Source organism: Geotrypetes seraphini, chromosome 5 (assembly GCF_902459505.1).
Source record: "Geotrypetes seraphini chromosome 5, aGeoSer1.1, whole genome shotgun sequence".
NCBI lineage: Eukaryota > Metazoa > Chordata > Amphibia > Gymnophiona > Dermophiidae > Geotrypetes > Geotrypetes seraphini.
Window position 1 is genome coordinate 180,476,362 of NC_047088.1, and position 144,179 is coordinate 180,620,540.

Below are 144,179 nucleotides of genomic sequence, written 5' to 3' on the forward strand. Positions count from 1 at the left end.
CCCTGTCCTCTCTCTTTTATGGTCTAGGAACAATATGACCCCTCTCCCCTCTGCTAATAGTCTAGCAATTATGTCCTCTCGCCGTTCCTGTTATGATGCAGCAGCTTTATGCTCCTTATCTCCCCCCTACCCCTATAGTCCAGTAACTCCCTGTCCCCTCTCTCTTTTCCTTATGAGTCAACAACTCTGCTGCTTTTTAACATTTTTATCAATGCTAGAGATGGTAATAACTAGTGAGATAATTTAATTTGCTGATGACATAATATTTAAAGTTGTTAAATCGGAAAAGGATTGTGAAAAATTGCAAGAGGACCTTGTGAGACTAGAAGGCTGGACGTCAAAAGGGCAGATGTTGTTTAAAGTGATGCATGTAGGAAAGAGGATCCCAAACTATAGCTATGTGATGCTGGATTCTGTGTTAGGAGTCACTGCCTAGGAAAAGGATCTAGCTGTCATTGTTGAGGATATGTTGAAACCCTCAGCTCAATGTACAGCGGTGGCTAAGAAAGCAAATAGAATGTTAGGAATTATCAGGAAAGGAATGGAAAACAAATATAAATATGTTATAATTTCCTTGTGTTGATCTATAGTAAAGTCGCACCTTGAATACTGTGTGCAGTTCTGGTCACCGTATCAAAAAAAAAAAAAGATATAGTGGCATTAGATAAGGTACAGAGAAGGGTGACAAAAATGATAAAAGGTTTGGAATGACTTCCCTATGAGGAAAGGCTGAAGTGGCTAGGGATCTTCAGCTTGGAGAAGAGACGGCTTAGAGGTGGTATGATAGAGATCTATAAAATAATGAGTGGAGTAGAAAGGGTAGATGTGAATCACTTGTTCACTCATTCCAAAAATACTAAGACTAGGGGACATGCGATGAAGCTATTAAATAGTAGATTTAAAACAAACCAGAGAAAATATTTCTTCACACAATGTGTAATTAAACTCTGGAATTTATTGCCAGAAAATGTGGCGAAATCAGTTAGCTTAGCAGGATTTTAAAAACATTTGGATAATTTCCTAAAAGAGAAGTCCATAGGCCATTATTGAGATGGCTTGGGGAAATCCATTGCATATTCCTAGGATAAGCATCATAGAATCTGTTTTGCTACTTGGGATCTACCTAGGTACTTGGGACCTGGGTTGGCCACTGTTGAAACAGGATACTGGGCTCCACCCCTTTAGTCCATCATCTCATGGTCTGCTCTCCCCCTCCACTTATGGTCCAGCAACCCCTATAGTGCTACAGAAATGACAAGTAGCAGCAGTAGTAGTAGTTTTGACAGGAACAACTTCAACCCACTGGGAATATGAGTAAATAAGCACTAACATATACCGATATCCATGATGTGTGGCTTGCATATCTGTAAAATCTATATGTCATACTTGGAATAGACCAGTAGGCAATAAGCATTTGCCCCTTATATGTCTGCTTCCTGCTGGATTATTTAATAAAACACACATGACACTGACAAACCTTCTGAATAATTAATTGCTCTATTCCTGATGCCCAGCATAAAGGTGTGATTCAACTAATAAGAACAGCAGCAAATGCTGAGGGTAATGCAATGTGTGACATAATGATTTTAAAGCATGCTTACGGCCTCTTTTACAAAGCCGCGCTAGCGGCTGCCGTGTGGCAACAGCCCCGAAGTCCTTTAAATCTCTGTGGGCTTCGGGGCCATTAGCACAGCGCAGCCGCTAGCGCGGCTTTGTAAAAGAGGCCGCAAGTAATACATAAGATACAATTTAACTCAATAATATCCAAAATATTTCCCACTATTTTCAAAATCTCTTGCTGTTTACTGTTCCACAATCATGATTAAAATAAATTCATCCTTAATAACATTGAAAGATATTGCTTATAAACTGAAATTTGATGTAAATGCCATAAGCAAGTAAAAAAAAAATAGACTTCTACTTAGTATCCTGTTTATACAAGTATGAAATAAATTCAAAACTATAAATCATAATGTAAAATTCCCTTATTCATAAAACTTTAGGATTTAACCCAGGTTAGCATAAAACCTACACTAAATTTAACTTCTCAATGTATCACCAGAAATGATAACACATATATTCAGTTTGAAAGCTTGCCAACAAAAATACTTTTTAAAAAAATGAGCATTCTTATGAAAGACAATAAAGGCCATTTTCAATAGGATGTTTAAGTCAGAATTTAGATATTTCCAATGAGACATTCAAATTTGGAAGTTGAGGAATGCCCAAATAATTTTTTTTTCCTGAAAATTGCCTACTTGGACTTCTTGGCCGCCAAAATATTTAGATTACTAGGATGTCTAACTTTATTCACCATTTTCAAACCACAAAAACATCCAAGTTAAAAATGGACACCATATAGACATGGGAGGGGCCAGCTTTGTAATGGAGTGGCTACACAGACATGCCAACAGATCAGTGGGGCACCTTAGAGGACACTGCTGTGAACATCACATAAAGGGTGCCAGATGTACATCTCACCATATACTCCTTATACTTTTTAATGAGCCCTCCAAAATCTCTCCCAAAAACCACCATACCCACCTGTCTACCATCCTACTAGCCCTTATGGCTGCAGGTGGCACCTATATGGCAGTATAGTAGAATTTTTGTGGGTTTTTATGCATATTTGCTCCATAAATGTAGTGGTTAGAATAGCTTATGGGCCTTGCTCCTCCTCTATGGTAACCCACCAACTGGGATACTTAAGACACCTTTGTGATGCTCTACTAAGCTTTCCCATACCAGATACTGCTGTTCTACAGACATATATGTACTGTTTTATTTTGGGGGTGGAAGGGGTTCAATGACCACTGGGGAAGGAAGGCAGGGGGTCATTACCAGTGGTCATCTGGTCAGTTTGGGTACCTTTTTGGCACTTAGATGCTTCTAAAAGAGGTCTAGACAAAAGCATCCAAGTTCTGTCAAGGACATCTTGCAAAAGGTTTGATTATTGCTGCAAGACGTCCAAGTGTAACCCGCCCCAAAGCCTACTCAAATCCCACTTAGAACACATGTCTTACATGCCCTTTTTCAATTTAGACATTCTGGAGGGCAAACAATCGGCAAGACGTCCAAATTTTTAGTTCATAATTTATTTTCTTCACTTCTTTCAGGTGAGGCACATTTCTTTCCTTTTTCCTAAAAAAACATAAATAAATTGAATTACACTTAAATGTCTTCATATCTACAAAGAAAGAACTCTGCCGAGCTGTTTGCTTTGCTGGCAGAAAAAGTAAGCCTATCATTGTTTGTTGATAACAGCTCTACTAAAACAGTTAATTTTGTCCTTTTTTAAGTTACTAGCTTGTGCATATCTAGCTGCATCTTTGGTCAGATTATCTGCCACTTGATTCCCCTGCCTAATAAATATCAGACCCTCCTGTATGTGCTTTGATCTTAACAATAGCTGTTAGTATCTGACCCTGATGTTGGGCTTTCAGAATCCTATAATGTGCTGCAAAATAATCAGATGCTGTAGGGGTCGGAATCAATAAACAGTGTCCCAATTGTAGGTGGCAGTAAGTGTACTATAGCTGTCTAACCAGTCAATCGGGATGCATGTTTTCTAAACAAAAAAAAAACCCCCCAAGGCAGGCCACCTACAATGTAGGTGTTTTTTTGCAGTTGAGGGAGATGCGTCAGGACACTTAAGCTTGCCCAAGGCAGGGTGTGGGTGTGGTTCCACCCGGAAATGGCCTTGGGCGAGCTTAAGCAGACCAAGGCATCTCCCTATGGCCATGAAAGATGCCTGAAATGTAGGCCAGCAAAATGCTGGCCTACATTTCAAATAGACATAGCTGCTGAGCTGATTGCGGCAAGGGAATCCCCCTGCCACAATGAGCTGAGTGGCTGTGGCAGGGAACCCCCCCCCTGTGAATTTCCCCAGCAGGAGGTATGACCACTCTCTCCCATCAAAATCTCTGAACACTTCCACAAATTCACCTAGCAGGAGTTATGCCTACACCCTCCCGCTGGAGTCTACGCCCCCCCCCCCCCCACACACAAATTCAGCTGGCAGGAGGGATTCCCACTCCCTCCTGCTAGAACTCCCCAACTAGAAACACCTCCCCTCCAGACCCCCCAACTGGTGACATACCCTCTCCAGACCCCCCAAACACTCCCCCAAGTTTCTAGACCCCCCACCCCACATCCCAAAGCCCCCATCCCAACTCCCACCCCATACCTCTTTGTAGAAAGTCCAGCAGGAGGGATGCTTGCACCCTCCAGCCAGCAGGCCTGCTACACGAAAATGGAGGACCGTCCCCTTCCCGGTGCATTCTGTGATGCACCGGGTAGGGTTCTAAGACTCCAACTGTGCCATTTATAGAATCTGGGTCTATGGGAGTTAGGAACCCTGCCTTAAAGAACAGCGTATAGCCAGATTTGCTCAAAAATTCTAATGGCTGCCAATTAACCTCAAAAAGTGGTTGCTAGCAACCAGTGGTTCAGAGCTTGCTATTCCATTACTTTGTACTCACATCTCAGAGCATGCACAAAGCTGGGTGCACAAATCTGGGGTATATGTGCTTGTGTATGCATATTCACCCAAGTAATTGTATAATCAACATTATCTGCATGTAAAAGACATTTTTCATACAGAAAATTCTTTATAAATTACCCCCAGAGCGCACTGTTTAATTTACTTCAGAGTATGGTGCAGTGGTTCAGAATATGGTGTATGGGTCCAAGACCTACACTCTTCCTTGTGACCCTGAGCAAGTCACTTAATCCTCCACTGCCCCAGGTACATTAGATAGATTATGAGCCCACAGGGATAAATAGGAAAAAATGCTTGAAGTATGTAAACTGCTTTGAATATGGTTGTTATATAACTACATAAAGGTGGTATACAAGTCCCTATCACTTATCCCTTACTTTATACATTGCAGGTAAACAGAGGGAATATCCTATGGTAAAACATTACAATTTGACAGTAAGGTTAAACTACACATTTTTGTTTGCTTTATAGCTTGAGATTGATAACATTTAAAAATATTGAAATCATAGCAGATATAAAACATCTAGAAATTATCTTCCAGATGCAAGATCCCAAAGCAACTGGGAAACTGATAGCAATAATGTTCCCTTTCTGAAAGAAAAAAAAAAAAAACAACAGCTGTAATTACAACATATAATTATCAGAACTCCACTAATGCTTCCTGTCTTGGTTACAATGAGAACAGAAACACAGCTGGCAGACAATGAGAAATGTAACACACAGCCAAGCTATCAGAAACTGAGATCATCTCTCATGTACTCCGGCATAGGGGGTGAAGTTCATTCTTGTCATGGTATGCACAACAGTAACTCATGTGCAGACATTACCCTAAAATATAGCACAAAAGTAGAACAACAATTATGGCTAGACTATCTCAAAGTATGATAACAGGAAAGAAATCCCTACCATATAACACAGCGGTCTCAAACATGCGGCCTGCGGGCCGCATGTGGCTCTCCAGGTTTTATTTGTGGCCCGCGGACTGGAGGCGATCATTCTCTTCCTTTTGGAGCAGCAGCCGGCTCGTTCGTTCAAAGCCGCGGGTTGGCGGCTCCTTGCGCTATCCACTCCTGCATCGGAGTCACAACATCAGAGAGGCTTCAGACGCAGACACAAATCTCGCAAGGAGCCGCCACCCGCGACTTTGAACGAACGAACCAGCCAGACACGCTGCTGCTCCAGTGGCGTACCAAGGGGGGGGGGGGCGGTCCATTGTTCTCCCTAGATTGCGGCTCGCGGCTCGTCTAGAGCAGTGGTGCCCAACCTGCTTCCCTTCCCTCTGCTGTCATCGGGGATCAGGCCGGCACCGTGTTCTTTGATCTCCCTGCTTCTCTTCTCTGCGGGGCCAACCAACTCTTGTGGCCCGACGTCAATTCTGACGTCGAGAGGACGTTCTGGCTAGCCAATCGCTGCCTGGCTGCCCGGAACATCCTTTCCGACGTTAGAATTGACGTCGGGCGGCAAGAGTTGGTCGACCCCGTGCAGAAGAGAAGCAGGGAGATTTCGGCCCGTTCTTGATAGCGGCAGCGGCAGCAGCCTATTCCGCGGTGGCAGTGGCATGGGGGAGGGCAGGAAGGAAGGAAGGAAGAAAGAAAGAAAGAAAGAAGGAAGATGGGGTGGGGACAGGCAGCCAGAAAAAAAAGCAAAAAATGGGGCACGGAGGAAGGAAGGAAGAAAGAAAGAAAGAAAGAAGGAGGGGGGACAGGGAACCAGAAACAAAGCAAAAAATGGGGCACAGAATCAGAGAAAGACAGACATAGAGAAAGAAAGAAAAAGTTGGGGGAGAGAATGAGGTCTGGAGGAGAGGAAGCATACAGGAGGCTGAAAGAAGGGAAGAAGTATTGAATGCACAGTCAGAAGAATAAAGTGCAACCGGAGACTGATGAAATTACCAAACAAAGGTAGGAAAATGATTTTATTTTCAATTTAGTGATTGAAATGTGCCAGTTTTGAGAAAGAAAAGATATTGAACTTTAAATGTGGGTGCTGCAGAAAAAAATAGAGTACTTGGAGGGCCGCAGAAAAAATAAATAATGTCTTATTAAAGAAATGACAATTTTGTATGAGGTAAAACTCTTTATAGTTTATATATCTTTCCTTTTAACTGTTAAAGGAAAATTTTATAAACTATAAAGAGTTTTACCTCATGCAAAATTGTCATTTCTTTAATAAGACATTAACTATTTTTTCTGCGGCCCTCCAAGTACCTACAAATCCAAAATGTGGCCCCGCAAAGGGTTTGAGTTTGAGACCACTGATATAACACATATGGTTTGGTTTACTTATTTATATCCCGCCCTTACCCAGGGCAGGTTACAAACTAAAATACATACCAGATTGACAATAAATACATCTACAAACAGAACAAAAATACAAACAATAAAATATATATGGCATTTGCATAAAGGGATTTAGAGCAAATAGTACAGCTATCCCTAAGATATAATGCACACATAATTCTATAAAGGAGGGCTTATTTTGAGCCTATTCTAAAAAGAAAAGTAGGTATCTACTTTCCTTTATAATACTAGCATTATGGGTAATACCTGGTGTAGTCATTCACCTCTGTCCTCCATCACCATTAATTGGACAACCTACTCCACACCTCTGGTTACTAATGATTCTATGGACATTCCAGACTTTATTTCATATGCTGTGCATCCACTACTTCTTGGTATGGGGAACGAGACATCACTTTTGAAAATGGACACATTGTATAAACTGTAGAAAATTTGCTATGAGACACTCATGTCTCAGTTTGGGAACTTTTCTTTGGGTATTCGCCCACTGCAAACCACATATTTAAAGTTTTAATTCACCCTATCATTATCTTAATTATTATACAAATTTTGCTATGTATTATTATGATTTTCCTTTGCTGTAAAGTGAAACACATGTACACTTTTTTACAACGCATATCATACAAAGTTCCTTCTAGCTTTTAAGGCAGTTATACATGTACCTTCTCTGACACTTGCTAATTTGGCTAATTTAGTTCTAATTTGGTTTTAATTTGGCATGGCCTATTGCATTACCAGGGTCAGACATAATATTATCCCATACTTGCATACTCTCTCATGACATCTTGGTACCTTTATACCTGAACCTCCTGAAAAAGCTTCCTGCTTCCCTTATGCACCGTTCATTCGCTCAACGACTGGTAAGATATAAGCATACTGGGATCCCCGCCCAGGTGACGGACTATACAACCTAAGACAGAGGTTTGAATGGGAACTGTTTATCTTCATAGCTTGGAGATTCTGCAGGACAGGGGACGTGCTGTTGGAGGTAAGCGAGGCATCTGCGAAATGCAGACTGGCTGTTTATAGAAGGGTACCACAAGCTTGCCTTCATTTCAAAGAATAAAAAAAAGTATGGGAGATGTCAGCATAGCTATTGCTAGCATTCAGCATTTTCAGTTGGCATAACTAATGTCAGAGAAGGCCTATGGGAAATTATATCAATCTGACTCTGGCATGTGAATGCAGATAGACCCCTGAGGGCAGGGAGACTGTTTTAAGTAGCCCTGATTAAATCATGATTAGCTAAAAGGTGTTAATGTGTTAATGTCTGATTAAGAGGGTGCTTAGGACAATGGGTCCAGGTGCACAGATAACTAAAGTTAATCAGAAACTATTGTCAGAGACATACTGGAAATACATATATGACTACAGCCTATTTTTCTCCTGTCTACGAAGGAGGGGGGAGATTTAACTTCTATTAAAGTTCAATAGATTCTGGTTTTAGAATAAGTTTCCAAACTATAAAAGCCCCCTCGCAGCATCACCCCCCTCTCTTGGCTCTTGGCACTCTGGTCTTCTCTTGTTTCTCTTGGGCTATCTCTTTCTCTGTATATCTCTCTGTCTATCCTCTTTATCTATGGAGCCCGAAACTTAGACCATCACCCCATCCCCCTTTCTCTCTCTCTCTCTCTCTCTCTCTGGCTCTCCTTAGAACTTCAGACTCTCTGTCTCTTTGCCTCTGAACTCTGTAAGGCAGGGAAACTGCTTTGTTCTCTACTTAATTGTAATGCTTATAAATATTGCTTTTCTGTAAGCCTATTTCTATAATATATTCTTTATGCAATCACCTCTGGCTGTGTTTCTTATTGGATTCTACTCCTGGTGAATCTTCTATGAGGGAACTGAACCTGGGACCTGGCATTTGTAAGGGCGCCTCTCAAGTGACCCCACCAACCATATATTGTTGGAGCCACTAACAAACCTTACACCTATATTTTAAGCGCAATCACTTGCAAAAGCCATAGAGCTGGTGTAAACGCTTGCACCTTGAAGGTTAAGGAACACATGCTGAGCCTGATATCCAAAATTATTTAAACAGCCAAGAGAAGATCCTGGCCATTTAAATTGCATATTCAAGGCTAACTGGGTATTTTCAGTGGCACTTAATCCTATTAATGACCATATGTTGATTTTCCCATTAGAGCTCCCAACCTGCTTATGTCAGACTTTCTCCTATCTTCAATTTAGGAAGGTGTTAAAAGTGAATCTGTTTTCATTATAGTCTTGCTATGATTCATAATGTCTATGTTGCTAACCTTATTAATCTTATGTAAGCTGGAATGATTCCCAGTTGACATTTGTGTAGTATAAGAAACAATATTTGTGTAGTATAAGAAACAATATTTAATTCTTTTTTGTCTAACCGTTCTTCCTTCATTAGATTCAACAATAGTATTTCCAAAAGCTACTCATTAGAATATGGTATTCCACAAGGTTCAAAACTATCTCCTCTTCTATTTAATATATTCCTCGCACCTCTTCTAAACATAACACAATCTCTAGGTTTCACAGCTTTTGTCTATGCAGATGATATTCAGCTCATTCATCCTTTGGATCCAGAAAGCACCGATGATATTGTAGCAATTAACAATAAACTGGCAACAATAAAAAATTGGTTAACTATAAATAAATTATCTTTAAACATTAACAAAACAAAAACGATGCTTTTTCCTTGGAAAAAAGATTTAACCTTGAGTTCTCCAATTTCGATCAACAACACCAATTTAGAACAGGTCACTTCTTTAAAAATTTTGGGAGTTACTATCGACGATAAGTTCTCTTATCATGAGCATATAAACAATATAGTTAGATCTTGTTTCTATAAACTTCGCTTGATTCGATCACTAACTAAATTCTTAGAACCAGAAGCAATCAACATTCTCATTCATTCCCTCGTTATGACTAAACTAGACTATTGCAATTCTCTCCTCTTTAATACAACTTTAAAAGAAAAAAGAAGGCTGCAGCTCATACAAAACACAGCCGTGAAACTAATTCACAAAAAAAAATACGATCACGTTACTCCGCTGTTGGTTAAATCTCATTGGCTTCCTATAAGCCATAGATTCACTTTTAAATTGTTGCTTTTAGTGTTCAAAGCCTTAAATTACAACGAACCCCAATTCATTAACAGATGGCTTATTCCTTATAGTACGACACGCTTACTTCGTTCTTCTTCAACTAATCTTCTTACAGTTCCTTCTATTAAAATGATAGGAACCAGAAGACAGGATATGTTCTCAGTTAATGCCCCTCAATCATGGAATCTTCTACCCCAACACATCAGAGAACTAAAAGACCTAACTCAATTTAAAAAAATGCTAAAAACTTTTCTTTTCAAAGATGCGTATGGTTATTATGAGCAGTAAAAATTTGACATTCTTATTTACATTTTCGGTTTTTCTCTTTTTTAAAAAAAACAAAAAAAAAAAAACAAAAAAAAAAAAAAAAATAACAGCCATCTTTTACCCACCTTTTGTTTTTTCCTTTTATGTTTATTCCTCTCCTCTATCAAAATTGTAACTATTTCCCTATTTATCCTCACATGTCTTGTATGTTTTACCCTCACATTATTGTGAATATAGGTTCTTTGAGTAGTTTGCAAAGTATGTTTCTTGTCTACACAACAAATTTGTTTTTTATGTCATTTTTAATATTGTACTTGTTTCATTTATTAATACATGTTATTTTTATTGTACATCGCCTAGCAAATTTATAGGCGATTCATCAAGACTTAATAAACTTGAAACTTGAAACTTGAATATGGTATGGTATGGTATGTTATGGTATTATACTTACCGACACTTATTTTCTAGATGGTAAGGACTCACGTGCTAACCACACATTAATCAGTTATAGCTGCACTAGTTGATTAGCACAGTACATGCCAACTCTTCACCCACAGACATGCCCCCAGTGCTAAAAATAAATATATTTTTTAGTATGCAGGAAGCGTGCACTGATCCCAAAACTACAGCAAGGCACCTGAGCATGCCCTAAGGTAGTGGGTTTTAACCTGTGGTAAACTCATGTTAGTGCTTATCGCAGCTTAGTAAAAAGGCATCTTAGATTATAAGCCATCCAGGGACAAGAAAATGCCTGAAAGTAACTATCTTGGAGCTATTATTCAAAAAAGGTGCAAGCTAAATCTAAATAAATAGTAAGTTAAAGAAATAAACATCAATTCTCTGTACTGTATAGAATTAGGGGGTAACAAAAGTAATTTTTTGATAGGGTGCCTATAATTCCCTGAAGCATGCTTATTTAACCAGTGCAACATAGGCTTTATGTACAAGAATTGAATGGAAAGTAATACCTCCACCTCCATAATTCATCAACAGATGGCAGCACTGATGTACTACACTTGTTCTTTGAAATCCCTTCCTTTACCTCAGCTGGCAAGAGGTGTCTGTATGAAGAAGCTATTTTGCTATTGCTTGTGAAATGGAAGCTTGCAGCGAGCACTTGGTGCAATTTAAGCAACACGCTATGATAGAAATTCTGATTGTTGAAGGAGTCTTCCCTACTGAAATTCATCACTATGTGCAGGATTTTTATTTTTTCGGTGATGACAGTGCGGGTGTGAGTACCGTTTATCACTGGGACATAATTATGAAGATTGTGAACTGGGAAGGGCTGATTTGTGTGATCAAAAATGAAGTGGGCTACCCATGAGAGCACCAGACAAGTCTAACACAAGAAAGGTTTAAGAACTCGTAAAAGACAATCAGAGGATCACTCAAAAGGGAAATTGCTAGCACATGGCATTTCAAAGGAACATGTGGGTTGCATTATTGATATTTTTGGATATTGAAAGGTTTGTGCACGATGGGTTCTTCACATGCTGACTGCAGTAATGAACGCTTTGAGACTTGAAATCTGTCAGCAATTATTCACCCAATATGAGAATGACAGCTGATTAAATATGGGTTTGTCATTATGAGCCAGAAACAAAGCTCCAATCCATAGAGTGTTGTCACAAAGGTTCACCTACAAAGGAAGAATTCAAAACACAGTCTTCTACAAGAAAAAAAACCCAACAACCTGCCTACTCTCTTTTAGGACATGGATGTCATTGTTCACATGGAATTCCTTGAACCTGGTACAGAGCATTGCATTGTAACCTTGAAACTTTGAAAGAATACGTAAGCACAAGAAAGACATTTTGCTGTAACATGACAATGCTAGACCTCACACAACATAAAACACCACAAAAGCCAATTGTGAAGATGTCTTACCCTAACTGCCACACAGCCCAGACTTACCGCTATGCAATTTCCATCTTTTTCCAAAATTGAAGGCATCTGTTCGACTCAAATGAAGAGGTGGAACAGATTGTAAGCAACTGGTTGAAGCGACAAAATGTATACTTCTTTGCAATGGGTTTCAAAAACTTGGCCATTGTTGGTAATATGTGGGGGATGGCGGTGTCTATGCTGAAAAGAAAATTCATGCAATTACAGAGCACGTTTTAAGCATTATTTTCATTTTTTAAATCAATTACAATATTTTCATTTTAAAAAGTTAGGGAGGGGGAGGCAATACTTTTCATTCAACTCTTATACCTTAAAAAAAACTAGACTCCCAAGATTCTCTCTAATAGCGCACAGCTTCATTTTCCTTGGGTCCCTCATTGATCACAGTGACGGTTCGACAGCAGAGATCAAGCATCGATTAGCTCTGGGGCGTGCAGCCATGGTGAGCTGGGACCAAATATGAAAGTGCATGGATGTCTCAGTCACCATCAAACAAAAACTGATCACTGCCATTGTGTTCCCAATCATGACATATGGCTGTGAGACATGGACACTCACAACAGCAGATAGAAGAAAAAAATTGACACCTTCAAGCTGTGGTGCTGGAGAAGACTTCTAAGAATCCCATGGACAGCTAGGATTACATTACATTGGTGTCTTCTATTCCACCAATATCTTTCAGTTCTAGGCAGTTTACAAAGGAATTGGCCTGGGCATTCCCAGAGAGATTATAAGGTTAATAGTTAGAAAATGTATTTGGTCGTTTACAAAAGAACTGGCCTGGGCATTCTCAGAGAGATTACAAGGTTGATAGTTAGAAAAAGCATTAGGATCAGGGGAGTCGAGAAGGTTTAGTTAGATCAATTGACAAATTTCTTGAATAGCATGGTTTTCAATTCTTTCCTGATGGTTTTGTAGTTGGGCGTTGTGGTCATCAGATTGGAGAGGTGGTGGTCTAGTCTTGCTGCTTGGGTTGCTAATAGTTGTCCCTGGAAGGCAAGATTACCAAACAGAAACTGACCTATTTTGGACATCACTCATATAAAGAGGGCGAATTCACTAGAAAAGGAAGTGCTACTCGGAATGGTCAGTGGTAAAAGGAAGCAGGGGAGACCAAAGGCTCATTGGCTGGATACCATCAAGAATGACAAGGGAATGTACATCAAGCAGTTGAAGGAAGTCATGGAAAGCACACGGTCTGGCCTCACGCGAGGCAAGACAAGTGGCATGCGCACCCTTCCCTGCTATCCACCTGCGGAGCGGCGGCTGCCGGCCACTAGCACCCCCTGCCCTCTCCGTCACCTCCCGGCTCCAGCGGCATAGGTAGCACTTTAAACACACTGCTTCGCGCCCTTCTCTGCCGATTTCTTCTGCCACATCTCTGATGACATCATCGGAGACAGACGCGGCAGAGGAAATCGCCAGTAGAAGGTCGCGAAGCAGCGTGTTTAAAGTGCTGCCTACGCGGCTGGAGTCCCGAGGTTTGTCGGCGGTGGGAGGGTCAGGAGCAGGCCGCATCGGCAACGGCAGTAAAAGAAGGGGGAGGGGCCGAACGGAGCAGGAAAGAGAAGGGAAAGGGGGAGTGCTCTTGCCAGGTTGTGCTAACCATTAGACTGAGTATTCATTAACAGAAAAATGTACTTTATATCTTTAGTCTTTAGTGGATTCTTCATTAAGTATTTTACTTTTTAAACCTGCATGGGAAGTTATAGTCAGCCCAGACCCAAGACAGAGGAGACACTGGAACACCAACAATACAACAGGTACTCTAATGATGCTGGATGGGGTGGAAAAGGGAAAATGGGAATATTGGTAGGTAAAAAGAAGGGAGAAGGGCTACTGATGGACAGGGGGAGCAGGGAAGGGGTATTGCTGGACAGGGGGAGGTAAACGGAAGAGAAAACGGCTACTGCTGGACAGGGGGAGCAGGAAAGGGGTGCTGCTGGACAGAGGTGAGGTAAAAGAAAGGGAGAAGGGCTACTGCTGGACAGGGGGGAGAGACAGAAAGAAAGGGGGGCAGGGAGAAAGAAAGAAAGACACATACAGAAAGAGAGAAAGAAATGCCTAAGTCTACACATCTATTCTAGCACCCGTTAATGTAACGGGCTAAAAAACTAGTAAATAAATAAATGTCCACGGGATATATCAATCAAAACATGGGGAGATTTAAAAATCTCAGGAAATTGATTTTTCCAGTGCTCTATCTTTGTAGACTCCGTATCTCTTATAAATGCCAGTTCCAAGCTCTTAATTTATCTTAGTTGCTGCTGAAGAGTCCACAACCTGTTATCCTGCTGGACTAATTTCTTCCCATGCAAGTCTATCTTGTTCACCACTTAATCAAACTTCATGTTTAAACCACCAAAAACCATACTGAGAGACATATCAAAAGTTTTGATATCATCCCACAAGGAGTCCATACTTATTACAGGGAATTTCTTCATCTCATCAAAGACAGATTTTACCTTAGAACAGGAATCCTTCAACTCCACTATACCCTGGAGAAGATGATCTTCCTACTGCAAATTCATGAAACCAAAGTTTGTTGAGACTCCAGTGGTCCTTCTCAGTCTCCATTGCTACTAATGTGGACACTGGTCTCAGTAGGTGCCAGTCTTAGTTTGGGATTCACAGAACCAGAATGCACTGAGGTCTTCAGCTTCTTCCGCCAACCCCACCGAAACAGTAACAGCACCTCCAAGAGTAAGAGCCTCCTTCTTCCATCACTGTAAGAACCAGATGAGGCATAAAACCCTCACTCAAAGGGCAAAAGTTGATCTTGCTTTTTTGCTTCCCCATTGGGCTGAACCTCCAGTCAGAATAATAGCACAATGATCATGTGTTCATTTTTGACACCGTCTTGGCTCCCCTCCCCCACCCCCACAATTTTGTAATGGCTATTTACCACACATAAGACATGCATTACATTTGGAAAAAGCTTTGTGAAATTAACCACTTAAAAGTGCAAGCTGAAGGTCACTGGGTGCCCTACTATATACAACAGCAAACATTTGAATGAAACGGTTTCAAAAATTCCTGGGAGGGGTGTGGCCAGACACACAATAAGTCTACTTTCCCTATTAAAAAATTTGGATAAAGAGGAGGGGGATTTTTACTAAATGGGGCTCTTAGCTAATCCTCCTTCCAACTGCTCATTTGCCATTTGGTTTTAGTATATAACAATGTGAATTTATCTAAACTGCCCACACAGATAAATGAAAGGCTGCAGGCTGCTCACACAGATAGCCCGGCTAACTAATTACACACACAATTCAAGTCAGATCTTCACTACCTGAAATCATTTATCATCAAAAAGGGTTTCTTGTGTCAGACCACTAGGCAGAAAACAAGACATACATTGAAAAACCTTCCAGTCTTTTTTTAATACAGTTTTCAGTGTCTTTGAGCCACCATTCATAAGTTCAGGATTGCAAAATAACAGAGAAAATCAATAAACCAAGGAGAAAAGATGAGGTAAGATAAGAGAAAGTGAGAAACAGATATTAACAGGGAATAGAATTTTTTTTGAGAAGATTTTGCAGATTCTTGAACTAGAATTGAAAAATACAGAGCTTTAAAAACAAACAGTGCTGGTGCAGCAATAATATGTAAATTAGAAATGGCCCACCCTTCTGTGACATGATTACTCAGGTAGCAAGTCTCTAGATCAGTGATTCCCAACCCTGTCCTGGAGGAACACCAGGCCAATCGGGTTTTCAGGCTAGCCCTAATGAATATGCATGAGAGAGATTTGCATATGATGATAGGCATGCAAATTTGCTTCATGCATATTCATTAGGGCTAGCCTGAAAACCCAATTGGCCTGGTGTTCCTCCAGGACAGGGTTGGGAACCACTGCTCTAGATCACCTTTCAAGTTGGGTCTTCCACTCCAAGAATCAGACAGAGGTGGGGGATTAGAGACAATATTTCTTCATTCAATGTGTAATTAAACTTTGGAATTCATTGCCAGAGCATGTGGTGAAAGCAATTAGTTTAGCAGGGTTTTAAAAACAGATTTGTATAATTGCCTATGACAGAAGTACATAAGCCAAAGACGAGCTTGGGGAAATCTACTGCTTATTCCTAGGATAAGCAGCAGAAAATCTATTTCTCTCTTTGGGATCTTGTGACCTGGGTTGGCCACTGTTGTAAACAGTATTCAGCTCAATGCTCAGCTCAGGATACTGGACTTGATTGACCTTCAGTCTGTCCCACTGTGGCAACTCTTATCTCTGCTTTAACTTAGGAAATATCAGCAAACACATCTTATGTCATTACATACCATTCCCAAAGGGGAAAAAAAGCATATTTTATTTTCTGTTGTTCAAAGTATTTTTAATTTTATTAATCTTTGTTAGGCCATTATGTTCTTTTGTCAATTGTCGATAACAGTATGCACTCTTTGTAAATAGTTTCCCTATGTAAGGCTTTGAATGTATGGATCTCTATAGAAGGATAGAATCTATATCATAATTGAAGGGATGGTGTAGTTTCAACCTCCCCTACATGCCTTCTATGCAAACATAGGTTTGTCATGCAAATGTAGATATTTCAGGCCCTCAGAGGTGCCACCAAAAGTTCAATAAACTTTCATAACTTTTGGCTTTATGCCCCCTATCGTCATCGGGTCACTGATTTAATACTTAGAGGTGTGCAACAATTATCTTTAAATATTCAATAAATTATTTAAATAAGTTATAAAGTGCATGTTACTTAACTTGGGTGGTTAGCCAGGAGGGATAAAGTCGCCAACATGTTTCACCCTGCTGGGGTTTCCTCAGGGCACAATCCCTCAGTACTATATGCTATTCATGACGTGGCCACCCGATATGTGAATAGTATATAGTACTGAGGGATTGTGCCCTGAGGAAACCCCAGCAGGGTGAAACATGTTGGCGACTTTATCCCTCCTGGCTAACCACCCAAGTTAAGTAACATGCACTTTATAACTTATTTAACTAATTTATTGAATATTTAAAGATAATTGTTGCACACCTCTAAGTATTAAATCAGTGACCCAATGACGATAGAGGGCATAAAGCCAAAAGTTATGAAAGTTTATTGAACTTTTGGTGGCACCTCTGAGGCTCTTTGTAAATAGAGCATATTATGTGCAAAGAGGTTATGCTTTTAATGAGAGGGCATATTGTTTCCTACATCTTTATTCTGCTTCCCTCTTAACCCTTTATTTGCCATTGTTGCTCAGAAGCAACATGTGCTTCTATGGCTCTTATGGGAAATCTGCATCTCCAAATGGGCACTGTTGCTCTCTTTCAACATGAAGTTACATAAAGCAGCAGTTTCACCATCTGCCAATTAAAGGGTTAAGCACTCTTGGCTTTCTTTCACCATTTTTGAAATCTATTGGGTCTCCCTAACTGTTGTGATTCGACAGTATCCTTCAAGGATACTCCACATCGAACCATCTGCTCCTGGGCAATTGTGAGCTCTCCCCCCCCCCCCAATCTTAGAGCAGCTTTAAATGTTAGTGCCAGCAGCCTGGTTCCATCCCAGTTAAGTTGGAGTCCATCTTTTCAGAATAGGCTCCCCCTTTCCCAGAAGGTAACCCAGTTCCTAACAAATCTAAATCCCTCAAACCTGCACCATCGTCTCAAACACGCATTGAGACTTCGGAGCTCTGCCTGCCTCTTGGGTCCTGTATCAGGAAGCATTTCTTAAAATGCTACCCTGGAGGATCTGGATTTACGCTTTCTACCTAAGAGCCTAAATTTGGCTTCCAGAACCTCCCACCCATATTTTCATATGTCATTAGTACATATATGTACCAAGACAGCTGGCTCCTCCACAACAATATCTAATATCTTATCTAAGTGATATGTGAGGTCTTCTACCTTCACACCAGATGGATAGAAAATAAGGGTAGGGTTAAATGGCTATTTTTCTCAATGGAGGAGGGTAAATAGCAGAGTGTTGCAGGGATCTGTACTGGGACTGGTGCTATTTAACTTATTTATAAATGATCTGGAATCGGAACTACCAGTGAGGTGATTAAATTTGTAGATGGCACTAAACTGTCCAAACTTGTTAAAATACATGTGGACTGTGAAAAACTGCAGGAAGATCTTAGGAAATTGGAAGACTGGGCATCCAAATAGATGAAATTTAATGTGGACAAATGCAAAGTGATGCATATTGGGAAGAATAATTCAAATCATAGTTACCAAATGCTAGGGTCCACCTTGGGAGTCAACGCTCAAGAAAAAGATCTGGGTGTCATAGTGGATAATACGCTGAAACCTTCTGACCAGTGTGCAGTGGCGGCCAAAAAAACAAAGATGCTAAGAATTATTAGAAATGGGATGGTAAACAAGACAAAGAATGTTATAATGCCGCTGTATTGTTCAATGGTGCGACCTCACCTTGAGTACTGCATTAAGTCCTGGTTGCCTTATCTCATAAAAGATATAGCGGCACTAAAAAAGGTTCAATGAAGAAAAACCAAGATGATAAAGGGATGGAACTCTTCTCATATGAGGAAAGACTAAAGAGGTTAGGGCTCTTCAGCTTGGAAAAGAGACAGCTGAGGGGAGATATGATCAAAATCCTGAGTGGAGTGGAATGGGTACAAGCGGATCAATTTTTTTTACTGCATCAAGATTTACAAAGACTAGGGGACACTCAATAAAGTTACAAAGAACAGTACTCCCCCGAAATTTGCGGGGGTTACATTCGTAGAGTGACCGCAACTGTTGAAAACCCACGAATAACGGAAGAGTACTGCAATCAGCATTCCCCCTCCTCCTCCGCCTCCTCTCTTGCTCCGGCCCGAGCTGCACCGCTTAACTGGTCGCCTTAGTCGGCAGCATCTCGGCTTCCCCGTGGCCGGTTCCTGTGCACTCAACCTCCTCCTCCTCCTGCACAACCCCACATGGGAAGCGCGCTCCAGGTTTCCGTGAGAAGAGGCTGACATCGGGAGTGACGCGATCACCATGTTGGTGGTGGGAGGGAAGGTATCATGTTTAAAAGCTTAATATTTACAAACGAAAACACGTCCAACATGCCGGAACCTGAACAATTCTTCAACGGAAGTCAGGCAGAAAAATTAACATCCATAGAAGTGAGCCTTGAGGACGTTCGTAGGCAGATAGAAAAACTAAAAACTGACAAATCCCCGGGTCCGGATGGCATACATCCAAGGGTTCTGAAGGAATTAAAGGATGAGATAGCGGAACTACTGCAGCAAATTTGCAACTTATCCCTGAAAACAGGCGAGATCCCGGAAGATTGGAAGATAGCCAACGTTACGCCCATCTTTAAAAAGGGATCAAGAGGTGACCCGGGAAACTACAGGCCGGTGAGCCTGACTTCGGTTCCGGGGAAAATGGCAGAAGCACTGATAAAAGAAAACATCGATCAACATTTTGAAAAACATGAACTTCTGATAACCAGCCAGCATGGTTTCTGCAAGGGAAGATCGTGCCTAACGAACTTATTGCACTTCTTCGAAGGGATCAACAAATGGATGGACAAAGGAGACCCCATAGACATCATATATCTAGATTTCCAAAAAGCCTTTGACAAGGTGCCCCATGAACGTCTACTCCGGAAACTGAAGAACCATGGGGTGGAAGGAGACGTACATAGATGGATCAGAAACTGGTTGGAGGGTAGAAAACAAAGGGTAGGAGTGAAGGGTCACTACTCCGACTGGAGGAGGGTCACGAGTGGTGTCCCGCAGGGCTCGGTGCTCGGGCCGCTGCTATTTAATATCTTCATAAATGATCTAGAAACAGGGACGAAGTGCGAGATAATAAAATTTGCGGACGACACCAAATTATTTAATGGAGCTCGGACTACAGAGGACTGCGAAAAGTTGCAAAAGGACTTAAACAAATTAGAAGAATGGGCGGCGAAATGGCAGATGAAGTTCAACATTGAGAAATGTAAAGTATTACATGTGGGGAGCAGAAACTCAGGGTACAACTATAAAATGGGAGGGATGTTATTGAATAAGAGTACCCAGGAAAGGGACTTGGGGGTAATGGTGGACATGACAATGAAGCCGTCGGTACAGTGTGCAGCGGCCGCTAAGAGAGCGAATAGAATGCTTGGTATAATCAAAAAGGGTATTACAGCCAGAACGAAAGAAGTTATCCTGCTGTTGTATTGGGCGATGGTGCGCCCGCATTTGGAGTACTGCATCCAATATTGGTCACCGTATCTTAAGAAGGATATGGCATTAGTCGAGAGAGTTCAAAGGAGAGCAACACGTCTGATAATAGGTATGGAAAACCTGTCATATTCTGAGAGATTGGAGAAGCTGGGTCTCTTTTCCCTGGAGAAGAGGAGACTTAGAGGGGATATGATAGAGACTTACAAGATCATGAAGGGCATAGAGAGAGTAGAGAGGGACAGATTCTTCAAACTTTCGAAAAATAAGAGAACAAGAGGGCATTCGGAAAAGTTGAAAGGGGACAGATTCAAAACAAATGCTAGGAAGTTCTTCTTTACCCAACGTGTGGTGGACACCTGGAATGCGCTTCCAGAGGACGTTATAAGGCAGAGTACGGTACTGGGGTTCAAGAAAGGATTGGACAAATTCCTACTGGAAATGGGAATAGAGGGGTACAGATAGAAGATTACTGCACAGGTCCTGGACCTGTTGGGCCGCCGCGTGAGCGGACTGCTGGACACGATGGACCTCGAGTCTGACCCAGCAGAGGCATTTCTTATGTTCTTATGTTCTTATGTATCTGTAGCTCTGCTTTCCCCTCTCACTGCATTAAGGGAGAATGCACAGGAGGTGCGTGGCCAGGGAAAACAGAGAGCTTTTCCATTGGTCAGTCATTCATGTTATTTTCTGACCAGAAGAGGTGTTCAGAAAATAGCGCGAATGACTGAATCTGCAAATCGCCAACCACGAATTCACAGGGGTATACTGTAATACTTTTAAGACCAATAGGAGGAAATATTTTTTCACTCAGAGAATAGTTAAGCTCTGGAGTGCATCGCCAGAGGAGGTGGTAAGAGCGGTTAATGTAACTAGTTTTAAAAAAAGGTTTGGACAAGTTACTGAAGGAAAAGTCCATAATCTGCTGTTGAGACAGAACATGGGAGAAGCCACTATTTGCTCTGGATTGGCAGCATGGAACGCTGCTGCTATTTGGTTTTTTGCCAGGTACTTGTGACTTGGATTGGCCTCCATGAAGACGGGATACTGGGCTAGATGATCCAGTAAGGCTATTCTTTTGTTCTTATGTTCTTAGTGGAATCACCAAGCCTGTGTGTCTTTTTCCCACTGTGGGCTTTGAGTGGGTTTCGGCAACAACTCCGTAGTTGGAAAATAGGAGCGGAGCCGGCCAGACTTCTGCAGTCTGTGTCCCAAAATTGGCAGGGAGAGGCGGAGAGGTTGATAATTCTTCACAAAATTTTGAGGTTTTTCTTGATACCACCTTGTCTTTTGACCTTCAGGTCAATTCACTGGTTTGATCTGCATTTTTAGAATTTCACCAATTGCATAGAATCTGTCCCTTGTTCTGTGATCTGACAATTATTATACAATGTTAGTTAGGGCATTTTTCCTTTCTAAGTCTGACTACTGAAATAGTTTATAGTATTCTCTTTCTAGATTACAGATCCTCCAAAATACATCTGCAAAAAAATTTATTTTTTGACTATTAAAATTCAGCCATTTTACTCCCTCTCTGATAAAGCTACATTGATTACCTATTTCAGGTCCATGTTTGCTTTAAATTGGCCTATCTAGTTTTTAATGGTACAGTCTCAGAACCATTACCAGGTTTTCTGTCCTTTATGCTGTTGCTCCCTGAGAAAAGAGAGATCACTTTTTATTTCATCTTTTTCAGGGACCAGTTACAAGAAAATATTAGAGAGTGCTTTCTCCAATAAAGCTGTAGAACTTTGGCAATTGTTACCTGAAAATCTGAAGACTACTCAGACAGATTTATTACATATTTCAAAAATTTCCAATGTAACCCTTCTACATCAACATCAACAAACTTCGTCTGGGATGTTTGGTTCTCTGAAAATACTGATTCAATTTTTCTGATTTCTAACGTCATCAAAATAGTCATCTGGTCTTGCTGGAGAGTTGACCTACTTATGGATAGATGGACATCAATCCTTTTTTATATATAGTAATTCTTTCCAATATTCCATAGCTTTCTAAAGTTCTTCCCTTTTAAATCTAGAAATTAACAAGATATAGAACTACTTTTATATAGATGAGAACTGTACACATTTTCCATAGACAGTTTGATTTTAAAACTTATCTTCATGCTGGCTACACATATCATTTGGATTTTAAAAATCACAGTGTAGCCAAAGTTGTTCATTTAAAATGGGTCAGAACTATGGGCATGTCAGAGCTGGAGACAGAAATTAGAGAGAATGATGATATTCATCTGCTCTCCAAATAACTTGTAAATTCAAATCTGAATGCAGAAATAGTATGAACATAAGAACATAAGCATTGCCTCTGCCGAGTCAGACCATAGGACCATCATGCCCAGCTCCCGCGGCGGCCCCCCAGGTCAATGACCTGTAAGTGATCTATTATGCTAAAGCGTTTTGTACTATATAGTAACACTCTAATTGTACCCCTCAATTCCCTTTTCCTTCAGGAACTCGTCTAATCTCATTTTGAAGCCCAAAATCATACTCTGCTCTACCACCTCCTCTGGAAGCGCATTCCAGGTGTCCACCACCCTCTGAGTGAAGAAGAACTTCCTAGCATTAGTTCTGAGCCTATCACCCTTCAATTTGTTTGAGTGCCCTCTAGTTTTTGTTGCCCCCGCCAATCTGAAGAATCTGTCCCTCTCTACCTTCTCTATACCTTTCATGATCTTGTAAGTTTCTATCATATCCCCCCTAAGTCTCCGCTTTTCCAGGGAAAAGAGCCCCAGCTTCTCCAGCCTCTCAGCATGTGAAAGGTTTTTCATGCCCTTTATCATTTTTGTTGCTCTTCTCTGGACTCTCTCGAATATCGCCATATCCTTCTTGAGGTACAGCGACCAGTACTGAACGCAGTACTCCAGATGCGGTCGCACCATCGCCCTATACAGCGGGAGGATAACTTCCTTGGTTCTGGTAGTGATACCTTTTTTGATAATGCCCAACATTCTGTTCGCTATTTTTTGAGGCCGCTGCGCATTGTGCCGCCGGTTTCACTGTTTTATCCACCAAAACCCCCAAGTCCTTTTCTAGGATGCCTTTCCCCAATATCAACTTTATATGGATAACTTATCTGTATTATGCTCATTTGGCATTTTCAGTCTTCAGACCTCAAAGCATACACTAAAATTTCACATAAAGATATGTGGATCCTGTAGCTTTACACAGTCCCCATCCCACAGAATGTTTACTCCATAATGTCTGCTTTATAGCACAATTTTCATAAATCAGCACATATTTGGGATTTGTTTTAAATTTTTGAGGGGGAGTTTTTATTCAATACCCAGTAGACACCATTTCACATCCATAAACTGGCACTGTTTAAACTCCTGTGGTGGCTAAGGATAAATGCAACAAATCCATTTCACTTTCACTTTTTAACAGTGTAATTATGTACTGTGCAATGATTAATGATATTATCTGCATGCCAAAATAAATTAATAATAAGTGTACATCTTAGCAAATATCTGTTGGGTTTGTGACATCAACTGCATTGATTGGATTCCAACATAACTCCGTTACATAATGCCATGCACAGAATAATAGGTCAAAGTAGAAGGATTTTGATAATTAACAAAATCTGAACTCCAAACTAAACTGTTACATTGCGACAATATGTGTCCTTTAACTGCTGAACAAATAATATATTAGTTAAAAAAAAGAGTACTCAGAAGGTTAACTATAAGGCCTAATTTGTGTTGGTTAATAAACCTCATCTACTTCTGTAGCATGATATATTTAGTTTTGCTGGAGGTAAATTGTTTAATTTTGCTGAAATTAAATTATAAATTTACTGCCTGAACCAAGAAATGATTTCTAACTTGGATTCTGAAAGACAGCCATTTGCCTTCAGATAGACAGTGTTAAATGCATCTAGTCAGGGATGACAAAGAAATGGCCAGGTGCAGCTCAGACTAATCAACAAAGCAACAGTGTGAGAATTTAAGCAACTCAGAGATAAGAAAATTCAATCAGATGACATCATCCATCTAGAAACAGAGGGAAAGACTGGACTGCTCTGTGATTGGATACGATGCCAGCCTCAGAGAGGACCAAAAAAACACTGTGGAGAGATGATGTTCCTGAAATGGACTTTATTATTTTAAATATATATATATATATAAGTCAACATAGCAATCCACATAAAAACCTTAAGGACCTAGTTTGCTGGAAGTGTCGGACCCAACATGGTCCGTGTTTCGACATGAGAGTCCTTCCTCAGGGGTCCTATAGATGATAGTATAATGATATGTATAAAATAAAAAAGCAACAAGAAATGTGTTGGTGAGTATGAAATCCATGTGGCATGCTTCTCCATGTTATGGAATGCTATTATGGACTGCTTTGACAAGTACTTTAAGATTTTGTAGAAATCTGTTGCATTTTAGAAAGACGTTGAAGACCTTTCTCTTCACATAAGCATTTTTTTGCTAGCTGATTTTAATTTTGTTATGTATAAATAACACGGATAAAGTGAAAAGTCAGCAGCACAACAAATGACAATCTCACAAAGGCAAATGCAAGGATAGAGAGACACACATACAAAATCTCTGCCACACAGGCTAAAAATAACACTAAACGGGTGGAAAAAGCCTCAGACTATGGCCCTCCCACCGCCACAAAAATGGTTAAAGATGCTCAGGTAGAAACTCATAGGCATAAAAAAACCTCCCTAGGGAAAATATAAAGCTCTGTGTGATGCAGTACAAAAAGGTGAGATAATCAATAAAGTAAGCTCAGACTTATCTTAGATCAAAGATCGATATACCGACGATTGTCAGTGTTTCCCATTTCCTGCTGCCTCAGGGTATAGCCAGTCTGACCAACAACTTTCAAGTGGTACTCGCAGAACGTGTCTCCCTGCATTCCAAAGATGCGGCAGAGTTTTTGTATGTGTCTCTCTCCTTGCATTTGTCTTTGTGAGAGTGTCATTTACTGTTTTAATTTTGTTATGACCATGTTGCCCTTCTCTAAGATGTGTACAATATGATGTTTATATTTTGCCCTCTGCTTTTTCTTTCTCTTGTCTACTATGTAGATTTTTAAAACTTGTATGTGCAAAAATCTAATAAAATTTCATGGAAACAAAAAACTTTATGTGCTTAAAGTTGCGTATGTTTAATTGTGAGCCACTTTGAATTAAAGCGGATTGGGGGGGGGGTGTCTTTGGTGAGGGGTTTGGCTCCTTTAGGTCTTCGTGAAGGATTAAGACAGAAGACCTTTGTGGTTCTGCTGTTGTCTTATTGCTTGCTGTTGTGATGTTGTATGTATTCACAAAATATTAATAAAAATTATTTCAAATAAATAAATAATAAAATAAAATCAATCAATCCAGCTATTTTCTTCCTTGAACAATTACTATTGATTTGCTGACTTGTTTTCCCCCTTGGGCTATAACTACTGCTTCCATAGTACCTACCCCCAACTTGCCTGGGGAACAGAAGTTCCAATTGAGGAATCGGACTAGGAACCTTCTACACAGCAGAGTACAGTGCTTGCCAACTGAGCCTCTGTACCAGCCCAACTGGTACTCTCCTAATAGGGTTACTAAGTTACTAAGCTGGGCATCTAAAACAAAACAAACAGGAAAGAATGTTTTTTCACTCAACACATAGATGATCTCTGGAACTCGTTGCCAAAAGATGTGGAAAAATATTTTACATAATTTGATTTAAAAATGGACAAATTCCTGAAGAAACATCCATAAACCATTCTTAAGGTATTCCTGGTAAAGCCACTGCTTATATCTGAGGGAGGGGGGTTGGAGCCTTTGTACTTCATGGGATTCTACCTAGTGGTGTACCAAGGGCAGGGCATGGAGGTGGGCACAGTCCACCCCATGTGCAAGCAGGAAGAGGGTGCACAGAAAAGCCACATGGCCAGACTCCACATGCATGTGGCCGGTCGTCTCTGTTGGCCCCTGCCCCCTGCGGTGTCAGCTTCTGTTCTGGGACACGGTACTAGCTGAGCACACCAGACCATGGCCCTTCAACCACTCCATGCACCCCCACCCCCAACCTGGAGGAAAGGGCAAGGTGCCTAGGGGTATTCCGCCCCGGGTGGCAACCAAGCCAGGTACTTGTGATCTGGCTTGACCAGTGTTAGAACAGAATACAGTGGTGCCTCACACAACGAACTTAATTCGTTCCAGGAGCAAGTTTGTTATGCGAAAAGTTCGTTATGTGAAACGCGTTTTCCCATAACAATACATGTTAAAAAAAATAATTCGTTCTGCAGCATAAAATATGCTAAGATGACATAAAAAAGAGATAAATTTGGGGGCGCTAGCGAGCACCAACGAAGATGGCCGCATAGAGACCCTGCTCCGGCGCTGAATCTGCCTCTGCCTCAATTTCAGCATTATCTAGCAAGTGCTTTCGTTACCGAAAAACAGGAGCGCCTCGCTGAACACCATGGCAACCGCCAAATCAGGAAAAAAAAGAAGCATGGAGCCGGCGTCTCCTACTAAATCTGCTGCGAAGCTAGATGAAGAAACGGCAACTTCCCTGCTGACGGAATTTCGCGCCCTGCGCACCCTCATGGGTGATATGAAAAGTGATCTCGAGGAAATCAAGACAGAGTTCCGCACCTTTAAAGCTGAGCTCACAGACCTTAACAAGCGAATGGACACTGTGGAAAACATTACCAAAATGCATGCTGCAAACATTAAAGATCTGCAGCGTCAGAACAAGAAAATCGCGTTGCTTGAAGCTGAACTAATTGATAGCAACGATCGGGCACGTCGCAATAACTTTAGGATCCTGGGCCTACCTGAATCGCGGGAGGGCCGCGACCTGATTAAATTTCTGGAATCTAATGTGCCGAAATTGCTGGACCTGGAATTTAGTCACACATTCGAGATCGAACGGGCACATAGGATTCCTTCTCATCAAACATCCGACCAGAACAGGTACCCCAGACCTGTTATTGTGCGTCTGCTCCGGTATCCTCAGGTCCTCGAAATCATGCAGAAAGCACGTGTAAAGGCCCCGATTAAGCTGGATGGTCACACGCTGCTATTTGTGCCAGACCTCTGCAAACAAACGGCCAAAGCTCGCAAACAACTTCTGGAGTATCGTCCAAAACTCAAACAGCTTGGAGCAAGATTTGGAATGTTTTATCCGGCGAAGCTCAGGGTTACTTATAATAATTCCACTAAAGATTTCACCTCACCTCACGAGCTGGCAGACTACATTGAAAACATCTCTCCCAGCAGGATTGACAATACCTGATAAGTATAAGACTGAGTCTCTAAAACTTAACCACTGCTCTTTGCTTTTTCGGGACAGTTGTATGTTACATATGCTGAAAATAAGCCTCTTTTATAGCGCTGTGTGTAGTTGTCTCTACCCTCTTTGTGGGTTCACTGACCCTTGTTCTACTTCCTATCTTGTATAATAGTTCTCTGTTTTTCTTACAACATGTCTGTATTTTGACAGCAAATAGTAGATTGTCTGACTGGTATGTATACGCAGGTACTTTTGCAATTCTGTATGAAAATACATATGTTTCTCATGCTGTCCAGTGTGATTTTGGACATCCTCTAGCAATTGTTCAAGTTTATTATTTACTGGTCTCATGCCCTTAAAATGCATATCACTAAATGTTAAAGGCTTAAACAATCCTATAAAGCAAAGAAAAATTATCAATTACATTACCACATTTCAGGCTGATGTGATATTTTTACAGGAGACTCATCTTGACTCTGAGGAAGCAAAGAAAATATCCCTTTCCTGAGCATATCCTGTATTTTGTTCAGCTGCTGTCTCCAAAAAAAATGGTGTAATAACAATTATACGCAAGAGACCAGATCTTATAATTGAAGCACACTCCTCTGACCCTCTGGGCAGGTGGTCACAAGTTCTACTGAAAATTGCAGATAATAAGGTGATGCTGTTGAATGTGTATGGTCCTAATCTAGATGATGTTCAATTCTTTATGGATCTAGCTGATAATATTAGCAACTTTCAGTCTTATCATCATATAATTGGTGGAGATTTCAATGTCATACAGGATCCTGTCACAGACAGAAAATCAAGCACTATATATAAAAAATCCAAAAACTGGCATTCACTACAAGATATTATTTCTCAATTCCATCTAATTGATCCATGGCGCATTACTCACACTGACACTTTTGAATATACCTTTTATTCCTGCCCTCATAACTCTTACTCCCGTATAGATTTCTTTCTAATCAGTCACTCACTTGTTAAAAATGTCACCAACTCAGAAATAAAGTCTATATCTGTGTCAGACCATGCTTTAATAATTATGGACCTCTCGGCCCTTGGAGCACAACCCATAAAATCACAATGGAGGTTTAACAATACGCTCTTGCAGGAGGAGGAGTTTAAAAAGCACATATCTATAGCTATTGAGGAATACTTCCTCTTTAACTCACCCACATCTACACGCTGGCCCATTGTATGGGATGCCTTCAAAGCCTGTATCCGGGGCTCAATTATTTCCTATGTTGCTTTCAAAAAGAAATCCACTTTGCATAGTTTGCAACAAATGGAAATTGAGATCAAAAATTTAGAGCAACAACACTGCAATGATCCTGCTGATATACTAGTACTAAATAAATTAAAAGATCTCCGTTACAAGTATAACCGCACTCTCAGCACCACTGCTGCTACTCAAATATTTTCTCAACATGCACAATATTTCACAGAATCTAACAAATGTGGTCATACACTGGCCCGTTACTTGAAAGGGAAAACTGTTAAGACTACGATCCCTGCCATCATCTCAGAGAATGGTACACTTCTCACTGATCCTTTGCTGATTCTTAATCGGTTTCGGTCGTTTTATCAACAGCTTTACACTTCGGAGTCTGCATCGGAGGAACACATTCATGACTTTCTATCTCCACTTCAACACCAAAATGTACCTGATAACTTTCATGAACTTTTGTGTGCCCCTTTGTTGCTGAATGAGATTGACTCTGCTATGGACAATATGGCCAAATCCAAAACTCCTGGACCTGATGGTCTCACCACAGAATTCTATCAGTGCTTTAGATCACAATTGTCACCTCACCTACTTTCTTTCTTCAACTACATGATAACGTCGGGGGATGTTTCAGGAACATTTACAGAAGCAACTATCATAGTCCTTAATAAACCGGGTAAAGATCCTTTACACATATCGAACTATAGGCCCTTATCTCTAATTAATACTGATGCCAAATTATTTGCAAAAATTACTGCTCTTCGCTTACAGAATGTGTTACCACAAATTATCATGCCAGCACAAACCGGTTTCATGCCTGGTAGAAAATCCAGTGACAACACCCGTACTTTTACAAATATTATTGCACAGGCTGACCTTGTGAAGGACCCTCTGGTGGCTATGGGTCTGGACGCAGAGAAAGCTTTCGATAGAATAGAGTGGACCTTTCTGTTTGCTGTTCTTACATGGTTTGGCTTCCCCAAAACTTTCATTAAGATGATTAAAATATTGTATACGTCACCTTCCACCAAGATCTCTGTAAATGGTTTTTCCTCTAATTGTTTCCGCCCTACTAGGGGCACTCGACAGGGCTGCCCCCTCTCCCCCTTATTGTTCAATTTGGCACTGGAACCACTATTATTGGCCTTCTCTCAAAATTGTAACATCAAAGGGGTTAAATTTGGAGAAGTAGAGATTAAGGTCACAGCTTATGCCGATGATGTGCTTCTATATGTTACTGCAGATTCCATTGACCATATCCTACAAACAATATCAGATTACTCCATGGTTTCAGGATACAAACTTAATAAATCGAAAACTGAAATACTATCATTGAATTCCCCTGAACTGTGTGAATCCATTAAGAGCCTGGGACTACAATGGTCAAGCAGAAAACTGAAATATCTTGGAATATACTTTGGCCCTTGCCTCGAAGATTTGATAGATTATAATACTGAACACATTCTTAACATTGTCAACACTCTGACTTCTAGATGGTCTCCACTACGCCTGTCCTGGTGGGGTCGACTCGCCACCATTAAGATGATGATAATGCCCACTGTAAATTATGTACTTAGCATGTTGCCAATGTACCTCCATAAATCTACATATAAGAAAATAGAAGCTTTTCTTGTACGCTTTTTATGGAACAACACTACACCTCGTATCAGTCTACAGAAATTGAAGAGAGATAAAGATGAGGGTGGTGTAAGATTTCCCAGCTTTTACGACTATCATACCTCATTTATTTTGAGACAAGGCTCCATATGGCTGGTCAACAACAACTCTTCTCCAATACCTTTGTGGGCACAGATAGAAAAACAATTAATTAGACCTGCTGAATTACAAACTTATTTTTTTGCCGATGCAATTAACTCAACTGCAACTCCGGACCACTTACTTTCAACCAAACAGGCCATTAAAGAATTGAACTCCATTCTACCTATTAACTGGAATTCAACTCTTTCGACCCCCATATGGAATAATCCTAAAATACTTATTCAACAAAAATCTGTTTGCTGGCCTGTTTGGAAATTTGCAGGTATCAAAACACTTGGCAACTTATTCGAAAATAATGTATGGATTGCCTTTGATGCCTTATGCTTACAATCAGTGTTCCCGCTAAGGTGCGTTGGCCTGCGCGCGCGCACAAAATATTACATCGCAGCGCAAAGTTTCTCTTCACAGCGCACACACGCGTCGCAAAGGTAAGGGGAGGTAAGGTAAGGGGACGCATTGGGGGGATTGCACTTCCCCACAATTGCCATGCTTCGGTTCCTCTTCTTCCTTCCTTCCTCCCCCCCCCCCCGCGGGACCCTGCGGCACCATCAACTCTTACTCCCTCTAATGTCGGCCCTGCAGCTCCAGACTTCCTCGCACCTTCTCCCCTCCCCCTTTGGATCGCTATTATTTTAAATGTTATAGCCGCGGAGATGTATCCATCAGTGGAGATGTCTAACCTCGGCCTGCCCCGGAACTCTTACTGCAACAGTGACTTCCTGTTCCTGCCTAGACGGGCGGCTGCTGCAGTAAGAGTTCCGGGGCAGGCCGAGGTTAGACATCTCCACTGATGGATACAGCTCCGCGGCTATAACATTTAAAATAATAGCGATCCAAAGGGGGAGGGGAGAAGGTGCGAGGAAGTCTGGAGCTGCAGGGCCGACATTAGAGGGAGTAAGAGTTGATGGTGCCGCAGGGTCCCGCGGGGGGGGGGGAGGAAGGAAGGAAGAAGAGGAACCGAAGCATGGCAATTGTGGGGAAGTGCAGAGCTGCAGGGAAGAGTGTTGCGGTACCCAGCTGGAGGGAGAAGGAAGATGAGGGAGGGAATTAAAGGAGATGCCAGGGCTTGGAGCATAGGAGGAAGGTATGCCAGTCTAAGGGAAAAGGAAGGGGGAGATGTGAGAGCATGGAGGGGGAACGAAAGATGGAAGAAAAGGAAAGGAGAGAGATGCCAGAGAATCAGGGAAGGGGAGATACCAGACTATGAGGAGAGGTGTGGGAGAGGGAAGGCGAGGAGAGAGATGCCAGACCAATGGGGTGAAAGGAGAGATGGAAGGGGGAGGCATACAGTTTCTGGAAGGGGCATAGAAGGAGAGAAGATGCCATATAGGGGAAGAGAGACGGCAGACAGTGAATGGAAGGAAGAGAGTTACAAGAAGATGAGGAAAGGAGAAACCACAGAAGACAAAGGTAGAAAAAAATTTCTATTTATTTATTGCTTTAGGAGACATGTGTCACTGTTTCTGTGAAGCATTGTATGCAGAGTCCAGCTTCTTGCTGGTTCAATTTAACCTTTGTCTATGTATTTTTATTTTATCCCCCCTTTTACAAAACTGTGAAGCGTTTTTAGCACCAGCCTTGGTGGTAGCAGCTCTGATGCTCAGAATTTTATGAGCATCAGAGCTGTTACCTCCGTAGCTAAAATCCACACTACAGTTTTGTAAAAGAGGGAGGGGTTAGTTTGTGATTACATATTCCTTACTAGGCGAAGGTGTTTTCTGTGTTCTGTGTGTTCGAAAGACATGGTTTTCTGTTAGGATTGACGGTGTAGGATTGATCTGTGCTGGTCTGGCTTGTTTAGTTTTACAATGGGTGTACTGCTCACTGCAATATGTAAGATGCTGCCTTTTCCTAGGTACTCATGTGTGACGTGTGGTTTGTTACTAAAAATCATGTTTTTCTTACAGATGGGGGGGGGTGCCAAAAAATGATGGGCCCCGGATGTTACATATGCTAGGTACGCCACTGTATGTAAAGATACCAGAAAGCTGGCGTAGCAAAAACTTCTAAGTTTTGAGTATTTAACCCTCCCACAATCTCACGGGCACTCGTTTCAAGTTTATTGAGATTTTGATTTAAACGCAATATCAAATATTTTCAATGCATATAACAAAAATAAATTTGGGGAAATAAATAAAACCATTTGAACCAGTGTTCCCGCTAAGCTGCGCTGGCGTGCGCTGGCGCACAAAATATTACATCGCAGCGCACACGTTTCTCGTCACAGCGCACGATCGGAAGAGGCGTACGGCAGATGGCAGGGCGGCGAGAGGAGAATCGGGCGAGTTGGCTCATAACTTGCTGGCGCCCGATATTTTTGGCTCACGGTGAAAAAAGTTTGCTCACAACACCCGCCCGCTTAGAGGGAACACTGCTTACAATATAACTTACCTCGTTCTCATCATTTTCGCTGGCTGCAACTTTGCCATGCTATTAAAGCAGGGTACAATATACCTTCTCTTTCAACTGAAACCCCTACTATATTATCCCTGAGCATGTTTATCCATAATAAACCGAAGGGTCAGTCAGCATTATGGTATAAAACATTGTCGTCGTATAAGGAAACCTCAAATTTGGGGATACAGGAAGTCTGGGATAAACTCACAGAGAAATCTATCGACCCAGATAACTGGAAGAAGGTGTGGCAAGAATCCCTTACTACACTACACTCTGCAGCTATAACCCAAACTATGTATTTCTTATTGCATCGTTCATATTGGACCCCATATAAATTGTCTAAACTACCAAACCATGATGATAATACATGTTGGTCCTGCCATAATGATGTAGGTACTCTTGAGCACCTAATTTTTCACTGCTCTGCGATTAAAGTTTTTTGGAACCCTATATGGCGCACTGTATCCAAAATATTTGATATTCAGGAACCTTTTTCTTTAGCTATATTAATATATGGTAATATAGGTCTATCTTCCCCACTTCATGATTTACCAGCGAAACTATTACGCTGTCTATTGATCATTGCTCTTAAACTGATAGTAACCAACTGGAAAAATGCTGATAACTTGTCTTACAACTTGTGGTGGCATGAAGTATGTTTAATAATGAGATATGAGAGATGTTACGCGTTAAAGTTTGGTCAGGTTCACAAACATGAGCAACTCTGGGAACCTTTAACTGAATTTTGCAAATCATAGTGGATATATGTGATTATTCCCACTGACAGCTGTTACATTCATGATTCCTTATTTCATGATTATTTTACTTACTGTACTTGCGCTTCTCATGCTCATTCTGTGCTATAATATGTACTGCAGACTGTTTACTGTAATTGTCTTATACGCTGACTCTGCTTGTACTGCTATTTTATTGTTTGTTATATAAAACCAATAAACATTTCGAACTTAAAAAAAAAAAAGATAAATTTGTCAAAATGGTGAAAATGGTGGTCTTGCTGAGGCCAAACTCTTTGACGAGGTCACACTGTTTTACCCCACATTCACTCCTTCTAATTATTTCCCGTTTCATTTCAACAGAAATCACCTTCCTGCTTTTTTTAGAAGCCATGATATATAAAAAATATTGAGTTTATCTTAAAAGGACGACTGTATACAGTGAGAGAGGGCAGTTAAGCGCAGTGACTAACGACTGTCTGCAGTGCCTGCGCGGAAGGATGCAATACATCGGCAGCTCGGGCGACTTCGTTGTGTGAAACGAAGTTCGTTGTGTGAAACGAAGTTCGTTGTGTGAAACGAAGTTCGTTGTATGAATCAAGACATGAAGTTCGTTGTGTGCAGCGTTCGCTGTGCGAGGCGTTCGTTATGCGAGGCACCACTGTATTGAGCTAGGTAGACCCTTGGCCTGACCCACTATGGCAATTCTTTTACTTTTGTAAAACTTATGAGTGATAAAGCTGAACTCTAAAACATGACTAACTTTTAAAAGTTGTTACTTTCAAGCTAGTTGCAAGGACTGCCTAACTGTGCTGGCACTCAATATTATGCCTGAATCTGTCTGCAATACTCTTAGGATATTTGCAAGTGAACGACCTGTGAGTGACACACTAAGTAAAATAATGGAATTACTCCTTTAAAAGAGGAAGCTGAACTATCTCATGTAGAGGGCCCGTTATCTTGAAGGTGATGTCCTGAACACAAAAGGGTGTTGAGAAGAGCAAACCAGTAGTAGATCAGCAAACATAAACTAATGATCACAGGCCTTCCACCAAGGGCAAAAAACAACAAACTCATCATCTGATCAATAGCAAACCATTCAAAAGTGGCACAATATCCATAGGCAACTCTTTCCTTTACATAAAGATGAAACCATGTCATTGCCTTCAGAAGCTTTTAATGGCATCTAAAAATCTGCACTCAGATAACTCTCGGGATCAGTTAGCTCTCTAATATATTTTCAGACAAACCAGTTCTACCTCTATGAATTTTAGCTAACATCAAGCTCATATCTAAATGAGCAGTTCAGAAGCAGGCTTCAGGCACACAGATTTTTATATACAGTCAACATGTAAATGGAAGGTTATTTATGCATCTAAAACTCACAGATGTAGTTTGGGGTGGGCAAATATTTCAGATGCTAAGGCTACATTAGTCCCCTTATTCCACTGCCAGTATGACTTCTTTGCCCTTTATCCCCCCCTGAAAAAAAGTAAACGGACAAACCACATCAATGCTAATCCTGCTCCCAGGACTAAGGCTGTTTTGAAGTAGGAAAATATTTGAACTTAGCTGCGAATGCTTTTCTAGGGTGTTTCTTTTTTCTATTTTATAGCAATAATTTATATACATTTTAAATTTTTACACATTTTTATTAACTACCCTTGTATATCTGTTTAAAACTGTTGCTTTATTTAGCAGCTAGACGAGATACCTTACAAAAAGAGAAATCAGTGTAGACTGCTGAGCATGCCAAGCTGTAAATGGTGCCAGTATTCGAAAAAGATGAGCTTTCTCAAATGATGATAAACTGGGCAGATGAAAAAGTCCTGAACCACAGAAGAGAGGTCATTCTAACCATTAGCTAGAGAAAAGGCATGGAAATATCAGGAGCATGCAACACTGAAAGCCAAAAGGGACATCAGGAGTATGGCGGTTATAAGGAAAGATGGATTACGGTTTGTGGTTTATTTCAATTTAACATACTGCTCTTACTGCACACATCACAGGATGGTTTGCATAATAAAAAGAAGATAGGAAAGGAACACCATAATATGACGGCAAAGTAAACATTCGTGCAACACAATTGAGAGAAAAAGAAGAGAGAAAAAAGAAGTCTTATTCAGCACAATTATAAACAAAACAGAATGGGTCAGTGGATTTGAGCCAGTGGGAGCCATTCAATCCCCAAATTCCTTCTCAAAACAGTCTTGAGGCACGTCCAAAATCTTGGGTAGGAAAGTTCTAGACGGACTTGAGTAAGGAGGGCATTCCAAAGGGAGGGCACAACACAGCAGAATGCATTAGTTCGGGTCAAATCTAATCTAGTATTCTGTGGCGAAGGAATATGCAAATGATCATTAAGGGAACATAGGAGCCTAGGTGGTGCACAGGGGATGGTATATGGATCTAGGTCTTGTGGGCAAGTGAAGTAATTGGAATTGCCATAGATATTTCACAGATAGCCAGTACAGAGAAGCAAGGAGGCAGAGGAATAGTTGGGCAGCTGAAAGAACAGGCAAATGCTGATGTTCTAGAGACATTTCTATCTCATAAAGCTAGCACCGACTTTTACGCAGTCCTATTTATGCAGTGACCTTAACCAGTTAATTTCTGAATATTGGTACTTAACTGGCCAAGTGTCGACTCTGTTCCCAGAACACCCCCCAAAATAGCTGGCTTTATGTTCAGCGCTAAGCGACTTTCCCATAGTCACAAGGAGCAGACTTGGATCAAACTTGCAAGCTCAAGGTGCTGAGGCGGCAGCTCTAACCACTAGGCCACTCCTTCACTAATTTTCCAATGGCCCTTTTCCCTCCACACACACTCCCCCCTTCCAATTCCATCAAATGCACTGGGACCAGTAAACTACATTACATTACATTACATTAGTGATTTCTATTCCGCCTGTGCCTTGCGGTTCTAAGCGGATTACAGTTAAAAGAGATCAGGGCATTACCAAGAGAATTACATAACAACAATCAAGTAAATTACATGCTGTGGTATAGAAATACAGGTATAAGAAATCTGGATTTATCGATAGAATAACTCGACAGGGATCAAGTAGATTACAAGGTTCAGTGGGGAAAACAGTATGGGCAACTGAAGAAAGATACCTAACTTTGAAGGAATCAATTAAACGGATACCTAAGGGAGATGCTTATTTAGGAGAAGGTTAAATGGATACCTTTAGGAGATGCATATTTAGGAGTCTGGATATTTTTGGTAAGTAAGGTTCGAGGGGATGACTAGAGTGTTATTTGCTGGGGGGAGTGCATGTGCGATTGGGGAGGAGAATATTAAGTAAGGACGTGTTTTTTGAAAAGGAATGTTTTGATTTCTTTTTGAAATATTTTGATGTCTGTTGTGTTGATCATCAGTTTGGTGATGGTGGGGTCAATTTTCGCTGCCTGTGTTGCTAGAAGGATGTCGTAAAGTTTCTTACGTCGGGTGCCATTATGAGGGGGGAAGGTGAACAGGTTCTGAGTTCTTCTTGATCTGGGTAGTCAGTAGCGGTGAAAGCGGTTGTTCAGGTAATTGGGAGCCGTACCATGGGTTACTTTGAAAAGTAAGCAGTAGAGTTTAAATTGAGTTCTTGCTTTTATCGGAAACCAGTGAGAGTCTACATAGGCAGGGGTGACGTGGTCGAATTTGCTGAGCGAGTAGATGAGTCTGATAGCTGTGTTCTGAACGGTTTGTAGTTGTTTTATCATAGTGTTTGGGCAAGGTAGGTAGAGGCTGTTGCAGTAATCTAAGGAGCTGAGTATGAGGGATTGTACAATGATCTTGAAGTGTTCTTTGGAAAAGAATTTTCTTATTTTTCTTAGGTTTCGCATGGTGAAGAATGCTTTTTTTATGGTTTTGTGTATTTGTGTTTGCATAGTGCAGCCTCTGTCTAGGTGTGTTCCCAAAATTTTGAGCATATTCTGTATTGGATATTTGATTGTGTTTACTTCTAGTTCTGTTTGGGATGGTTTTTGTTCCTTCTCTAGTAGTAGGAATTTGGTTTTCTCCGCATTCAGTTTTAACTTGTGGTTTGTCATCCATTTTTCTACAGTATCCAATGTTGTTTTCAGGCGTCCGTTGGAGGTGGGGTCTTGGATGTCAAAAGGGAGGAGGATGGTTATGTCATCCGCGTAGCTGAAGGATGTAATGTTTAGGGCGTCTAGGGCAGTGCCTAGGGATGCTATGAAGAGGTTGAAAAGTATGGGCGATAGAGGGGATCCCTGTGGATCTCCGCAGGGGTTTGACCATGGGTCGGATAAAAGATCATTTGACTTGACTCTGTATGATCTTGTTTTGAGGAATCCCTGGAACCAGTTGAGAACATTACCTGATATTCCTATGGCATCTAGTGTTTGTAGTATGGAATGGTCAACTAAGTCGAATGCTGCTGAGAGATCGAGTTGGATGATTAGTAACTTATTTCCTTTGCTGAGGTGCTGACGGGCTATGTCTAGTAAGGAAACCAGAAGTGTTTCAGTACTGTGATTGGCTCTGAATCCAGATTGAGTAGGGTGTAGAAAGCGGAGGAGCAGCCTAGTGGTTGTGGGTTCAGTCCCAATGTCATTCCTTGTAACCCCTGGGAAAGTCACTTAACCCTCCATTACCCCAGGTACCATAGTTCGATTATGAACCTGCTGGGACAGAAAGAGAAAATACTTAGGGCTCCTTTTACTAAGGTGCGCTAGGACTTTAGCACACAGAATAGCGCGTGCTATATTGCCCCGCGCGCTAGACCTTAATGCCAGCGTTGAGCTGGCATTAGTTCTAAAAGTTTAGCGCATGGTGTAGCGCATAGTAATTTCCTGCGTGCGCTACAAACGCTAGCGCACCTTAGTAAAAGGATCCCTTAGCGTACTTGAATAAATTAGGAACCACTCAGATGGCTGTCAATGGGCAGTATATCAAATAAGAAATAAGCTAGAAGAGAAACTATATATAGAGTAGATTTTTGAGTCAACACTAGAGGTCTGCACGGGAACGGGGATCGCGGCCCACGGGGACCCCCCTCTAGCCAACGGGACTCCCACGGGGATGGAAGGTTTTGGAAGCAGGGTTCGTCCATATAATATAATGGGCACGATAGCCTTAGTAAAATAGGGGGTTTATAAGTTAATTACCTGAACAGAAAACAAAAAAAGGGTTTCACCAAAGAGATTCCACAAGGAAAACAGCAGCGCAAACACAAAAGAAACTGTGGAATTGATGATCCTGTCAGAAGTAATTGCTGCTTTTTATGGGGACGGGCGGGGATGGAGGTAATTTCTTGCGGGGATGGGTGTGAACGGAGAGGATCCTGACGGGGACGGGTTGGGACGGAGAGGATCCTGATGGGGACGGGTGGGGGCAGAGAGGATCCTGGCGGGGACGGGTGGGATTTCTGTCCCCGTGCAACTCTCTAGTCAACACTTCACTAACCCACAGAAAGGTTTGGAGTAAGATTAATTACTACAAGACATTAATCAAGATATTCCTCTAGCAATAATCTCTGCAGCCTCTAATCATCCCATTTTCTTGCCTATAACTCAAGCAAAAATAAAAAGCCTGTTTCTAATTTTGTGTGTAAAACCTGCTTCCAGAGATTCTGGGTTATAACAGAGAACTACCAGAGTTTGTTCTCTACCATCCAGAAATGGATTATTATTAACAACAACAAGTTGTTTCTCGCCTATTTCTACATCTCTACGAATATCTAGGGATATTCTAAAATTGTACCTCATTAACCCCTCCCAACAACCCAATCAACAACCTCATTAACTCATCCCAACAAACTCATTAACCCCTCCCAACAACCCATCCCACATCACCGCTAAAACCTTAAAATAATATTATCCCCGCTAATTCAACCCCTCTCAGAAAAAAAGCCAACGAACAAAAGGGACTTTGATATGCCTCTTAAAAGCCAAAAAAAATTATCCAAAATGTGCCTGTGTATAAAAGGTAATTTTTAATTGTATGGTAGCTATGAAACGAAACCAAACACAATTCTGCTCTTCAGAGTCATTTTTCAATCCTGTAACAGGAACACAGATTAACAGACGTGGCCAAAAAGTCAATGAGGTATCAAGTACAGCAGGGAAGAATTGACATTTTCAGTCAAGCATGATCTTCCCCCTTTTGATCTTAACCATTTTCAAGTCTTTTCACACAGCCACCTTCAAGTCATTGTGCTATTGCAGTAATAAGACAGCATGTTTTGACTGCCCTTCAAACAAATTAATGCCCACGCTCTCCCCCTTTCATCACCAGGTGTATGCAAAAAACTGGTTTCACTAGAATGAACTTGTGCATCATCTGGATTTGGAAATTTTTGAATTTAAATGTAACCTGTGATCAGATTTTTACCCTAAGCAATATACACTTGCATCTAGTATTCTAGTTTAAGAGCATGATTAGCAAACTAGGCAAAAGAATTTAAGGTCATAAGAACATAAGAATAGCCTTACTGGGTCAGACCAATGGACCATCAAGCCCAGTAGCCCATTCTCATAGTGCCAATCCAGGTCACTAGTACCTGGCCAAAATCCAAGGTATAGCAATATTCCGTGCTACCAATACAGGGCAAGCAGTGGCTTCCCCCATGTCTTTCTCAATAACAGACTATGGACTGTTCCTCCAAGAACTTGTCCAAACCTTTCTTAAAACCAGATACGCTATCTGCTCTTACCACAACTTCTGGCAACGCGTTCCAGAGCTTAACTATTCTCTGAATGAAAAAAAATTTCCTCCTATGCCACAGAGAACATCCCCAGAGATTTTGGAGCGCTGGGAAAGAAGTTGAAGCAGATAGGAGCACAGGTGGTCTTTTCATCAATTCTTCCAGTAAGAAACAAAGGCAGAGCTAGAGAAGAGCGTATTCAACGGACTAATGAATGGCTCCGAGAATGGTGCATAGAAATGAACTTTGGATTCCTAAACCACGGCGAGACTATTTGGACTTCAGTAAAGCATTTGATAGCGTCCCTCATTGAAGATTACTGAACAAGCTGAAATCGATAGGATTAGGAGACACTCTAACTACATGGGTTGGGGATTGGCTGAGTGGTAGACTTCAGAAGGTGGTGGTGAACGGTACCCCATCCGAAGCATCGGACGTGATCAGTGGAGTGCCGCAGGGCTCGGTCCTGGGCCCGATTCTATTTAACTTATTCATAAGAGATATGACGCAAGGACTTAGAGGAAGGGTATCACTGTTCGCCGACGACGCCAAACTTTGCAACAAAGTAGGCAAAAGCTTATTACCTGATAATATGACACAAGACCTACTGTTGCTGGAACAATGGTCAACTACTTGGCAGCTAGGCTTCAATGCTAAAAAATGCAAGATAATGCACCTGGGTAAGAGAAACCTGCGTAGAACTTATGTACTAAATGGTGAGACCTTGGTTAGGACCACGGCGGAACGCGACCTAGGGGTGATCATTAGTGAGGACATGAAGGTTGCCAATCAAGTGGAGAAGGCTTCCTCCAGGGCAAGACAAATGATGGGGTGTATCCGCAGAGGTTTCGTCAGCAGGAGACCTGAAGTTATGATGCCGTTGTACAGAGCCATGGTGAGGCCTCACTTGGAGTACTGTGTTCAGTTTTGGAGACCACACTACCGAAAGGACATGCTGAGGATCGAGTCGGTTCAGCGAACGGCCACCAGGATGGTCTTGGGGCTCAAGGATCTCACGTATGAAGAAAGATTTAAAAAATTGTGGCTGTACTCACTTGAGGAAAGAAGAGAACGGGGAGATATGATTGAAACATATAAGTACATCACGGGACGCATCGAGTCAGAAGATGATATCTTCTGGCTCATGGGACCCTCGACCACCAGAGGGCATCCACTGAAGATCAGGGGAGGGAAGTTTCATGGCGACTCCAGGAAGTACTTCTTCACCGAAAGAGTAGTGGATCATTGGAACAGACTCCCACTCCAGGTGATAAAGGCCAGCAGCGTGACGGATTTTAAGAGAAAATGGGATACTCACGTGGGATCTTTAAGGGAGTAAATTCAGGGGAGGGGATACTTGGAATGGGCAGACTTGGTGGGCTATAGCCCTTTTCTGCTGCTTTTTTCTATGTTTCTATTGGTTTTAAAAGTATTTCCCTGTAACTTCATCGAGTATCCCGTAGTCTTTATCATTTTTGAGGGAGCTCTTATCCATCTGCACATTTTCAAACTAAACTGCTTAAGTAGTACTGACAATGGGGAGATGATGGACTGAGTTAAGAAACGCAAATTATCGCTACATGGTGCTGTGCCCCCTGACCTCCCCCACCCCTCTTCTCTTGTGGATCCTACACATAGCAGGAACCAGGATTCATGATTCCCACCTCAGCTGGACCCTCTGTTGCTAGGAAGGGCAGAGTCTGCACTGTGGTAGGCTGGATGAATTTTCCAAAAGGCTGGCACCAGGAAGAGAGAGCCTCTTAAACAACAGCTCTCCACCAATGTACACCTCCACAAGCCTGCCTATTTTCTTTTGCCACACTTTACTGACTCTCCCAGTTTACAGGGGCTAGACATCATTTCACTGCCAGCACACATCCCCTGTGTCAAATGGCTGGCATGGTCTTCCCATTGCCAGACAGCTTCTCCTCGCTGCTCCAAGACCCAAATGGATTTCATCCAGCCAGTGAAATTCTAGCACACCATGAATTAAATTTGGGAGGGTGGGGGTTGTTTAAAGAGCGTGGCGCTCTCAGAAAAAAAAAAAAAAAAACAGTGACCACAGAGGACTGCAGAAGATAAAACAAATAGAAATGGAGATGTGGTAAATCCTGTGTTACCGAGGAGCTAGCTATAGGTGAAGAAAGTGACAGGGCCAGATGGTGTATATCCGAGGGTACTGAAGGAATTTAGGGAAGTTCTGACGGCTCAGCTGGCTGACCTTATCAATGCTTCTCTAGAGCCAAGAAGAAGGAAGAGGTAGGGAAGTCTGACTTCTGTGGTAAATTAACAGAAATGTTTTAAAAAGAGAAAATAGTGAAGTTTCCAGAATCCAGAACCTGAGGCAACATGGTTCCACTGCAGGCAGGTCTTGCCAGACAAATCTAATCAATTTCTTTGACAGGGTGACCAGAGCTTGATTGAGGGAGAGTGCTAAAATCTAAATACAACACACCTAGCGAAACTTTTGAAGACTTTCCACACAGGCATCTAATATTTACGCCGACTGCCCTCTACGCCGACTGGGCTCTAAAGTGATGGACTGGGTTAGGAACTGGTTGAGTGGACGGCAATAGCGGTTAATGGTAAACAGGGCTCACTTGGAAGAAAGGGATGTTATCGGTGGTGCACTGCAAGGTTCTTGGACCTGTTCTTTTTAACATTTTTGTAAGTGATAACGTCTGCATGATAAAATCTGCCTCTTTGTGGATGATACCAAAATCTGCAATAGGGTAGACACCCCTGATAGTGTGGATAACATGAGGAAGGACCTGGTGAAGTTTGAAGAATGGTCCAAAATTTGGCAGCTAAAATTTAAAGCTAAGAAATGCAGGGTATTCAGAGGGTGGCTGTAGGCAGATTATCACAGCTATAGGAGTAATCGAGCCAGAACTGAAATCTGAAATCTAAGGGCCGATGTCTAGCTGGGCCTGGGCAGCACAAAGGGCAAGTGACCAAGCTTCATGGCAGGAAGCCCCTAACCTGCGGGAAGTGATGATAACAGAAGCCATACTATTTCCCACAGCAGGCCTCAATTAATTGTTGATGTTTTGAAGATTGCTGGCTTGGGTGTACATATTATTATTTCTATTTCATTGAAATAGTGTACTACAGCTGTGTCCATATTGCAATATTTATGTCCAGTGTCAGTGTGATTCACATACAGGATGATACTTGCTTGGGTCAGCAGGAAACAGTCGAGGTATGGGAAAATTATTAGCAGGAAGTCACAGCTGCCTGTGTTATACTAATTCTCCCTTATTCAGTCTGTACACTTTAAAGGGAATGTTTTAAGAAAGCAAACAGCCTGTTAAAATACTCCATTCTTCACCACAGCAAAAACCTGCAGAAGGATTACTGACAAATAAAAGTATTGATGCATTCCGCTGTGATGGTTTCAAATGTATATCGGTGTGAAGAGACCCACCTTGAAAGAAATCTGACCTGCTGTACTATACACGGGTCACAGAAAATTCCCAGCAGCAGAAGACTTTTTCACTCTTGATATTTTCCTTTTGGAAAAATGCATCAGTGACTGTTCACTGGTCTTTTTTTCCTTTCATGTCTTTTGACAATCACCTCAGCAACAAAAACCACAGCTCTGTGAAACCCAAACCACACAGGTGGTGAATTCATTCACTGCTTCCAAGGGTCAAATTGAGAGAATGTGAGAATCCTGGGCACCTAAAGCCCTCTGGGGAACAATCTGCTGAGAACAGAACTTTTCTATTAACATTAAAGCAAACAGAAAGACTGAGATATATGACTTTTATGGTAAACAGAAGATGGAAAAAAAAAAAAAAAAAGCTCAGAATAAATACCCGCACTCTGAAATCCAATTTCATTTGCACCAGTATTTAACTCTGTCTTTTCTGTTTCAAAGGAGTAAATGTTGTAACATAATACCACAGCAATGGAAACAATCAATTTTACATTCAAAATATCCTAGTTCCATACTCTGACTAGGTTGCTCTTCATTCCTAAAATAATAAATATACAATATATATATATACAGTGTATATATATATATATATACTAAAATAATATATATATATATATATATATAACAAATGAAATTTAATGTGCAAACTGGAACACCTTCTGAAATTCAGTGTTCCAGTTTGCACAATTTCATTTGTAGCATTTTTGTTGTTGTTTTAATTTTAAGAATGAAGAATAACCTAGTCAGACTCAGGGTATGGTGAAGTTCAGTGTTCTCTAGTTTTTTTTCCTAACTACACTGAAGTGGCTAACAGAAATGAAGCTTCCTCACTGAATTACACATTTTGGAAAACCTGGCAATGAGCTTAGATCCAAGGAGGCTACAAAAAACACAGGGAACAGGGATGTGCAGCACAAGTGAAAAACATCCCCCTCTAAAGAACTAGATCCAGGGAGGAAAGAACAACCAGTTCAGTGTTTCCACAGCCAGGGGAAAGTTTATCTTCCGCAGCTAATGGCTGGTGGTGGCTCCCAGCCAAATCTGGAATGTTTATCTCCCGTAGGATGAAGTCATGAGCAAACTATGGCATTCCACTCACCTATGGGGAAAAAAGAGTTAACCCTGAACATCAGTGAGGAGGGCTGCAGAAGGAAGATATACAGGACACTGGATCCGTACCGATTAATCAAGTTGGAGAGTGGAACTTTTGGTGCTCTCGCCTCCCACTGGGTGGAGTGGGAGCACTGGTTAAAGCCAAAGTTTGGGATGTAGTATTCAGGCACTTTTCACATGATCTGCACAGAGCAAACCCCCCTCCGATCACGGCCACATCCCCTCCCCAAGAGCACTGAACTAAAGCTTGGCCTGTTCCAGAGCTCAGGGGGCGGTGGTTGCTTTAGGAGCAGGTTTGAGAGTTTCAGAGCAGGGGGAGGAGAAGGCTCGCAGCAGCAGCAGCATGGGAGAAGATGCGGCTCAAGCCGAGAAGAGCGGCACCAAGGCTCAGAAGAGCTCGGGGGAGCCTGAAAGCCAGGACTTGCTGGTCCCCAGTCCCAGCCCGGCCGAGTCCCCGAGCCCCAGCCCGCCGCCGGGCGACACTCTCCGCGACGGCTCGCACGTGAATGCGATCACCGTGCTCACCTTGCTGGACAAGCTGGTGCACATGCTGGACTCGGTGCAGGAGAACCAGCGCAAGATGGAGCAGCGGCAGGCGGACCTGGAGCACGCAGTGAAGGGCGTCCAGGCCGATGTCACCAAGCTGGCCAAGAGCCACGGCGCCACCAGCAACGCGGTGGGCAAGCTGCTGGAGAAGTCGCGCAAGGTGAGCGTGCATATGCGCGAGGTGCGCGATCGCATGGACAAGCAGTGCGGCCAGGTGAAGCGGCTGGAGAGCAACCACAGCCTGTTGCTGCGCAGGAACCACTTCAAAGTGCTCATTTTCCAGGTCAGTTCTCTACTTTTCCTTCTCTCTTTCATCCATGGAACGATCCATTGCCATGAATCGGAAACAAGTTCTGATCTTCGGGGGAGGGGGAAGGAGCTACAGGGAATTAGTGCTCAATGTTCACTTGAAACGCCAAGTTCCCTCCCCTTTAAAAAAATGGTTCTACTTAATACCTAAGGTGACCATTTATTTTTTTTCCTCAAAACGGGACAAGACCCTCCCCATCCTCCCCGGAACCCGCTAAATATAGTGCAAAATGTAGACAGCAGATATAAATTCTCAACACTGACACATTTTGATCACTAAACTGAAATTAAAACCATTTTTCTTACCTTTGTTGTCTGGTGATTTTATGAGACTTTGGTTGCACTTTCTTCTGACTGTGCATCTTTTCTTTCTGTAATTTCTTTCAGTCTTTCTTTCTCGCTCCCTATCCCCCCTTTCTTTCTTTCTCTCTCTCCCTGCCTCCTTTCTTTCTTTCTTTCTTTCTTCCTCTCTCCCAGCCCCAACTTTCTTTGTCTTTCTTTCTCTCTCTCTGCCCCCTTTCTTTCTTTCTTTGTCTTTCTTCCTCTCTCCCGGCCCCCTTTCTTTTTGTCTTTCTTTCTTCCACTTTCCCAGCCCCCCTTCTTTCTCTCTCACTGCCCCCCCCCCCAAGCTACCACCGCCGATTTCTCCAAGACACCAACACAGCAATAGGCCAGGTACGTGCATCCACTGCACAAGCCTTTTCCTCCCCCCCCTCCCCCCCCCCCCACACACACACACGTCAATTCTGATGTCGGAGAGGAAGTTCCAGGCCAGCCAGGCAGCGATTGGCTGGCCCGGAACTTCCTCTCCAACATCAGAATTGATGGGGGGGAAGGCTTGTGCAGTCGCTGCACACACCTGATCTGCTGCTGCATTGGCATTGGGGAAGCAGGTAGAAATCCCGGGCTCCGCGATCACCTGTCCCATTGTCCCCACGCACAGTTTCGGGACGCTCTTTCTGAAAACGGGACATTTTGGCATCCCGAAGCTATGCGTGGGGACAACGGGACAGGCGATCTAAAAACAGGACGGTCTCGTTCAAAACGGGACGTATGGTCACATTATTAATACCCAACCTATTCTGATAGTACCACTCCCCTCCCCGTTCTGTAGCACAGAGCATCTGAAATCAGCAGTTTGTGAGGGTGCTGCATTTGCACTGGAACACAAAACTCTAAATGTGCATAGTTAAACTTTTTATTTTTAATAAAAAGTATTCTTGTGTTTTCTAAACTGTTTTAAAATCCATTTTCTTCTTTCCCAAGGGGGGGTTCAACCTTAAAACTCCAAGTTGAAGGAACACTCGAATCTTAGAAAAGAGTTGCTACTGCTGATAATTCAGTAACGCTGCTTCTAATGCCTGCAACACATACGAAGTAGTCCCTTGTCCATGTTGTTTACAAAGCAGATTACAATGCAGTAAATGCATATAGAGACCACATAGGAAAAGAAAGCCAGATCCATTCAGTAACTGGGTTACAGAAGTTAATCACTCGTTAGGCAGTGCCAGGATGCGCTGAAAAGTTCTCAGCCCAACCAAGAAGAGAATGATGTGAACATGGATCAATCAAATGATCTGAAACAATGTTTGGTTTTAAAAAAAAAAAACAAAACCCACAACATTTTAAATGATAAAAATGATTTTTTTAAAACATTTTAAATGATAAATTAAATTAAAGCCCACACTAGCTTGACCAATATACATTTTTTTTAAATACATATATAAACTGCTGCAAAATGGCACTGTTCAAACATCCAAATTTTCTGGTTCTAGTGCTTTTGCTATTGGAATTATTCATAGGGTTGGTTCTTTTGCATCCCTACTGTACGCTTTCTGTCCAGGTTACATGCAGCCATAGCTTGTTTGCCACTGAGCTCTGATGAGGATTACCGTATGTCCCCATATATAAGCTGCGGCCTATACATGGATTTTCTGCAAACTGGCACTTAACGAAATAAGAACACTCTTTTCCAGCTACAGTGACAAAATAATATTCAGAATTCAGGAAGTTGGAAAGTTGTACTGAGAACTTTTCAGCACACCCTCTGTCAAAAACCGTCCCTTCTGAACCTTTTCAACTAAAGGTAAATTACAATATCACAACAGTATAGTGAAGCTGAAAAATAGACTCACCTTGAGCTACTATTAAAAATAAATAGACCTACTCTGTCATAACATACAGTTAAAAGACTCAAAATTTAAAGTGTCATATTTTGGAAATAACATTTTAAATGATAAATTAAATTAAAGCCCACACTAGCTTGACCAATATACATTTTTTTAAATACATATATGAACTGCTGCAAAATGGCACTGCTCAAACATCCAAATTTCTTGGGTCTAGTGCTTCATTCTTTTGCATCCCTACTGTACGCTTTCTGTCCAGGTTACATGCAGCCATAGCTTGTTTGCCACTGAGCTCTGATGGGGATTACCGTATTTCCCCATATATAAGCCACGGCCTATACATGGGTTTTACAAACCTGTGTATGTGGCGCGGCGGCCTAGTTAATTGGGGAAGCCTATGCAGCAATTTTTAATCATACCTGTACCCCCGGTTCCTTTTTCAAAACCCCCTTGCTTGCTGAGTGGTTGACATCAGTTCTTGCGAGTCCCGCATGTCCCGCATGTCTTGGCCATTCAGTGGGTGGTGCGGGAGCAGGCCAGATGCCGAGGAGATTGCGGCTGCCCTGCGCCACTGGAGACCCGTGCCGCCCGCCGTCCGCCTTCAGCATGAGGGTTTTGAAAAAGGTACGGTGGTGGGGGAGGTGATTGAAAAAGGCAGGGGAGATACTGGACGATAAGCAACGGCTATTACCATGGGGCAGCTTTTCTTCTGTTTTTTGAACATAGGCTGCCCTTTTCTGTGGCCTATTCAAGGGGGAGGCCTATGCAGAGGGGTGGCTTATAAGCGGAGAAATACGGTAATTAAAAAGTCATAGAAGTGGGTGTGGCTAAAGAAAAACAGCTTTACACATACTTAAACACTAGCGTCTTCTGAGAAATGTAAGATAGTTTGACTATTTTTTAATAATTTATATTCTGCATATCCTACAATTCTATGCAGATTACAAATTATTCATGCACTCAAGCATTTTTCCCTAACTGTCTCGGTGGACTCCCACTCTAGCTAATGTATCTGGGGCAATGGGGATTAAGTGACAAGAAGTAGTGTGGGATTCAAACCCATGACCTCAGGGTGCTGAGGCTGTAGCTCTAACCATGGCACCACACCTTATCCCCCCCTCCTAAAAAAAAACAAAAAAACACATTGCTTCTGATGTAGCAGCGCTATAGAAATGGTAAGTAGTAGTAGTGATGTTGATTCTTTGATTGCTGCACCTAAAAGTTATATTCATTTTCAATTATTTCCCAGACTCTCAGGGGCCTGTGTTAAGCAGTTAGTGTGGATTTTATTGCATGTGCACCCATGCTAAGGTTTAGAGCCTCTTTTACAAAGCCTCTGTAGTGATGCTGCCATGGTAAATGCACCAATGTTCATTTACTGTTGGCTTTGTAAAAGGGGCCCTTAATGTGGTATTAAGAAGTCAGCATGGTATAACAAAAAAACCCTGCCTTACCTACTTAACATGGGAGTGGGTATGACCAGGTCAGAGCAGAGGAGTATCCTGCTGTGACAGCTAATGCACTGCTCATTACAGTGTTTCAGCTGTCATGACTGCCAATTAACCATCACCTGAAGTGCAGCTGCACTTAACCACCACCTGAAAAAAAAAAAAGCAGCACTACCAGCAGTTCATTAGCACAGTTGCCTTTACAAAAGGTGCTAAGGGTTATCGGTGCCATTTTGGTTCCTGATGCAGTCTTGGGCAGGAGAGAAGGGGTACCACTCCTGCCCAGATCACTGGAACACACTGGTGACACCTGGGAAGGTTTGTAGAGAGGAGAGGGTTGGGATCCGAGAGGCAGGGATTCTTTAAGGGGTGGGGTTTGTGAAAGGGGAATACAATTCTGTATATAGTGCACACACACACAAATAAAAACATCACATATGGTAATTGTTTTTGTTTAATTAATTTTTTACAGTTTAATTTTGTATGAAAGCTGTGTCAGGTTAGTATAGGGTTACCTTATGGCTCCAGTAAAAGGAGGCCGGATAGAGACATCCAGTTTTACTTCTATTGCTTTCAATGGAAGTAAAACCCAAATGTCTCTGTCTGTTCTCTTTTTTCTGGAGCCATATGGTAACCCTAGCTCAGGGATCTCAAACTCCTTCCTTGAGGGCCGCAATCCAGTCGGGTTTTCAGGATTTCCCCAATGAATATGCATTGAAAGCAGTGCATGCACATAGATCTCATGCATATTCATTGGGGAACTCCTGAAAACCTGACTGGATTGCAGCCCTCAAGGAGGGACTTTGAGACCCCTGATGCTAGCATATCCCTTGAGGCCTTACAACAGGGGTGTCAAAGTCCCTCCTCGAAAGCCTCAATCCAGTCGGGTTTTCAGGATTTCCCCAATGAATAGGCATGAGGTCTATTAGCATACAATCAAAGCAGTGCATGCAAATAGATCTCATGCCTATTCATTGGGAAAATCCTGAAAACCTGACTGAATTGTGGCCTTCGAGGAGGAACTTTGACACCCCTGCCTAACAATCTTACAGCTGGAGCTACTAACTGGCGCTACCACCTTAGTGCTGATAATACACTTAAAGTGCATTATTAATAACTAGTCCTCTTAAAAAATGAGGTTAGTGATAAAATAGCATGCATTAGTAATATCAACCCTAAGTTCAGAGCCAACCCAATTAGGCAAGACTAGGCATTCACTTAGGGTGGCAGCAGCTGGAGGGGAAGGGGCTGCACAGAGCAAAGCAAAACAACAGAACCTGACATCCACAGAAATTATTTTTTAAACAGTTAATGCATTCTTTTACCTGTGTTTTCAAACAGAGCTTCACCTGGGTAAATATCTTATGGAAATTTCCCTCATTATTTGTGTGAGTGATATATACACTCCAGAGCAGGTGTTCTCAATCCAGTCCTTTGGATATACCAATCCAGTCAGATTTTCAGGATACCCACAATGAATATGCATGAGCTAAATTTGCATGTATTACCAGCATTTATGCAAATCTATCTATTCATTGTAGATATCTTGAAAACCAGATTGGCTTGGACTGTCCTGAGGACAAGGTTGAGAACCTCTGCTCCAGAGCTTAATATTGAAATGCATGATGTTTTTGTTGGGGGGCAGATTAGGAGCCTGAAAGTTAATTCAGTGGGGCTGGGGATTCATCTAGACCAGTGGTCTCAATCTTATCCTGGTGGACCACCGGCCAGTCAGGTTTTCAGGATAGCCCTAATAAATATGCATGGGGAAGATTTGCATGCCTTTCACCTCTATTATATGCAAATCTCTCTCATGCATATTCATTAGGGCTATCCCAAAAACCCGACGGCTGGTGGTCCTCCAGGACAGGGTTGGGAACCACTGATCTAGACTAGCCACTCCCAGTCCAGGGGCACAGCAAGTCCCATTGGTTTTCCAGGATATCCATAATGAATGTTCACAAGTTAGATTTGCATGCAAATGAGGCAATGCATGCAAATCTATCTCGTGCATTTTCATTGTGGATATTCTGAAAATACAACGGGATTAAGTGTGTCCCGAGGACTGGATTGGGAATGGCTAAAGCCGGCCCAATTGTTTTACACAGGCCCTGGGTAAATTTGTATCTGAAGTAGCAGAAAGTTACATGATTTGCCCAAGTTCACAATTATCAGTGGAATTTGATCCCTGGTTTCTTAAACCACTGCTTTAATTTCCAGGCTACTTTTCCAATGTAAAAATGCCTACTCCATTATGTAGCACTTAATGCAAATTTGTTTTCTCAGGTTAACCTGCACACACCTTTCTACTGTACATGTGACAAACTAGATCAGGTTAAGAACATGACCAACTAGCAGTGAAAAAAGTGTGTTATATTTCCCGTTATCCTACTGTTACAAACACAAGTTCTCTATGGTTGGTAATCCCAACATACCTGAAATGTACTACATTTCACAGCAAAAGCTGAGGGGGTGAATTTCTATGCAGCACAGATGCTGAATAACTATATATGGTGTTTTGTATCTATGCAGAGTAAACTCTGAGAATTCTGGCTCTGAACAATCAGATACCCGTGTTTGGGAAAAAAAAAAGGGGCCGGGGGAAGGGGGGGAGGCCCACTAACGTGCCGGAGGAAAGAGCACATACAGACACGCAGTTCAGTACATTCATCAGTGAAACATGACAGACCACACAATGGTTTTGTTTCATGCCAGATCAGGCATACTACCTGTTTATCTAAAATATTCCGAAACAATAGCAATGGGGAGGAAAAAAGCAGTCGGACAGATGTGTTTGCCAGGCTCAGTAACGTAACAGTCCTCGTGGCTTGGCAGATGAATCGGAGATATAGAAAGCTATAGGGAATTGCAGATCCGCTGCAAGGAGGGGGCTATAGGTTAGTGTGAAATGCAGCGTATTGGAATTTGTCAGAATTCCTGTTTCCTGGCACAGAGGTTGCAGTGTTTGCAGTTGCCAGACTCTGCTCTGCCTGTAAATTGGGGGAGGGGGGAGGTGCTGTGATTTCCTAGGTAAAACCCTGTTCTTTGTTCTAGGGTGCTGAAGGGACTAAGGAGCCAGCCACACCCTTTTCACATCCAGTCCAACTCCCTTTAGCAAACTTTCGTGTCCTTTCTGCTCCTGTGGCATCAGTCTTTTCTCAGCAGTGAAAAGCACAATCTAATAATGTATGTTGGTTTTAAGCTTTCGTTTTCCAAACACTGATTGGTGGGGGGAAAAAAATCTCATGTCTCACCAATAGACAATAAAGTTTGAAACTGCTAAAATCTTTATTGCTGCCTTTTAATTGTTTATGAGAGCAGGACCTTCTGGAATTGTAAATTTAGGATGCATTGATCTGGAAAACAAATCCATTACCCCCTAGCACCATACTTTTCTTGCTTGTAGGCAAATAAGTGTCGGAGCACTTACCTTGCCAGCATGCACTAAAAAAAAAACCTCTAGCACACCTTGATTTAAAAAAAAAAAAAGGGGGAGGATAATTTATTACATTGCCATCCAGCCTTGGACAGGAGTTTTAAGTGAAAGTGCATTTATTTGTTGTGTATCTGGCTTAAAGTCAAAACCACTAAGTCAAAACAGAACACATTAAAACATAATATACTAGTTCATTCCTTCTGTAGTTTAGATTCACAGATATAACTAAGTCATAAGTGAAATACAGGCCTTAATTATTTGTTCACATCAAAAAATTCCTGCTTTTTTAAAGGAAGGAGCAACCAGGGCCTTTCTGAGTGCTGTGTGAGCAGTATGGATGCACAGTGCACGACGGATGGGCGGAGGATGCAAAAATCCCACCCCGTCTCTGCTTAACCATTGGGCAGTGGTTGCTAGGGGGCATGTTGCACAGGATGTCATTCTGGCTCAGGATGCTGCAGAGTAGGGGTGGACCAAGAACTTTCCTGTACCCAGATATAAATATAAAGCACTCTCTTATTAGCAAAGAACCAACATAGGGCCGTGTTTCAGCGGATTAAACTACCTGTTTCAGGGTTTATATATACTCCATTGGATGCATTATGTCAAAAGATGTCAAAGAAGTCTCTCCTCGTACCCAAAGGGTAGGTGGTTGGGGACGGCAGAGCTATCGAACCCAATTAAATTTAGCAGGGCGTGCATAAATATAACTCTGCCGTCCCCGCCCCTACCCTTTGGGTACAAGGGGAGACTTTTTTGTTCTTTTCTATTGTTTTACTCCTCCTTTGGGTTTGTATTTTTTGAAAAGATGTCGAAAGAGCAGAGTTTGCATTTAATATTTATTTATTTATTTGGTTATTTGGTTTTATATCCTGTCCTCCCAGGAGAGCTCAGAACGGGTTACAAGTTTACATACATAACATGACAAAAACATAGGTTGGCAGACATTGTATTATATAAACAAGCATGATACAGCCACCAAAAGTCCAACAGGACGAGATCCCACAAAAATCAAACAGCAAAGAAGACAGTGGGAACGGACAGTGAGCACTCCTCAAGAGCCAGGAAAATGAAGAAAAGTCTTGTTTATTTCAGTCTGGGACGAACAATAACATGGACCCATGTTATTGTATGCCCCAGACTTAAATAAACAAGACTTTTCTTCATCTTCCTGGCTCTTGAGGAGTGCTCATTGTCCGTTCCCACTGTCTTCTTTGCTCAAACAAAACATGGTGAACATAGTATTGTATCTTCAAGCATAGCATAGCAAACATAATATACAAGTGTGGCTAGCCTTCTGTTGCATAACATGGCAGTATAACACTTAACATGGTAGATCCTAATGCGGTGGACATAGCACATGAATTTGTAGCATGGTAGACATGGTATGGCTAATATAGGAAGAAAGATGTATAGTAGAGTGGGAGAAAAAGGTGACATTATGACAAAGTGTGGCCAAGCATTGTATGACAAGAACATGGTGACTTAGTAGGGTATAGCATTATATGATGGACAATATAAAGTGTGACAGTTCATGGTACAGTGGGTGAAGCGCCTAAGTATTTGAGACAGCAGAGGGCTGGTGCTCTTTCTTCTTTGTAAGGTTTGGGAATTTGGGTAGGTGCACTCTCAGATGGTCAAGGGAAAAGGTGAGCTTTTATTACCTTCCTGATGTTCAACAGACCTTCTAATGATCTTATGTGGGTAGGTAGTTTGTTCCAGAGGCGCGGTATGCAGTGGGAGTATGATCTTTTTCGTACAGTCTCAAGATGGATCCCAAGAGTGTGCATAAATGTTTTTCTTCTTGCAAGCCTAGCGTAGGGTAGCAGCTCCCATAATTAAAATTAAAATGTGAAATAAAATAATAAAAAGTAAGTTGAGCCCTCCCCTGGTGCCAGCCCTCCTCCTGATACTGTCACTCCTCCCCCTCCCCCCTCCAATCCCCCTACTACCTGCCTATTCAAAATGGTAGTCCTGCTCATCCTGGTGCATTCTGTTATGCACTGGGAGAGGCCTAAGGCCCTGATTGGCTCAGGTGCCTAAGGCCCCCTCCTAGGCTGATATTGCTCTGCAAATGAATTAAGGCAGCGGTAAATGATTGTAGATTTTCTTTGGAGCCTCTGAAAGAATACAGACAAAGAGGGGATCAGTTTGGGTAAATACTTTGAGCTGAAAATTGTCTTCCACCCTGTAGTTTAAAAGCATGTAACTCATGCATCATTTTTTGAGCACATGCACTTGTAGTAAAGGGAAAAGAGACGGGGCAAGGGGAAGCAATAGGCAGAAAGGTGTGCTCAGATGCTTCTCTAAAGCGTGCCTCTCTTGAAAGTAGTGATCAAGATCAATGCACTGGCACGGAAGCTCTGCTGAGTGAGAAATAGAGCTCGGAGAGTGAGAGAGCTTTCACAAGAAGTGTGGCACACTCCTAATGACTAAGACTTAGGGCTCCTTTTACTAAGCTGCGCTAGCGTTTTTAGCACATGCTAATCTTTACATTACATTAAGGTACTTTAGTTAGATTGTGAGCCTTCGGGACAGTAAGGGAATTTTCCAAGTACCTTTCTTATTTCTAATCTTAATGTATATTTTCTGTAAACCGCTTAGAACCTAACGGATGTAGCGGTATATAAGAAATAAATTACATTACATTACATTTCTATTCCGCCCGTACCTTGCAGTTCTAGGCGGTTTACAAAAGAATCTAGCTGGACATTTCCAGGAGAATACAATTTAGGATGTTTGAATTGCAAAAGAAAAAAAAAAAAAGGATAACTGGACAAGTCCAGGAGAATTATAATTATGGATTTGTATACATTTCCTGGAGAATTGCAATTTAGGTAGTTGTTTACATGGATGGGACTTTGAGGAGAATGAAGTAGCAAAAGAGGAAGAGATTTGGGGGGGGGGGGATTTACAAGGTTAGTGCGCACTAACCCCACACTACACAAAAAATACTAACGACAGCTCAATGGAGGTGTTAGCATGTGCGGCAATGTAGCACACTTAGTAAAAGGTGCCCTTAGTATCTCTGTACTTTTTAAATATTAAACTCTGCTTTCTATATACTGTATATGTGTGTTTTAGTTTAGTTAGGTACCATTGACTTATGCTCAAATCCTAACATCTTGATGAATTGCAGATCTAAAAAGAAATCGGTTTTGTGCTAGTCTGGTAAGGTCATCCAGCGTCATCCCCATAGTAGAACGTGTCATGTTTCAACGTGTCCAGCCATCTGGTTGCAGGTCACCCTTTTTGCCTGGTTCCTTCAGTCTTTCTAAGCATGAAGTCCTCCTCCAATGATCTTTCTCTTCTGACACTATAACCCAAATAAGACTGTCATAACTTCATCATTTGGGCTGTGAGTGACATTTCCAGTTTGATCTCTTCCAGATTCGATTTGTTACTTCTTGCAATGTGTAATGGGGGCAATTTCCAAATTCACTTACCTAGGTAAATGGGCTGTTTGAAAACTGCCCACCTTCCCGATGTGGATGGTTCTCTGAGTTTGTGTAAATGTTAGGACCTATTGTATTGCTTTTTGACAACAGCTGCTCTTTACTGGCCACCCCCCCCCCCCAACAGTTTAATCGTGCCTATTGATTAATCCAACACCGCCCTTCCACTGCTTCCAGGGTTAGCTAAGCATTAGGCAAACTAGGGGTTGACTCAGAGAGTTCTGTGTTAGGGCTCACTGCAGGATTAGTGCTCTCTAATGCAACCAGCAAACAGTAGGACAGTGTCTCTCAAACTGTGTGCCCCAAAAAGATTCTGGGTGTCCCATGAGTGATTCCAGAAATTTACTTTATTTAAAAAAATTCCCATCATAAGTATACACTAGAATAGATGACATGTATGTTAAGTACACAAAAGTCTGTCAATGTTATGAGTCATTTGTGTGCATAAGGATACAATAGCCCAGACAAGCATCGTTCTTGGATGTGAAAACTAACGGCAAGTAATTTGCTTTTTTATGCAGTAGTTATCCTAACTTGAGCAACAAAGCAATCAAAGCTTTGTTACTGTTTGGATCTTCTTATCTTTGCAAACTTGGATTATCAGCTCTGACAGAAATTAAATTGTAAAAAAGAGAACGACTGCAGATGGTGGATGATGAAATGCATGCTTGCTTGTCGACTATTGAGCTGCATTTTGACTTAATTTGCACTCAAAAACAAGCACATCCACATCACTTTGATTAGAAATTCTGTTCTATCTACTTTAGTTTCGCCATTGCTACAATTACCTATACATAGCTTAAAGAACTTTACATAAATAACTCTCAAATTTAATTTTTTGTTGGTTTTGCAATTTTATAATTTCAATTATAATATGCCGCAAAAAACATTTGCTCCATTTAGTGTGTAGTGAAAAACATTTGCTCTGTTTAGTTTGCTAGAGCTAAAAAAAAAGTTTGTGAATCACTGCAGTAGGAAATAGGCTGTGTACAAAAGAAATATGCTAACATAAGAAATGTGTCAGATGTGCATATGTGTACATGGGTCTCCGCTAGCAGTAGTCATTCTTAGTGCACAAGAAAATTGTACTATCAGTTCAATAGAAATAGGAACTTCTTCCTTATTTCAGCTAGCAACCTGTTCAGTCAATTATTATTAGGCCCTCAGCGTCACCACTCAGAACTCAAACATATCATCGTTCTGAGCTTTACGTGACAAATCGTCACTGAGTCTAGTTTTTCTAATTTTTCACTTTTACAAGAGCTTTATATGTTTAAATACTTATGACTTTCTTATATTTTTCAATGTAATTTAACTTCATTTTACTTAGCTTTAATGTAGTTGTCTCTAGTAGAGATGTTTTTTAATCAAGCAGGGTGACATAGCCGACATGTTTCGCGGGAAACCGCTTTATCAAGGCACCACCCCTTTAAAGCTAAGTAAAATGAAGTTGAATTACATTGAAAATTATAAGAAAGTCATAAGTATTTAAACATATAAAGCTCTTGTAAAAGTGAAAAATTAGAAAAACTAGACCCAGTGACGATTTGTCACGTAAAGCTCAGAATGGTGATATGTTTGAGTTCTGAGTGGTGACGCTGAGGGCCTAATAATTGACTGAACAGGTTGCTAGCTGAAATAAGGAAGAAGTTCCTATTTCTATTGAACTGATATTTAAGAAATAGCCACCTGAAGTGTTATATGCTATTAATTTTGATTTCAAGAAAATTGTACTGGCACCCAGAGTTCCTATGGAGTGGATAAACGACAGTCTAGAATTTCTTTGTTCCAGCACACCTTCCTTGTCACACACACACACATACATATAAATAGCACTATCCAATTATGCATTTTTACTGTATTGTTCTAGAAGGAGTAGTATACCAATGATCATGACTGCCAAGTTTTTTCATCAAAATCTCAGAAGGGGGCACACTAACATCAAGAAAGTTGGGTGAGGCAGGACATAGAGCTGGGAGTAGGATTGTGCCCAGTAGTGTAACCAGCTGGCTGGGTCCCCGGAGAGGATCACCCTATTGGCTCAGCCAGTCCCCTGCCCTAGAACAAGAAGTTGATGTCAGAGGGGCTGGGGGCTGGCAGAGCCAACAGCTGAATGCATGTGGACCGTAGCACCGTGACTTCTCTGCACTTGGGGTGGACCACCCCCATCGCCGCACCCTCGGTATGATAGAAGTGGTGCTTAATACTCTTGCACAGGCACTGTCCAAGCCCACCAGAAGACTATAAAAGGTTTCCTCTGCAACAACTCCAAGGAGCAAATGTTGGACTCAGGTGTCCCAGCATGTTGGTGTTCAGCATCTACCACAGTGCCACTGAACCTTTCATTTTACAGAAGCCCAGATCTAGAATTGTAAGAATAATGTAGGGGTCATTAACTGTGCCATGTAACATGCTCAGCTCTAGACAAATATTCATTACAGCTACCCTTTCCTCAGTGGCATACCTGGTAGGGCACCTTTCTCCTCCAGGCAGTAGGAAGGAACAGGGGAGAGTGTGGTGCATTGGTTAAAGTTACAGCCTCAGCACCCTGAGGTTGTGGGTTCAAACCCACGCTGCTCCTTGTGACCCTGGACAAGTCACTTATTCCTCCTATTGCCCCAGCTACATTCACGCAGTGGCGCGGGACCAAGCAGGTGCGCAAGAAACTCGCGCCTACCTTGTTCGCCGCTCTGCCTCTCGCTGCTGCAGCCATCCAGCAGGGGAAGCACTGGGAGTCCAAAAAGGTCGCTGCCGCAGCCGTCCAACAAGGGAAGCGCCGGGAGTAGAAAAAGGTACCAGAGGGGAGTACAAAAAGGTAGGAGGGGCCCTGCTGGGATTTTTAAAAAGTGAAAATAGTATACGGAAGGGGGGGGAGGACGGAGGGGAGTCCAAAAAGGTATGGGGGGGCCTGCTTGCCACTAGGCCTGCCTGCCCTAACCCTACCTGCATACTAGCCACTAGGCTGGCCTGCCTTGTGCCTTGTCCCTGTCTGCCCTGTCCCTACCTGCCTGGCAGCCCTGTCCCTGCCTGCTCTGTCCGTACTAGCATGCCAGCCACTGTGCCCTGCCTGCCAGCTACTAGCCCTGCCTGCCCTGTGCTCTGTCCCTGTCTGCCAGCTACTAGCCCTACCTGCCAGCCACTAGGCCTGCCTGCCCTTTGCCCTGTCCCTGCCTGCCCTGTGCCCTGTCCCAGCCTACCATTAGACCACCAGAGGGGGGTCAGGGTACAGAGCCTGGCAAGGAGTATGGGGTTGGGTACAGAGCCTAGCAGGAATAATTTGGTTCTGAATGGGGTTTTTTCTTGTTTTCCCCCTCTAAATTTAGGGTGCGTCTTATGGTCAGGTGCATCTTAGGGAGCGAAAAATATGGTACACTGTTACTGGGTGTACACAAAATGCTAAAAAATGAAAAATAAAGTGAAAATGTACTATTTGGACTAGCAGCCACCAGAGCAGTCATAGTCTTTCAGATATAGAAGAAAGACCTTCATAATATTTTGACTGCCACTAAAATACTTGTATTCTTGACTGCATCGTAGATCTTGTCTGTGTTTACGGCCCGTCTTTCTGTCTTATTAGATTGAGTCCCTACTTCTTGATGTTTATAATCGTGTGTTTCTGTAAAGTGTCACATACACCTGATAGCACTACCCATATAATAACAACTGCAGAGAAAGCATTAATGCATATTTAACAGGGGAAAAAAAGCTTACTGCAAAACATATTAAAGCATTTTGCAGTAATTTGCCTGCCAGCATGTGCTAATCGCAAACTATTTTTCATTGTTCTTTTGGGAGGGGTGTTTCATGGGTGGATAATGGAAGCATTGTCCAGCTAGCATATTGGCGTTAGCATGCTCTGAGGGCCGGATTCTGTAAACGGCGCTTAGAAAACTGGCACCGATTGTGTGTCAGTCATGCTTAGGCGCCGTTTACAGAATCGCGCCTAACAAAAAAACTTAGGTGCCGGTAATGTAGGCCAGGGTTTTACTGGCCTACATTGCAGGTGCCTAAGTTCTTTAGAGAATCGCTCTTAGCGGCACCTATGTCGGTCTCTGCCCCAAAACATACCCTCTTAGGCGTTAGGTGCCGCTAAGCATCGCACAATAGGTGCCTACCTTTTTTAGAATCGGGTAGGCACCTATTGGCTAATTGGAAAAAAAAGTATTTTTTTCAATTATGAGCTTGTTAAAGCTCATAATTAAAGCTATTAAGGTCATTTTGGCAATTAAGGTAGGTGCCTAAATCGGCGATTTAGGTGCTTCTTACAGAATCTGGGCCTAACTATGGGGTCCTTTTACTAAGCACGTGCTAATATTTACCTCACGCTAAAACGGCTAGCGTGCCTTAGTAAAAGAACCCCTTTATAGCAGCCTTAACATGGGAGCACTTAGCATCTTTGACAATTAATTAATATCTGCCTTTCCTCCTATGTGTCCCCTTCCTCCTTCCCTCCCTGTTTACTCTTCAGTCGCCTAGAGCTTGTATAGGTTTATGCGACTCACAAATAGATTAGATTAGATTAGCATCTTCCAATTAAAAGGTGGTCGTGTGCCTTGTTAGAAACGGGCTTAGCACACAGGAACGTCCTGCTTTAAAATGCATTAAGCCCATTTATTAATGCTGTTGTTGTAAAAGGGCCCCTAAGTTAGTTTATTTTATTTATAGATTTATTTATGTGGTTTATTATATGAATGGTAAAACACTTCAACAGCTAGGATAGATGGTTACAACCAGCATGAGGCTGGCACCACTCCCATTGGGCTGACCTCCCTAGGGCCTTCAGCACACATTAACCTGAGTTCTGTCTTCTGAGTTCTGTCTTTTATCATTCACAATAAATTATCCTGACTTCTCGAACAATCCAGCATAAATAATAATAATTTAAAAAAAAAAACATTGGTGTGAGATCATGCTGTTTACAAAGAGACTTGGATTTAACAGTGTCAAGGGATTCAATAAATACTCGACAGCTTTTAGAGCTTCAGAGTTTTGCATATACATATGTAAGCCACTTTGCTATTAATTTTGATATGAATTATGAATGTAGAAAATATATCGCCGGTTGTTGACTCCCATAGCAAATCAAGGTGCACTAAAAGCCTGTCTTTTACCTCATCTTGATAGTTAAGGGAGGAAGTTATCTATTGGACACTTTGGTGATGGATTTGATATTTGTGGTCATTATAAAGCACACAGTTACTGACTGGTCTAGAGCAATCGGGTTTTAGGATCGATAAAACCCGATGCTAAATAGCCAAGCGATATCGCTTGGCTATTTTGCATGGGGTTTTACTAATTTGCATGGGTTGGATCGGATCAGAAAACACGTGGTGGGCAGCTTTGTGCATCGGGGAATTCGATCGCTAAACTGGTCAAACCGGTTTGGCGACGATTGGGATACAGTCGGTAAGTTTTGTGCAGTTTAGTGTCTCCTAAACAGAAGTTGCTAAATGCTCCTGTATTAACTTTTTGCAGATACCCAGTGGCGTACCTAGGGTATGTGGCACCCGGGGCCCATCATTTTTTGACACCCCCCCCCTATGTAAAAAAATATTTTTTGTAATGACCATGAAACAGAATAAATGGTCAGAATAGAAACAGGCAGTGAAAATTTTCTTATATTCCAAACATAACATAACATAAATTATGTCTGAATTGTCATGACATCAGAAGTACATATGGAGTAGTTGCAGGTGATGCTTGGGACAGTTCTGATTGTGTTAGTTCGGTTTTATGTGTTTTTTGAATAGAAGGGTTTTTATTTCTTTTTGAAGGTTTTGCAGTCTGTGGTCGATGTCAATTGGTTGTAGAGTTGGGGGTCGAGTGTTGCAGCTCGAATGGCTAGGAGGTTGTCGAACAGTTTTTTTTCTTTTGACGTTTTTGGTTGGAGGGTGTGTGAATGGTGCACAAGTTCTCCTATGTCTGTTTGAAGTGGATTGAATTATTTAGCTGAAGAAATTAGTTACCCCCTCATCCCACACACATTAATTCTCTTCCATTTTTGTTCCCATTATAAAAAACACTGATAAGTTCCCAGAAAAAAAAATACATTAAAATAAGAAGTGAAAACAAAGGCCCCTACAGATGAGAACATAACATAAGAATAGCCTAACTGGGTCAGACCAATGGTCCATCATGCCCAGTAGCCCATTCTCATGGTAGCCAATCCAGGACACTAATACCTGGTCAAAACCCAAAGAGTAGCAACATTCCATGCTACCGATCCAGGGCAAGCAGACACTTCCCCCATGTCTTAATAACAGATTATGGACTTTTCCTCCAGGAATTTGTCCAAATCTTTCTTAAAACCAGCTACACTATCTGCTTTTACCATAACTTCTGGCCACTTCATTTTTAAGTTTAGATCTTTCCTTTCAAACAGAGACCTTGCTAGATGTCAAATATAGCACAAGGTAACTTCACATGGACTTAGCTGTGCAGGAAATGTGAATCTCCTCATACACCCACCATATAGTGCAAAAATGTGCAAAGGTCTGTTTTTTTCTTTCGATCACTACATAGCCTAATGCCACACAAGCAGCGCTGTTATAAACATATTCTGTAGGTCAATGCTAAGGATAACAAAGTTTCCTTCCTTGGACCAGAAGGAGATACTGATAAACCACTGGAAGAGATCCCAAACAACACCCAATGACCCACTCAGTGTGTGAACCAGTTGAGTGGAGTGGACTAACTGGGGGGTGGAAATGGGCCCGGAGTTTGCTCAGCAGAATTTCCCAGACCACCTCTTCCTCTCAACACATTGACACGCTGCCACCACCACCACTAGGAACACCTCACTGGGTAGGCCAGCTATGCTATAAACTTTATAAAACACATTATTATATTTTCTTATAAAGCACATATTTTAACTGAACTCTCTGACATCCTCAGCCTTTCCATTCACAAAAATAGAAGGAAGAAAAGTTCCCATTTCCTGCTGTCTCATGTTCCCGGCCTATACAATATTTTTTTTCTGCAGACCCTTCAAAAGTCTGACCAAATCCTCGTTTCACTTGCATTATAAAGTACTGAGGATGCCATCTCTCCCCAATCCCAGGTCCTAAAGTCTAAGACAGTAGCGCAAACTAATGCTGCCAGATTCAGGAAAAAAAATTTTGATTCGATTCAGCCTATTGAATTGGTTTTTCAATTCGATTTTCCTGCCCAGTTGGGTGATTTTTTTCAAAACTCCTGGTTTATAGCTTTTTCACCCCCTTTGGCTTCTCCTAACCACACTGGCGCTGTGATGTAAATAAAATAAAGAAACAAAAAGGACTTTTCCTCTCTCTGTTAAATCCTAGCTCACATTTGCAGTCCAACACCAGCTCTGGCAGGATACACATTTCAAATTTGACATATAATCACAAAACAGAAAATAAAATTAATTTTTCTACCTTTTGTTGTCTGGTTATATTTCAAATCTTGTTGGTCCAAGGCTCTGGTTTTCTTTTGATAACTTGCTTGCCAGGGTCTCCTTCTTTCTTCTTTCTGCATGCTAACCATCCATCTGCCAACTCTGTCCGCCCTTTCCATTTCCCTTCCTTCCCCAGGAAGTCTGGTATCTTTCCTTTTTTTCATCTCCCTTCACAGATCCACCTTTTCTTAACTACCCTTTCATCCGGCATCTTTCCCTCCTTCCCCACCACCCCAGAGTCCACCATCTCTCCCTTTCTTTTCCCAATTACCCTCCTATCCAGTATCTCTATCCCTCCTCCACACCATCCCTTGTGTCCAATTTCTCTCCCTTTCTGTTCCTTCCCTCCCTAAATCCCATGGTCCATCATCTCACTCCCTCTCCTCTATTTTCAGACCCATTATTTCTTCCCCCTCCCAAAGTTTGGCATATGCACGTCTCTTTGAACACCCCCTTCCCTCCGTGTACTTCTAAACCAGGGTCCCCCCCAAAGGCCTGTCCCCCCTTAAAGGTCTGCCTGTCCCCCCTTGAAGGCCTGTGCCACCCCCTTGTAGGCCTGTCCCCCCCTTGAAGGCCTGTCCCCCCCTTGAAGGCCTTCCTGCCTGTCCCCCCTTGAAGGCCTGCACCCCCTTGAAGGCCTGCACCCCCCCCGAAGGCCTGTCCCCCCCCTTGAAGGCCTGTCCCACCCCCTTGTAGGCCTGTCCCACCCCCTTGTAGGCCTGTCCCCACCTTGAAGGCCTGCCTGCCCCCCCTTGAAGGCCTGCACCCCTTGAAGGTCTGCACACACACCCCCCGAAGGCCTGTCCCCCCCCTTGAAGGCCAGCCTGTCCCCCCTTGAAGGCCTGCCTGCCTGCCTGTTACCCCCTCCCCCTTGAAAGCCTGCCTGCCTGCCCGCCCGCCCCACCCTGAAGGCCTGATGCCCCGACCCACCCCGAAGGACCGCTCGCCCCCTGGCCTCCCCGCACTACCTATGAAGCAGCCGCAGCAGGATCGCGACGTCAGTGATCCCTGCGCTGCTTAGGCGCTGCTTCCTGTACCACGGTCCCGCCCTCCTCTGACATCAGAGGAGGGGCGGGACCGCGGCGCAGGAAGCAGCGCCCAAGCAGCTCAGGGATCGCTGACGTCGCGATCCTGCTGCGGGCTGCTTCACAGGTGGTGCAGGAAGGTCAGTGGGGCGAGCGGTCCTTCGGGGGTGGGGGTGGGGGGACTGAACGGCAAGGCCCGGAGCACCCCCTCAGGGCTGGCACCCGGGGCGGACTGCCCCTCCCGCCCCCCCCTTGGTACGCCACTGCAGATACCATGTGCTAATGGAAATATTAGTGTATGACAGGGGTAGGGAACTCCAGTCCTCGTGAGCCGTATTCCAGTCGGGTTTTCAGGATTTCCCCAATGAATATGCATGAGATCTATTTGCATGCACTGCTTTCAATGCATATTAATTGGGGCAGTCCTGAAAACACGACTGGAATACGGCTCTCGAGGACCGGAGTTCCCTATCCCCTGGTGTATGACCTGAAAGAAAAAGAAGGAAAATTCCCTAAAATCTGGGCATAGTATCCAGGAAAGTCCTGCATCATAATGCATTAGATTAAGATTCTAGTGTGCTATAGTAAATGGGCTCCTGATTTATGTTTGTATGTATTTTTGGCAAGATTGTCCAGATTCTAGTCCTAGAGGTAAAATCTTTGAATCCGGGAAAGAGAATAATCGCTTTGCCGCATATGGGTTGGAGCCTTACTTTTCCTGTGTTCAGTGTCATTGAAACTGCTGCAGCTTCTGGAACATGTTTGGTTTAATCGGGGGGGGGGGGGAGGGAGGACGACAGTTTTAGAGAAGTATATAAAATCATATCTATTACACTAACTATTTAGAGTGAAACAGCAGCAACATTAATAAGCAGCTCTCAACCACTCTTAAAAGATTAAGGTTGAGGTGGTGAAACTGCTTAGCTTAACCCCCCTTTTACTAAACACAGTAGAGGTTTGAGGAGAGTGTGGCGTAGTGGTTAGAGCTACAGCCTGTGATCCTGGGTAAGTCACTTAATCCTTCAGAGCCCCAAGTGCATTAGATAGGCTGTGAGTCCTAAGGGACAGATAAGGAAAATGCTTGAAGTACCATGTAAACCACTTCGAATGTGGTTGTATAACTACAAAAAGGCAGTATATAAGACCCAGTCCCTTTCTACTGCAGCCTGGAGCGCTAAATGCTCCAACGCTCAAAGAATTCTATAAGTATCAGAGCATTTAGGCCCGGATTCTGCAAAGTGCGTCCCGATTTTAGGCAGCTAATCGGAACACATATTTTTTTAAAAAAAATGCTTCCCAGGCAGGCCGCCTATATTGAAGGCGCCTCCGGGAGCCTAGGGAGGCCCGCAAGACTGCCTAAGCTCCACTTTTCTACCCCCTTTTTTTAGGGGGGGAAAAATACAGTACAGTGGAACCTCGGTTTGCGAGTAACCCGGTTTGCTAGTGTTTTGTAAGACAAGCAAAACACTCAGCAAACTTTTGACTCACAAAGCAAGCACTGCCCCGATAAACGAGCACTTACAGTCCAGGAAGCGCCGCTTCGGGGGATTCCTCTTCCGTCTTCCGGTTAGCCTTCCACGTCGGGTGCCTTCCGCTGTCTGGGCCTGTGCGGCTGGGTGCCGTCCCGCCTGCGCGTTGCGTGTGATGCGCACAGCGTCAATCATCAGCGTTGTGCATGGCGTGCGGGTGGGGCGGCGCTCGGCTGCGTCGGCTCGGGTGGGGGCTCTCCAGCATGCGAGGGCGGATGGAGGATGCATCCCTCTGAAGCGGCACTGCGGAATTCTCTGGCGGCTGGCGGACATTAGAGGCATCCCCCCGAAGCGGCACTTGGGATTCTTCTTCGGATGACAGACGGAGGAGGCGGATGGAGGAGACGGTGCTGCAGCACCCGGCCCTGACAGGTACAGACCCCGGGTTCTGGAATCAATCGTTGCTGTTGCCACTATTTTCTATGGGGAATTTTGCTTTGATAAACGAGCATTTTGGATTACGAGCATGCTCCTGGAACGGATTATGCTCGTAATCCAAGGTACCACTGTACTTTAAAAAAAAGTGTTTCTTTTTTTTGCATCTTAAGGACAACCCCTATCTTTTTTTTTTTTTTTTTTTTATCAAAGACAGTAGTAGAATGCAAACAGGTGAGTACTGTTTTAATGTGTTCTATTCTTACAAACAGTAGTGTTCTGTGACACTCACAACAGAGATAGGAGAGGAGGGGGAAGAAGGTGCAGAGGGAAGAGAGAAAAGTGAGATCGAAATGCAGGTGCAAAACTGCAAAGTTTAGCAAGACCAAGCAGTAAAAATGTGGGCAAAAGGAGAGAAAGACAGGGGGAAGAAGCAAAGATAAAGTGAAGAGAGTGGGAGAAGATACATTGAGCTCCAGAAGTCAATGAGTATCAGTAGGCACAAGGAGCAGAAGAAACAAAGAGATAGAGAGACAACAGAACAGAAAAAAATGTCAAGAAGTGAGAAGCAGGAGATTGTGAGGTAGAGAAGAATGAGGGACAAGAGCAGAGGTACAGAGAATCAGAGAAAAAAGGTCTAAGGCAAAGAAACAGGTGTGAATTATGGAGCAAGGAGGAAACTGCTATAGCCCCACAAAACACTTTCCATTCTTTATTGCCACCACTCCAGCCTCTTCATTTCTCCCTCTCAATTCCTGGAACTCTCTGTGCTTCATCACAAACCAGGCACTTCACCTGTTATGTCTCCAGCACTGAAGAGAATGAAGAAACATCACCTCAAAAACACAAACAGTACATTAATAGAGGCAAGGGAGGAGTCCAAACAGCCATGGAAATCAGCCTTTGTTCAAAAACTACATTTCCAACAAGGATCCTAGTTTCGACAACCAAATGACACCTTCCTCAGGGGACATTGAACTGGCGCTGAAACTTGTCTTGCACACTTTAAAAGTGTTGAAAAGCAATCAGGCAAAAAAGCTTGAAAAACAGTAGTTTTTGAAAAAAGACTGATTTCCTCGGCTGTTTGGATTCCTCCCTTGCCTCTAATGTCTCCAGCACTATCAGTTCACGTCCAACTAACTTCTCTTCCTGTCTGTGTGTCAAAGGGTGATTTATAAGAACACAAAAATAGCCTTACTGGGTCAGACCAATGGTCCATCTAGCTCAGTAGCCCATCCTCACGGTGGCCAATCCAGGCCACTAGTACCTGGCAAAAACCCAAACAGTAGCAACATGCTACCAATCCAGGACAAGTATTGGCTTCCTCCATGTCTGTCTTAATAACAGACTATGGACTTTTCCTCCAGAAAATTGCCTAAACCTTTCTTAATACCAGCTACTTTAACTGCTCTTACTAGATGCTTTCCAGAGCTTAACTATCCTCTGAGTGAAAAAATATTTATAAGAACAATGGTACCTTTGTTTATTTATTTTAGCCATTTATATACTGCCTCTTAATTGTCTAAGTAGTTTAGATTCAGACACTCAAGTTATTTGTCCTTATGACTCCCGGTGGGCTCACAATCTGTTTAATGTGCCTGGCGATGGAGGATGGACAAGACATGGAGGACTGCATGACTTGCCCAGGGTCACAAGGAGTAGCATGGGGCTTGAACCCACAACCTCAGGGTGCTGAGGCTGTAGCTGTAACCACTAGGCCAGTCCTTCCTCTATTAGATAGTGAGGCATAGCTGCCATTTTTATTCTGAGGTCCACAGGGAGCAGATGCTGCTACTCTTGAAGTACCTCAGAACCTAAAGGCCTGAGAAGCAGACCAGACCAAGTATCAGCTTTAGAGCAAGGAGCATTCAAGTGGTCTTCTGTTCTGTTCTTAGAGGGAAATTCTGTAAGAGCTGCCAGCACCTAACTTAATTGTTTTAATCAGCTTTAAATGGCACAATAATTGATCATGTCATTAACAGATGATTAATAAAAAACCCATAGGCACCTTCCGGGACCAGCAGCTAATACCCAGGTGCCTAGCGGCGCTTAGTAATGCCACATGCCTAAATAGGCAGGTTTAGTGGCAGAGTTGGCCTTAGGTTTCACTAAGCGCTGTTAGGCGTGATTCTACAATGAACCTAGGCACTAGAAATACAGGCCTTTAAAACCCTGGCCTACATTACCAGTACCTAAGTTTGTCGCTAGGCACCGGTAACCATGACCGACATACAGCAGGTGCCTGCTGTTTCAGGCACCACCTATAGAATCAGCCCCTCAATGTTTCCCCACCTCTTCATTCCATTGTGTTGCTCTCCCGTATGAGGAAAGGCTGAATAAATTGCAGCTATACTGCAGCTATACTCACTCGAGGAACATAGAGAGAGAGGAGACGTTTAAATATATCACGGGCCGTATTGAGGTGGAGGATGATATTTTCTTTCTTAAAGGTCCCTCGGCCACAAGAGGGCATCCGCTGAAAATTAGGGGTGGGAAATTTCATGGCGACACTAGGAAGTTCTTCACCGAAAGGGTGGTTGATCATTGAAATGAACTTCCACTTAGAGTGATTGAGGCCAGCAGCGTGCCAGATTTTAAAAGGAAATGGGATACACATGTGGGATCTCTAGGGGTTAAAATCAAGGGGGTTATTAGAGTGGGCAGACGTGATGGGCTATGGCCCTTTTCTGCCATCATCTTCTATGTTTCTATGTTTCCTTTTTCCTATTTCTTCCCTTCTCCTGCGCACCTCTTTTTTTTCTTTTCTCTACCTCTCTCTGCTCTTATCTGGTTCCATACCTTTTCTTCCTCCATGCTGTTGCCCCCTTTCCCCCACTACCTCCCCCCCCCCACACACACACATCTTCTTTATCTCCCCCCCCCTTGTTCGCTGGACTTATTTTTCTCTACCCATCTCTTTCTTCCTTCTACTGTTACCCATTTCGTTCTTCCCTTTTCTCCCCCTGTGCTGTTCACCCGTACCTGCTTCATGACCATCAATATGTTTAAGCACAGTCAGTGCAGAGAAGCAGCAGCAGCAGGACGGGAAAAAGTGTTCCTCAGCACTCTGTCCCATCTACCTGCATTGGCTCATTGGATCAAGAGCAGAGTGAGCTAATGAGCTGTGGGAGAAGCAGCAGCATAGTGACAGTACTTCCTTTTACTGATCTTAAGTCCTTTACCAACAGCAAAAGGGAAAAGAGCCAGTCACAGGGGGCTGGGGGATTGAGGAGTGCCCCCATTGCTTTCCCCTCTACTAGGGATCTGCATTCCTTAGTGCATATTCAGTTCTTTAGTGCACCTTAAAAATTTAGCATTTATTAGATTGATGTAACATGTACTAACTGACTTAGAGTGCCTTAATTCATCAGTTAAGTGTGCATTAAATCATTGTAGCATGCGCTAAAAATGATCTTTTCAAATGCATGGAATGAACCGAAACCCCCTGAAAATCGGGAAAAATGTATGAAAGATAAAAAACTAACCAAGGGCTCCTTTTACTAAATCACAGTAGAGCTTTTTACCGCGGGCCGGTGAGCTAAATGCTTCAATGCTCATTGAATTCCTATGAGCGTTAGAGCATTTACCTCGCTGACCCGCAGTAAGAAACTCTACCGTGGTTTAGTAAAAGCCAGCACAAAATTTTCTTGCCTATCCCCTTCCTCCCACCTTTCCTTTCTTACTTGCTCCTCCTTATATCCTTCATCAATGTCTGACTGGCTCTTCCTCCAGATGACCCAGGAATTCACTGAATACCCTGATGGCCCTATCTCAGTGCTTAAAAGCAACTCTTCTTACAGCCCCCTATTTCACATGCTACTAGTGAGATGTGTTATTTCTCAACAAACAGTGTTTATTTTTTATAATAAAATCCCTTAAAGCAAGTTTACTACATATGTGCATGACTGAAGAATTTTGGTATATGGAACGTTTGACCTGTACAGGAAAAAGCAAGTTTCATTTGCATAATTTCATGTGCCCATAGACGAGAACTTCCAAAACTCTGCCATATGGACTTTCAACAAAACCTGGAAATTCTTAGTTAATATTCCTGAGCTATATGGCCCAAATTCTAGAAGTGATTCTAAAGTTAAGTGCCTAGATTGGCGTGCCTAGCCAGTCTAGGCACCTAACTTAATTTTATTGGCTTAATCGGCATTGATAATTGAAAGCACCATTAAAAAAACAATTTGAAAAAATAATTAGCCGGTAGGCACCTACCACTTCGAGGTAGGCGTCTATACCGAGGTGCCTACCAGCAAGTAGCCATGGTTTATGGTGGATTTTAGGCATGGTTTGACTTAGGCACCTAACTAAGGCACCTCTAGCGCGATTCTATAAATGATGCCTAGTGGATGATTGATAATCATGCTCAATGGTGCCTAGGAGTTAGGCCCTGATTCTATAAATGGCACCTATTTGCATAAATTGGTCTAAACTCCAGAATAATTTGCATATTGAGGTTCGCTGGAATCTGCTGCCCTGGCAGAGGTCTAAGGGCAGAGTTAAGGAAATACGGTGATAGTTGCGGACCTTAGGTTGCTCGTTTAATTGCATAACATGCTAGAATAACAGTGTTTTCTAGATATTGCTGTTTGCTACCTGTACAAGTAAGCCATCTGTGTTCCAGAGCTAAAGCAACTTAAGCTACATTGAAACCCAAACTCATTCTCCCTTTAGTATCACCTACAAAATGTAAAAGGTTATCCAACATATCCTACTCTCAGAGACCATAAAAATATATTTATTGTAAACATTAGTCATTCCTGCCATTGAGCCTTACCTTGGAAGCTCATCAAAAGGGTTGCTTGGGAGAGATTTATATAAGCGAGTGCTTAGATCTTAATCTGTGTTATGGTAAGACAGATTCATTCTTTTCCATAGTATGAAGCCATACTACTAAGATTCATACATGTATATATTACATCTGCACTCCAAGATTTATGACACTTTCACACTGTCCACTCTTTCAGGAAGAAAATGAGATTCCAGCCAGTGTTTTTGTCAAAGATCCTGTATCCGTTGCAAGTGTGACAGAAGGACAGGAAGAACCCATGGATGAAAACAAAGCTCTGGAAGAGACCTTGCACACAGTAAGCCTGTCCTCTGATGAGGAGATCGCTCATGAAGATGAAGCACTCGAAGACAGCACAGAGGAGAAGCTGGGGGAATCGAGGGCTGAGAAGCTGAAGAAATCAAGCCTCAAAAAGGTGGACAGCCTCAAAAAGGCCTTTTCCCGCCAGAGCATTGAGAAAAAGATGAACAAGATTGTATCTCCAGAAAGAAGGGAGAAGATTAAGAAATCGTTTACCTCAACCCAACACAAAGCAGGGTCCCCTTTCAAAGTGGCCCCACTCACTCTGAGTCTAAAGAAACCTCGTCAGAAAGAACCTGCTACAGAAAATGAAGAAAAATCAGAGGAGCAAGTGACAGATGCTCAAGCTGTCAATGAGCATGGTAAAACCCCATTAAGCGAGACAGCTTCAGAAAAACCATCTTCCACAGCAGAAACAAAAGTAGAAACTGATGTTAGAGAGAAAGGAGTCGAAGCAGCAGAAAATGTAAGGAGGAATAGCAGCATAGAGCTCACAATTGTTGAAGACAATGAAGAGTTTGAGAGATTAGATATGTCTAACAAGAAACACTTTGAAGAGGAAGAGGGCGCAAAAACTACTGTCCATGAAGAAGAATTTTTTGAGGGGCCTGCTCATCCAACTGTTCACCAGATAGACCAAAATGCTTAGCTACCGAAGTTTCCTTCATACTATTAAATGCAGCTGTTTTTAATTCAGTGAATGACACTGTGTACATCTGTAGGCATGTTGCATATATGAACTAATAATGTATTCGTGTGGATCATGCCTGCTTACTGACCTCATTTTGTCTGGCACTGCATGAAGGTAGAACTAATGGTGCTTTATAGAACCACTTTTGTGAGTATATGCTAAAATTAACAGAAAACCATATTGGAAAAATTTAAAATATTAACCCTCAGATGGTCACTCCAGCCATTTAGTTGCAGGTATCCTGAAAAAAAATTTTCTGGGGAAATTTTTAAAATCTAGAAGTTGCCAAGTTCAGGAAAATCACCAAATGACATCCCTTGCAAGCTTTAGCAAAGATTATCATTATGACTTTGTTCCTGGACATTTAATTTTTGTTTGAATTTGTGACATGAATTACACCAGTTCCTAAGCTATCCAGGACAAAAAAATTTATACAAACCTACTGCTTTCCTTAGCCATCTGAACTTATCCTTAATGAATATTTTCATCTGCCATGGAAACAGGCCAGTGCATTAGCCTAGTTTGTCAGGATCATCTGCATAGCAATCTTGTGAAAAACAAATTGTCATGAGGAATGGGTGGGGCTCATGTCATACTTATGCTAATTCCTAACTAGCTGGAGGTGTTAGATTAGTAAACTCAACAGCAACATTGTGTTTGTAGAGGCATTTTCACATCCTGTTTCTGCCAGGAAGTCATTCTGTTTGTTATTCACTTACTAGAACCATCTGTGTTTACTTGGCAAATGGAATGAAGGAGGATGGAAGATAAAGAATATATAAGAAACTACTGTACTTAAAATGAAGAAAAAAATATAGATAAATATCAGATCAAGCACACTAATAATCTGATTACTTATTTCCTAATTCTAAATCCTTGTGTCTGCACTGAATTATATTGAGAAATAGTTTTATAGAATATCTCTATTTTCCAGCACTATAATTTATGTATATCTAAATACAGTAGTATATACTTACATATCACTAGGTAGTCATAGTAATCTGGAAACAAGGGGAGATAGAAAATAAGGTCTTCATTCGAGGAGTATAGCGGTAGTGAACAGGAGGAAACATGTCCTGGACTTTGCAGAACCTTTGTACCAGATCTACCTTACAAAAAGACTCAGTAAAATAAAGTCTTGTACGTATAGTTCGTTATTTGCTTACAGACTGTAATTTATCCATATGCTCTAAGGCAGAGGTGTCAAACTCTTGACCTCAAGGACTGCAGACTGGTTGGTTTTTCAGGATATGCCTCACGAATACGCATAAGCTAGATTTACAAGCCCACTGCCTTAGTTGTATGCATATTGCTGTCTTGCTTATTTTTAATGGCTATCCTGGAAATGCAACTGGTTTGAAGCCCTCGGGAAACCAAGTTTGAGACCCCTGTTCTAAGAGAAACTGATTGCATATTGTGAATTGTGCTCTCCTCTTTGCCCTCTTTTCCCACAATAAAATATTAACTTGACTACAATATGCCTACACACTCACATATAGATCTCTGCTATTATCAATAAGATGCAATGTGTATTTCATTATTTCTGTTGTTGTGTAACAATGTATCTTTACACTAAATGCTGCTTTCTTCACAATATATTTAGACTCATAAAATCTCCACGCATTGGACTAATTTTGTTTTATAGACCTTTGGAAGTCGTCATTTGCCAGAGGTAGCTCTCAGTCTGCATATCACAGTGCCAAAGTTACATCTAGGATTGAGGAGGCACCATAATGAATTCAACTCATAAAGGGGTCTGCAATAAAACTCAGACTAAGAAGTTTTAATGTATAGGAATATTCTAGAATGGTATGGGATTTAGCAGTTAAGATTTAATCCCAAAATTGCAGGGTCCTGCATTTAGGCTTCAAAACCCCCAAGGAAGTGGTACAGAATGGGGGGAGAAGTACATCTAGGCACAAAAGATGGTCAAACTGGCAGCAAAAGCAATGGCATAAGTCAGAAGTATATTTGGGTGCATAGAGAGAGGAATGGCCAACAGGAAAAAGGAGGTAATAGTGCCTCCTTATAAGCCTCTGATGAGACCTCAAGAGTACTGTGTACAGTTCTGGAGCCCACACCTTTAAAAAGATATACTCAAGTATAATTTGAGAAACTTTGGGCAAAAAAGGCATTAAAAAAAATTAGGATTATCTTATCTATGTGAACACTACCTGGGTCGGCACCTCCAGTGGAAAGCTGTTCCCTCTCTCCCTCCAACCTGGAAATCTCCACCACACTTCTTGTGTATCAGTAGCTGCAAAAAGTAGTTTCAAAACTGCAGGAGTGATCCTCAGAGGCTAATTGCAGCCTGTCTTGAAGCGCTCTATGATTCCCCCTGACAAAAGATATATGATACATGTATGCCCTAGCTAGAGGAAAGGATGAATAGGGGAGATATAATACAGCCATTTAAATACCCGAAAGGTATTTAATATACAGCCAAGTCTTTTCCAGAGATGGTGAAGTGGTAGAACCAGCGGACATGAATTAAGGTTGCAGAGTTGGTAGGCTTAGAAGTAACATCAGGAAGTACTTTTTCATGGAGAGTGTGTTGGACGCCTGAAATGCCCTTTCCGATGGATATGATGGAAACAAAAACAGTACTGGAATTAAAAAATGCATGGTAAAAACATAGAGGACCTTTATCTGATTTCATTTACTATGAGCCATTCCAAAATGATTATCAAAGTGGTATCAGAATTGTATCAATAGTGTGCACATGAGGGGTGTTGAGAAGTTCTTAGCCCAACCAACCAGCTTCCTAAACTATGAGCGCTATTTTGTCACTGTAGCTGAAAACAGTGTTATATTATTTCGTTAAGTGCCAATTTGCAGAAACGAAATTCTATGTTTTGACATTGTTTCAGATCATTGATTGAACCATATTCATTCTCTTCTTGGTTGGGCTGAAAATGTTTTAGCACCCCTTCATATAACTATGTCTTTGCTGAGCAAATTGTATCAAAATAGCATATCCTTTCAATCAGTAGTGACAAAATCAAAACCAAAGGTGAAGGGCCATCAGATGGGAGCAGGAGCCAGCCTGTAATACAGTAGAATCAAACTAGTTCCTTATATCCCCAAGAGTCTCAAAAGATCCAAATAACTGTTACTAATCCAACACAGTACCATGTTTCAAGCTGCCACTCTTCCTAAGGGATGTAACTTCAAGAATGCTTCACTAACTTCTGTCACCAATTTCTAGTGAGTGCATTTATTCCAGCTGGAAACATGGTGCTGTGTTGGATTGACAGCAGTATTTGGATCCTTGGAGTGCTTTATATATTAACTGCTCGAAGTAAAATTTCATCCATAAAGCACTATGACGCTTATTTATGAAGCATTATAGATGTCTCAAAATGCTCAAATGGGAATCCATGTTGCTTGAAACGTCCAAATCCCAATTTTGCAAAGGAGGAATCGGGACATCGAACACTGCAGTTTGTCCAAACAGCAAGGGGGCATGTTGTGGACATATTTTGGGTGGAACTAGGGAGGGCCCTCAATCAGAACATCAAACAGCAATGACCAAACTGGAAGAAACATCCAAGTCTAAAAAGAAGAACGTCCTTTGACCTGTTTCAATCATGTCTAAGATACAAAAAGGTGCTCTGATTAGCAGGTGGAGGGATTATGGCATGACATCTCCTTAATCCCCCAGTGGTTGCTGTCCCCCTTCCTCTTCCCTGAAAGTAAAACTGGAAAGGAATACCAGGTTCATTGACAGCTTTAGGTATTATGGGCCTTTTGAACAGGGAAATGTGCAATTCTGAAGCATGGAGGGGCTTAATTAAAAAAAAAAAGTCTGTCCCTTTTTGGCCTAAGGCGCTAGGCACCCAAAGCTGGCAGCAGGGAAATGTCCATTCTCGAAAAAACGTCCAAAATGTGGTTTCTTTCGACAATGGCTTACCTATATGTTCGGGCGTTTAATCGCCGAGACCGCCACTACATCAATCTTTATACCACATTTTCAACCAAAAATTCATCCAAGTCCCAAACGTCCAGAACAAGACATTTCAGGCATAGGAGGCACCAGTCCTTCGCCTAACAGCACGATTCTCTAACCAGCATCTGCCATATGCACCAGTTAGAGAATCAGGGAACCTGTGTCCCCCACAAAAAATCTCTCCTTCCAGACACCCCCCTGAAAATTCAGTGGCAGGAGGGATGCCCAGTCCCTCCTGCCAGACCCCCCCCCCCCAAAGATAGCCCACCTGGACCCACTTCCTGCCCTAACCACTCTTTGAAAAATGTCCCTTTTTGCTCTGGATGCACAGTGGCAGTCAGAGACCTAAAATGCATCTCAATATGTCTAAAAAACCCTTTCCATTATCGACACTTGGACTATCTGTCTTTTAGGTCATCCAAGTGCTGACTTAGGCAGGTTTTTAGACATATTTTCATTTCGATTATGAGCCCCTTAGTCTAATAGTTACTGCAGCGGACTGTAAACCAAGGGACCCAAGTTCAAGTCCTACTTGAATTCTTTTATGGGTTTTTTTTTTTAATTGTTTGCCCTCCAGGAATAGAAAAAATACCTACTATGCCTAAATATATCGGTCACTTGCAAGCCTGAAGGTAGTGGTGTACATTCATGAAGAGTAGATATTTTCTGTTCCTATAAATTTAAAAAATTTAAAGAGTTAAGTGGGATTTGAACCTGAGTCCCTAGCTTTACAGTCCCCTGCACTGATGTTCATTTTCTATGAATGCTACTATATAGACATCTATTCCCCTTGTTTCCCCCTTTTCGGATATTCCAGTTTGTAAAATGGCTATTCATGCTGAATATTTCCAGCACAAGGAAGCCCATCTCCTCTATTTTTGAACAGGAAATATTGACATATTTCCTGTTCAAAAATACATGTGAGATGGATGTCCATTTGAGCCATTTGGACGTAAATGTTCCTATTCTGACTAGGACATCGTTCAAAAATGCCATTTTATGTATAGTTTCCTTTAGTACAGAATCATAAGCATAAAACAAATAAATAATTAAAAAATTTAATACAGTGGCGTTGTTTCCTGCTATTTTCCTAACTCTTCTGCTTTCTTAGAGAGAATTTTTAACTTGGGGACATAACAAGGCCTTGTTAATTGGCACAAAAGAAAAGAGAAGGGGGTTGAGGCTGGTCTAGATGATTTCTTAAAATAAAAAAACTAAGAAGTCAATATTCAAAAGTGATTTAAGCAGCCAGAAAAATGGCGCCTGGCTGGTTAAATCGCTGATCATCAATGACAATTGGTTAGTGTCACTGTCGCCACAGACCGCTATAGTGAAAGCCAGCTATTTTGTGGGTGGTCTGGGGACAGAGTTGGCATTTATTTTTTCTATCCCATTCTCCCCAATGAGCTCAGAACGAATTACAGGTTAACATACATAACATACAGTCAGAATGGGTTATAATTTGTTGTGTTTAGGATGCAGTGTGCTTGTCCTAGTATGACATATATAGAGGGTCTCGTTCCAATATACATTTCTCTCTTACACATATGGTAGTAGACAAGGGATTAGGGCCAATATTGAGCACTTAACTGCCTAAGGTACCCTTTTATAAAGCTGCAGTAGTGATTCTACTGTGGAATTGAATGGGTGCATTTACCACGGCTTTGTAAAAGCCGTAAGTTAAGCTTACTAACTGGACCACATAAAAGTCAGTCCTATTTTTATGATAATATTGCACTTAACCACAGAAGAGATAGCTGGCCATATAAACCTGAATATGCAATGCTGGTGCCTGGATATGACCTGACATTGAATATCTGGGAATAATACAGGTGGTGGCTAAAAAAAAAATGCACACCGCTGCAGGCTGAATATCAAGCCTAGATTATAAGGTGTGGTTGGAGACAAATAATAGAGGAGTGAGTGAACTCTGATCAAGCCTAGTGTGCTTCAAACCTGGTTAGACTGGGGTTTGGATTTGAAGAATTGTTTTAGCCCTAGTTTGACCAAATTAACAATTCATAGATGCAAATAAACTAGATTTGTCCACTGGTGCCAAGTCACTTGAGAAAAAGCACACCAGATTCTGAGGGTTCTGTGTTTTCGTTTATCTCTCCCTATCGCTGCTCTTCCTGGGGATTCTATCAGCTAGTTCAACACAGCTTTCCCTGTCCGGGCTCTTGTCCAGCAGCAGAAGGGGGAAGCCATCAGCACAATGCAGCACAGTCCCAACGTGGTTACCAGTGGTGGATTGATGCCGGTGTTGGAGGATCTCCTGTGGCCTTCCCTTTCTCCCCCTTTCCTCAGCAGACTTGCACTTCTGCAGCTGCGTTGTTGGACACATCGAAGGGAAACTGGAGTTCATTTCAAGGGTCTGCTGTCGGCGGCACCTGGCCTTGCATGTCCAATTGACCTGGTTCTGCAGATTGAACATACTATCAAGCCACCTGAGAGACTTTTCTATCTCTTACAGTTGTTTTTATTTTATTTTTAATTTTTTATCTTCTTTCATTATTTCTATTTCTTTGATTTTTGATCTTAGAAATGTATTACATATTTTTATTTTAATCAGGTACTTTAGCTAGATTGTGAGCCTTCGGTACAGATAGGGTAGTTTTTCTCAAGTACCTAATTTCATTTTAGTTTGATACATTATGAATCGCTTAGGTCAGTAAAATGCAGGAGCGGTATATCAAATCTTAAATAAACATAAACATTTGGGTAGGAGAACAATTATTCAATTATAAGCTAAGAGGAAGAGGAGCGCATACCACACTGTTTTCTGCATTCCCACTGTGAGGCTTAATTTGGTCATGGCATTCCATTTTTCGCATGTGGGTACCTGGAAATTGTGGTGAGTACATACTGTCTTTAAATGAACACATCATGCTATAGTCTTTCAACATATTTCAGTTCTAAACCTATATGTTCTCTTAGGGCTCCTTTTACTAAGGTGCGCTAGTGTTTTTAGCGCACGCAGGATATTACCGTGCGCTACACCACGCTCAATGCTAGCGTTAAGGTCTAGCGCACGCGGTAATTCAGCGCGTGCTATTCCACGCGTTAATACCCTAACACACCTTAGTAAAAGGAGCCCTTCGTTAAAAGGATATTGGTATATTTCAAGATGATTACATGAGAGCTATACTGTGTAGCCTGTAATAGGATGTGCTTTTGTTTTACTTATGCATAATGGATGCCATTTGACAGAGCCGCCATCAGAAATTTCTGGGCCCCCCCCCCCCACGCACCCCTTCCCCCCCTTTTGTCCGGGGGGGTGCTATCAGGAAATCGGCAGGGGACAAAAAAAAGTATGACAGCAGTGTTTATTGTTGTGCACAGCAGAAACATAAAGCATAATTTGTGCTATGGTGGCCTAGGACCAATGTTTCCTCTAAGGATTGATGAGGTGTGTGCAAAAAAAATATGCATGAGCGACAAGTTACATACTCCACAAATTTATGAGCAGGCACGGAGGACGCATTTTTAAACAAATGTAGTTTATCCTTGTATTCCTTATGTATTTTTAATCATATGTTTGTATGTTTATTGTTCAAATGGTTTTATTTATTTCCCCAAATTTATTTTTGTTATACGCATTGAAAATATTTGATATTGCGTTTAAATCAAAATCTCAATAAACTTGAAACTTGAAACGAGTGCCCGTGAGATTGTGGGAGGGTTAAATACTCAAAACTTAGAAGAATAACAATTTACTTAAAGTTTTTGCTACGCCAGCTTTCTGGTATCTTTACATACAGTGGCGTACCTAGCATATGTAACACCCGGGGCCCATCATTTTTTGGCACCCCCCCATCTGTAAGAAAAACATGATTTTTAGTAACAAACCACACGTCACACATGAGTACCTAGGAAAAGGCAGCATCTTACATATTGCAGTGAGCAGTACATCAAAACACCCATTATAAAACTAAACAAGCCAGACCAGTACAGATCAATCCTACACATTCAATCCTAACAGAAAACCATGTCTTTCGAACACACAGAACACCTTCGCCTAGTATGGAATATGTCATCACAAACTAACCCCTCCCTCTTTTACAAAACTGTAGTGTGGATTTTAGCCACGGTGGTAACAGCTCTGACGCTCATAGAATTCTGAGCATCAGAGCTGCTACCACCATGGCTGGCGCTAAAAAACGCTCCACAGTTTTGTAAAAGGGGGGATAAAATAGAAATACACAGTTTCAACGCTCTAGCTCAGAGATGCCCAAACTTTTTGGGCTTGCGAGCTACTTTAAAATGACCAAGTCAAAATGATCTACCAAAAATAAAATAAAAAAACACAAAGCACACTATACGCTGAGAAAATGTTAATTATCATTCCTATTCTGGGTTTTTTCAAAGAGGTCAAGGCAGATGACTCTATGCATTGTCACCTCAGTAACAACCATACAAAAATAGACAAATATACCCCCCATCCTTTTTATTAAACCACAATAGCAGTTTTTAGCGCAGGGAACTGCGCTAAATGCCCAGCGCTGCTCTCGACACTCATAGGCTCCCTGCGCTAAAAAACACTATTGTGGTTTAGTAAAAGGGGGCCATAGTGCAAAATATAGACAGCATATATAAATTCAGCCACATTTTGATCACTAAATTGAAAATAAAATCATTTTCCTACCTTTGTTTGATAATTTCATCTGGTTTCACTTTATTCTTCTGACTGTGCATCCAATATTTCTTCCCTTCTTTCAGCCTCCTGTATGCTTCCTCTCCTCCAGACTTCATTCCCTCCCCCAACTTTTTCTTTCTTTCTCTATGTCTGTCTTTCTCTGATTCTGTGCCCCATTTTTTTGCTTTGTTTCTGGTTCCCTGTCCCCCCCCCCTTTCTTTCTTCCTTCCTTCCTTCCTCCGTGCCTCATTTTTTGCTTTTTTTTCTGGCTCCCTGTCCCACCCCCACCCCCCTCTTCTTTCTTTCTTCCTTCCTGCCTCCCCCATGCCACCATCGCCGCGGAATAGGCTGCTGCCGCTGCCGCAATCGGGAACAGGCAGAAATCTCCCTGCTTCTCTTCTGCACTGGGCCGATCAACTCTCGCCGCCCGACGTCAATTCTAACGTCGGAAAGGACGTTCCGGGCAGCCAGGCAGCGATTGGCTAGCCAGAACGTCCTCTCGACGTCAGAATTGACGTCGGGCCGCCACGAGAGTTGGTCGGCCCAGCAGGGAAGAGAAGCAGGGAGATCAAAGACACGGTGCCGGCCTGATCCCCGATGGCAGCAGTGAGAAGGGAAGGGAAGCAGGTTGGGCACCACTACTCTAGACGAGCCGCGAGCCGCACGCTAAGGAGAACAGTTGACCGCCCCCCCCCCCCCCCCCTTGGTACGCCACTGGAGCAGCAGCGTGTCTGGCCGGCTCATTCGTTCAAAGCCGCGGATGGCAGCTCCTTGCGAGATCCGCGCCTGCGTCTGAAGCCTCTCTGATGTTGTGACGTCCTGTCACCTCCGGGCCCCTGAATGCAGGACTGGTAGTACTGCCCTGATGGCGGCCCTGCCATTTGATGCAAACTTGGAAAATTATTTAATTGCAGACAATTTTCCCATTATTTGATAGGAAATGGTGTTGTTGTTTTTAAAGATGTTAGAGCTTGTAAACAATGATAAATGTTTAAAGTGATCACCCATTTCATATGTTTTGCTGAACTTGATCCTGGCCACCATTTATATCAGCTCATTCATTTGGACTTCTCAAGCAGACAGATACACTCTCATTAGTCGCATGCATCATCTGTGCTCATTCACTGAGTGTTTCTCCCTGGACATCTGGGACAAGATGCTGAGAGATTTTATTTGCAGTCCCTTCTGAGAGACTACCTGGCTCCAGATGTGATAGATTCCTCTGGGTCCCTCTCTACCATCTTTGAACTCGGCACAATTGCTTCAAATCAACATGTTTCAAATGGACCTAATGCTTCCACCTGTGAATGTAGGATCCATTTCAGTGGCGTTGAAAGGTCACTTTGGTCAGCCACAAAACTTAGAGACTTGAAGAAAGCACGGATGTTTTATTCAGCATATGCGACTCCTGAGCCCCCAAGCTGGCAGCTTCAGAAGTCCCGAAACTAGGAAGTTACAGTGATATTTATACAATTTTCTGGCTATACAACTGAATTCTAGAAAAAACTTCTCACGTGTTACTTTTCTTAACAATCATTGGTCCTAAGCTCACACTAGAAGGTCACTAGCAGGTCACTTATCTAAGCCCTGCAGTCTTTCTGTTACATGTCCAGGAGAGCAGAATACAATATTATGTATGCTGAGATAACCATAAGAGGCTAAAATGCCCAAACTACATCACCCAGTGTAGGCAGGTTAGAACATGAGAAAAGTTAGGTCTGCAATTAAACATAATTCAGCATTTTATTAAGGAGAAAACTTAGTTCAACACTTAGAAAAACCAGTCTCAGACTCCTTCAGCGTAGCCAGACCTGGTATTTTGGAAGGACCCAGAGCTAATGTGGGTGGGCACTATGGGGCCAATTTTCAGACCATGGAAGGCAGCCCGGCTACCTCTTGCAGTTGACAACAAACCCAGAAATTAAATGCTGGGAGCCATAGCTGGTGACTAGCACTGAATTTCCAGTCTATGTTTACCCGTGGTTGACATAGCCTGCCAAGTTGATATTCATCTGCAGCCAAAGATAGACCTGCTATTTAGACAGGTCTATCTGGCTGCTCAACTTAACTGGTCAGCCAATAAATATTGGTGAAACATTGTCATTGACCAGGATTACCGCTGACTGGAATATTCAGCAGGAGATAGCCAGCTATCTCCCATTGACTATTAGCGGTTATCTGGCTTAGCACTATATAGCTGGCCAGGAGCCATTTCTGGCCGCCTATATGCATTGAATATCAGGCAATAAGTATATAGGTATAAGTAGTGTTTCTTGGGTGACTACAGAATAATGCCTTAGAGTGCGTCTACTCATCCCTACCCTCCCAGCAATCCCCGTAGCCCAGCAGTCTCAAACTCAAACCCTTTGCAGGGCCACGTTTTGGATTTGTAGGTACTTGGAGGGCCATAGAAAAAATAGTTAATGTCTTATTAAAGAAATGACAACTTTACATGAGGTACAACTCGTTATAGTTGATAAATCTTTCCTTAATTGCTTCTGATAATTTCAGCTATACACAGCTGAAAGCAGTGCAACATGCAGAAAGATGCAGGAAAGTGCTTGAGTGAGGTTACAGCAGTGAGGCGGGCAACATTCCAGAACAATGGTAACATATCGAGGGCATCAAAACAGTACCTGGCGTGCCGCATGTGACTCCCCAGGCCATGAGTTTGAGACCACTACCATAGCCAGACATCCCTATCATACCCTACCCTCACCCCTCCCTGTAGCCTAGCATTAGCCCTGTCCTACTCCCTACTCATCCCCCATAGTCTGGCATTTCCCCTGCCCTTAAAACCCTGCCCCACCCCCACCAAAGCACATCAGCAATAAATCCTTCTTCTTCTACTTTTTTTTGCTTTTTTAATGACCTTGGCACTGCGCAGAGCTCACCCACACACAGAAACTCATCAACATTAAATATAAAACTTTTTTTCATTTTAATCTAGGCACTGCAAAGCTCATCCCTACCCAGAAAAAAAATGCAATCTTTTTTTTCCCCAGGCAGTGAAGAGCCCACCCCCACCCAGAAGTCCACATATTACACATAGCAAAATATACATTTTTTTAACCTGATCTTGATCTTCTCAATCCCAACAGAAGTGCAATGTACCACCCCCCGATGAAGCCCTGATAGAGTGTGCATGTGGGGCAGACTGCAACTTGATTGGTGGTGTTGAAACACAGACTGTTCTGGGGTGAGGCACAGTGTAAAATGGTTTTCAAAAAAATTACAAGATACTAATCAAAACTTCCCATTTGCAAGCCACATGGTTTAATATACTGTACAGGCCTCAGGTGTAAATTCAGGACAGGGCTGAGAACCAAAGCGCCTACCTCATACATAAGGTCACCACATGGCTCCAGAAAAAGGAGGATGGATTGAGATATCCAGGTTTTACTTCTATCTCAATCCGTTCTTTTTCTGGAACCATATGATAACCCTACTTCATGCATGTAGATGCTGTATGACTTTTTACTGGAGAAACAAAACATCTTCACGCTATGGTGTACAAGACTTGGATCAACTTCACCTAGGTTCCATGAAATCTTCTAGTCACCAAAATACGTATTGCTTCATTGAAACTCTGAGGTCATTTGTTTTCTTCCTGTACACTGAAAGAAAGGGAGCACCTTGAGTTTTTAGCAGCCACATTATGGGAAGGGATCCTGCTGACACCTTTTTCAGTAGCCGCTCAAGGAGAGTTAAATTGAGGTACAGTAGGCACTGTATTTTCCTACCCAGTCTAAGGTTGCATCTGAGGCAATGAGAGTTAAGTGACCCAGTGGCAAAATAAGGGTGAGTGGCACCCCTCCCTTGCCTTCTTCCCTGCCCCCCCTTCCCTTTCCCCATTACTTTTAAACTTCTCCAGCGTGAGCAGCATACTGCCCACATTGGTGTTGGCTCCCTTTGATGTCACTTCCTTGGCGCGGGACCTAGAAGTGATGACAGAGTGCCAAAAAGGTACAGGGGAAAGCAAGGGTCATGAGTAGCAAGGAGAGGAGCAGGGAGCAAGCAGGTGGGGGGGAGCAAAAGGGAGGAGGGGTGCTGCTGCGCCCTTAGGAAGACCACACCAGGGATGGACCACACACCCCTTACTATGCCACTGAAATGACCTGCGAAATATCACAAGGGAACAGCAGTGAGATTTCATCTGGGCTTACTAGGTTCTTAGCCCATTGTTCTAATCATCAGGTTACTCCTCCACTCCATTAGTGTAAAATATTGCATTACTGTAACAATAATCATTTTCCTGCCAAGGAATAACCACTTGTAAGAGTCCCTTTGCTCAGCAATCACTTCACCAAGATATTAGAAACTGTGGTACATAAAAGAATATTTCCAACACTGAAATATAATTGATTTAATAGAGCTGTAATTTTTAGCTGCCAATTACTGACTACAATAGCTAATCATTACCATGGGATCTAGGCAAGGTTTCATTCAATTTATCAAATAAGGAATTACATATAACTATAGCTGTATATATACACCCACACATATATTCTGATGCTCTGAGAAGGTTCTGAAAAGGCTTCATGTGGCATCATGCACTGAGAGGTCCAAAAATAGGAAAGTCTCAATAACTAGAACATCGCTTCACTTGAATGGTCATGACTACCCAATTTCCAAATCTATAAAATATTACGAGTCACATTAGACTCTCATTTATCCATGGTAGAACATACGAATTCAATGGTAAAGAAGTGCTTTTTTGCACTATGGAAACTAAAGACCATCAAAAAATACTTGATCCTCTATCTTTTAGACTATTGCTGCAGGCATTGATTCTATCTATGTTGGATTATTGCAATATTGTCTATTTGGGTGCACCTAAAAAATTTTTGAGAAAATTGAGAATAGTACAGAACAAGGCTGTCCGTCTGATATTTGGGCTGAAGAAAAGTGATCATGTTAGTCACTACTATAGACTGTTGCACTGGTTGCTGGTGGAGGCACGAGTAATATTTAAGTTCTCTTGTATATGCTTTAAGCTGATTTGGGGATTGGCCTCTACCTATCTTTTGTCTCATTTCGTGCTATACAGTCCTACGAGGATAACCAGAAATTGTAATTTATTTGCCTATCCAAAAATTACTGGTTGTAGATACAGGTCTTTTCTGGATAGGACTTTTTCGTTTCAAGCAAGTAAGCAGCTGTCCTGGTTAAGTAATTACATCAGTGGAGCCAGGCTGCTTACGGCGCATTTCGGAAAGAAATCAAGACTGTACTGTTTGATAAATTCATTTCCTAAATAGAAATTATATTAATAACAATAATTCTACTCTGATTACCGGTACTCTTAGGAAATTGTTGTACTCTTGATATTTGTATTTTGTACTTCGCAGATTGTCCGGCTTTCTTCAGTGTAAACCGCCCAGAAATCGTCTGATTGTGACGGTATAGAAGAATAAAGTTATGTTATGTTTTAAATGCAAGTGATGTATTCTGAATGGTTTAAAAAAAAGTGATGCAAATTTTGAATCAAAATCTTGCTCAGAGCCTATAAGAATTTATCAAAAACTTTTAATTCATACTCCAAGCAACCATCCACTTTTGAAATCTTTCTTATAATTTATTGAGCCTCATCCCCACAACTCCACCACATCAAATAACTTTCATAGTAGTGAGCTTTATGTGGTAATATCGTCACTGGCTCACTATTATATTGACATTCTGTTTAACCAATTTCTTTTAAAGTGCACTGTGCATCGTGCTACATAACTCAGAACCTCTTATAAAGTGCTTAGTGCTTGATCACACTATATTCAATTCATATTCAAATAAATAAATAAACTTAGCTTTGGTAGCAAATCTATCCTACAAAGAAAATTTGCTACCAAAGCTAAGGCTCAATAAATTATAAGAAGGATTTCAAAAGTGGATGGTTGCTTGGAGTGTGAATTAAAAGTTTTTGGTATTCTGAATGGTTGCACATTCTTTTTTTCTTATTCTATAAAAACATCTTACAAAAAGTGTAACAGATTCTTAATCAATAACATTCTTGAAAAGCACTTATGTACTGTACATGAATACCAATAAAACAATCCCTTCCCCTTCCCTCCCCCCTTTCTGGATTTGTATGTAGAGTATGAAATTTTTAATATGGTAGGTATACATTACATTCTTGATGTCGGAAAAAGTCCCCAGTAGGTCTGCCTTAGATTTCAGGGAAGACAGTCTAACCATTAGTTAGGGACCTGTGTTATTTAAAGGAATTTTTGTCTGTTACCATAGAAACATGATGGCAGATAAAGGCCAAATGACCCATCGTGTTTGCCCATCTGCCTCTCCCTAAGAAATTCCATATGCCTGACCCACGCTCTCTACTGGGAAACTATTCCCTTTCTGTAAAAAAAAAAAAAAAACCCCAAACATTTTCTTAGATTACTCCTGAGCCTATCACCTCAACTTCATCCTACGCCCTCTCATTCCTCTCATTAGTGAATTCCCGCAGGAGGTGGTAGAGTCAAAAATGGCAATGCAGCCTAATTGATCTTGAGGCTTTGGCAGAACTGAGGCGATTCTGAAGCACTCTTCCTAGGCTCCCTGCACTGTGAGGCAGCTACAGATTGTCAGCCCACACAAGAACTGTGACCATCACCCTCAGCTACCCTCTCCATACCTCAACCTCCCTTCCAAGGTATAAATTCATATATTTCACCTATGATTACAGTAAGAAAATTACACCCCTGTGTATGTATGGTGGGGGGTGGCAGCAAAGAGGGCAAGCTGGATCTGTGTATGTGTGGGGGTGGGGGGTTGTGAGTGAAGCAGAGAGATGGGCATACTAACTGGGGAAGGATGTGCGGCCTTGACTTATAAACGGGGTCATACTAATTTTGACCATTTTTTTTTTTGGGGGGGGGTTTAAGTTCAATCAGTTTTATTAGCATTTTGTCATAGAAATACAAGCATAGACCTCATATACATAAGAAGTTGACCAGTTTTAGTCTCAAAAGTGATCTGACCTATACGTGAGATTGATTTATAGTCAAGTGTCATAAATGTAACAGCTACGATTCTATAAACTAGATGAATTATTGGCGTCTAAATTTTGGCTGCAGCTTATAGAATCGTCTTTCACAGCATTCTCCAGTCTTTCAGGTCCAAATAAAGATGCCAAATGGTTGAACTAACTCACAGATAGCAGACAAGCTAGTTTCAGAAGGGAGATTTGAGTTCAGTCCAGTGATTCTGAAAATCCCGTCCTGATGCATTATGGATCCTGCAACACTAATTTTAATGGGTAGAATCAGAGACGACAAACACTACATGGTTTAAAACCAGATTGCCCTATGAGTCTCCCTCCTGAAAATGGCTAATTTGGCATCTTTGGCCCATGGCAGCTGATGAAGCTGCCTCTTCAGATTTGCTGAGATACAGAAAACATGCAGATTTTTTTTTTTTTCTTGCTGTTTAATTCAGTTCTAGCACTTAAGGAAGGGGAGGGAATGAGGGACTTGTGTACCACATTGTGTTGCTTTGGCATTTCAAGGCTGACATTCAAAGTGGCGGGCATTGGAGGATTAAGGCCCAAATTCTGTAACCAGCGCATAAAGTTAGGCACCTATTTCAGAGGTGCCCAACTAGATTAGCGCCTATCTAAATTGGAGAACAAGCTCAATTAAGCTTTTTAATCAGCGCTGATTAAATATAGGCTCCTATCAAGAAAGCACGATTCTGTAAGAAGGTGCCGCTAAAAATTTAGGCAGCCTTCGAAAGAATAGGTGCTATGCATGTTAGGTGTGGGCGTGGCTATGTGTTAGGTGCCTTCTTACAGAATCCCTGCTCTTAAGCGTGCTTAAGTGCTCACATGGGCGCCTAACTTTTAGTTGTGCCTAGAGCTGTCCTATTTATTGGGCGCCTCCAAAATAGGTGCCATTCAACGTGATTCACTAAACAGCACCCAATTTTACTTGAATCGCGCTGGACAGTGCCTAATTAGGCGCTTCTTATAGAATTTGCCCTTAAGTGACTTGCCCAGGGTCATGAGGAACAACACTGGGATTTGATCTCACAACCTCTGGGTGTAGAGGCAGCAGCTCAGCCAGTGAGCCACAGCCCTTCCTCAAGGAATGGGTTAAGGAAGAATTTGTAAGAGTAGCTAAAACTGACAGACCCATAGCAGCACACACTTAAGCAGCTGGCCCATTCTTAGACTGCTCAGCAATTATAACCTTCCATTATTAAGTCTGTGTGGCATTTTTCTCCATAATGAGTTAAGAGTGCTGCAGTCCTACCACTTGAGAATCAGGCATCCATGTCCTATTAGGCTATGATAAGTAGGTGTGATCATTTCAGGTCAATGTTTAAATAAAGCTGGCAGTGATCACATTTTTTAATGCCAGCCATGGTGTTTAAAAAAATATTTACATTCAGCGCTGTTATACAGATTGACAGCAATGCTGTATCTATGCATGATACGGTAACCACTGCTAGCTGTATGTACTGTACAGAAATGATATTCAGCCACTATCCATATGGCTAAGTGATTTAATTTAGGAATACTTTTTGACAGGCCTAACTTAAACGGTTTTGATTTTCAGATATTAGTGAACATTGCCATAATTTTTATTACCATCTTGCATTGACTCCACCCTGACACTATCCAGAGCAATTTGGAGAATTATCTGGATATAAGATCAACTGGAGCAAATCTGAGGTCCTTCCGTTGAATGTTCATTGTGCTAAAAGTGTATTTGATCTGTTTTCATTCCTCTGGAAGGAAGAGGATATAAAATATCTAGGGATAATAATTCAACGAACCATGGAAGAGACCTTGCTTGCTAATGAAAGACGTATTCTGATGATGGTTAAAGAAATGTAATGTAATGTAATGTAATTTATTTCTTATATACCGCTACATCCGTTAGGTTCTAAGCGGTTTGAAGAAAATATACATTAAGATTATAAATGAGAAGTAAGAAGGTACTTAAAAAATTCCCTTACTGTCCCGAAGGCTCACAATCTAACTAAAGTACCTGGAAATTAATAAAGAAGAGAAAATAAAGATGGTTGAAAAAAGAAAAATTCTATGTGAACTTATAGGATGGAAATTAAACTGACAGTGAAGAACTGTATGAAAAATACATATGGAATGCAGTTAGAGAGGGTAGGTTACAATCTATTTATGGTATTTGTTTAATTGGAAGATGTTAAGGTGGGTAATTTGGAGAATTGTGTGAGAATGGAAATGGAACCCGTTACATCTTTTTGGGTGGGGGAGAGTTGAAACCATTAAGATGATGATTACTCCTGTAATTTGTTATCAGATAAGTATGATACTGATTTACTTTTAGATGTCTTTTTATAAAAATATCAACAGAGCTCATTTGGATTTTTTATGGTTTGGGAAAATACCTAGAATTGCCTTATCGTCTTTGCAGCTAGTTCAATCGAAGGGGTGTGTGAATTTTCCAAAATTTTATAATTATCACCAAGCTTATATTTTAAGACAAGGTATTAATTGGGTTATTCCAGAGTTGATTGAAATTCTTCCTGATTGGCTTATACTTGAGAATCAACTTATGGCACCACTTTGTTTAAAACATATATTAAGCATTGATCTTAAAATATATATAAAGACAATAAAAATTTTCATTCAACTTTGGGTGCCACATTGCCAAATTCTATTAAGAAAACAAAGTGCCAATCCTTGTGGCTAAATTCTAAAATTAAGATTGGGAATTCTAAAATTTTATGGAAGGATTGGTTAAAAGCTGGAATTAGAACATTAGAAAACATATATCCCAATAATAAATTTGCATCCTTCTTTCAGTTACAGCAGACATTCGGTTTATCGGGGAAGCAAAACTAAATGGATACAATTAAAACAAGCTATCCAAAAAGGAATTCCTGAATGGCATTCTTTAGATGGACAGTAGAGCTTGTTATTTTTATGTTTTCAAGCAGAGTCCCTTGGACATCAGGCTTCCACATGATACAAAGTAATAGGGCAATATGAACCAGAAAGTCCAAAATAGGACTGCAAGATATTTGGAGTTTAGAGTTGCAAATTAATATTTCAGAAACTCAATGGCCTAGGCTTTGGAATCATAGAGTGAGATGTACAGCCTCAGTTTCAATGAGGCAAACTTTATACTATTTAAAGTATAGAGTATTTTGGACTCCAGTGAGATTACAAAAAACAGACTCGACACGTCCTAATAGATGTGACATTGCCAATTAGGAATTGGAACGTTAGATCATCTTTTATTTCAATGTCCTTTAATATTCGGATTCTGGAAATCCATATGGAATAAAATAATTTCGATTCTTGAAGTCCCAATTCCATTATCATATGGAATTGTGGAGGGGCATAATCAAAAAAAACGTCTAAGTCCCTTTTTGGCCTAAGTCCTTAAACGTTCAAAGCAGAAGCAGGGAAAGTGTCCATAACCAAAACAAACGTCCTTGTTTTGATTATGGCCTGCCTCTACTAAACGCCCAGATCACCACTATGTCTAAAAGTACACCCCCACGACGTCTACACTTTTTGGCCAAAATGAACCAAAAAAACGCCTAAGCCCCAAACGTCCAACAGAAGGGCTTTTAGGCGAAGGAGGAGCCAGTCCTTCGCCTAAAAGCTGGATTCTGTAACCGGTGTCTGTCAAAAACAACACCGGTTACAGAATCCCCCCCCCCCCCCCCACAGACACATAACGATCCAGGCAGGGTGCCCAAGCCCTCCTGCCATGTCGAACCGTGAACCCCTCCCTCCGACAACGTCGGGGCAAGAGGGAGCCCAAGCCCTCTTGCCCCGTCAAACAGTGCCCACCCCCGACAACATTGGGGCAAGAGGGAGCTCAATCCCTCCTGCCCCGCGATCGCTAACCCCCCTCCCGATTACGGTCAGCCAGGAGGGAGCCCAAGCACTACTGCCCCGCGATCGCTAACCCCCACGATTACGGTCGGGCAGGAGGGAATCCAAGCCCTCCTGCCCCGGGCACCCACGGCACCCCCGACAATATTGGGGCAAGAGGGAGCCCAAGCCCTCTTTCCCCGGCGATCCCCCCACCTACACGAACGGGCCAGAAGAGAGCCCAACCTCTCCTGGCCCCGGCGACCCCCCACCTACACGAACAGGCCAGGAGAGAGCCCAAGCCCTCCTGGCCCCGGCGACCCCCTACCCCCACCCCCCACTACAATACAGGCAGGAGGGATCCCAGGCCCTCCTGCCCTCGACACAACCCCCCTCCCCCCAATGACCGCCCCCCCCGCCCCCCGGATCGGCCCCCCCGCCGACCCGTGACCCCCCCCGGCCGACCCCATGACCCCTCCACCCCCACCCCCCCTTCCCCGTACCTTTAAAGTTGGCCAGACGGACGGGTGCCAAGCCCGCCCATCCGGCAGGCCAGCCGGGTCCAGAATTGGACCGGATTGGCCAAGGCGGCAGAAACCCCGCCCACAGGTGGGGCCTGAGGCACCTGGACATATCAGAATAGGCCCGGGAGCCTTAGGCCCCTCCTGTGGGCGGGGCCTTAGGCACATGGGCCCAACCCGGCCGGCCACGGAACTTACAAGTTATTCCACACTTTTCTTGACACTTTTCATTTCAATGAGACAAATTCATCTAGTAAATGGGCAGAAGTATAGGGAAACCAAGCCATTGTGACATCACCGATAAGGCTGGCTCTTAGGCACTGGTGAAATGAGGCATTATGACATCACAATACGAGGAGCAGCTGAAAAGTTCTTTGCCCAACCAAGAAAAGAATGATGTGGAGCCATGAAACTTACAAGTTATTCAACACTTTTATAGACACTTTTGGTAGTGCTGGAGATAAAACAATGGATGGCCTGCAATACATTGAAGTTAAGTATTCAGAAGACGCAGGTGTTGTCTGTTGCGAGAACTCTGGTTGCTAATGTCCCAGAAGTAGTTCAGTTACTGGGGGAGAGAGTGTTGGTGAGATGGGAGGTGAAGTATCTCGGCATGCTTATGAATTCAGGACTTACCCTGAGAGGGAAGGTGTTACCAGTAGTTTGGAAGGTGTATTTCCATCTTCGGTTAGTGAATGGACTTAGGCCTTATCTAGCGGTTCCTTTGTTTAGGATAGTGTTACAATCAAGGGTATTATCTGTTTTTGATTATTGTAGTCTGGCGTTCTTAGGAGTACCTGAGTCAGTTTTGTATGCGCTGCAGGTGGCGCAGAATTCGGTGGTAAGATCTTTGTTTAAATTAGGAACACGTGAGCATCTGATGGAATACTTTATAAGGTTGTATTGATTGAAGGTAAGGGACAGGATAAGTTAAAAGCTATTGATAAATGTCTTCATGTGTCTACATGTGTCATGTGTAAAGGTGTAACTCGCCCTGAATAAGGGCGGGGACAAAAAAACAAAGAATGATATGAAATGAAACAAAAAGTGTCAAGAAAAGTGTGGAATAACTTGTAAGTCACAGGAAAACAAGCAAAGAGATTGACCCTTAATTCCACAGAAAATGCAAATCCAGCATGAACAAAAACTAGATATATTTTATGTGGATTATGAACTTGTATATTTTTAAATAAAGCCTGCATCTTGAATATCACCATCTCCATAGAGTTTTTGTTCATGCTGAATAACTTGTAAGTTTCATGGCTCCACATTATTCTCTTCTTGGTTGGGCTGGTAACTTTTCAGCAGCCCTTCATAAGTCCACATTTTAGCACCTAACTTTAGACTCAAACCCTCCTCTCCGCCCCCCTGCTCCTTTCATGCCCTCCCGCTCCTTCCCCACGCCAAATTATGCCAACCTGGACACTAGCCTGGACTACCAAGTTATATGGCTGGTCCTGTGTCTTTCTCCCACATTATGCTAGTCTGTCTTTTAACTTCAGAATCTCACATTTATCGGAGGCCTGGGAAAGAGCAGGGGATTGTGTGAACTTTCTCCCCCCCCCCCTACCCCACCCCCACACTCCCAAGTGTAAAAGAAAAGGAGCAATCAAAACCTCTCTTAATTTGTCTTGGCATGATCGCAGATTTGACTAACAAAGACCACAGCAATCAGCAACGTTCTAGTGCCAACACCGAACTAAATCAACATTTTCCACTAGACACTTGCAAAACGTCCTAGTACCGGTACTTAGAAAGTGAACATTTCACCGTTAACCTTTCCATACAAAATATACAAAACATTGTTCTTTCTTCCTTCCTCTTCTCCGAAGCTGCTCCTTGCTGTCCTTGCTCTGAAACCCTTATGACGTGCGTCCTGGAGCTGGCAAGAAGCATGCCTCTGTAGAACTGGGCTTGTGTAGAAAATGTGTTTATTGGCTTGGGGCTTCTGCTGAAGGCTCTGTATAAATCCAAGTGGCTGCATTCCCAAACCTTCACACTATTCCTGTGGTTAGAAAATAGGACCAAAAGAGATACCTTTCTCCCCAATTAATCCAGGTGCCCTTTTACTTTATAAAATTAACTGCTATGCATGCAATAATTTCCATGTGAACTGTGTGTCATGGAATGGGACAGGAAATAAGCATTTATCCCTCGGATTCTGTACTTCATGTCACCCTACTGCACTGAAACAGGGAACTGGGGAGAGGGGGGGGCAATACTCAGAACCTAATGCCGGCATTAGAACTGATTAGCACTTGACTACTGTCGGCATTAATCTGCGCAGAATGTTCAGAGGGCTTTGGCGCAGGAAACATGTGTGCCAAAGATGACCACAAATTGTATTTAAAAATAATCAAAAGGATGCTAATGAGATCATTTGTTATTCCCTCTCAGTGCTCGATGAACAGCAGAGAAAAAAAAACCCTGTTCTTAGAGCTGGAAACCTACTGCCAGATCAGAGATGGCATGGGGGGTGGGGGTGAGTTTGAAGGAAGGACTTCTTATGATTTTCATTTGAAAATCTGCTGGTTTTGATTTGTTTCAGAGGTGGAAGGAAGCCTGTGTAAGCCTCTGAGGGCCACTACTGAGAATAATAGGTATATGAGTCCAAGCAAACCTACAAATGAAAGCACACATTGGCACCTGTTTTCTGTGTTTAAATACAAGCCTTTCAAGAGAAAAAAACCCAAATAAAAAGCTTATATTTAAAAGCACAGAAGAATGGCAAAGATCAGGGCTTCACTTCAGGGTTTGCCCAGCAAGAGCTGCGTTTAACACGATACTCTTGTACGCAGGCATCAGGCAGTTTCTCCCCTTTTTTTTGATCTCACAGTGCACATATACAGTGGAACCTCAGTTTGCAAGGCGAGCAAAACACTCGGCAAACTTTTGACTCGCAAACTGAGCACTGCCCTGATAAACGAGTCCAGGAAGCACCGCTTTGGGGGATTCCTCTTCCGTCTTCCGGCCAGCCTTCCCCGTCGGGTGCCTTCCGCAGGTTGGAGGACCTCTGTCTGGGCCTGCGCAGCCTGCGCGTTGTGCGTGTCGTGCGTGGCATGTGGGTGGGGCGGCGCTCGACTGTGTGGGGTGGGGGCTCTCCAGCATGCGAGGGGCATCCGACGTGGAGGGCTAGCCGGCGGATGGAGGAGGCATCCCTCTGAAGGCACTCCAGCGGCTGGTGGACATTACACGCATCCCTCCCCCCCCCCCCCGAAGCGGCACTGTGGGGTTCTTCTTCTGATGACGGACGGAGGAGGCAGACGAAGGAGACGGCGCTGCAGCACCCAGCCCCGACAGGTACAGACCCCGGGTTCTGGAACCAATTGTTGCTGTTGCCACTATTGTCCATGAGGAACTTTGCTTTGATAAACGAGCATTTTGGATTACGAGTATGCTCCTGGAACGGATTATGCTCATAATCCAAGGTACCACTGTAATTTGAATGCCATTAGCTTTGAGCATTGGAGGGCTAGTTTCCTGCACTGCTCCAGTGGTATGGGGAGGGTTTTCGCGTTAGCACCAGAACTTTGAGCATCAGAGCCTGGGTCTTAACTTTACCAATTTGAAATCTGCTCTGGCCATAATACCTCTGTTCAGGATGGGAGTAGACAAAAGGAAACTGATCACATTTGGATGGCCTGACTCCAGTCCAAAGGAAAACGTAACAAATGTGAAACTGAATTTGGAACACAGAATCCAGTGGTGGTGTTACAAGACTCTGCCTAACAGTATACCGATGGAATACATTCTGAAGTTAAAATGCAAATGATGCAGTTTATTTCATCAATTGTTATGTTAAAAGCATTAAAAGCCAGTTAAAATCTCAGTCAAAATGTTTACAATATAGTTCACAGATTTAAAACCCAGTTTAAAATTATGCTAAAATCTTGTGTCAATTGTACTAAGCCTATTACTGGATCCAGTTAACCTTTAGAATTATGTGCTATTTCTAGCTTCTAACAGCAGTATTGAAAATGTGAATAAAAGTTCAAATTTTTCAATTACAGAACAATTGTCAGATAAGTATACCTAAATTTTAATCTTATTGAAATTATTCTCAAATATTAATATTTAGAATGTAGTTCTTTGTGTAAAATGCTTGCTTTCTTTTCTGAGAATCTTTCCTGGAATTATTTTAAAGGATCCTGCCAGGTAACATGTATGGGTATCATACATATGTGTTTCTGCTTTTTAGAAGCTATTTTTGCTAAGCTGCCGTAAGTGCTACTGCATGCTTACTGCAGCGCAAAAGGACTTACTGCAGGACATGATGAGGTGACCTACAGTAAAAGGCTATTGCACATGTGCAAACAATGTGCTAACCATTTTTCATTTTTCTCAAAGGGGGGATTTCTGGGGCAGAGGAGGCACGACTGGGGATCAGATAACACAACCACTTCAACCTGCACTAAGGCCCTGATTCTATAAAAGGCACCTGCAGTTAGGCACCTAGATCAGGGCACCTAGTCAATCTAGGTGCCTAACTTAATTTTTCTAAATTGGCTTAATTGGCACTGATAATTGAAAGCGCCATTTAAAAAAAAAAAATAAAATTAGAGGGCCTATGCTTCTCAGAGTCAGGCTTATCATATGGGCTGTGTTGATACTCAATTATGCATCCGCTGTTCGGTGGAGGTAAATTCCTACTTTCATGGCATTTGGAGTTGTGAGAGGATTCAGGTATTCTGGACGGAGCTGGCCTCCTTTTTACAGGGCTTGTTGCAGATCCCTGTGCCAGTCTCAGTGCAGTCTATGCTGTTTGCCCAAATGTTTTATTTTGGGGAAGAAATGTATCTTGTGTTGCTGGCTTTCTTCTTAACCACCTTCTTTCTGGTATTGGAGGAATCGCCTTCATGAACTTCTGGGTTGGGAGGCCCGCTTGGCCTGTTCTTCTCGACGCCGGAGCAGAGACTTTGTTCGCACGTGGACTCCGTATTTGAACATTTTGACTCCTGAAAGTCATAGTCGTGTTTTGAATAGACTTCACCTCTGATTCAATGCATTAATGTGTCTTCGCTGTTCCCTGCCTAAACATTTGTTGTTTGTATCTGGGGGGGGGATGGGGAGGGGAGGGCGGGGGGTTGGGGATTCTTTGCTGTGGGGTGGGGTGAGGTGGGTCCGGGGAGGGCATAAGAGTCCAGTCCTCCGCGGGTGTTTGATGAAAATGCATATCTTGGTTGTCATTGCTTTTGTATTTACTATTGCTTAATAAAATAGATTTAAACATAAAAAAAAAAATTAGTTAGCTAGTAGGCGCCTAACTCGGTAGGCTCCTACAACTTCGAAGTAGGTGTCTATACTGAGACGCCTATGGGCAATATGCATGGATAAGAACATAAGGATAGCCTTACTGGGTCAGATCAATGGTCCATCTAGCCCAGTATCCCATCTTCGCGGAAGCCAATCCAAGTCACAAGTACCTGGCAAAAGCCCAAACAGTAGCAATATTCCATGCTACTGACCCATCTCTGTCTCAACAGCAGACTATGGACTTTTCCTCCAGGAACTTGTCCAAACCATTTTTAAAACTAGCTACAGCTACCAGCTGGCAACGCATCCCAGAGCTTAACTATTCTCTGAATGAAAAAATATTTCCTCCTATTGGTTTTAAAAGTATTACTCTGTAACTTCATCGAGTGTTCCCTAGTCTTTGTAAATCTTGATGCAGTAAAAAAATAAATAAATCGACCCATTAATACCCGTTCCACGCTACTCAATATTTTGTAGACTTCAATCATATTTCTCCTCAGCCTTCTCTTTTCCAAGCTGAAGAGCCCTAGTCTTTCCTCATATGAGAGGAGTTCCATCCTCTTTATCATCTAGTCGCTCTTCTTTGAATTTTTTCTAGTGCTGCTATTTCTTTTTAGATAAGGAGACCAGAACTGAACGCAATACTCAAGATGAATGATACAGAGGCATTATAACATTCTTAGTCTTGTTAACCATCCCTTTTCTAACAATTCCTAGCATCCTGTTTGCCTTCTTGGTCTAGAGCTTGGACTTAGATTGAGTTAGGCGCCTACCTCAAGTGCCGGTATTTTAGGCCAAGAAAACCCTGGCTTAATAAACCAGTGCCTAAGATGTTCATGCCTACTGGCACCTACATTGATTTAGAAACCGCTAGGTGCAATTCTACATACAGTAACTTTGATTAACATGCAGTAGGTGCAGTTTTCCAAGGCACCTACCGAATTAGGTGCCATTTATAGAATCTGGTCCTAAATGATTAGTGAAGGATTAGGGCATAATTCCTTACTGCCTATAAACAGGTGGTGGTAAGGGCTCATGTAATTAGCCCATTTGAAACCACTGTATCATTCAGGAAATGCACATTTCAGGAAAGCATGGGACAGCATATTGGTCAGCACGAGACATTGTATTTGGAGATGAGTGCTGTGAAATTATTGGATAGAAAATAGTAGATTTTGAGAAGGATGTGAAATGGTGTGGTGGCCATGTTAGTCATCCTGAGAAGGATGTGGAAAGTTCAGATAAGTACTGAGTTTTTGGATATTGGACAGTGTGACAAATTCCTTAGCGTTGAACCTCAAATGAAATGAAATTGAAAATATTTACAAACTTCCTCCTTTAACTAAGCCATGGTAGAGGTTTCTACCATAGCCCAGAGTGTTAAATGCTCAGACGGCTGCTCAGATGCTCATAGGAATTCTATGAGCATCAGAGCAGCATTTCAGTATTTAGCACTCTGGGCTGTGGTAGAAATCTCTACCACAGCTTACAAAAAAAAATGGAGACTGAAAACTTTGAAAAAAAACAACCTAGAATTATTTATATATTATGATGAGTTTTTATGACCAATGATGATGAGAGCTCATGAGACATTCTACATTTTCTTTGAGTATGTATGAGGGTTCTTCAAAAAGTTTCCGCACTTTCATATTTTCATGGGAAATGGTTGAGGGTGTGTCATAGAATGTCATGTGACTAGTCAGTCAGGCAAGCCATCTTACCTTGCAGGTAGTGATTTAATTTGCTTTTGAGCTATTTAATAAATAAATAGGGGCATAATCAAAAAATATGTCTAAGTCCGTTTTGGGCCTAAGTCACTAGTTGCCCAAAGTCGGACATGTCCAAAGTCCATTCTCAAAAAATACATCCAAAATATATATTTTTTTGAGAATTGTCTACTTGTACATCCAGCTGTTTGATTGTCCAGACCGCTAAGTCGTCTATCTTTATATCCCATTCTCATCCAAAAATTTGTCCAAGTCAAAAACGCCTAGAACAAGAGCTTTTGGACGTGGGAGGGGTCAGCAAACTGAAGGATTGGCCACCCAGACATGGCAATAGAGTAGTGGGGCATTTTACAGGGCACTGCTGCAAACTTCACATAAAGGGTACCACATAAACATCTCACCACAACTCCCTTATAGGTCATGGTGAGCCCCCCAAAACCTTCTAGACCCACCAGTCTACAACCACAATAGCCCTTGTGGCTGCAGGTGCCACCTATATGGCAGTACAATAGGGTTTGGGAGTTGGTGGGTGCACATGTTTCACCATGAATGCAGTGGCTAGAGTGGCTTATGGGCCTGGGTCCTCCTCTCTATGGTTCACTTGCCTAACCCCCAAACTACTTAAGCCACCTCTGTGCACCTCTACTAGGCTTTCCTATGCTAGGTGCTGATATTCTGGAGGCAGGTATGTAGTATGTTTTTTATTCCAACTTTTATGGCAGTGGGGGGGTGGGAGGGGATCAGTGATCACTGAGGGAGTGTGGGGAGGGTCTTTACTTTGTGTCTGCAGTGGTTATCTGGTCACTTTGGATACCTTCTGGGCACTTAGATGTGTTTTTAGATCGTCTAAGTCACTACGTATACGTTCCATCTAGGCAGTCACGTTAAACTTTAGGTTATACTTGCAGTACAACAAAATCTTTTCCAGCAGTCTCTGGGGCATAAATGTGGACTATTCCTTTCATGCACAATCATGGTCCCACGCGATCAAATAGCAGGGACTCTTAAAATTAATTTAATTATTTTTGCCAGCTTTAGAGCACCATTTAAGCTTTGGGACCTTCCCAGAGCCAGAAACTTTGCTGCCTCACTCTTCTCACATCATTAATGATGTCAGCCCGCATACTCATCATCACACATGTGCACAATGACATTCCTAGCCTGGCCCTCGGCACAAATGAGATCAGGGCCTTTTCTGATGCTGCCTGCCCAGCTTCATTGATCATGATGGAACACGTGGTTCGCAGGGGCCCCTCCTTTGGAGTTTACAGTGAGTTTCCCTCAACCCTGGCAGACCCAGATAAAAAAATATTTTAACCTCTGGTTTTATTAATTGGCAATAATTAGGAGTTATGCATAAATTAACCCTATGCCCCATTCTATAATATGCACATAGCATGGGAGGGGCATAGGTGGGTCAAGGGTGTTCCCAGAAATTAGGCTAAATAATGTAGAAACAACTACAAAATCAAAAGGAGGAAAGGGTGAAAAATTAATATTATTAATCCCCAAAACTGTTCAAAAAGAATGCAAAACACCTTAAGCGGTGCAAGTCAAGGCAAGCGAAAGAAAGTGATTGAACATTGAAGACTAACAGTGTGTTTCAACAGACTCTGTTTCCTGTTGTATGTCAGCCATTGCAGCCTGAGCAGAATAATTGCACACATGCGTACTAATAGCTTTCTAGGATTGTAAAATGAAATTAAAAAAAATAATGATGCAAAATATTTTCATAAAATCCAAAATCTTATTTTTTATTAGATATCAATATTAGGTCATAAGAGTACGCAATTAATTTTATTAGCAAATCAATTGAGTATCTTTTGCATCAGAGAATTATTACAGAAGCCAAACGTGGCTTTCTCCTAACAATTCTAAAGTTTTTTAGCAGTTACATGTCCATATATAACTTTTGGTTTAGTGACATCATCAAGTCTGACGACCAATAACATTTCTATGGGTGGTCTCAAAGTTTAGACAAAGAAACATTCCTCCATGTTTAAAAGTTATACAAAGTTTTCAGAAAATTACTTTTGATTTCTGAATTAACATTATAACATTCAAGAGAATCTATAATTATTAACATGGTGCTGATAAATTCTCAGCCCTTCCATGCTGACAAGCTCTGAGCCTTAAAGGAAAAAAAAAACTCCTAAGCTGACAGATTCAAATTGCATGGCCTTACACAGAAAGCTTACTCTGGAGAAAAAGGGGGGGTTAAATCCCCCTCTCCTCTTCCTGAAGCGTGGGCTTCCAATGCCCCCCTTCTCCCTATTCTTGAGACTGACTCTAATCACTTCCAGATGTTGTGCTCAAGATTTTTCCTTAGTGTTTCTTCTTATAAACCATTTATATATTACCAAATATCACATTCATGGGCCCCAAACATTCATAATTTCATTCATATCTTGGCCATTCATACTTCATACATTTTATATCTCAGTTTGGAATATGGAGTCTAATATGCTTTTCCTAACTGGTCTAAGCACATCTGTTAACAATTAGAACCACGAGACTAAAGGCGGGAAGCTGAACAAAGAACAGAAACTATTCACTGGCACAAGAGGCTGGCCTAAGACAAGACAGTCATAGTACATACAAAAGAACCTAAACTGGACTCCATGTAATCATGTATTCATGATTTCCACCATGATTTAGCTCAACAGCAAAGTACACAAGAAAACACCATTCTTTTCCTTATATTAATCTTTAGTGTGTTTTTTCTTCTGGCCTTAGCTACATTATATTTAAATGTTTTATTCACCTATTTTTCGTACACTTCTATTTGGGCGCGGTCCTTAACTAACACAGATGTTTGTCTAACTAGAATTACCCAGAATCATACGAAAAACTGGTGCTACAAAAATACTGCACTATCATGCTTCTGACATCCATTTCATCGTACCATAAACAGCGCTAGCCACGAGCCACGAGTCAAGCCCTGACGAAATGGCAGAGTGGCTGTAAAATGATCGTCGGCTGGCTGCACATAGTTGTTAGGAGTGTTTTTGAGCATAGTTTGAACTGCTATTTCATCACTGTTATTAAGCTTTGCTATAGTTTCAGCAGTGAAAGATTTTTTACGCCAGTGATGCGAGGTTGGTGGAGTGGGTTTCCCCCAACTGTTTGACTGAGGCTTTTTCTTTCGCTTGCCTTGACTTGCACTGCTTAAGATAGTTTGCGTTCTTTTTGTACGGTCTTGGGGAGTTTTTTGGATTGATAATATTAATAATATAGAATATCTGCATTTGTGCACCATGCTGCCATTAGTTGGGCATGAGCATTTGCACCAGCATATTTCAGGCTTAAATGCACACATCCAAAATGTGCAAAGTGTGCACTAAGCAGAGTTTCTTTTGCAGAACATGAGCTTAATGCGAATCATTCTGACATCCCACTTTGTGCAAGCAATGTCACAGCGAAGGAGATGACAGCCAATAGACAGTAGTTGGATCAATATATTAGATGATACAAACTGACTCGCCACGACTCGTGTTTCGGTCAAAGGCCTGCGTCAGGAGTCGCAAGTGTGGAGTAAATTGATGATACTCCAAGCTGATTTGATCCAAAATGGCAAAATTTTTACTACTACGTTTTACCCAGCTGCTTGGATTGAATGACTTTTGAGAATCAACACTAGTTTACCATGAGCTTTGGAGTTGTTACTGCTGCAGCCAGCTTTAAAAATCGCACTATGGTTTTGTAAAAGGGGTGGGGTAAGATATTTGCTAAATAAAATATCAGAATTCAAGAGACAAATATTTTAACCTTCTTCTGTAAAGAAAAGCAGGCATCTGGGTTCTTTATGTGTCAGTGACATTGCCTAGGTGGTCCACTTATTTACATAAATGATAGAAGTCAATAATTTACATGGATACCTGTGTGCTCCGTCTACACTTGAACTAAATTCTATCCATTCAGTCTAGCTTACTGGCTAACTATCTCCCCTTTTTACAAAAACATAGGCCCTGTTTTACTAAGGTGTGCTAACTGATTAGCGTGCACTAAACACTAATGCGTACATGTTAGTCTATGGACGTGTTAGCATTTAGCCTGTGCTAATTCGATTAGCGCACCTAAGTAAAAGAGGGGGTTAGTGTGGATTTTAGTGCCAGCCGTGGCAGTAACAGGGAGCATATATGTAGCACTTCTAAATGTATGTGTCCTCAGGGGTGTAATTTGACAAGGGAAGAAATGCATGTATTTATATTGATCAATATTGTTTCCCACTTAACCCCTTCTGCAGGAAGAGCAGGAGAAAGTATTTGGATATTTTTGTTTCCACATACTTTTGTTTCTTTTTAATTCTTTATTTATATTTTAACTTTTGACATACATATTTGGTCAAAATAAAGAAATATTACAATCCCAGCTTTTCAATTTAAGATCCTTCAAACAATTCAAAAATACTAAAGAAACATGTACACCAAGAAGCATCCTTTCAAGAAGTTCAAAAATATACGAAAGGAAAATAAATTTACTGGTTTTGTAAAATTAGTCCACAATATAGGAGGCTGGAGTTATGAATTAACTGAAATATTCCAGTAAGAATTGTATTAAGGAAAACAAAGATGTGACCTGGTGGACACTGAATTTGACTTCATTGAGCTAACATTGAAGTATCAGATCTCACGAAGTAACTACACTTTGCCCTATGGCTGAAATAAATTCTGACAACTGTTGAGGTTCAAAAAAAACATATCTATTCCCCTGATAGGTCACAACACATTTACAGGGATATCTTAGAATAAATGTTGCACCCAACTGCAGAGCCTGGGGTCTTAAAATAAGAAACTGTTTTCTTCTCTCTTGGGTAGATCGTGACACGTCTGGATACATTTTCACTATTTTTGACATACATGGAATATCTTTATATTTTAAAAAAAAGCTTAAGCATCCATTCCCTGTCTGAATCAATAGCAAATTGTACAAGCAGCGTAGCAATTGTCAGTACTTCGCTATCAGATCTCTCTAAGAAATTTGTTAAATCCAAACTATCAACAGATAAATTCTGCTGGTTTGGATTTTGATCCTTAATTCTATTTGGTATGTGGTAAATTTTAGAGAGAGACGGCTAGGAGGACTCAGGAACTTTCAAAACTTCAGCCAAATATTTCTTAAACGTATCATGTGCTGATATAAGTGGTAATTTAGGAAAATTTATAATCAGAAGATTGCATCTCTTGGTCACATTCTCTAGCAATTCAACTTTAAAGTGAAGGTTTCCACTGTCCTTAACCCAGGTTAAGGCATGGGATTCAACAGTTTTCACTCTGGTCTCGTGTCCATCCAATTTATTTTCCAAGCTAGATACTCTGTTTTTTAAATCCAGATTTTCTGATATAACCATTGTATAATGCTCTGTAAGTTGCTGCATTTGGGTCTCCAAGGATAATTGCAAATTAGATATCGCTTCCCATAATGTTTCCATATTAAAAACCTTGGGTATTTGGATGGGCACAAGTTTTGTTCCAAGGCTCTCTGATAAGGTAACAGTACCTATGGCCTCAAGAGGAGTCGCTTTCAACTTCGGGAAATCTTCGTGGATTTGCTGCTCCTTTTCTTCCAAGTCTGTCTAAAAAACTTCTCTGCTAGTCAGGAAAGAGAACGCTCCAGGCCATTTTCTTCTGCAACTTCCCCTCTAACGCCCCAGGGTGACCCGGAGGACTCCGCTCCTCCGGGGAGAGAGAGAGAGATGTTTCCTCAATGGAGAATATCAACGTCTCAGCACACGCTCCTCCCACAGCCAAGGAGTTTCCCAGTTCTCTCGTTCGGGTTCCACGCTCGAGGAAGAGATCCATCGGGCCCACCGGGACTGCAGTTTCCTCCGGGAAAACCCGGAGCTTTGATTTCCTCTTAATGATGAATGGTAAGGCAAAATTTCCCTCCAGCAGGTTTGCGGCGTCTCAACACGAGCAACCAGCCGCCATCTTATTTGGGCTCCACCTCCATTTCCACATATGTTTAATGAATTTCCAAAGGGAGACTACCTGGGTATCAAACATGGAAATTCAGAACTACGGTACTTCTTTTAGTATTTCAAAGGTATTGAGTAGATTTATATGTGTAGAATCATATGGAGAAGTGTCTAATACAATCAAGTTAACCGATGCCGTCATTCTAGTATACAATGAGAAAAATGCCTCTTACAAATTCCAGAGCGTACAGTTGCTATCTAGGACTTTTGGACTCTTCAGGCATTTCCTCTCTTTGTTTTTGTTTCTTTTATGTGGTAGCTTTCGAAATCAGGAAAGAAAAAGAATGCCCAACTGCTTACAGCAGGAATTAGCTCTCCTGTCAACTATTTTTATAAATGTTAAAACTGAATACTCCCTTCAGGTATGGACAGAGCCCTTGATTTGTTTTAAAGGCACTTCCTGTGTTATACTCTGATGTTCTGTACTCTAGGGCTTAGCTGCTCAGACTTAGGGTCACCACTTCTCTGAATGTAGGAAGCAAAGCTCAGAAAATATCTCCAGGGTAGAGAATAAGAGGGTTGGTAACAGCATTCTACTTGCATGACAAATATGTTGAAGGGGGGTGGGGAGCAGAGATAGTATAAGGAGCTGTCCCATGCATTGCACGAACGGAGGCTTATAATTAGGACACTAGAACAGATAACACTAGCAACAACAAAAAAATGCTCTCTTGGTGCCTTCAGTTTTGGACCTGTTCCTGGGGTTATTTGGGGTGCTGATTCTGAAAACTGAAAGCTCTAGTTTCTTAGATATGGTTATGCAATAGTAGAGCCAAACATGAATAGTGAGCAAAAAAGGATTGGCCTCCGAGGGAATATATGGTGGTTGGAGGACAAAATGTAATCAATGAGCCTTTGGTAGCAGGAGATAGAAACATACTGCCACCACTACATATAAAGCAAGGCCTGATGAAACAATTGTAAAGGCTTTGAATAAAGACGGTTCGTGCTTTGAATACATAGCACTTATATTACCTGGACTTACCATAGAAAAGGCAGGAATTTTTGATGGTCCACAGATCAGACAACCCCTTAGCAAATTAGATAATATTCAGTCTATTCCTAAGTACTTCTTCATATCTCTTCAATATGCACTTCTTAAGATCATAGCAATTCTTATGTAATCCACCTTGAACCACAAGGTAAAGGCAGAATAGAAATCACTAATGTAATGTAATGTAATAAATGACCCACATTTCATAGCATCAGTGAATGAAATTGAATCATGTGCCTGGTCTTCATTTGTTCTTGTTGTGAAAAACTTTCTTGGCAACAAGAAGGCAGACAACTACACACAATTAGTAGAGGATATGCCCTTTCATTTCAACAGGCTTGGCTGTAACATGAGTGTTAAAGCCCATTATCTGCACAGTCACTTAGATTGCTTATAAGAGAGCCATGGTGACAAGCGAAGAGCAAGGTGAAATATTTCACTAAGACATAAAAACAATGGCAGCCAGATGCCAAGGAAGATGGGATGCACACATGATGGCAGACTATTGTTAGAATCGTATGTGGGATTATCCTGGCAGATCCAACTCTCAGAAGTCTTACAAAAGGAGCTCCTTGTGTGTTGAATGACTGGAAAGTTTGCATCATAAACTTGTGCTTTTGGTGTGAAATAAGTAGATTTTCATGTTGTACACTTTTATTTTCATTTTTAATATGTTTCCTTCATGCTTAAAATATATTGATTTAAACACTGCATTAAAATATCCTGATTTTTTAATGGGCGAACAGAGTGAAGAATGGTATATGGCACATGATCTGTGTCTCAAAAACTAGAACTGATAGGAGAAAACTGGTGCCATTTTTGGACTCAGCAGGTCAAATATACCCAGAAACAGGTCTAACTTTTGAGGCACCAAAATGAGTATTGGCCAGTGTAATTATTTGCCCAGAACAGAATGTTTGTATTTCCTGGAAATGTACAATTTCCACAAACAAATTCTTTCTAGTTCCTTTCATCTGTCTCGCTCAAGAGCAATGGCTTCCATCGTCTCCAATATAGTGCTTTCATTGCATAGATTCCACTTGAGTGTGCTTCTCCAGGTCAGTTTCAGTCATCATCATTTTCTTGACCCACCGGATGGCCTCCATTGTGGTGCCACTTTGGGATGACAATGTTCTTGCAAACATAAAGGGATAAATTCTATACTTGACGCCTAAAAAATCGGCACCCAAAAAGGGCTATACTGTAGACTGAGCTAAAAGTTAGGTGGGGTTTATAGAACATAAGAACAGCCTTACTGGGTCAGACTAATGGTCCATCAAACCCAGTAGCCCGTTCTCACGGTGGCCAATCTAGGTCACTAGTACCTGGCCAAAACCCAAGGAGTAGCAACATTCCATGCTACCGATCCAGGACAAGCAGTGGCTTCCCCCTTGTGTTTCTCAATAACAGACTATGAACTTTTCCGAAATTGTCCAAACCTTTTTTAAAACCAGCTATGCTATACGCTCTTACCACAACCTCTGGTAATGCGTTCCAGAGCTTAACTATTCTCTGAGTGAAAAATATTTCCTCCTATTGGTTGTAAAAGTACACTTTTCCCTCCGAATCCGTGGTTTCAGTATCCACGGATTCGGTTATTCGCAATTTTTTTTTTTTAAATAAAGCTGCATTCCAGACCTTCCCCACCTCCCTCCCGCCTTCTCCCCGGCATCCCGGATTTTACCTGGTGGTCTAGCGGACTTTCGGGGCAGGAGCAATCTTCCTACACTCCTGCCCCGTGCAGATCACTCATAGGAAATGGCTGCCGTGAGTTCCCATAATCTCTCGAGGGAGGTGGGGGTGGGTCAGAGCCAGCCAAAAAGTTATTTGTGAATTTTGAACATTCGCAGGCCAGCTTCATCGAGTGTCCCCTAGTCTTTGCAGAGGGTTGTCAGGTTGGGGGGAGGGGTGTTGCTGCACAACCACTCCTCTCAAACAGCTTTTCTATGCTGCCCTAGACCTCACAGAAAATTTCCTGGAAACTCAGAACCCACTTCTACTTTCCATGCTTTCTAGGAGAATGTTTAATGACCTCATTACCTTCCTTTAATGGACTGTGCACCATGTCCACCATGCATATTAATATCCTTACTCAGCTTCTATATGCATTGCTCCACAGGTAATGTGAACATGCAACCCACAGTTATAATGTGGTTAGACCAGAAATGGGCATCTCCAGTCCTTGAGGGCCGGAATCCATTCGGGTTTTCAGGATTTCCCCAATGAATATGAATGAGATCTATTTGCATGCACTGCTTTCAATGCATATTCATTGGGGAAATCCTGAAAACCCAATTGGATTCCGGCCCTTGAGGACCGGAGTTGCACATGTCTGGGTTAGATTCACACAGTGGCGTTGTGAGGAAAGTTTGTGCCCGGTATTCGCATGACTTGACCCTTTCCAAACTCCCTCCCAGCATCTCCATACTATGCGCCCCCCTAGGCACCTTCCCTGTGGCTCTCCCTCAATATCTCTTCAAACCTTCTCTGGCTGCAAACAGAGACGTCAGAGGGCAGGATGAGGCCAGCACAAGCCGCGGGTAAGAGAAGCTGCTTGCGGCCGGTGAAGATTTGAAGTTGTACAGGGGGTAAAGAAGAGGTGCCTTACTCCACCAAGGCAGTGCCTAGGGTGGTTCACCACCTCAGCCTCCTCTTATCAAGCCAGTGGACTCAGGGTAGATTTCTACCACGGCCTTTCTGTGCACACAAACTCACATTTGTCCCTTTATTCAAGTCATAAAAAACATACGCCCAAAAGGTAAACAACTTGTCTCCCTTTTAAACAATAGAATGAAAAATGAAACTGCTTTCCCAAACATATCCCTCCTTTGCATGCCTACAGATATAGTCCTGCTTTCCTTAGAGAAATTAGAACTACAAGTCCGTGCATGTAATAGAGCAGAACTAGGACTGGACCAGCCTCTCCAGGATGGCATAGAATCATCTGACCTCAATTAGTGCTTTATTTTGTTTTCCACCTTAGCCACATGGGCTCAGTATTTCCCCCCCACACACCTTCTGGTATAACAAACTGCAAACTGTGTAAGCACATCTCAATGGATCCCACGGTTACTCATATGTGAAAAACATTTTTTTATTATTATGAACCCCATAGCACACCTTAGTAAAAGAGGGGGTTAGTCTCTTTCCATCTCAGCGATTTGTAGCCCAGTGTTTTTCAACCTTTTTATACCTATGGACCGGCAGAAATAAAATAATTATTCCATGGACCGGCATTGGTCCGTGGGCCGGTGGTTGAAGAACACGGGGCTAAGTCGTGGGCCAGACCCCGCCCATCTCTACCCAATCTCCACCCCAGACCCCGCCCCCATAATAGTACTAATTGCACCTTGCATGTCCCGTGCCTCATCTGGAAACCTTCCCCCTGACGTTGCAACGTCAGAGAGAAGGCTTCCAGTTCAGGCGCAGGATGCCCGTAGGAGCCGCTGCCCGTGGCTCTGTGCACTGAATCAGTTAGGAAGAGGGAGCTGGCTCGAAGATAACACCGCATCGATCGCACCGTGGACCGGCATATGAAGAACACTGGTTTGGGCCTGATGCACGTGCTGGCCCTGTGGACCAGCAGGAAATTTCTGTGGACCGGCACTGGTCCATGAACCGATGGTTGAAGAACACTGTTGTAGAGCGTTGAAGTTATTGTGTTCTATAACAGCAACTGAATCCCAGATGACATTATAGAATAAGCTTGCATCATGTGACATCAGGGCACCTAAACGGAGGCACCCACTTATACCTCCCAAATGACCATTTGAGCAGAAGTACAATTTGATGAGGCAGTTAATTTTTTTTTTTTAAATTAGAACAGGATCATGTTGGCTTGTTTGTCTGGGTGAGTTTTGTGATGATGAGTCCCAATAAGTGGACTACATGACTGAAATTTTTCTGTTTTTTACCTTTAAAATAATTTTCATTCATTGTACATTTGTTTGTATGTATTGATAAATGATAATAATAATAATGTTGATTTTAAAAAAGAACAGGATTTTGGGAGCATAGGGGAAATTGTCAAATGACACAAGTTCTTTGCTAGAATTCCCCTGACAACAGCTCAAAAGTCAAAATGAAAAAAAAAAAGTTTCAAACAGGGACATTGTTAACTATCAATCTAATATTCCCTAGAAAAATTAATTGTGCTGAATATTTTCTCTTCTGGCAGAATAATAACAGAATAATAAATACAATAAACAGCACATTGCATACAGAGGCTCAGTGCCCTGTGTTTCATGCTAAAAGTGACTGCTTCTGGTCAATAGAATTGATAGGTTCTTAAACAATTTTTCCTGAACTATGTAATATTCAGACTTACTTCATGAAGCCCTTTTGCATAGCTGCAAAAAGACTCTTGGGAGGCTGGCAAAAAAAACACAGGGCAGATTAAAGTAGACAGTTAATTTGTAGCTGTACGAAAATAATATCGTAAAGATGCTCTAAGATTAGATCTCACCATAGAACTCTAGAATATGCAGAAAATGCATTTGACACAAATGCAGGCTATGAGAAAGCTCTACAGTATAGGCCAATATTTTATATATATATATATATATATATTTTATTTTTTTTACGGTACATCAGTGCCATCTGCTGGATGTAGTCAGTAAAGTGTTTCTACAAATCGATTGCCTTTCCTCCCTCTAAACATTCCCACTCCTGCATTTTTGTGCTGTCAACTTCTAGGCTTTAAAATTTCTAGATCATTTGGGCTCTCACAAAAGATAGGGCTCCTTTTACAAAGGCGCGCTAAAATGCCCCGCGCGCTTGCCGCTACCGCCTCCTTTTAAGCAGGCAGCAATTTTTCGGCTAGCGCGCGCTAATCTTGTGTGTGCGCTAAAAATGCTAGCGCACCTTAGTAAAAGGAGCCCATAATGTTTCTGGGCCTATTTCCAATCTTTGCCATGGAACCAGATTGAGGAAGACACACCCCGCCCCCGCCCCACATAGCCTAGATATGAAGTAAGAAAGATGCTTCAGATGATGATGGTAAAGTAGGGTTACCATATGGCTCCAGAAAAAAAGAGGATGGATTGAGGCATCTGGGTTTTAATTCCATTGAAAGCAATGGAAGTAAAATCCTGATGAATTAATCTGTCCTCCTTTTTCTGGAACCTTTATGGTAACCCTATCTTAAAGGGTACTAAAAGCAGCAATACTGGTGAGTTCCTGATTCCTGGGCATCACTAAGAAGCATAAGTGTGACCGAATTTACAATTTCCTTTCAATGCCAAGTCAGAATCCTTAGAGCAGAAGCAAGGTTTCTCTATATGCATTCCTTTGCATATTATGTGCTTTGGAGAAATTAATTTTCTTGTCATCCCAGGTGGATCATTTATAGCTTTAACATTTTCAGGTACCATAGTGATTATTTTTAAAACACATTTTTCACATCTCATTAGCTCTACAACATGAGAAATTCAGCTTTAAATAATATTTCTTGGGGAAGTGCAGATTAATTACAATTTGTTTATTATGCTTTGTTCTAAAAGCATTATGCATTTTGGTAAGTAATCAGGGTCGCCAAGGTGATACCTTGATATTGCTGGAGGGCTTCAAAACCGAATGCCACAAGCGATCCATTCCAAAGAGCAGTATCCCCAAAATGCACAGAGCCAGGGAAATGGAGGTTAAGAAACCAGGAGAAGAGGAGGACAGCACTGGGGCTATTTACTCTGGGCCTTCACCATGGATGTCCTGTACTTCATGAAAATTTCACCCTCTCTAACAAGTAAGAATGTGCATTTTCAATGGACTGACTATACTTTTATTGATTTTCAATGGCAATGGACTAACTATAGGAATCATAATCGAAAGAGAAAAACGTCCAAAAACTGGCCTAAGTCAGCACTTGGACAAAACATTTCTCATAAACGTCCAAGTGTCGATAATAAAACTTGGTTTTGGATATATTTCTAAATGACCTAGGCCTTCACAGTGCCGCTGAATGACCAAAGCTAAATGGGGCGTTTCGGGAGGAGTGTCGAGGGCGGGAGTTGGGCGGGACGTAGGCCAACATAGACTTAGTCGTACAGCATGTATAACCGAAAGTTTTACAACAGAGCCTAGACGGAACTTGGACGTTGTGACTTAGACCATGTAAAACATGCGAGATGGACGAAAACGGACTTAGACGTCCCTTTCGATTATACCCCTCCACACTTTTTTTTTTTGTACTAGCTTTCAAAGAGAATACCTTCTTCAAGTAAAAATTGGCTTGAATAAAAAAGTTACCACATGTATGCAGAGTGTTATGGAATTTGAAGGATGCACACCCAAGTCGTACAACAGAATTTATAACAGATTTCAGCTGGTGTATGTCTTCTCAGTGCGGGAATTCCCACTAAGTCTTATAGTATAAAGAGAACTGATCCTAAAGAGCCCTTTATAGAATAGCGCTGACAGTTGATTGTTTTTTACGCCATTTACTGAATCTGGCACCAAGTGCCCCTAAATATCCCTTTTTCCAGCAATTATCCAGTCAGCAGCGCCTACTACTACTTTTAGGAACAACATAAAAACATTTTTGTTTAGAAAATACTTTTAATGTTAATTAATTTGAAGCTCTCTGATAACACATGTGAGGTGTTTTTAAATTTGTAATTTTAATTTTGAACTCGAAGGGGATAGAATAGAAATTGTAAAGGATTTCAATTTCCCGGGCTCTTTTGTAAACAAAGAAACAACTAGCAAGGAGGAAATACTCCGTAGAATAGCACTTGGTCACTCTTCAATGAAGGCTCTCAACAAAGTATTCAAAGGCAAGGAAGTAATACTCCAAACGAAGATCAGACTTGTCCATGTACTCATTTTCTCAGTGATCAGTTACGGATGCGAAAGCTGGACATTATAGAAATAAGACAGAAAGAAGACTGACTCATTTGAGCTTTGGTGCTGGAGAAGGATTTTAGGCATGCCGTGGACTGACAGAAGAACTAACAAATTGATTCTGGAAGAGATCAAACTGGCTATGTCACTTGAAGTAGACAGTTGCGCGGGGATAGAAATCCCACCCGTCCCCACCAAAATCCCACCCGTCCCCGTCGGAATCTGCTCCGTCCCCACCCGTCCCCGCAAGGATTACCACCCATCCCCACCTGTCCACACATAAAAAAGTTACCTGCCCCCATAAAAAGCACAAATTACTACAGAAAGTTTTTTTTAAAAAAGTCTTAGTTTATTTAAACCAACAATAAAATACTATATAAACAAGTAACTGAATAGAAATAAGAGATGCATATATCACCGGAAAGACACTTTAAACTTTAAAGTACAATGGTTGTATAAGAAAAATGTGAATTAACTTAAACTTTAAATTATTTTGAATATTGACCCATATTGCCTCAAAAAACAATAATGTTTACTGTATCTATATTCTAGTTGTAATAATATTTGGAAATTACGTGTATACCTTTAAAAAATGTTGGTAACACTTAAGCAAATCAGGGATAATTATTTCTTAAGTCCATGCAGGAACAGTATGTGGTCCAAGCCGTGATCGTCTATCCTCCAGAACATGCCCAGCCGATGAAAAAGACCGCTCAGATGATGTGCTGGCAGCAGGCACTCCAAGGACTCGTCTGGCCACTTCAGAAAGTTTTCTCCACTTTGTAGATTTGGCCTTCCAATAATACAAGATATCCTCTGTGATTTCAACAGTAGACGTCAAGTATGCATCCACCTGAGAAAAGCAGATTACATAGTTTAGAAGGTGTATCTAGCTTGTAATATTGTCATAAGTTAAAATATTGAACTATGTAAATAAAATATATACATACCTCAGACATATTTGAAGAAGTTGAAGAATATAAGTCTTCAAAGAAACTTTCATCTAGTTTTATTTTCTTATTATGATGCTGCAAGACAGATGAATCATCTTGAGTGTCTGCTGCTGGCAGCCTATCTACCATCTCTTTCAAGCTGGACAGTGCCCATACATATTCTGCTGGTGCTAACGCTCCAAAATTACCTTTAAACTGTGGATCCAGCAAAGCAGCAGTACAATGTAACGGATGAACTGGGAAGTATTTATCCAACATGTTAAGCAGATGGTTTTTCAGCTGTATGATGATGCAACTGTCAGAAGGCTTTGCAGTGAAGTGCTTTTGCAGCTTTATTTTTGTAGGTAATACCAGATGCAATGAGGGGCTCTTGTCAGTTGAGAGGCATTTTGTGGCCACATCAACAGATTCCAAAACCTGAATGACATCAGCCAACAAGTCTTCATTGATATCAGCCAGCAGACGCAAAACATTTCTATTAAAATTTGGCTCTGTGCTCAGTGCATGAAGATCTAAAAATTGGATGATACCGATTTCAGTGTCAACAGCACACTGTTCCATCGCGTTGATACTCATTGCTTAAGTGTAGTTAGCAGCTGATTGTTAATTTTTGTGCGTTTTGCCAATGTCACCAGTTCTTTCGAGGTGTCAATAAGTTTGGCAACCTCATGTGGCAAACCAGTGCCCTGCAAATTAGTCTTCTGCAGTCCATGTGACAAAACGAGATTCAGATTATGACATGAACATCCAATCCACGTGTATTCTCAAAAGGCAGCTTTCAAATTACTGGCATTGTCTGTAGTGAACACATTGTCTTGACGATGCGCCCTAAACTCATCCAGAATTGACTTTACTGTCCATTTTATATTTTCAGATGTATGACGCTCATCCAGTAATCGAGTAGCCAAGAAACATGATTCAGTTAGCTAGTTATTAACATACTGTACAGTCACAGTTATGTAGCTGTGGTTGCTTTGCTTGTGTGTCTAGAGATGAGTTGTTACCCCAAACTGAGGCACTGAGGCTAACTTGTCAATGAGTGTGATCTTCTGTTTCTCCATAACACCATCAAGATGACGAGAGATAGTTGACCCACAGGGCAGGAATTGGTCCAGGTCAACATTCCCATATTTAGCACCTATGGAGACGAGTTTCATTGCCAAGTTTCTAAATCCTTCCCCTTCAACGAAAGAAAAAGGCCTGACATCTGTTGCACACATAGCAACCAAAACATCAGCTACCTCATATTTTAGGCCTTCACAGATAGACCACTCAACTCTCTTTATGCTGATCAAATGAGTTTTAATAATCAAATAGTAATGGCTTACAGGAACAAATCACACATAGCATACAGAGTGATAGAGCATACACCAGACTGGCCAGGCTGATGGAGAACCTCCGATGAGTTCTGAAACTATGGTCCAGGGAGCTTTCTTTTATATGATTCTGGCAGCTCTGGCCCACGTTGGTGCATGTTACATTTCATGCTTTCATTGGTTAATCATATTCATTATTTCATATATTAAGCTACGGATTGGTTAATATAAATTGAGTGATTCTGTGCCACGCCTTTCCTCATAAGATTCTTCCTCACTTCCCCGTAAATGTCCTGTTAATATACCAAGTTCCTCTTTTGAGCACCTGGGCCTAACGGTTTTCCGGCTCTGTGGTTGGCCTTTTTGTACACTTCTGTCCATGGTTTGTCTTTCCTCTGGTAAAACTTTCATAAAGTTATCTTCCTGCTTATATTTTTCATCAGAACTGTTTTTCTCTATAACCACACTCTCTGTTTCTAGGAAAAAGCAGAAGTGTCTTCCAGAGTTCACGGCTCCTTTCAGAGCTGACAATTTCTAGTCAGAGAGTCAGAGAGTCCATTTGCTTTTTCAGCAGCCATTTTAGGTCTTAGCTGCACTGGCCTTACTTTGGCCTGCTACTGCTGTGACAGGAAGATTCTCGGGGGTCTTCACCTGAGCTTACAGGACTTTCCCCTCCCCCTTCTCAGTTACCAGGTACTTTATTGGTATTACTTGACAGAGAAAAACCTGGTAGTGCTGTAATCTTTGTTGCTGGCACCCGGTTTGCACAATAATCCTTGTGAGCCCTTAAGGCATTGGTTCCATCACATGATCTCCAAGAGAGAATTGTCTTGCACCTTGAGCAAAGTGCAAAAGGCACTTCTTTGCCATCAACCATTACCACTTTAAAAAAGTTCCATACTTCACTCTTGCCCTTATTTGTTGCATATGAAATACGGTCACTGAATCTACAAGTTTCTGAACTCCAGTTTTCTTCTCCATCACAACAAACAGAAATCAGTCTCTGTAACCAATATAAATGGAAAAATTAAAATTTAAAATGTATTTCAAAGACTGTACTGAGCAAAATGTGGTGTCTAGGCTCTGAATGGCATCTCCCTCCATTTAAAAAAAAGCTAACCATATAAATGATTTTGAATATTGACTCATATTGCCTCAAAAATAATCATGTTTATTGTACATATATTCTAATTGTAATGATTTTTGGAAATTGTTTGTGTATCTTTAAAAAACAAAACCGTTACCCAATAAAATCTTTATGAAAGCTTTGAAATTATTTATACTCTGATCTGATTCACATAATAGTAACTTCCTGATAACAGATCACACAATATTTATGATCATCTTTGAGAGAAATAGACCATCCCCTCAGTGCTAATACTTTAAGGGCTCCTTTTATTAAGCTGCGGTAGTGTTTTGCCCTGGATTGTGGACTGAGAAGTGCCTGGAGAATGGCAGCACCTAAGTGGTTTTCTTTGTCATTGGCCTCTTTTGCTTGATTGAGGCTCTAATTGGCCCAGGTTGTTTAAGGCCCCTCCTTTACTGCCTAAGCAATTTACATTTAGGTACTCAAGTATTTCTCCCTAACTGTCTTGGTGGGCTCAAAATCTGACTAATGTACCCTGAACACTGGAGTGTTAAGTGATTTGCCCAGGGTCACATGGAGCAGTGCTGGGCTTGAACCTCTAACCACTAGGCCACTCCTCAACTCCTCATAGAACTTTGTTTGAATTGGTACTAACTTGTCTTTCTTCTTTGGCAGCGTTGCTTGCTCCCAGTAAGCTACTTAGATCACTTAAGACCCCTTTTATAAAGTTATGGTAGTGATGCTGCTGCAGTTAATGCACCAAAACCCATTCAATTCCTATGGGCTTCGGTGCATTTACTGCAGCAGCATTGCTACCATGGCTTTGCAAAAGGGGCCCTAAATAACAGAATAGTTATGCCTTGTGTACAGTATGTCAAGCATGTCTAGCATCAGCCAGGGGCTGTGCATTTTTTTTGCCTGACACCAGTACTTTAGAATAGGAACAATCTTTCAAGAATTCAAGAGACAACTTAAAGCATATTTTATAAAAATTAGTTTTTAATCTCGATTGAAGAGAGCTGATTTTCACAGAAAATGACTGAATGGGATGTTTGGATCTTAATGAGTGATGATCTTTACTATTTTTAACTGGAGTTCTTTTCTGGGCATATAATAATAATCATAATAAAATTTATTTATATCCCGCAATACCTTACAGTTCAGAGCGGTTTACATCAAGAGAATCTGCACAATGCAGTGAAAATACATACATAAGCATATTCATAAAATACATCATTGAAAAGTCTTAAACAAATTTGTCGTATAAGTAAGTCTTCAAAGATTTTCTAAATGTTTGGTATGAAATATGCATTCAAGAGTAAATCACCTATGGTTTTACTCTAGATATCAGCCTGATATAATAAAGTTTTATCCCCCCCCAAATTTTTTGAACACATCCTCAAAAAGTAGCAACATTCCATGCTACTGAACTAATGCAAGCAGTGGCTTCCCCGTGTCTGTCTCAATAGCAGAGTATGGACTTTTCCTCCAGGAACTTGTTAAAACCTTTTTTAAAACCAGCGACGTTAACCATAAGAACAGCCTACTACTACTTAGCATTGATATGGTGCTCAAAGGCGTAAGCAGCGCTGTACATTTTGACATTTATAGATGTTTATATAGACATTTATAATTAAAAGTTACACGTTTATAGACATTTTGACATTTATAATTAAAAGTTACATGCACAACTCAGAAAACATGATTCTAGAAAAAGTATGCACTAGTAGCAGTACACAAATTTGAAAAGGAGTGTGGCCATGGGCAGTGTATGGGTGAGTGTGGGCATTCCTAAAAGTTATGCACACTGTTATAGAATATGCCTGATGCAGGTATATAGGGCTGGTTTTAACTGGCCTACATGGGTATAGCTAAGTTATGCGATGCACACAGGTATGATTCTATAAAAGTTATGTGTGCCTTGTAGAATAGCGCTAAGCACTGATGTTTTAAGCGCCATGTATAGAATCAGGCCCTAACTGCCTCAAATTATGATGTTTAAAAGCAAGTAATTCAAGGCTGAAAAGGATTAGGTCCCAATTCCTGCCCCATACATTCTCTGCCATTTGGAAGTCAGATGCATCTGGGGACATATTGTAGAGGCCAGAAATGATCTCCAAACATATCCAAATTTTATTTTGAGCTTCACATCTTTTACATGAATCAGTGTTGTCAGCATGTGTCAGCATGTGACGTAAACACAAACCATATATGGACACAGGTCACATGAAACTTTAAAGACATCAGCATTTTTCCTATCTGGAGATTGAAGTCCACAGAGGGTCAGAAAAAGCCTTGACTAGCAGAGCCCCTAATCTAAATCTGTCTATAAATACGGCTTAACAAAACAATTGAATTCACTTCACAACATCTCTGTTCAAACATACATGTCCTTGTACTCTCTTCAAAGAAGGAAAGACAAACAGGGCCTGGCTTTACATCTTTAAACAACATATGCCTAAGGACTTGATACGTGTCCCTTCAAAGGCTTGTGAATTTTGTAAGAATCTGTTGAATAAATTGCTGTGGTAGGCAGGGTAGTTCACTTTTAAAGGTAATAAATAGAAGCAAAACATAACAAAAGGAAGAACACTGGCTATTACTCCTGTTTATATGACTCTTTCAGCTGCTGCAGTGGTATAGTATAATGGGGTACCGAAAAATTCTCAGCCCAACCAACCAGTTTCCTAAATTCTGAGCGTTATTTTGCCACGGTACCTGAAAAGCGTGTTATCTTCTTTCGTTAAGTGCCAATTTGCGGAAACAAATTTGACATCGTTTCAGATAATTGATTGAACCATGTCCAGGTCATTCTCTTCTTGGCTGGGCCGAGAACTTTTCAGCACCCCTTCGTATATTAATGCTGAGCCTCGTCTAGGACAGTTAGTTCAGGGCCTTCACAGCACCAAAACCTTGCTGCAATTAGCCCTCCTTTAGCTGTTGTTCTTTCTCTTTATCGGCACTTAGTACTGAGAGCAGCGAAAGATGCATTACTGTCACTAATTCAGTTTTAATGCAGCCGTGCCGATAGCAGAGCACTCAGTTCCTGGCTGTGATTCAAATTTTATTTGAGAGCTTCTTAAACTACTCTTGTAGTCCTGGGTTCCCTGGGGGCCTTGTCCCTGTGTTTTATTGAGCCAGATAGCAAAGTACTGAAAGCTGCGTCAAAGAAACTTAAGATACCTGCTTACCTCCCTAGATCTCCCTTGGAAGAGGTTCATATTCATCACCAGAGTAAAATTCTGAAAGGAAATAAAACTGGACAATGCATATTCTTTCTTAAACTTCAAGCTCGTCTAGTTTTAACATAAGTAAGGACTTGCAGAGAGATAATGGCACAGTGGTTAAAGTTACAGCCTCAGCATCCTGAGGTTGTGGGTTCAAACCCATGCTGCTCCTTGTGACCCTGGGGAAGTCACTTAATCCTCCTGTTGCCCCAGGTACATTAGATAAATTGAGTCCACTAGGACAGACAGGGAAAAATGCTTGAGTACCTGAATAAATTCATGTAAACTGTTCGGAGCTTCCCCGGGAGAACAGTATAGAAAATTGAATAAATAAATAATAAACAGCGCAAAAGATGATAAGAACATAAGAACATAAGAAGTTGCCTCCGCTGAGGCAGACCAGAGGTCCATCTCGCCCAGCGGTCCGCTCCCGCGGTGGCCCATCAGGCCCATTTCCTGATCAATGGTCCCAGACTATCCCTATAACCTACCGCTACTCTTATCTGTACCCCTCAATTCCTTTATCCTCTAGGAACCTATCCAAACCTTCTTTGAAGCCTTGTAACGTGCTCCGGCCTATCACAGCCTCCGGAAGCGTGTTCCATGTGTCCACCACCCTCTGGGTGAAAAAGAACTTTCTGGCATTTGTTTTAAACCTGTCTCCTTTTAATTTTTCTGAGTGCCCCCTTGTACTTGTGGTTCCCCATAATCTGAAAAATCTGTCCCTGTCTACTTTTTCTATACCCTTCAGGATCTTGAAGGTTTCTATCATGTCTCCTCTAAGTCTCCGCTTTTCCAGGGAGAACAGCCCCAGCTTTTTCAGTCTGTCAGTATATGAGAGGTTTTCCATACCTCTTATCAGTTTAGTTGCTCTTCTCTGGACTCCCTCAAGTACCGCCATGTCCTTTTTGAGGTACGGCGACCAATACTGGACACAGTACTCCAGATGCGGTCGCACCATTGCACGATACAGTGGCAGGATGACCTCCTTTGTCCTGGTCGTGATACCCTTCTTAATGATACCCAACATCTTGTTTGCTTTTCTTGAGGCTGTGGCGCACTGTGCCGACGCCTTCAAAGACGTGTCCACCATCACTCCCAGGTCTCTTTCAAGGTTACTTACCCCTAGCAGTGATCCTCCCATTTTGTAGCTGAACATCGGATTCTTTTTCCCTACATGCATGACCTTGCATTTCCCTACGTTAAAGTTCATTTGCCATTTTTTGGCCCATTCTTCTAGCGTCGTTAGGTCCCTTTGCAGATCTTCGCAGTCTTCCATGGTTTCAACCCTGCGGTAGAGTTTGGTGTCATCCGCAAATTTAATAGCTTCGCAATTTGTTCCCGCCTCCAGGTCATTAATAAATATATTAAACAGGAGCGGTCCCAGCACCGACCCCTGCGGAACTCCGCTCGTGACCCCATGCCAGTCTGAGTAATGGCCCTTCACTCCAACCCTCTGTTTTCTGTCTGCCAGCCAGTTTTTGATCCATCGGTGGACCTCCCCTTGCACCCCGTGTCTCCACAGCTTTTTAAGCAGTCTTTCGTGCGGTACCTTGTCAAAGGCTTTTTGAAAGTCAAGGTAAATGATGTCAATGGATTCCCCTTTATCCACCTGTCTGTTTACCCCCTCAAAGAAGTACAATAAGTTTGTGAGGCATGACCTACCCTTGCAGAAGCCGTGCTGGCTCGACTTTAGCTGTCTATTGTTTTCTATGTGTTCACAGATACTGTCCTTAATCAATGCTTCCATCATTTTTCCCGGGACCGAGGTCAAGCTCACCGGCCTGTAGTTCCCCGGGTCCCCCCTTGAACCCTTCTTGAAGATGGGTGTGACATTTGCAATTTTCCAATCCTCCGGGATCTCTCCAGTTTTTAAGGATAGGTTACATATTTGGCGAAGTGGCTCTGCTATTACGTTCCTTAGTTCCTTGAGTACCCTTGGGTGAATGCCGTCCGGACCTGGCGATTTGTCGCTCTTTAGTCTGTCTATCTGCCTGAGGACATCCTCTTGGCTTACCTCTAGTTGGACCAGCTTTTCATCCCGATCCCCATTTACGATGTCCTCCAGTTCCGGAATATTGGATGTGTCCTCCATCGTGAAGACTGACGTGAAGAACTTATTTAACCTGTCTGCTATCTCTTTTTCCTCCTTTACCACTCCTTTTTTGTCTCCATCATCCAATGGCCCCACTTCTTCCCTTGCCGATTGCTTCCCCTTCACATATCTGAAGAACGATTTGAAGTTTCTTGCTTCCCCCGCCAGTCTCTCCTCATATTCTCTTTTAGCTTTTCTAACCACACGGTGACACTCCCTTTGGTGTTCTTTGTGCTCTTTTTGGTTGTCCTTTGTTTGGTCCTTTTTCCATTTTTTGAACGATGCTTTCTTGTCACTTATCGCCTATTTCACCGCAGTTGTTATCCACGCTGGGTTTTTTGTTTGGTTTTTTTTGCACCCCTTCCTGAATCTGGGGATGTACAGGTTCTGTGCCTCTTGCACCGTGCCCTTGAGTAGGGACCAGGCTTTTTCTACAGACTCCATCTTCCTTGCGTTACCGTTGAGTTTCTTTCCCACCAATTTCCTCATGCCATCATAATTCCCTTTTTTGAAGTTGAGTGCTGTCGCTGTGGATCTTTTCACCTTTGATGGTCCAATTTCCAGCTTGCACTGGATCATGTTGTGATCGCTGTTTCCTAGGGGTTCTAGCACCGCCACCTCCTTTGCAGGTCCCCCTAGCCCATTGAGGATTAGGTCGAGAGTTGCATCCCCCCGTGTTGGTTCCGTGACCAGCTGTTCCATGAAACAGTCCCTCGTGGTTTCCAGGAATTTGGTCTCCCTTGTGCAGTTTGAGTGATTACCATGTGATAGGGTTACCATATGTAGGGTTGTCAGATTTTGCAATTGGAAAATCCAGATGATAAGACAGACCAACTGACTGATACATAAAGTGGAAAGGTAGCATACTGGCACTAGTATACACTTCTCCCTCGTCATTCACGGGGGATACGGGCAGAGCCGGACCGTGAATGCCGAAAAACCGCGATTATCCGGCTCTGACCCACCCCCACTTCCCGGCCTTACCTGGTGGTCTAGAGGGCTTTCGGGACAGGAGCGATCTTACTATGCTCCTGCCCCGTGCAGATCACCATCAGGAAATGGCTGTAGGGAGTTCCCGACGTAGTCTCGAGAAACTATGGGAACTCCCAGCAGCCATTTCCTAATGGCGATCTGTACGGGACAGGAGCATAGGAAGATCGCTCCTGCCCCAAAAACCCACTAGACCACCAGGTAAGGCCGGGAAGGCGGCAGGGAGGAAAAAAAGATGGATTTTTTTACATTAAGACTGTTTTTTTATGTTCCCCCTCCCCAGAAAAAAATTGCGATTATATGAAACCGCGAGTGCAGGAACCGCGAATAGGGAGGGAGAAGTGTAGTGTCATAGATAGGGTTACCATATGTAGGGTTGTCAGATTTTGCAATTGGAAAATCCAGACCCTAGACCTGCCCTCCAGGTCTGCCTTGTAATGCCTTAATCCCGCCCCCAGTCCCACCCTAGCCCTACCCCCCGCTGCCTGCTCTTGTCGGGCAGGGAGGAAGTCCTTGCATGCGCAGATACCACGCGATGATATCACGCATGCGTGGACTTCCTCCCTGCCCGACGCGATTTGAGGAGGCTTTTCAAAACCTGGACAAAGTGCCGGGTTTTGAAAAGCCATCTGGACCCCCGGACATGTCCTCAAAAGGAGGACATATCCATGGAAATCCAGACGTCTGATAACCCTAACGATTTGCCCTCTTTTAAAAGGATATGTCCTACGGGGGGTTTTTTTAAAAAAAAATTTTTAGGAAAATATCATCTGTTTCTTTTATGTTCCTTTAACCAGCACATATACCCACATAATGAGAGAAACCATCTCTGGCCTATTAATCAGTCTGGACACACAGGCATTACTGAGCTCCTCTCTGCTTCCCTACTGGTTGAATCTGTCAAAGGAAATTTGTTGGTGCAGTACAACTTTAAACATGTATCATGCAAAGGCTTTCACATATATCTCAGAAGCCAGCCAAAGCTGTTGAGGGATTTTTGCTCTTCTTATAAGTACATTTGGGCTTAGACTCAAATCTGGAAGCTTTTGTAAAGTACTGCTGTACTGTAAGTCGGTCACTGTTTGATATGTGTTAACTAAAACACAATAAATTTGGGATGCAAACTAACTACTTACAATGCTTAAAAATTAACAACTCATGCAATTTGCTATTAATTTAATCATTGCTGCTATGTCAGGAAGAGCCTTCCTGACATAGCAACAATGATTAAATTAATAGCAAACTGCATGAGTTCATTAACTAAAAGCCATTTACTAATTTGCTACAATTAAATATTTCTTTAGCAGAAGTCGCAGCTGTTTTTATTTTTGGTGTCCTCTTTTTGTCTCAGCAAATATGATAACCTTAGTCATGGACACTCTTCTTCAGTATCCTGAGCTCTGCTTAAAGTTCAGGTTTAAGACACTGAGCTAGAAACTTTACCTATCCATGTGCATGAATTAACTATTCTATAACATAGTGCTTAGATTTACATACCAAGACTCAAATTCGATAAAAGACAACTAAAGTTAGAAGCCTGATCAGAATGCCTAGCCGATCTGGGCGCCTAACTTAGGGCTCCTTTTACAAAGCCGCGTTAGCAGGTGGTAGTTTTTCAGGAGGGTTAGCGCGCGCTAAAAAGTTGCGTGCGATAAAACCGCTAACATGGCTTCATAAAAGGAGCCCTTAATTTTCTTAAATGGCTTATTCGGCACTGATAATTGAAGGCACCATTAAAAGACAACTAAATATTCATTAAAAATATTAGTCAGCCAGTAGGCACCTGATTCAGTAGATGCCTACCACTTTGAGGTAGGTGTCTATACTGAGGCACCTACCAGCAAATAGGCATGGTTAGAGGCAAATTTGGGGTGAATTTTGGGTGTGGTTTGACTTAGATGCCGGTAGGCACCTACTTTAAGAGCACTCATTTAGGCCAAGAAAATGGCAGCATGCCTAAGGAGCTGATCTATAAATGGTAATTTCAACTGTAAGCGGGAGTAGGCATCCTACCGCCATCTGGCAACCAATCAGGACACATGTTTTTAGAAAAAAACTCAGGCTAGGAAGGATGCTTACATTGTAGGTGTTTGTCACGAGTCTAGGGAGATGTGTAGGCAGTGGTGTAACAAGGGGGGGGGAGCATGGGGGGTGGTCCGCCCCGGGTGCAGCCCGCCCCGGGTGCAGCCTTAGGTGGGGTGCACAGCCGGCCAGGTCCGGATCTAGCCAGCTGTGCACCCCCCTAAGGCTGCCATCGGAGAGGAAGTTCGGGCCATCCAATCGTTGCCTGGCTGGGCGGAACTTCCTCTCCGACGGCAGAATTGACGTTGGGGGAATGCTGGTCGGCCCGACGGTGGGAAGCAGAGAGAGCTTGGGGCAGCCACGGTGGTGGCTTTGGGGCCTGTTTCCCCCGATGGTGGCAGCAGTGGCTTTGTGGAGGGTAGGGAGAAAGAAAAAAAGAAAGGGGGCATCAAGAGAGAAAAAAGAAAGAAAGGGCAGGGAGAGAGGAAGAAAAAGTTAGGGGAGGGAATGAGGTCTGGAGGAGAGGAAGCATACAGGCTGAAAGAAAGGGAAGAAAGATTGGATGCACAGTCAGAAGATGAAAGTGCAACCACAGACTCATGAAATCACCAGACAAGGTAGGAAAAATGTTTTTATTTTAAATTTAGTGATCAAAATGTGTCTGAATTTATATATGCTGTCTATATTTTGCACTATGGCCCCCTTTTACTAAACCACAATAGTGTTTTTTAGCGCAGGGAGCCTATGAGCGTCGAGAGCAGTGCTGGGCATTTAGCGCAGTTCCCTGCGCTAAAAACTGCTATTGTGGTTTAATAAAAAGGAAGGGGGGTATATTTGTCTATTTTTGTATGGTTGTTATTGAGGTGACAATGCATAGAGTCATCTGCCTTGACCTCTTTGAAAAAAACCCAGAATGATAATTAACATTTTCTCAGCGTATAGTGTGCTTTGTGTTTTTTAATTTTATTGTTGGTAGATCATTTTGACTTGGTCATTTTAAAGTAGCTCGCAAGCCCAAAAAGTTTGGGCACCCCTGAGCTAGAGCGTTGAAGCTGTGTATTTCTCTTTTATCCCCCCTTTTACAAAACTGTGGAGCGTTTTTTAGCGCCAGCCGTGGTGGTAGCAGCTCTGATGCTCAGAATTCTATGAGCGTCAGGGCTGTTACCACTGTGGCTAAAATCCACACTACAGTTTTGTAAAAGGGTGAGGGGTTAGTTTGTGATGACATATTCCATACTAGGCAAAGGTGTTTTCTGTGTTCTATGTGTTCGAAAGACATGGTTTTCTGTTAGGATTGACGGTGTAGGATTGATCTGTGCTTGTCTGGCTTGTTTAGTTTTACAATGGGTGTATTGATGTACTGCTCACTGCAATATGGAAGATGCTGCCTTTTCCTAGGTACTCATGTGTGACGTGTGGCTTGTTACTAAAAATCATGTTTTTCGTACAGATGGGGGGTGCCAAAAAATGATGGGCCCCGGGTGTTACATATGCTAGGTACACCACTGTGTGTAGGGACACTTACGCTCGCACAAGGCGGGGCATGGGCATGGTTTCAACCAGAAGTGGCCTTGGGCGTGTTTAAGTGGCCCTACACATCTCCCTAGAACCATAACAGACACCTTAAATGTAGACCTGAAAAATGTTGACCTACATTTCAACTGGAAAGTAGATCCCATTGGCTGAACTGATTGCGGCACGGGAATCCCTGATCAGCTGAGCCGGCAGGACTCCTCAAAACCGCAGTTGGGAAGGAGGCCTAAGACTCCAGTTGGCCCAGATTACAAAAGCCCCTCCTATGGGAGAGGCCTTAAGTGTCTGGACCAATCAGGGTCTTTGGCTCCTCCCCGGTGCATCTCAGGATGGACTAGGAAGGAGAAGGCCCACCATTTTGAAGAGGCAGGCCTGCCAGCCAGAGGGAGTGGGCATCCTTCTGGCTGGCCTTCCAGAAAAAGGTATGGGATGGGGTCTATTGGGGGTTGGGGGTACCGGCAGGATGGATTTGGCATCCCTTCTGCTGGGGATGTTAGGGTGGGTGCTGGCAGGAGGGAGTGGGTATCCCTCCTGCCGGGGATGTTATGGGGGTGGAGGCAGGAGGGATTGGGTATCCCTCTTGCCAGGGATGTTAGCTGGGGGATGCCAGCAGGAGGGATTGGGCATCCCTCCTGCTGGTGATGTTAGCGGGGGTGATGGCAGGAGAGAGTGGGTATCCCTACTACTGAGGACAGTGTGTGTGGGGGGGAGGGGGAGAGGGTCTTGGGTACCAGTGGGAGGGAGTGAGCATCCCTCCTGCTAGCTGACTTGTGGTGGGGTCCTGGGATTCCCTGCCATGCTGCTTGCCGTTCACGGCAGGGGAATTCCCCCATCCCTCATCAGCTGAGCGGCAGGGACTTCCCAAAGCTGTGATTCTGTAACCGGTGCCCTAGAATGTTTGACAGGCAATCCTACTTGGGTGCCGGTTACAGAATTGCGGCTTTCGGGAGTCCCTGACGCTTAGATGATAGGAGGGGGGGGAGAATTCCCCTGCCATGATTGGCTGCTGCAGTCTAGCAGCAAAGATAGGTGGCTGAAATGTAGGCCAGGATTTTCCAGGCTTACATTTCAGCCGCCTATCTTGGTTTGATTCGTAGCTGGGTAGCCACTTTAGTCTGCCTAATGCTACTTCCAGCATTGGCCAAGCCTATTTTGGCCACGCCTACTAGGTAGCCATGGCATATAGTGGCTACCTAGCCATGATTCCAGCGGCCATTTCAGCCGCATATTATTTAGGCAATGGTAGGCACTTCAACACTGCCGTTTTTGACTGCATTTTTCAATTTCTTAGGCATCAGCAGCGCACCTACCAATGCCTAAATTTAGGCACTAGTTATAGAAGTTCCCCCTAAGTGATTCCACAGTAATTTAAAAATTGACCACATGCTATTGGAAACATTAGCGTATAGCCATTAGTGTGAAAAATAGAACCCCCCCAAAAAAAAAACCAACCATTTTTATACCCACAGTATAAATGGCCTTAGTGCAGAAAAGACCTGCAGTGGTTTATCTCTTATGTCTGTAAAGAATTTATGTACATTGGCTGTAACCTGCCTAGGTTTTAGGCAGGAAAGAAATTTTTAAAATAAATAAATAAGAGGAATGCTAAGGCCTATTTTTACCATAGCTTAATTAAATGAACCCTTTAGTTCTTTGCCATACATCTCATGAATAGGAACTTTCAGTTTGTCCCCACAAAGATTTGTGGTAATTCAAATACTTAATATTTATGAGGCAGAAAAGTGAACAGCATGTCGGGAACAGGGTTAATTGCTCATTTCAAAAACACTATACAGCCACACAGAATTGCCCTTCAATCAAAGTCATCTTATGATGCAAGAGCAGAATCCTTAATTTGAAAAATGGTCTCATGTTCCACCAGTAATCAATGGATGCTTTGGCAAAAAGCTTCATGACAACATTCACTGGCAGCTATAGTGCAAACCTCATTGAATGCATGCATGTAATTAGGAGCGAGATGATTGCTAAATTGTCAGAAATGTTATTAGAGAAGAGCTTAGATTTTGTGGAGTGCAGTGCACAGCTCATTGTTATCTGACCATTTTTGCTAACTTCCGTGTTTAAGTTCAGTTTTCCATAACCCACTGCCAAGTTTCTGCTTCCCTTCTTGATTTCCTTCCCTCTGACTGTAGCCTTGTTTTTCCAGGCACTTAATATTTCAAGAGATACTGTTAGCTGGATAGGCAAACTGGCAACAGCTATTTTAGGATGTGTCATGCTAGTCCAAAGTGTGCGCAAAGGCAATTTCTTCCACAAAAACAGAATTATACATCCTTGCACAATAGAACATTTATTGAAGCAAGACAAAAATGGAATCAAATTGCAGCCCTGCAGATATAATATTGCACTTTCAGGCCAATATACTAAAGGCTTCACAAAGGTGATTAAGAATAGGGAAATAACACACGTAAACGCATTAGCAATTTTTTTCATGCTATTTTCCATTTTTCCACTTTACATTTACAAAATAATTTGCAAAAAGTATACCAAATTACTAATGAGCTGAAGAATCATGTTCATCTCCATACAAGTAGCAAAATTGGGCACAAAGCATCAATTTTCTTCAAAGCATAGCTCTATGGGCTCCTTTTACTAAGGTGCGCTAGGGCTTTAACGCGCAGAATAGCATTGAGCTGGCATTACATAGAAACATAGAAATAGACGGCAGATAAGGGCCCACAGCCCATCTAGTCTGCCCACCTTAATGTCCCTCCCCTACCTTTGCCCTGTGAATAGATCCCATGTGCCGATCCCATTTGGCCTTAAAATCAGGCACGCTGCTGGCCTCAATCACCTGTAGTGGAAGACTATTCCAGCGATCAACCACTCTTTCAGTGAAAAAGAATTTCCTGGTGTCACCTCATAGTTTCCCGCCCCTGATTTTCAACGGATGCCCTTTTGTTGTCGTGGGACCCTTGAAAAAGAAGATATCTTCCTCCGCCTCGATGCGGCCCGTAAGATACTTGAACGTCTCGATCATGTCCCCCCTCTCTCTGCGCTCCTCGAGCGAGTATAGCTGTAATTTGTCAAGCCGTTTTATAGAAACATAGTTCTAGAAGCGTAGCAAGCGGTGTAGCGCGCGGTAATTTCCTGCATGCGCTAAAAATGCTAGCGCACCTTAGTAAAAGGAGCCCTATGCCACAGAGAGGCGGTGTTAATAATATTCTTAGGCCCTCTTTTACTAAGGTGCGCTAACCGATTTGCGCACGCTAAACGCTAACGCGTGTATGTTGGTCTATGGATGCATTAGCGTTTAGCGTGTGCTAATTCGATTAGCGCGCGCTAATCGGTTCGCGCACCTTAGTGAAAGAGGGGGATAGTGATAAAGCCCTTGATCTTGCACTAATTTTAGCAAAGATTAGGGGCAGTGCCATAGTAAGGGGGGTGGCGGGGTGGTCCGTCCAGCCGCTGACCGCCCAGCCGCTGACTGCCCAGCCGCCGGCACCCCTCCTTCTCTCTTCCCACCCGCTCCTTCTCACTCTTTCCCCGCCACTGTACCTCTAGCTTTTTGTCGGCACGAGCAGCAACCCCAACCTGCTGCTCATACCAGCGTTGGGTCTCCTTCTGACATCACTTCCAGGTCCTGCACGTAGGAAGTGACATCAGACGAAGAGCTAACGTGGGCAGCAAGTTGGTGATGCTGTTCGTTCCAGGAAAATTAAGGAGGTTTGGGGGAAGGGGCGCATGCACACAGCAGTGGGGCACCACCGCCCCAAGTGCCTCTTACCCTCACAATGCTACTGATTAGGGGGAAAGAAATTGGGACTTGTATACTGCCTTTTTGTAGTCTTACAACCACACTCAAAACAGTTTACATACAGGTAATTCAAGCATTTTCCCTATCTGTCCTGGTGGGCTCACAACCTATCTAATGTACCTGGGGCAGTGGAGGATTAAGTGACTTCCCCAGGGTCACAGGGTACAGCACAGAGTTTGAACCCACAACCTCAGGATGCTGAGGCTGTAGCTAAAACCACTACGCCATACTCTCCTCATAGCCCCACAAAACAATTTATATATAATATAAAAGAGCCAATAGATGCCGGTATGGTCAAGTTTATTTGAAGAGACAGTTTGTTTACTTATTATTTTTATTTCTTTTGTAGATGTGGTGACGAGAAAGAGTTAGTGGGAAACTATTATGAGGAGAGTCTTCTGGTTGTTCAGGGCCTGATAGATAAAAATTAAAAAAAAGTTTTTGAATCAGATCAAGGTCCATTAAGCCCAAAATCCAGTGGCCAGACCAGGGCACAAGAACCCAAAAGATCCCGAAAAGATGATCTAATTCTAAAACCTCTTCTCCAGGGACAAATTCTCATAAGTCCATCTAGCTAATTTTAATAAACCTCTCCTTCAGAAATTTGCCCATACCTCTTTTATATTCTGCAACATTGGTCACCTTGACCACATCCACCAACAATATACTAAATAATTTGTTTTTGGGTTTTTTTTTCAAATGGCAGCACTTAACTAAAAACTATGAGGTTCATAATCAAAACAGAAATACCTATAACAACCTGCCCAAATCGGCACTTGGATGACCTAAAAGACAGGTCGTCCAAGTGCCGATCGAAACGGGTTTTTAGATGTATCCAGAGACTTTATAGGCCTCTGAATGTCACTGTGCACCCAGAGCCGAAAGGGGTGTTTTTGGAGGAGTGGTTAGGGCAGGAGGTAGGCGGGATGTAGGCCAATCTAGACTTAGTCGTCCTGCAGGGATCATCGAAAGTTTAACGAGACTGCCTAGACAGAACTTATATGTTGTAACTTAAGCGATCTAAAAATAGGTATAAGTGCAACGAAGGTATCCAAAATGACCCTATAACCACTGCAGGGACAAAATACAGATCCCATACACTCCACCAGTGATCACTGACCCCCTCACACCACCATAAAAATCAGAAAAACATACATACCTGCCAACAGCACCTGGCATAGGAAAGCCTAGTAGAGCTGCACAGAGGTGGCTTAAGTAGTCTGGGGGGTGGGCTAGTGAACCATAGAGAGGAGAACCCAGGCCCATAAGCCACTCTAACCACTGCATTAATGGTGGAAAATATGAGCCCACCAAAAAAACCCAAACTCTATTGTACTGCCACATAGGTGCCACTTGCAGCCATAAGGGCTATTAGGGTTGTAGACAGGTGGGTATAGTGGGTTTTGGGGTGTTCTGGGTGGCTCAGCATAACCTATAAGGGAGTTCTGGTGTGATGTTTATGTGGCACCCTTTTTCTGAAGATCACAGCAGTGCCCTGTAAGGTGCCCTACTGCTCTGTTGCTATGGCTGGGTGAACAGTCCATCACAATGTTGGCCCTTCCAACTCCTAATGGTTTTGTTCTGGGCATTTGGGACTTGGACAAAATTTTGGTCAAGAGTGTGACATAAAGATAGACATACTGGCGGTCTGGATGAACAATAGCCTGGATGTCCAGATACATGATTCGTGAAAAAAAAATTTTAGATGTATTTTTCAAGAATGGGCATTTTCCCACTGCTGACTTTGGGCATTGTGGCCGGGCCCGTCCCCGAGGAGGTGGGAAACTACGGCCTGGACCACAAGTAAGATTTTTAGTACGCCTTTTATACGGTAGTGAAAGGAAGACCCGGATACCGGATTCCTTGGAAAATAGTACCAGGTTTATTACAGTCCCAAAGTATACAGAAAAGAAAACATAAGCAAAAAGAAAACATTCACCTTGGTTGGTTACAGTCCTTTAGGTGCCTCCTGCACACTATGATATTCCAGTTCAGGTGTTTTAATGAGGAGCTGGATTGCACCTCCTTATCAACAGCAAAAATTATTATAACATCAAAATATTATCAGTTCATTGCCTTCCTTGGCTCATATCCCCACTGGGATTTATTGATCTCTCTGGACCTTTAACACCTTTTAGCTTCTCTAGCTGAGCATGGCTTGCTTCAAGCCTTTTCCCCTCTCAGCTCTCTTTATCTGCTTCTCACCTCATTAGCTTTGCCAGCACTGCTCTGGCTGTCGGGTGAAACACATACAATGAGGGAACGTTCTTCAGGAGCTTAGCTGAGGACTCTCACATATTGTATTCCCCCAGGTCCATGTCCTCTTCATTCATATCACTACTCAGGACACTGCACATTTCCCATTCACCCTCATGGGAACCTTGGCTCAAAGTTTCCTTACTTTCTCAGGTTGTGCTGCCCATCCCCCTCTCTGCAAGTCTGCCAAAATACTTGCAGCCTTTCCCTGGGGATAATTTCTCAGCCCTTTTCTCTGGGGTTTAAGTTGCCAGTCACTGTACCTCCCAAGTGCTGTACCACCTTTCCTTAGGTGCTGGCTTCCTGCCATACGCTCATGCTGGGATTCAGGCACCCTCTGTGACCTGGAAACTCCTGGAGTAGTTTGGCTGCTCTCATCAGAGACAGCTGTGTCCTCATTCTCTCTCTTCCTCCAGCTCTCCTGCTCCTCTCTCTCCTGCTTCCTTCTCCCCTGCTTCCTCTCGTCTGTAAACTGACTCTGCCTATAAGGCAATCTCCTGGGTCTGACTCCACCCCTCTCTATATTGGTCTCAGGTTTCTCCCTGACCTCTGGAAAGGAGTGATAGGGGAAATTAGTGGTTTTCAGAGCCTTCCTTAATTGGCTCTTCAGCTGTGCTGGAACCTGCCTGGGCTTGCATTCTTTTGGCTGAGCCAGCTGTCCTGGCTCCATGCCGGGTTTTACAGAGCCCTGTGCTGCATTCTGGGGAGTTTTAGCAGTAGTTTTCACTGTGACAGGAGCTTCCCTGTCACAGCATCTAGCGTTATACATACTAATTGGACTTAGACGTGTGTTTTGATTATGCCCCTCTGTGTGTTTTTGCTTCCAGCACAATCTTCTTTTCAAGATCTCTCTTTGCCTTCCTTATTAGCACCTTGCATTTAACTTGACATTCCTTGTGCTGTTTACAATTATTTTCAGTCAGATCCATCTTCCACTTTCTGAAGGATTCTGTTTTAGCTCTAATAGCTTTCTTCACCTCACTCGTTAACCACGCTGGTTGCCTTTTGGTCTTCCTTCCTCCTTTTTTAATACATGGAATATATCTAGTCTGGGCTCTCAGGATGGTATTTTTAAATAACATGCATGCCTGATGTATATTTTTGACTTTTGTAGCTGCACCTTTAAGTTTTATATATATATATTGTGGCGGGGCCGGGGGTAAGCCTAGCGCTGGCAACCCGGCTCCTGCCCCAGGCGTAAGGACGGAGCGCTCCCAGGAGGACTCCCACTGGATAAGCAGTAGAATAATTAGTGGAGACTGCGTTCTTGGTAAAGTTCAGCTTTTATCTTTATTACCCCTAGTTCACAGCACTAGGGTTCCAGTAGTCCCTCGGGTCTGAGGAGACTTAAAACAAAACATACTTTCATAAGGTTTCTTCCTTACAATACAGTCCAGCCTGCTGCCCAGGCAGAAAAGCCAAAAAAATAACCAAAACGTTTTCTCCTTAGTTTTGCTCCTTTTGTTTGGAAATACTTCAGGAAGCTCTGTGACCTAACCCACCCGAAGTCCAATGCCCCCCACTACCCTATGCTCCTGGGTAGGGGCTAGGGAACTTTATATAACCCAACCTTTTATGACTGGTGTAAGTCCCCTCCCGAAAGTTCCCTGCTTCAGGGTTACACAATGTCAGGTCTATGAGTTCCGTTACACTTCTCGGGGAAGTTAATTAAAGGTTCTCACCTCCTTCCCTTTATCTACATGGCCTCCCTCTCAGGCTCTAAGTGATTCATTCACACCATGCTCACAGTTCTGCTACGGGAGAAAGAACGCTACACAAAGATACATTCACTTTCATTCCCCTCCCCCATTCATACCTTGTTAACTGTGATTCTCGAGAAGATCCCATACTGCGAGACTGCACTCCATCTCACTGCTTTCAGATAGCTCTCCCTCTAATTCCATTAGGGAATCTCCACTTTCTGAGACAGGGTAAGAACTCCCTTCAGGGACAGCTAACGGCCAGCCCTGCCCTGGAAGTCTTTCTACTCCCCTGCACTTCTGCTTAGGAGTCAAAAGTCTGTTAGCTCGGGAGGGTTGTAAGACCAGCTGTGCTTTAGCTAGGGTCTGGGACAGAGAACTCTTAGCAGGCTCTTTCCTGCTTAGTACGGCCTGTCTCTCCCCTGCATTCCTCCCTCCAGTCTTCTCCCGAGTGTTCTCTCCAATCTTCTCCCTAATCTTCTCCCTAGTGTTTCCACCTGTGCTCATTTTATGCTGTAAGCCTAATCCCACTCTCCCTCTGGGTTCGTCCTGCTTGTTAACCCCACCCCTCTCATTAACCATGCCTGTGCTGGTTTTCTTTACTAGAGGTTTTGTTGGAGATTTGCCCAAGGTATTATAAAAGGGATTATAGTGCCCTAAACCAGATGTTATGGTTTCTGCCCTTCTCTCTCTGCTTTGCCCTGCCTGTTGGCTCTTGGTGATAGGTACAGGATTATTAGGCAGCTTCCTGGGCTTAGGAATAGGGGCCAGCCTTTGCAAGGCAGGGTTTAAAGCTGGGTTTAAACTGCTGACAGGCTCTTCCCTGTCACTATATATATAGGTATATATATATAGTGGTTGCACCTAGAGTATGCTGTGTTACTGCAGACTTATATGTATTCTATAACAGATCTGGAATGCAACTCTTTTCTTATAGAATACTAATGCCCAGTTTTTTGGCACCTAACTTGATATATATATCAAGTTAGGTGCCAAAAAACTGGGCATTAGTATTCTATAAGAAAAGAGTTGCATTCCAGATCTGTTATAGAATACATATAAGTCTGCAGTAACACAGCATACTCTAGGTGCAACCACTTATGCCATATCTATGACTGGTGAACACATAAATGTACAGTAACCTTTCTATGCACAAGAATAGTTGAAATATCCCTGACAATCCCATGTCTCTCCCATTCAAAGTTATGAGCATAAATCCTTTGAATATATCAGGCCCTTCTAACATATCCTCTCTCAGTAGTCTTTTCTCCAAACCTGTTTAGCTTTTCTTCATAAGGAAAGTGTTCTATCTCCTTTATCATCTTTTGTCACCCTTCTCTGCCATATCCTTTCTGAGAAGGGGCAGATCACCACTATGTCTACAAGTACACCTCCATGACGTCTACACTTTTTGTCCATAATGAACCAACAAAACGCCTAAGCCCCAAACATCCAACATAAGGGCTTTTAGGCGAAGGAGGAGCCAGTCCTTCGCCTAAAAGCTGGATTCTGTAACCGGTGTCTGTCAAAAACAACACCGGTTACAGAATCCCCCCCCCCCACAATAGATCCAGGCAGGAGGGTGCCCAAGCCCTCCTGCCCTGTTGAACCATGACCCCCCCCCCATGACATCGGGGCAAGAGGGAGCTCAAGCCCTCTTGCCCCGGTGACCCCACCTCCGACACGAATGGGCCAGGAGAGAGCCAAAGCCCCCTGGCCTCTCTGACCCCCCCCTCCGACATGAACGGGCCAGGAGAGAGCCCAAGCTCTCCTGGCCTCGGCGACCCCCCCAACTGGATTGGGCCAGGAGGGAGCCCAAGCCCTCTTGGCCCAGGCGACCCCTACCCCCCACCCCGCACTACAATAAAGGCAGGAGGGATCCCAGGCCCTCCTGCCCTCGACACAACCCCGCTCCCCCCAATGACCGTCCCCCCAGAATCCCTGATCGGCCCCCCCATGACTCTATGACACCCCCACCCCCTTTCCCCCTATCTTTAATGTTGGCTGGACGGACGGGTTCCAAGCCCGTCTGTCCGGCTCCAGAATGGCCAACCCGGTCTATTCTGATTGGCCCAGGCACCTTAGGCCCCACCTGTGGGCGTGGTTTCAGATGGCTGGGCCAATCCGGCCCCATTCTGGAGCCGGCTGGCCTTCCGGATGGGCAGGCTTGGCACCCGTCCATCCGGCCATCATTAAAGGTACGGGGAAGGGGGGTGGGGGGGTCATGGGGTCGGCCGGGGGGGTCACGGGTCAGGGGGGGCGATCGGGGGTTCTGGGGTGGTGGTTGTTGGGGGGAGGGGGGTTATGTCGAAGGCAGGAGGGCCTGGGATCTCTCCTGCCCATATAGTAGTGGGGGTGGGGGGTAGGGGGTCGCCAGAGCCAGGAGGGCTGTGTGCTTGCTGGGTTTAGTAGTCCTTTTAGCTGGGACAGGAGCTTCCCTGTCACAATATGTTGAAAACTTCATCTCAGTGTGCGGTGGTGGCAGTTAAGAAATCAAATAGAATGTTAGGAATTTTCAGGAAAAGAATGGAAAACAAAGATGAAAATGTTATAATTCCTTGTATCACTCTATGGTGTGGCCACACCTTGAATACTGTGTACAATTCTGGTCACCACATCTTAAAAAGATATCGTGATTCTGGCCTTTCACCTGTCCTATTCAATATTTTTTACTGCCATTTTGTAAACTGCTTATGAACCTTGGTATTGTCTATCATCTCTAGGCTGATAACAGCCAATTCTTGATTAAGGTTATACACAACATTGATGAAACACTTTCAGAATTAAAATCACACCTGAACTTGATTGAATTTTAGTTACATGATAACTTCATGAAGCTCAAAAGGAGAAAGTGTGGAGGGGCATAATCAAAAGAAAAAAACGTCTAAAAAGTATCCTAAATGGCTTCTTGGACGATCAAAACGCTTGATCGTCCAAGTACCCATAACCAAAGCTGGTTTTTAGACGTATCTAAATCCAACTTAGGCCTTTCCCCTGACTCTAGACGCACAGAGAGAAAAGAGGCGTGTTTAGAGGAGGGGAAAGGGCGGGTGGTGGGCGGGAGGGGGCCAACCTATACCCAGGCATACAACAGGTATAACCAAAAACCTTAGGCAGGTTGCCTAGTCGGCACTTATACGTTTTTGACTTAGACCAAGTCAAAACACGTCTAAGTGCCGAAAACGCAACCTGCCTACCCCTCCACCGCAAGCATCGCGGCAGGAGAGATGCCTCATCTCCCCTACTGCGATGCCATCACTCCTCTACCCCACAATCCGCGGCAGGAGAGATGTCCTATCTCTCCTGCTGCGGGTCACAGCAGTTCCGGTAGAGGAGTGATGGCATCGCGGTAGGGGAGATGGGGCATCTCTCCTGCCACGATCAATCATCCCCCCCCACACACACACACAACATAGGGGCAAGAGGTAACCCAAGCCCTCTTGCCCCGCCGGACTGGATTGGGCCAGGAGGGAGCCCAAGCCCTCCTGGCCCCAATGACCAACCCCCCGCGACTGGATTGGGCCAGGAGGGAGCTGGGGGGGTCGCGGGTCGGCGGCGATCAGGGGTTCTGGGGGAGGCGGTCATGGGGGGAGGGGGGTTGCGTCGAGGGCAGGAGGGCCTGGGATCCCTCCTGCCCGTAATGTAGTAGGGGTGGGGGTAGGGGGTCGCCGGGGCCAGGAGGGCTTGGGCTCCCTCCTGGCCCAATCCAGTTGTGGGAGGGATGGTCGCTGGGGCCAGGAGGGCTTGGGCTCCCTCCTGGCCTAATCCAGTCGCGGGGGGGGTGGTCGTTGGGGCCAGGAGAGCTTGGGTTCTCTCCTGGCCCGATGTTAATCAGCGAGGCAAGAGGGCTTGGGCTCCCTCTTGCCTCGATATTGTCGGGGGGGGTCGCGGTTCAACAGGGCAGGAGGGCTTGGGCACCCTCCTGCCTGGATCGTTGTTGGGGGGGGGGGATTCTGTAACCGGTGTCGTTTTTGACAGACACCGGTTACAGAATCCAACTTTTAGGCGAAGGACTGGCTCCTCCTTCGCCTAAAAGCCCTTATGTTGGACGTTTGGGGCTTAGGCGTTTTGTTGGTTCATTATGGACAAAAAGTGTAGACGTCGTGGAGGTGTACTTGTAGACGTAGTGGTGATCTGGGCGTTTAGGCAGAGGAAGGCCATTATCAAAACAAAACTCCTTTTGGACGTTTGTTTTGATTATGGACATTTTCCTTGCTTCTGCTTTGAATGTTTAAGGACTTAGGCCAAAAGGGGACTTAGATGCTTTTTTTGATTATGAACCCCATAGGCTTCAAATTCAAAAGAAGTTGTACAAAACAAGATTGAACCATTTCAGTCACTTCAGCTTGCATATTATGTTGACTAACATGGCAATCACACCATTTTACACTGATATAATATTGTGACTCAGTGTGGAGATTGAACTACAATTTTATATTTGTGTCATAATCCAAGAAAAGGGACCAAGTCTTAGAAATTGAATTATTCAATGGGCTAAGTAATCAAGAAAATGCTGATTCAAAAGCAACAAACCACATACAGTGTATTTCTGTCATTTCATTTGCCAGAGATATACCGTTTCAATTAACAAAAATTTATAGCTATATATAGATCCCAAATTATATTGTTGCCTTGTTTCTCAAGTAGGTATGCACTAAGACTTGGTACCTTTTCTTAGATTGTGACACATATTATTATGGTTGGTAAGATGTTTTTTCTGAACAGTGATTGGAAGTATAGTAGCCTATTTATGTATACATAGCTCTATTTTTTACTGAGGTCTTTTTTTCTTTACCAGTGGATTGCTTAAGATGCTTTGAAGTTTTTATTTAGGGCTTTGAACTATTGCATCTCCACATTGAGATTGCTGAAATCATAGTATATTTTGATTTTTTTTTTTTTTTGTCTATGGTTCTTCATATTCATTGATCATGTGATTAGTTTTTGTTATTTCAATTACCTCAATATTGATTGAATAAATGTTACATCAGGGAGTGGCTAGGGAGGTAAAATTCCTAGATGTAATAAATGGCTGCTTCATGGTGCAATTGGTTCAGGAACTGACAAGAGGAGGAGCTATTTTACTTTTAGAACTTAGTGGAATGCAGGGTATAGTACGAGTGGTAAAAGTGTTGGGTCCACTTGGAAAAAATGATCATAACATTTGAGCTGATATCTGGAGTGTAGTCAATAAAGAAATCTACTGTAGCAACATTTAATTTTTGAAAGGACAACTATCACAAAATTAGGAAAATAGTTAAAAAGAAGCTAAAAGTATTGGCAGCAAAAGTTAGGACTTTAACACCCCTCCCCCTTTTACAGCTTTTTTATCACCAGCCTTGGCAGTATTAGCTCCGACAGTCAAAGGAATTCTATGAACGTTGGAGCTAATACCACCATGGCTGATGATAAAAAAAAATCCTAACGTGGCTTCATAAAAAGGACAATAAAACAGGCATGGACATTATTTTAAAATACTCCTGTGGAAGCCCAGACAAGAAGTATTCCACATATTAACAAAGGTGGAAAAAAAGAGAAAATGACAGCCAGCATGGTTAAAAGGCAAAGTAAAAGAGGCTATTAGAGTCAAAAGAACATCCTTTAAAGAATGGAAAAAAAAATCCAAATGAAGAAAAGAAGAAACAACATAAGCACTGGCAAATTAGATGAAAATCATTGACAAAGAAGGCTAAAAGAAAATACGAAGCAAAACTTGCCAAAGAAGCAAAAACTCATTTTTCAGGAACATCAGAAGCAGAAAACCTGAGAGGGAATTTGTGGGACTGTTGGATCATCAAGGAGCAAAAGGGGCACTCAAGGAAGAAAAGCCATAGCAGAGAGACTGAATGAATTCTTTGCTTCGGTCTTTACCGAATAATATGTAAGAGCCTGAACTGGAAATGTTTTTCAAGGGTGAAGATGTGGAGGAACTGCAATACATCTCAGTGAATGTGGAAGATGTACTGAACCAAATAAACAAGTTAAAGAATGATAAATCAACTGAACTGGGTACTGAAAGAACACAAACATGAAATAGCTGATCTGCTTTTAGTGATTGTCCATAGTACTTGAAGATTGAAGGGTGGCCAATGTTACACCAATTTTTTAAAAAGGGTTCCATTATAGACCAGTAAGCCTAACTTCAATGCCATACAAAATAGTGGAAACTATTATAAAAAATAAAATTACCAAACACATAGACAAACATTGTTTAATGGGACAGAGTCAGTATGGGCACAGCCAAGGGAGGTTTAGCCTCACCAGTTTACTTCATTTCTTTGAAGGTATGAATAAATGTGGATAAAGGTGAGCCAGGTGATGCAGAATATCTAGATTTTCAGAAAGCTGACAAAGTTCCTCATGAGAGACTCCTGAGAAAATTAGAGTCAAAGGATAAGAGGCAATGTTTTGTTGTGGATTAGGAACTGATTATTGGATGGAAAACAAAGGTAAGGTTAAATGGCCATTTTTCTTAATGGAGGGTAAATAGTGGAGTGCTGCAGAAATCTGTATTAAGGCTGGTGCTATTTAACATATTTATAAATGATCTGTAAATTGGAACAAGTGCTGAAATTAAATTTGCAGATGACAGAAAACTATTCAAAGTTGTCAAAACACAAGAGGACCGTGAAAAATTGCAGGAAGACCTTAGGAAATTGGAATACTGGGCATTCAAATAATTTAATGTAGACAAAAGCAAATTGATGCACATCAGGAAGAATAATGGAAATCATAGTTACCTTATGCTAGAGTCCACTTTAGGAGTCAGCATCCAAGAAAAAAATCTGGGTGTCATATCACATGATAGCCACAAATATTAAATATTGAATGCTGATTGGTCAAGTTGAGCAGCCAAATCAGGCCATGCAAATATCAGGTCTATCTTAGGCCACTATAAACTTAATCATCTAAGTTTAGGCCAGCCAAAAATAAACTGAATATTCAATGCTGGTCACCATAGATAGTACTGCTTTGAATATCCTCGGATCTTGCATCAATGTGGATTTTGTAAATTTTCAAACAAAAAGTTAAAATGTTATAGTCAGTCTACTCTTACAATATTGGGAAAGGGAGAGGACTGTTTGTATAGAGCAAAGACAAAAATCCATGTCTAGTGTATTTTAATTATGGTGGAAAATTTAAAAGGCATACCCGGAAGTCAAACAGGATTTGATTGAAATTGCCTTTTTGCATGGAGTATGTGCAATTAAACTTACATGTACAGCTCCTCACATAGGTTGACCTCACCTGGGTGGGAGTGTTCCCCTGAGAAGTGTTAGGTGGGCTTTGAACTTACTCATACGCTTTTAAAAATATGCACATTTGTATACAAACTAAACCAGGGAATTTGTGCAAGTCAAAGAGCAGGATTAAATGTGTGTGAATCTTTTCTGTGAGACCCACAAAAAGGCAAAAAGGTCAAGGGTTCCCAAGAGTGGTAGTCCTTCCTGTTGGCTTTTAAGCAAGGCTGCGTGCCTTCCTGTTTGCTCCTCCTTTCTTCCCAGCTCTCCTGGAGGACTGCCATTGATTGATTTGTTCAGTTATGTGTTCCTGAGGAAGGGACTTGTTCCCGAAACCAGGCTGGTTGAACCTGGTCTTCTGGCGTTCCATCTGCCCTGTCTCACTTCCCTTGGACAATGGATGAAAATCTTTTGAAGCTAAGTTTGCTCTTTTATTTTTGGGGAGTTGGCTGGGGGGTTCCCTATTTGGTTGTTGTAACAGTGACCTGTGTTTATTTTGCACTTTTTTGGTGATAGTGTTATTTTGATTTAAAAACACACACTCTGGTATCCTATGATGGTGTGTAGGTGTACGCCTTCCCGGCGCCACCTTGATGCGTGAAACGTTGGAACCTTGCTCCCCTCGCTGTCCCTTCGCACTAAGTCTTGTAAAATCCTGATAGTTATTAGTAAAATCCTGATACCTATTTACTGGTTATTGATTTAACCTTTGTTGGGGGCACTGTTTCACTACCACTCTTGGGAACCCTTGACCTTTTTGCCTTTTTGTGGGTCTCTTTGTAAGGTTCTCTGGCAATTTTTGTTTTTGGAGTTTGTTGTGAATCTTTTCTGTGGCATAATTTTGAAAGAGAAAGTTTGTGCATATGTTCCTTTAGAAAATCCATGTAATTTACGTGCTTAAGTTAGATGGCCTTATAAAATGATTCTTTGTGTGTTCAGAATTACACTTTTGATATAGTTATTAGTAAGGCTAGGACATGAGTTGGTGGCATCTAACATTAGATAGGCACTTATAAACCTATACAAGGAGACTTGCCATGAATTCAGGCTATAATTACAGGGGCTTTAGTAAGCAATAGTAACATAACCATGCAATTATACTAAAATATTTTCTTTAACTTGTCATGTGCAATGACAAGATGCAGTCCAGCTGGCATCTATGCATTTGCAGCATTTATTAGCAATTTCTTAGAGAGACGTTACTCCAGTATGAAGTTGAAAATCTTCATTTTGCCCCCTGTTTATAAAGCCGCATTAGGGTATTTTTTTTATCGCCGGCCACTGCGGTAAAAGCTCCGATGCTCATAGAATTCCTATGAGCATCGGAAATTTTATCACAGTGGTCGGCAAAAACGCTAATGCGGCTTGATAAAAGGGGGCCTTTATGTTTCATTCTTGCTCATCTTGCTTCTTAAGAGGTCTGTGTTGGAACATTGGCAATAATATTTCTGATATGCAGTCTGCTGTATTTTAAAAAATACACAGTGCTACCACATATATTCAACAACCCGCCACTGTTCCCCTAATTCTATGATAGGGCCTGATTTTCAGACCATGGGAGGCAACCCGGTTACCTCTCATGGTCAGCACAAGACCCTCTTCCCTGCTCCCCCTGCCCAGCAGCACTCCTTACTTTCTCCTCCTGACCCTCTTCCCTGCTCCCCCTGTCCAGCAGCACTCCTTACCTGCTCCCCCTGTCCAGCATGCGGCTCCTCTTCTTTAAAACAGCCTACCGGCTGTAACATTTGTCTCCTGTGTCTCTCTCTCTCTCCTTAGTGTTTTGTTATTTTTTTCAATCTGTCTCTTTAGCCCCCTGTCCTTCTGTGAGTGTCTGTGTGTCTCTCTCTCCTTGTCCTCTGTGTTTTGTGATTTTTTCAATCTGTCTCTTTAGCCCCTGTCCTTCTGTGAGTGTCTGTGTGTCTCTCTCTCCTTCTCCTCTGTGTTTTGTGATTTTTGCAATCTGTCTCTTTAGCCCCCTGTCCTTCTGTGAGTGTCTGTGTGTCTCTCTCTCCTTGTCCTCTGTGTTTTGTGATTTTTTCAGTCTGTCTCTTTAGCTCCCTGTCCTTCTGTGAGTGTCTGTGTGTCTCTCTCTCCTTGTCCTCTGTGTTTTGTGATTTTTTCAATCTGTCTCTTTAGCCCCCTGTCCTTCTGTGAGTGTTTGTGTGTCTCTGTCCTTGTCCACTGTTGTTTGTATGTTTTTTTAAATCTCTGTTTAGTTCCTGATCCCCTGTTCGCGGATCTGAGTGTAGGGCCGTTTTGTAGGGCCGAGTCTGGCGGCGCCGTGTAGGGCGGAAGCAGGAGGTGGGACCTCAGCACCGGACGGGCGGCTTGCGCCGCCGGCCCCCAGGAGCTCCCGGCCGGCGGCGGCGTGCCATGGTGCAGGAAGAACAGAGATCGGATCAGGGAACACGGCACCGTGAGAGCCGGGTGAGAGCTGCTGACCTCAGCTGTTTTTGTTTTTGTAGTTGAAAGCCGCCGTCGCCGCAATTAGGGTTCGCCGGCCGCCAGCGCTCAGCCGCACCGTGAAAGCCGGGTGAGAGCGGCGACCCCCAGCTGTGTATTTTTTTTAAAATTTGTATTTGAAAGCTGCCGCCGCAGCTCCTCTCTTGATCCTGGTGCAGTTCGAGAGAGGAGCCGGTACCATGCAGTGAGAGCCAGGGGTAAGGAAGGCCGCCGCAGTTGTGTAAGGTTTTTTAAAAAAATTTTGAAAGCCGCCGCAGAACTATGGACAGTGAGAGGCGGGGCCGCGCATGCACACTCGTTTTTTTGCAACAGACCAGGGAACACGTTTTTTTAGTGCGCATGCGCGGCCTATCATTTTATTATATTAGATAAAAACATTTACATATAAAATCATGTGTTCAAGGCTTATGCAGATGGGACAGAACCCACAGGGACAGGGTGAGGACAGAGACAGAGCCCGCAGGGATGGAGCAGGTCAGGGATAAACTTTGTCCTCATGTCATTCTCTAACTTGCACATAAGCATAACCATGGAATGTTGCTACTTTTGGGGGTTTTGCCAGGT

The 144,179-nt window shown here is 42.5% G+C and overlaps 1 protein-coding gene and 1 long non-coding RNA gene across 3 annotated transcripts; one reads left to right on the forward strand and one right to left on the reverse strand.

Moving 5' to 3' along the window:
* Window positions 1–2,490: 2,490 nt before the first annotated feature.
* Window positions 2,491–46,021, reverse strand: LOC117361393. 2 transcript variants are annotated; one of them, XR_004539642.1, is made up of 3 exons: window positions 45,960–46,021; window positions 12,069–12,239; window positions 2,491–3,141 (listed from the first exon to the last, which is right to left on the reverse strand). It is a non-coding gene; the product is annotated as an uncharacterized LOC117361393 (long non-coding RNA). The 2 variants fall into 2 exon arrangements; XR_004539643.1 differs by lacking the exon at window positions 45,960–46,021 and adding an exon at window positions 14,525–14,724.
* Window positions 44,739–73,885, forward strand: CAVIN2 (caveolae associated protein 2). The gene is made up of 2 exons (XM_033946647.1): window positions 44,739–45,627; window positions 71,441–73,885. Exons 1-2 carry the CDS (start codon window positions 45,142–45,144, stop codon window positions 72,209–72,211), a joined length of 1,257 nt encoding a protein of 418 aa, XP_033802538.1. The 5' UTR covers window positions 44,739–45,141; the 3' UTR covers window positions 72,212–73,885.
* Window positions 73,886–144,179: the final 70,294 nt, after the last annotated feature.

What these genes read in the sequence shown, in the direction of transcription:
- CAVIN2 (XM_033946647.1), top strand. Translation starts at nt 45,142, where the DNA reads ATGGGAGAAGATGCGGCTCAAGCCGAGAAGAGCGGCACCAAGGCTCAG. An exon ending in TCAAAGTGCTCATTTTCCAG is followed by an intron (nt 45,628 to 71,440) that starts GTCAGTTCTCTA and finishes CCACTCTTTCAG; the next exon opens with GAAGAAAATGAGATTCCAGC.